The sequence below is a fragment of the Lissotriton vulgaris genome, chromosome 10 (assembly GCF_964263255.1).
Source record: "Lissotriton vulgaris chromosome 10, aLisVul1.2, whole genome shotgun sequence".
NCBI lineage: Eukaryota > Metazoa > Chordata > Amphibia > Caudata > Salamandridae > Lissotriton > Lissotriton vulgaris.
Genome location: NC_141698.1, coordinates 914,764,709 through 914,908,887, shown reverse-complemented (window position 1 = coordinate 914,908,887; position 144,179 = coordinate 914,764,709). Strand labels below are relative to the sequence as shown.

General features: G+C 43.5%; 2 protein-coding genes across 2 annotated transcripts; one reads left to right on the top strand and one right to left on the bottom strand.

Annotated features, from left to right (window-relative positions):
* Positions 1-34,468: 34,468 nt before the first annotated feature.
* POLR1F (RNA polymerase I subunit F) lies at positions 34,469-94,925 on the bottom strand. The gene is made up of 4 exons (XM_086941886.1): positions 94,616-94,925; positions 71,744-71,885; positions 43,820-44,028; positions 34,469-34,900 (listed from the first exon to the last, which is right to left on the bottom strand). Exons 1-4 carry the CDS (start codon positions 94,879-94,881, stop codon positions 34,516-34,518), a joined length of 1,002 nt encoding a protein of 333 aa, XP_086798012.1. The 5' UTR covers positions 94,882-94,925; the 3' UTR covers positions 34,469-34,515.
* A 4,934-nt stretch (positions 94,926-99,859) lies between these two features.
* LOC147689007 (uncharacterized) lies at positions 99,860-115,620 on the top strand. The gene is made up of 4 exons (XM_086939853.1): positions 99,860-100,169; positions 112,321-112,419; positions 113,164-113,286; positions 115,073-115,620. Exons 1-4 carry the CDS (start codon positions 99,860-99,862, stop codon positions 115,471-115,473), a joined length of 933 nt encoding a protein of 310 aa, XP_086795979.1. The 3' UTR covers positions 115,474-115,620.
* The last annotated feature ends 28,559 nt before the right edge of the window (positions 115,621-144,179 follow it).

The window sequence follows — 144,179 nt, the reverse complement described above, 5'->3', positions numbered from 1 at the left end:
ATTTTTCTCACACTAGTTGTTACCCTGCCCTAGGAGTCTATATACTACCCAGGGGGTCCTTGTTGTCTTCACCTGTCCACGAATGAATATATTCAAGTGGAAACTGCAGACACCAGAGTTAGCGTGCCCCATAAACTATATGAAATAACATTACGTATAGAGGGGGACAAAACTAGGAAAATAAAAGGTCTCTTCTGGGAAAAACTATCTTTTTAGCAGAGAAAGACTGGCCACCAGAGTTTGTTAGGGAGTGTAGTGTATTTTTTGTAAAGCGCACAGCTGCCCCAACGGGGCGTCCCGGCGCTGTATAATGCTGTGGAACCCTCCGTGGCTCTCCCTGTGAGATGCCCCTCCTGGGCACCCCCAAGGTGAAGCCAGGCATCCAAGTGTTGTAGGGGCCGTTGTGGAGATTAAGCAAGCTATTGCCCAGAGTTGCAGCGTGGGACCCATGATTAGAGTAGGCGCCGAGGCAAGAATTATCGAGTCCGCAGACATTGAGCCCAAGACCCTGCCGCGGGCCTGATCTCTGCTTCAGAGTCTGCCGCTCTAACCAGTGAGCCACACTTCTCCACATGGAGTGCCCACATGGCGAAGAAATGATTATGCCTGCCTTCTCAAATCAAATTCCAATTAATACAAAATACACATATGCCAGAAAATAGGCAGTAGCCCAAGCCCCTGCATTATATAAAAATCATGTAGGATGGGATGAGGATTCTCCTCACCGTAAAATCCAGTTAAAAAATCAACCTACTGCACAAAGGCAGTATCCTGTTGAGCAAGAAGCTAAAAAACAAGTCAGGGAGATCTTAGATCAACTTGAGTACCAGGGTGTGATTGAAACATGCACCTCACATATGAACAATCCTTTGTTTCCTGTATCCAAACCAGACAATTCACATCGTCTAGTATTGGACTACAGACACTTAAACTCCTGTTGCAAAACATTTGCAGTACAAAATTCACACAGTGCAGCACTGATGAATAACATTGTGCGCAAAAAATATAAAACAACATTAGATATTTCAAATGTTTTTTTCTGTCAAAGCATTGCACCATAAAGCAGGTGTTTGACCGCTTGCTCCAGCATGGGGGCACAAAAGCAATTTTGTCGACTCCCACAGGGATTCAAGAATAGCCCAGGATTATTTTTAGCCAGGGTAACAGAGTTATTACAAATATATGATGATGAGGCATTATCTTATGTGGATGACATCTATCTTACAGACAATGACCTGGAGACACACTTGAAATGAGTGAACACCATCATACTTGGGTTCGCATCTGAAGGGTACAAATGTAACTTTAAAAAGTCACGAATTGCCCACCAGACTGTCCTATTTTTAGGATATGAATTATCAAGTGAAGGCAAAAGCCTAGCTGACAACTTCTTAGAGAAATGTGCAGTACTCCAAGCTCCAAAAATGCTGAAAAACTTACAATCAATTCTAGGTTTCCTGAACTTCGGAAGAACTTACATTCTAAATTATGCAGAGAGGGTTAAACCACTCTACGAATTAATAAAACCTGATTTCAAACCAATTAATTGGACTCAAAAACACACAGAAATATTACAATCATTACAAACAGACATGTTAACTAAAACAAAACTGCAAACACGTGCAAACGAACGCAACCTAGTAATCTGAGTCATCACAGGAAGCAGATTTACATACCTGACATCTAATGAGGGCGAAACGGTACCAACAGCTTACAAATCACACTTGTACACACAAGCTGAAATGAAATTCAGTTCTACTGAAAAAATTCTAAATGCAGTTCAAACGGCTGTAGCAAAAGAAAAAGCCCTAGCTCATGGGAAGAGGATATCTGTTTTAACAGCAGTATCAGCCCTTGAAGCAGTAACAAGACCCAGCATTCCAAATGCTATGGCATTAAATCCAAAATGGATACAATGGGTTAATTCCCTTGATACAACTGACGTGATACACACATTTGATCCCAGAATGAAAAAGCTAGAACATCTAGAATATAAACAAGAATGTTCTCTGTCGATCGAAATTCTACCTCTGGAACAGTACACCTGTGTAATCTACACAAATAGATTTGCAAAACACTACATTGTGGATAAAAAAAGTTTGCAATGCCGCGTGCACGATTATTAAAGGTCGCTGGCGCTTAGGTAAATTCAGACCAATGGTCACTAAAACTGAATCAATCAGAAATTGAACAGCTCAGCGAGCTGAACTACATGCTTTTAAGATTGAGCTTGAAAAGGCAAATCGCGAATTCCCCTCACTAATAGTGTGCGATTCGCATTACTGCGTCGAATCTTACAATAATTCCATGCAGACCTGGATTGAAAATGGTTACAAAGATGAAACAGGTGGCACAATAAAGCATAAAAAGCTTTGGGAACAAGTAGTTCTTTTACAGAAAGAACTACAAAAGCCTCACGTGATACATAAGCAGAGTCTTCAACGTGATGGCGTTCAAGTTGCAGGGAATTCATTGGCTAATGAAGCCACAGCGGCAGCTGGTGAACCGGCTTCCGTAGCCACAAAGAAGCATCCTAAAAAACAAATAGATGGTGAAACGCTACTTGCTGTAAAAGCCTCAATGGAAGGCAATTATGCGGCGTTACCTCTAAACTATCCACTCGGAAATACATACATAATTGATGCGAACTCCGTTCCGTTTGCTCAAATCCCTGGAGTGGGGGATAGAGTAATTCCAAACACGAACCGGAGAATCTTTTTGATACAAGAAGCACACATGGGAATGGGTCTGAGGCACCAAGAGATCCTGAAATCTCTAATAGAATTGCAATCAAAATACTGGTGGCCGGGAATGAGCGTGCAAGTTTATAACTTTGCAATGGATTGTCAAGACTGCAATAGAGATCGCAGTTATGAACCGGACCAGATATCAGACTCTGGTAAGACCAGCCCAGACACCTCTATTAGACATCATTAGACTATCTACGCGCAGGCGTCTGACCAGACAAATGCGATCCCATAAATAATAAGACAAGATTCATTTGGATGTGGCCCCAGCGCTCGGCTGATGCCAGAACTGTTATAAAAGATTTGCGAGTCTTTATCAGCACATATGCAATTGGCATGCTACATTCTGACCGGGTCCTGCGTTTAGCTCTCGAGCTTACAAGGAGGCCATGGCCAGCATGGGCATTGCATTGCGGTACTCTAGTCCATTCCATCCGGAGGGAAATGTTGTAGTGGAGAGAAAAAAATGTGACATAAAGCAATCTATAACAGCGAGGGTATTAGGGTAACCAACGAGTCACAAAGCGGGAAACATGCTCCTTAGGGAACCACTTTGAACTATTTGATCGTGAGATATTAAGTGGAGAGAACATCTCCCCACCAATAGGGTTAAGAATATTATTTCTAGAGGCTGGCTCAAGATCAGGTTGTAGAATAAAGTCAGGTTCAACCTCATCTAGGTTGAAGACTAACTCGTCGTCGGGATCCCTGGAGACGCAGCCTTCAGAGGAAGAGGTATCAAATTCATTGTTATCATTTTTATTAGCACTACTACATAATGTGTCGCGAGGGACACCGTCCAAATTTGTGCCACCATGGGCACCGTTCAAGGCAGTGTCGCGAGGGACATCAAGGTTAAGTGAGGCACGATGGCCTCCCATCCAAAGTGAGGTGCTAGGACCTCCTGTACTGAGAGAGGCGCAAGGGCCTGTAGTGCTTTTGCAATGTTTGGTCTTTTTAGACCTCTTACCGTGTTTAGATGGGAGGTCTTAGGACTCACACGGTCTTTTAGTGGACATAACTTCCTTCAAGGACGAGATCATACAGGATTTAATCTCCTGTTGAAGGAATTTCCTAAATGAATGGTCCATAGGCGCAGGTGAGCTAGCAGTAGCATCATCTGAAACCATGTCGGACATGGTGAATCTCCAAGAACCTTGAGTAGGGGTTTATGTGATTAACAACAGAGAAAAATGAGTTAAAATGAGTAATAACGAGTATCCAATATTATAGAAATAATAATAAATCGTTTCGAATATTTCAAAGTCCTCTTTCCTCTTTCTTTTTTTTATATTATAAAACTTCAATTTCTATAAACCTCTTCTTTTTTTTATGCAAAGGGGGGGTAAGGGTTATGTAAGTGAGTGGAAAGGAAACCTCTAAAACTCACGAATCTGAGAAACTAATTTATAATCGTACTAAAATTCTTATTAATATAAATAAAAGCGAAAGAAGTGCTAAAAAAGGGGCAAGTCTCCAGAGATATCGCGCCTGAAACCGGAATCTCAGCAAGTATCTCCGGCAGTGGCTGAAATCAAGCAACTGACAAGGAGCGATAAACGCTCGAGCTCAGCCGCTGCCGGGGGAGAGAGGAAAAGCGCTTTGGGGACGAGGCACGCAACGCGGGTGTTGCTAATGCCCGCTCCTCTAAAGCACAGTGTCCAAAACGTGTGGGGAACGAAATAGGAGCGGACGTGGGAGGAGAAGTCCCGCTTCCGAAGTGCTGAGAGAAACGGCGAGACAAGCGCGCGCTCGCGCAAGGGATAAAGTTAAAAAAGGACTCATATTACGGAACGCGACAAACAACCATAAATTGGAAGTCGGTAGGGGGGGGGAGTGGGAGGGGGGGAGCCTGCGCCACCCACGTGAACGAGGGCAATGAAGAGAAAGCGAAAAAGCAGAGGCAAGCCAGATATTAGGTTAAACACGCAATCAGAAGGCTATAAATAGCGCAAAATATCAAGCTAATCATTCACAATGACAAGATAATGACATACAAGAGCATAAATATACAAAATATATGCTTAAAGTGCATAACAAAAAGAAATCATGGAGAAGTAGGGAGTAGTGACTTATCTGCTGGCGAGCCGCTTTTAAAAGAGGCAGATCCTCTCCTGGATACATCCTTTGTCCACTGTTGTGTAAACTCTAGAGCTTTATCCTTTATGATGTAGTGCGGCTGCTGTGAGTTGCTATTAAAGGATAATGCATAATGTAGGCTCCGGTCTTGTAATGAAATCTATAACAGCGAAGGTATTAGGTTCGGGTGACGGGTGGGTCAAACATCTAATAAGTGTCCAACGTAGTCTTAACAATCTGCCAAGAAATCCTCTGGGTGGAATCACTCCATATGAACTTCTGTTTGGTACAAGAATGATAATGGAAGACCTCGATTGTCAGACTTCAGTGGTGGAACAAAAAGCTTTCGATATCAAAGATCGTTTGGCTGTTTTACAGGACTTGAATGAAATAAGAAGAAGTCTAAGTAACACAAAGCTAAAGCCAACGCCCACAGAATAGAAACCACCTGTCCCAGCAAGACCTGTCTGGATTCCAAAGATTGGGGATCTGGTCAGAGAAAAGATCACGGTGAAGAAGGAATTTGGGCCTTCTTACAGAAAAGCAGTACCTGTCTTAGCTATCAGCGGAACAAGATTAGTAGTACTACCGCCCCTTGCTGGTAAAAAGGAGAACCAAGTTGTATCAATCGACCTGGTAAAACCACAACCATGTGGCCAATAATAAGTAGTAGGCTCAGTGGACTCCCAAGAAGTAGCAGAAGACCAAACCTTGCTACAATCCAAGAGGTTCAAACTGAGAGACTAATCACATTTGATAAACTTGCAGTGAATAAAAAAGGACTATGCAACAAAGCCATGGAACGTGTGCCTCTTGAAACCCAAATTGCCACAGTTCGTCAAGAAACGCCTGTCTTCAATGATGTAGCCTCTAACTATACCAATATGAAAAAGGAAGAAGCAACTACAAAGATTCATGAAAATCCGGAAGCAATTCCAACAATTTACAGAACTGCATCTGGCTACTTTATCAACTTTGATGACTTTTCTGATGATCCAAGTGAACATGAAGACAAGCCAGCAAACAAAACTTTCAAAGACAAAATTACAGAACTCTCATCAACTTGGAGAAATATATTTGATTTCACCGTGGATTGGACTGTGGATTGTCTTAGGTGTACTTTTCCTCCTGCTCTGGCTCATCTTAGTTTTAAGCTTGGGAAGAATGATTGATGGAAAATACATTACAATGGACACAGCAAGTTAGAACATCAACTTGGTTCTAAAACCTCACAGATCCTCTCACATTGAAAAAAGAGAACTAACATCACAGCCATTCCTAGCATGGGACAGTACTGATTACGAAATCTATGGCCCGGTTGAACTCTTGAAATAACCACATCAGTACAAGATTTCTTTAAGTGACTTTGTAGCACCTAGTACTTTCTCTGATGATTGGGACTTTGAAAATAATAATAATATGATGTCAGATTTAGAAATGTCAGCAAAATTTACAGAACATGATTTACAAGGTTCATCAAATTATGAAGAAATGTATTGCTTTAATCATTTTGGGCATCATTATTTGCATAAATCTGCTAATCCTAGAAATGTTTTCAGTTATAATCAATGGGAACATTGTCCAACTCCACCAAAAAGCAGTTCGAAAACATTTTATGAGAAATTCCCATACTTCTCAGGGTTTAATATCACTAATCCAAAAACGTTTTATTTTAAAATTTTGAATAAGAAAGGAATGAAAAACATGTTGACAAACACTAAACTGATTTATTCTGAATAATTCTATGAAAAAATGGCTACATTTGGTTTTGAATTCTGGAAAAACAACATTAAGACAAAAACTGTCTTGGGTACAAAAGAATGGCAGGTACAAGGTTTAGAACCATTATTCAGAGCCTGCATGATCCCAGAAGAAATAATGTTCCTGAATGACATCATTCAACAAACAACCTATCTTGGTCTAGCCAAGATAAAAGATTTACACAACCCGTCTATACCAAAGCCTATGCCTGATAGAAATTGCACTACAGATGAGGGGTTAGACGTGTCCTATATTTTAAAACAAAACAGAACAAATCCTGATTGGAACAAATGGTTGATCTGGCCCACAGACACTAATAATTGTCAAGATAGATTCCTGAACAAAGTACAGGGGTTCAAACAGAACAGGCCAGACTCAAGATACTCCCAGAGACAACATCCAGGGATAATAACAACATAAAGTGTAGGAAAACTATGCCTCGAATGGCTACAGAAATCCACACTACCCGAAATTAAGCAACACTTAACTTTACTTAAAGAAGGTGCAAACAGCGTCAAAAACGTTTCATATATGCCGGTATATACGCAGCTTACAATGAAGCTTGGAAAATAACACAAATTGAAACTGCAGGAAAAATACGAGAAATTGATCGTATTAATTTGGAAAAATCACTTTATTTAGTGGGCAATGGGTTAACGACTCTGTCCTCCAGAATTTATTCACTGGACAGCATGGTATCATCTGCTATTGATATAATAGAACAGGATATGCTAATATTACAAACATGGCCAGTCCCAATTGCGTTCTATTGTACAGTTAGGCTGGATGTTACAAAATTTGCGTTCAGGCAACGTGCCATGGCGTCTAATGAACACAACGTCATTATTTTCTATCTACAACCTTACTGATAGACAAATCTCTTTCGCACAAAGAGGGGCAGACTATACGGTGCTGAGCATTGAAAAACTCGAAAAATTACCATTGCCAATGTCAGAACGACCAGTCATTGAGTGAATAATTCATGGTACCATTCCAATCCCGAGAACAACTTTTCAGTTTCAATACTGCCAAAAGTATATACCAGCACGCCTGTATGAAAGGTTGGGTAAAAGATACATCAAGTCAACCTGGAATTTGCCTTATACACATATGTTGGAGTGGGGGCAAGAAAGAGGTATTTCTTAGTGGTAACAACTGTAAAAAATCACTAAGCAGTACACTTCAGTGTCAAGGAATTAACTTGCATGGAGCCTGCGAAGGTTCATCAAATAACCTTTCATGTCACCTGTACGGCACCCCTGCTACACAGATAGAGCCTTTTTTCAGACAGGTTTCCAACGGAAGCTACGTTCTAATAAGTGACCACAGCTGTTGTGGCATGCTGCCAGGAAAAGCCTATCTCGTGAGCGTTTCTTCCATGGTCACTTCTTGTATGCAAGTATTGTATCCAAATAGCAAACCAAACATGGAGGCGGCAATATGGCCTTCTTTGAATATATCTCTTCTATTCGAATTGGTACTTTAAGCAGAATGAAGTCTATTCTTCTACAAACAACTGTGCCTTTAACCTCGTCTAGAGAAACGTATAATCTGCAAGTTGCAAGGACAGCAGCAGAGATACATGCATTATTATCAACAAATTGCCCCGTACATTTCGTAGAAATGTTAAGTCAAATCTTAAAAATGTCAGCTACAAGGGGCATCACACATGTATTTAAGACAATTTTTTCGGGACTGTTAGCACCCTTTGAAGCAGTTTTTGGCATCTTCCCGAATTTTGTACATTCTGTGTTCGGCGGCCTGCCTCTCATCTTGGGACTCGTAGCAGGAATCTTATTTTTGTCCCTTCTGCTCCGATATGGCAAGACAAAACTCAGGCTACAATGAAAGACACGATCCTAGCAATGCAATACCGAGAACGGATCACTAAAGTCCTCGGCTTTGCTCGGCTAAGAGATCTGAATACTACCTAGTTTCTTTCATTCAGACCAATCTGACAAGATTGCATCTTACCTGTTCTACGATGCCTGCTATGCGGAGAAGAATGCGTGTTAGACTTCTGTCTCACACTTCCATCAGCAGTACCTATGGATGTCGATACTTTGCTTGGTTCAGTAACGGCTCATGCAACGTGTTGTCCCCAGTGGCTACCCATTCTGATGATGGCATTCGTTGAGATCTCACCATTACGATTAGGTGGCGGTGAGGTATGAGATGAAAGCAGCACACAGGTACAACCTTCCATGACCATTGCTGATCTGAACACCGATGATGGCAATGCTTCGCACATATGCACTATTTCTACTTTTTCGGACCTGGCCCAACTTTCACCTACTGTTGTAGACACATTTTTTACCAGCCTATCTGAGTTAATGTTCTCCCCTAACAACGAGAATAACTTTTGAAATAGCAAGCACACAGCGTTTCCTGAACTCTGAATTCGGCCTTTAGTTTTGATAAACCGAACTTCTAAAAAACATTGGAACAATTTTTTTCCCAGAAACAAAATTATTTTCCCTAGTTCCAAAAATATTTACCTTTTTTGGCACATGGTACTCTGCTTAAAGTAGAACTATTCTTAGAGAACAAGATTTCTAATTTTAAAAAATATAGAGACAATATTTTGACTTAGCCTCTAGCACATGTACAGTCTTGTATAAATATGTGATGAAATGGTCTCGACCTTCTCTTCTGTATTAAGAGCCATTTCATGAATGTAAATTTCGTGATTCATTCAGTCAACATTCTAAATGTACAAAATATGCATTATCTGAATGGCACCACTGCTTACTAAAAGCGTACAGTATTATACTCATTTTTCGTGAATATACCATTTCAAATGCTAACCATGGGGCCTATTACGATTGCGGTTTTTCCGCATCCTCCGGGCCGGCGGAAGCCACCACCGGCCCAGGGGATGCAAAAAACCACAGCGGACCCACCAAAGACCCACCGTCCGCAGCTTTTCTGCCATGGTTGGCTTACAACCGCGGCGGAAAAGCTCTAATATGGTGACGGTGTCTCTCAGACACCGTCAGCCATATTAGGATGGGCTGTTAAAAATGCTTTAACGCGGCGGGTTTTCCGCTTCTAATGGGAAACAAAGTTGTCATGTTTATGCTGTTGCCAGAAACTACTCACTTCTTGTTTACAAGGCTTTTCTAGTGGCCTCTGAGTTAGCTGGCACACAAATAATTAAGTTTAATATACTCAATAGGGGCACACTGACCTCAGTTCTATGCCAAACCTATAGTGTATATTATTCCAATGTGCAGAACCTATTAGGAAAACAGGAAATACACTAAATGGTGCCCAATGTTTGGTAAGGCAGTAATTTAACGCTAGATACTGAAGTTACTCAGTCAGGTTTTCTCAGAGACCCCTACTCACATACTCCATAAGATGTCTGGAGTGGGTAGGGTTAAGTATCCACCAAAACTGAATAGGACAAAAATCCTATATTAGCTCTTTGGTTTGTTCAACGTTGAAGGATACAGTGTTCCAGAATATTGTGCACCTTATCTTTGTTTCCTTGAAACTTGTTCTACTTTAAAAAAAAAAACCATGTCCCAGAAAGTGGATTCCAAAGGTTTCGATGAAACCGATGAGGATGCTATACACATCCATCCAAATATAAGGAGAGCCATCACTCTAAAACATATACAACACAGCCTAACACCAAGAGGTGGTAGCGCAGTTTTCATGATAGAGGCACACAAATAATTTCAGAAGTATTCTATTCATGGACTGTATTCCCAGAGTCATATCAATTACAAAAGTGTTTCACTTCTTTAAAGAAAATGAACTACCTGAGGAATATAATCCTTTCAAGGATATTGAAATTCCACTCACATACCAGGAGCATGACCTCTGGTTTAAAGGCACCCTCAAACATCACAAAAACATAACCAGGCTCGGTCCGCTAGGTAGACCAGGAGCAACATGGCCGATTTTAGCCAGCTACACACCTCATCCTGACATCGAAGAGATGTCAGACGATAAATTACTCACTCAACTAAAAGAGTTAATAAACATTTACAGACAATTAGTCCAATATGTCATACAGACTTTCACAGTCCAACCACCATTGACCATTGCAAATCAAACCCCTCAACAGGGTAAAATACAAAAAATTACTCCACAGACTTTACACGCAGTCATGGGTAAAATGCCCACAAAACGTGTACCAATTCCTTTCTGGATAGCTCAAACAATTACTCAAATCTAAGCAGTATTTTCAAATACTAGCCCTCATGAGAAACACAGAATTCTAAAAACCTGTTTACCAATGGGGATCACACCACAACTGGAAGACTGCACCACTTGGGGCAAAGTCTTTGCTGCTATCTATACCAAAACGCATGGTGTTCCTTCAATTGCTGTAATACCAGATGTCCTGAAACAAATTCAAAACGAATATGGGGGAGAGCCTGCTCTGAATTTAGGTATGAAATTACAGAAAAATGTCAACCAAGTCTCAACAATATCATTGTCTAATATTAAAGGTGAGGCAGCATCAGTGGCGATCCGCCAACGCTTAGGGGAATTTGATGTAACAGAACATCAACATGAACTACCCAGAATAATAGAAAAATCATATGCAGAATTAGGCAGCGACAGTTTGGGTGGAAAACCTTTAAAGACACAACTGTCTGAAGGTCCTGAAAAGGACTCTATTAAACATAATCCTACAACTTCTAAAAAGATGTGGGAAACTAATAAACAAAATTCAAAACTGAAATGTTCTCAATCCTGAGGTAGGTCTCCTCAAAAGGAGCCCTCTGAAAGGAGGTGTAACCTCAGGAAGAGGGATAATTTGAGAAAACCTGACAGGTATCAGGATACTGATACACGTTCCTCTCGTACCTTTCAGATATAGTCACAGACATCCAAAAGAAGAGGACGGTCAGACCACAAAGAAGAAAACGTGAAGTCCAAAGACGATCAACACGTTCAGAAGAATGAATCAAAACTTCAATTCACCAAGAAGAAGGTAGCAGGTCTGAAGATCCGAAATGCCGAGAATCCTGAGAACACAACTCAAGAACGAAGAATGGGCTCAGATAATGCTGGACAGTGCAGCAAAAGTAACAATAGCTCGCCAGAACCTGAAGGAACTTCTGGAGATAGTGGACTTGAATGAGTACTTCACAGTAGAGACTGTAGACACCAGGGTAAGTACTTCAAAGGTTATATGAAATAACACTCTGGATGGAGGGAGACATACCAAGAAAAGTGAAAGCACTCTTATGGAAGAAACGTTCAAGGGATTATGCTACACTTCTAGCAGAACAGGACTGGCCACCAGAATTTGTCAGGTACTGCCCACATGGTGAGGACATCATTATGCCAGCCTTCTCCAACCATATTCCAATTCACTTAAAATATACTTATGCCAGGCAATGGGCAGTTGCCCAGGCCCCAGCATTATACAAAAATAATGTAGGATGGGTGAGGGCTCACCTCACCACAAAATACAGCTCAAGAAATCAACCTACTGTACAAAGGCAGTACCCAATAAAGCAAGAAGCTAAACAATAGGTCAAGGAGATCTTAGATTAACTTACATACCAAGGGGTGATTGAAACAATCACTTCCTCAATGAACAATCCTTTATTTCTGTTAGATTTGGGGGTCTCTAGTTGGCACAGGTAGGTACTTGTGACAAATCGGGACCCTTGCCTCTAGTTAGGATAAGGGGATTACACTCCTAAATAATCCCTGCTCCCCCCTTGTTAGCTTGGCACGAGCAGACAGGCTTATCTCAGAGGCAGTGTGTAAAGCATTTGTGACCACATACAGTAACCCAGTGACAACACTACAGATAGACACCACACAAGGTTTTATATCAAAATAAGTATACTTTATATAGAGTTGCCACAAGACCATAAATGACAAAAATACACAACCCTGTTACTTTAAGATGGTAGATTTAGCTTAGTTTAGTTAAGTTTTTAAGATGCAACACTTTGCGTCAATGTACCTTACGATGCATTGCGTTTCCACGTCAAGCAACATCGCAGCGAGGGAAATGCAGCAAAGTTCTGGTGCAAAGAAATAAAGATGACACTCTCTCCTTGATGTGAGACGCTTTCCGGTGATGCAGCAGCATCTGTGGCGACATCGATCCTCCCTACTGGCGATGCGAGTTGCTTCCACAACGATGTGAGCACGACAGGCCCTGCGACACCCTTCTCTGTGATGTGGCTGTGTCTGCGGCGACGCCGATCCTCTTCTCCGGAGATGAGCCGCGACAGGCCCTCCGAGATGCGGCAGCGTCTGATGCGACATCAATCCTCCTCTCCTGCGACACGCTTCCCGGGTAAGCATCTGCGGTGACAGATTCTTCTCCGGTGATGCGGGATCTTGGTGTTGTGAAGCGGCAGCTGTGGTTCTGCGACATGCTTCTCGATCTGGAGTTGCGCTTCTAGTTATTTGCAATACGCAAATCCCCGACAAAGTCCAGCACAGCTGCAGGCACTTCAGGAAGACTTTTGGGGAGCTGGTGGGTGAAGTCTGTTGTCCCTGAGACTTCAGCAGGAGGCAAGCTCTGTTCCAAGCCCTTGGAGATCCTTCACAAGTTTAAAGTAAAGCACACAAAGTTATTTCTCCTTTCTTTGGCAGTCAGGCAACCACTGCAGGCCAATCCCCCAAGCAGCACTTCAGCTTAGGGAAAGTCTATCCTCAGTTTCTTTAGGTTCCTCTCCTCAGCAACGTTTTCTTCTTGTAGTCAAAAAGTGATCCAATTTCTTTGGATCAGGGTCCCAATATTTATACCCCAAAATCATTTGTCCTCTGAGGGCAGAGGGGCCTTTGCCCAGACCAAACCAGTTCTTGAGAACTTTGTTTACAGGACTCCTTCCTTCTATTCACTGTGCAGGGCAGAAACATCAGCCGCCCCACAGGAGGTGGAGCCAGTACAGGGGAGGGAAGGCACAGCCCTGGAGCACTCTGTTAACAGGCTCCTTCTCTTCTTTCAGTCTGCAGGGCAGAGACATCAGAAACACCACAGGAGGTGGAGCCAGCATTGTAGAGGGAAGGCCTAGCCATATTCAGATCCCAGGTGCAACTCCTCCCTCCCATCTAGATGCAGATCTCTCTATTCACCACTGGCTGCCCCAGCCTGTCTCCTGGGATCCCCCAGCCCTGTCGCTCACAAACTCCAATCAAAGGAATACACAACCTAGCAGAGGCATGCTTGAAAGGTTAGGCAAGAAAATACCTACTTTCTAAAAGTGGTATTTTCAAACACAGAATGTTAAAACCAACTTCACTCAAAGATGCATTTCATCATTCTGAGTTCAGGCATACTAAACCCAAATTTCTACCATGTTCTCTGAGTCAGTTAGGATCATAAATTTAATAATTCTTACAGCCCATTCTGGCCTATGGAGAACAGTAGCCTTGCAATAGTTAACAAGAAAATGGCTGTAATTCACTATTAGGACATGCCACACACGCCAGGGCATGTCCTACCTTATACTTACAATGCACCATTCCCTTGGACCTACCATAGGGGTGACTGATATAAAGAAAAAGGAAGGTTTAGGGACTGGCAAGTGGGTGCACTTGCCCAGTCAGCATGACAGTACCAGACTGCGCATAGGCTCTGCAATGGCAGACCTTAGACACATTTTACAAGGCTGCTTCTGTGGGTGGCACAACCAGTGCTGCAGTCCAACTAGCAGCATTTGGATTACAAGCCCTGGGCACCCCTGGTGCACTGTACTAGGGTCTAACAGTGAACCAAACAGTCAATCATGGAATCACCAATTAATATATTAATTTACAATAGTGAGCACTTGCACTGTGGCACTGGACAGCAGTGGCACAGTGCCCAAAGCATCTAACACCAGCCAAAAAACACATGTGGCAACAGCAAAAAAAAAACAGAAGGGACACCCACGTCAATGGTACCAGGTCTAACAGTTTCCAGTATCCAAACCAGACAATACATATCGTCTAGTTTTGGATTACAGACACTTAAACACTTGTTCCAAAACATTTGCATTGCAAAATGCACATAGTACAGCATTAATGAATAACATTGTGCGTAAAAAATATAAAACCACATTCGACATTTCAAATGATTTTTTTTTGTCAAAACATAGCACCTGAAAGCAGGTACTTAACAGCTTTCTCAATAATGGCGACCGAGGGTCAATTTTGTCGACTCCCATAAGGGTTCAAGAACAACCCGGGGTTATTCTCAGCAAGAGTAACAGAGTTACTACAAATTTATGATGATGAGGCGTTGTCATATGTCAATGACATCTATCTGACATACGATGACCTACATATGCACTTGAACAGGGTGAGTACCATTATACTGGGCTTCGTCTCTGAGGGCTATAAATTCAACTTTAAGTAATCAAGAATTGACCATCTCAATGTCCTTTTCCTAGGATATGAGCTTTCAAGTGAAGGCAAAAGCCTGGCAGCTAACTTTTTAGAAAAGTGTGCGCTGCTCCAACCTCCAAAACAGCTGAAAAATTTACAGTTGATTCTAGGTTTCCTAAATTTTACATTCTAAATTACACAGAAAAGATTAAACCTCTCTACGAATTAATCAAACCTGATTTTTCAACAAAACATTGGACACAGGAACACAGACATCCTGCGTTCACTCCAAGCTAACATGTTTGCAATAAATCACTTACAGACAAGCATAAATACACGCAGTTTAGTAATCCGAATAATTTTGGGTCAATGCAGATTCACCTATTTAACATTTAATGAGGGTGAAAAAGTACCAATTGCATACATATTTTATTTGTATACACAAGCAGAAATGCGCTTCACTTCAACTGAAAAAATCCTAACAGCAGTTCAAACCGCTGTAGCAAAAGAAAGACCTCTAGCTCAGGGGAAACGCATTATTGTTGTGACTCCAGTACCAGCCTTAGAAGCAGTTACAAAAGCGAGCATTCCAAATGCAAAAGCTTTACATCCTAGATGGATACAATGGGTTAATTCTCCTGCTAGAACAGATGTTGAAAATGTTTTTGATCTTGATTTAAAAACACAAGCATTCCTGCAATATGAAGATGAATGTCCTCTGCCCACTGAAATTCTGCCTCTTGATCAGTACGAAATTATCATTTATACTGACGAACTAGCACAACCTGCTACAGGGAGTAAGCAAGCTTAAAGTGCTGAGTACGCATTAGTTAAAGGTTGCAAGCGCGATTGTATCTTCCGACCTAAACGTTATAGGTAGTGGTTGTGCACTGTGCTGATTAATCCTAATATTTAGAGTGTCCTGTGCTCCTGGGAATCACTCCCCATTCAGGAGTGTGTGTCCAATATTGCTGTAGGTAGCAGCCCCAAGGATTTCTGGTCTGTCTCCCCGGGCACTAGGTAATTTGCTGAGCTACCAGCTAAACTTCAAATCTTTAATCACACGTAGCGCTATTGAACTGTTCATCGCGCTCTCAACTTACGGCTTCGACACAGCACGTTTTTTCACACTAGAACACTTTATTCACAACACCCACAGTGAACAGGCATAGGACCTGACACTTTAAAAGAGATTAATGGGAAAAAGACTAAATGTATGGCCCTTAATTCAACCAAATCAGATAAAGGCTGCTTAACCTTAAAAGGATTAAAACTAGAATCGGTGCCCCATTTTGTATATTTAGGGGTGACACTGGATTCCAAATTTTCCTGGAAAGCCCAACTGGAAAAAAGTAAGATGACATTTTCCCAGAATGCAAAACCTATTCTCAGGGAACAAAGCCTGAGCACTAGCAAAGCCGTGTCGCTGGCGGTTGAACTTTTTAAATTTTAAAGTACAGCCAGCAGTGCTTTGTGGCTCAGAAATCTGGGGCCCCGGGTCCAAGGGCACTTTTAGTGTCCTGGACAATAATTTCATGAGAAGTTTGGTAAGGGCCCCGAGAAGCACTCCCCTAGTGCCCCTCCAATTGGACCTAAATTTTAAAAGAACGGACCACCACATTATAATACGCCCATTACTGCTATGGGTTAGGCTATGGCGGGTACCAGAATTACAAGATTATAGGGATGGGCTAAAAGAAATTATGGAGCTTGACACCTTCAAAGTTATCCCGTGGTTCAAACATGTCAAAATTTGGCTTAACAACTTAGGTCTGAAACATTTCTGGGAGAACCCGGACCTATTACCATCTAACTCGAAACAAATATTAAAAAGGGCCTTCTGGAACTACATTACAAACATGATCAAAAGTGCCTCAAACGGCGGGACCTAGTAACAAAGTTCCTCACTTTCAAAGACGAGACACTTTTTGAGACTTTTTTTGGTGAAATAGAACCGCCACTCGCAAAAACCCTATTTTTAAAATTCAGATATGCAATCTCCAAATAGGCTCAACCTTGGCTCGTTGGACCAGTCGTCCAAATGCTATGTGTGGAGGCCACCAAAAAGAAAATGAGCAACACATCCTCTTTTTCTGCCCAGTATATGCACAGGCCAGGAAAAGATGGATAAAACCGATATGCCTTGCGCTAGGCGTGAGATCATGTACACAGGCTCTGAGAATTCTCTCCACTAACACAACTCAACCTATATTATTCAGTGTTAGTAGATTTTTGCATTGTATCTTTTTCCAAAGAAAAAAACTGGGATATCATCTGTAAATGGGATCAACTCCAGAGATAGAATTGATAAATTTTTTAAGTAATTAGCGGGGGCCACTGCAGAACCCTATTGTTGTTGTGTATACTTGTCTCCAATACAAATGAATTGTTTTATTAAATGGTTTTTATGTTCCAACACGCCACTCACGGTAAGACACAAACTCGGCGTTTGATACTAACACGAGGTGAAAGCAACTATTAAGGAGTTATACAACAGATTAGAGATACACAACGGGAACTAATGAGAGAGGGCACCGGAAGGATCATCTAACGATATAAAGCACAGCATAGGAAGCACGCGTAAAGCGCGTAAATTAATCCACACTAACAGCAGACGCTCAGCGATATAAAGACCTCGTGATGAAGAAACATCATAGGCGTAATCACGCAAGTCATTAAAATACTCATGGCAGCCCACAGCTATAGCCCCAAAAAAGGAACACAGCAAACGAAAGCCATCCCAGAAATAACGTGGCAACACTCAAACCACACATAATGCGTAACAGCATGCCGGGGGGGTGGAGGCATATTGTAAAGGTTTCCACAAACACTTGAACATACGTTATTTGCTTTACAGATTACCCCCTGATGAAGGCGCACATATGCCGAAATGCATTGGGGATAAAATGGATGTAGTGGAAGCTATACTACATGGAATGAATAATGATGTATTAAGAAATACAAAAGTGAATCATTTGATGTGAAATGAACATGGTATAAATAAAAAGCAACTCTTGAATAAAAAAATACAAAGGAGCAAAGAAGCATTTTTTTATGTTTGAAGTTTAGCTGGTAGCTCAGCAAATTACCTAGTGCACGGGGAGACAGACCAAGAATCCTTAGGGCTGCTACCTACAGCAATATTGGACACACTCCTGAGTGGGGAGTGATTCCCAGGAGCACAGGACACTGTAAATATTAGGATTAATCGGCACAGTGCACGACCACTACCTATAATGTATATTCAGTACCTACTCATAAGTCGGAGCTCGCGACACAGAACCATGCAGTACGAAGAGATTACACACCTCACAGAAATCAGAGCGGAAACGTTCGCATTTGCAGAAGAAGCATGTTCACGAATGTATTCCTTGATACACGAAGAAACCACGGAATATGCCACCACCAAAACCAAAGAAGAACACATCAAATAACTACTGTACCTGACAAGAAAGGAAATAAACCAACGCCTACATGCATGCACCATGATCAGATATCATAAAGCCCAGAGGATTCTGAGAGGCCTCAGAATATCCCTCAAACCATCCCTCTGCAAAAAATCAAAACAGTTCACAGATAAATGGTACGCCATTTTTAACAAGTGCAGCTTGGACCTCATAATCTTAATTATAGAGGAACTCTCAAAAATATTGGAAGAACTCAGAACGGATATAGATAAAACCAAACAGGAACTGGAAAAACTAAACACACCTGAGGAAATGTCTACAATCTTGGAGGACAGCAAACACCAATTATTAAAACACACACAGGAGGTCAATGACAGAAAACTTTAAAAGTACTGAAGAGATACTATTGACTATAAATTAGAAGAGGTATATACATGGGCAGACATATATGCGAGAAAGAGGCCAAACAAAACATATACGTCTCAGACGGATACATCATCCACAGAGAGTGACACATCAACTACCCACAAACCACGATCGGCCAGTAATCAAAAGTCACATGAAACAGCCAGTACATCTTCCAATGTGCCTTTTTTAGAAAGAGGCCATGAAGAAAGTAAAGACCCAGGAGGGGACAAGGAAAAAAACAAGACAGGGGACCCCCTCAGACGAGGACCGTAACGGCCAAGAAAGACAAAACGAAGAAAAACCGAACTAGTAACCACAGAAGACAAATTAGTTCTAAATATCTCTAAATGTCCACTGAATAAAATACATCTTAAAACTCTTCAGAAAGGCATATTATATGTGCCAACAGCCCATACAAATACCCTAGAAATGGAAGTCAGCCTGTTTAAGCTATCAAGGAAGATAAGAGTAAGACATTTCTTTGACAACATTATAACAGATACATGCCAAGAGGAAGAGGACCAATTAAAGGAATTAAGATCTAGGAGCTCATACATGGCTCCGATAAGTCATAAGACCATAGACCTATTCGAGCAATTATGTAAACAAGACACCAACAAATTGAACACACAAAAAAAGAAGTAAACATTCAAACATGACAAAGAAAGAACACGGAGTATTAAAATCCATAAGCAGCAACGATCAAGTGGTGTGCCAAAACGCAGACAAAGGGGGAGCCCTAGTAATACTCGATAAATCCTACTAAGAAACAGCAGTAGAAAACCATCTGGAGGATGACAACATTTACATGCAATTGGATTATAACCCCACCCAGGAGATCAAAAGAACTTTAAAGACAATACTACAAGCGGCTACGGACAGAGGAGTAATACAAGAAAAAGTCAAACAATACCTCACCCAAGAGAACCCAGTGAGCCCAAGTTTTTATATGGTACCCAAAGTACACAAAAACCTGCATACCCCACCATGCCGACCGATAGGGTCTACCAGAAGAAGTATTAATGAGCCAATCGGGAAATTCCTTGACAAATATTTACAACCTAGTGTCAGGGTAACCAAATCCTACATTAAGGATACCACAGACTTTCCCAACAAATTGTCCACTATCCAAATAACAGAGTCAAAACATCATAATGGCAATCATCGATGTGAAAGCGCTATATACATCCATACCACACAAACAAGGTATAGAAGCAGTGGAAAAGGCGTTACTATCTAGTGAGTATAGAGAAGATATGAAAATATTTCTAATGGAACTACTAGAATTCACCCTGATGCACAGCTACTTTACATATAACAACAAATGGTACCTACAGAAGAGTGGGACATCAATTGGCAACTGTGCAGCTCCAACATATGCCAATATATACATGAGTGTATTTGAGGAGACAAACATCTTGGAAAAAGCTTGGAAATCCCACATCCAACTATGTCCGCTTCATAGACTACATATTTGTAATTTGGGAAGGCTCAAAAGAATCACTACAAAATCTGGTGGAAGAAAGGATTCAATTCACATGGGAAATCCAGGAAGAAACCATCCACTTCCTGGACGTGGAGATTACAAAAAATCAACAAGGTTCGCAACGAATATTTTCAAAAAATCCACAGACAGAAACAACATCCCTAGATATGAGAGTTATCATCCTCTATCACTAAAGGAACATTTACCTTACTCCCAACTACTAAGGGTGAAACGAGTAGTCTCGGAACCCGAACAACTAAACACACAAACTTAGCTAATGATATCCCGTTTTAAACACAGAGTATACCCAGAAAAAACCCTACAACAAGCATTAAGTAGATCACAAAAAAAGTCGAGAGAAGATCTTCTCAAAACACCACTTCAAAAACAAGAAAACTGCATAACCTGTGTCAGTAAGTATTCTAACATGAGTATTCACTTCAAAAGAATAATCAAAAGACACTGGGCCTTACTAAGAGCTGAACCGGACTTCAAGAACACATTCACTAAGGAACCCTTATTCGCATACAACAGATCGAAAAACATCGGAGAAATGTTAAAACAATCAACAGCAAGCCAAATGCTGAGGAAATACACTGGCACTCAACCATGCCAGAACTGCAGTAACTGTAATAACATCATGAGGGGTAAAAACCTCACACACCCCACCAGAGGAAATAAAATCAACCTCAAAGTCAGTGCCACGTGCAACACCACGAATATAATCTATATGTTAAAATGCCCATGCGGCAAAGCCTATGTGGGTCAAACAGAGAGAAAATTGAAAATCAGGTTAAACGAACACAAGAGTAACATAAGGACAAAAATGATGAAATCCACAATCGCTACTCATTTTCTTGAAGCACAACACCAAATCAGCCAACTAAGAGCATGCATATTAGAAACTGTGGAGAAGAGAAAAGGCACGGACAATAAGAAAACCCTTTTAAAAAGAGATAACCACTGGATTTACTATCTCAATACAATGAAACCAAATGGACTGAATGATAGAACTGAATTTTTATGTTATCTATAATTAATGTTTAATTGATCTTTTTTTATAAATAGACTAATCATGCTACTGATGTACGGCTATTAGACACAGAAGAACACATGGTATATTAGTCACCCACATCTTCACCCCGAACAATACACAAACACTTCAAACACGAGGCCAGATTATATAAGTCAAGCAGGGTCGGCCCCGGTCAGCATGTGGAGGGGAGACCGCCCAGTAACACCAGGATCCACCTTTTAAATATATTTCTTCCGCATTCTTAATAGTTTAAATCCTTCCCATCAACTCCCTTTCGCAGTGTCAATTACTTAGTGCTAGCCCACCCTAGCGTTTAATCACACCCAGCACTATTGAACTGTTCATCGCGCTCTCAACTTACGGCTTCGACACAGCACGTTTTTTCACACTAGAACACTTTATTCACAACACCCATAGTGAACAGGCATAGGACCTATCGCTTTAAAAGAGATTACAGCGTCATAACGTACACACGTACCAACGCTGGAGAGAACAGCGCGCGAGCACTGATCGTAGAGCAAGCAGAGATTCCAACATGTCACTCACGGTAAGACAGAAACTCGGCATTTGATACTAAAACGAGGTGAAAGCAACTATTAAGGAGTTATACAACACATTAGAGATACACAACGGGAACTAATGAGAGAGGGCACCGGAAGGATCACCTAACGATATAAAGCACAGCATAGGAAGCACACGTAAAGCGCGTAAATTAATCCACACTAACAGCAGACGCCCAGCGATATAAAGACCTCGTGATGAAGAAACATCATAGGCGTAATCACGCCAGTCATTAAAATACCCATGGCAGCCCACAGCTATAGCCCCAAAAAAGCAACACAGTTAGCAAACGAAAGCCATCACAGAGATAACGTGGCAACACTCAAACCACACATAATGCGTAACAGCATGCCGGGTGGGTGGAGGCATATTGTAAAGGTTTCCACAAACACTTGAACATACGGTATTTGCTTTACAGATTTATTCCCTGATGAAGGCGCACATACGCCGAAATGCATTGGGAATAAAATGGATGTAGTGGAAGCTATACTACATGGAATGAATAATGATGTATTAAGAAATACAAAAGTGAATCATTTGATGTGAAATGAACATTTGGTATGAATAAAAAGCAACTCTTGAATACAAAAATACAAAGGAGCAAAGAAGCATTTTTTTGTTTGAAGTTTAGCTGGTTGCTCAGCAAATTACCTAGTGCCCGGGAGACAGACCAAGAATCCTTGGGGCTGCTACCTACAGCAACCTTCCGACCTATCGTCACTAAAACTCAATCTCTAGGAGATTGTACAGCTCAGCGAGCTGAACTACAAGCATTCAAACTGGCACTTGAAAAAACTGATCGCAAAATCCCCACACTGCTAGTGTGCGATTCCTTTTACTGTGTTCAGTCTTAAGAATATTTACAGAATTGGCTTCAAAACTGATTCAAATATGCAAAAGGTGGCACAATAAAGCATAAAACACTTTGGGAACAAGTAGTTCAGTTTCAAAACGGACTACAAAAAACTCACGTGATACACACGCGGAGTCATCAACGTGGTGGCATTCATGTGGCAGGGAATTCATTGGCTGATGAAGCCGCAAAGGGGGCTGTACAAATGGCTCCTGTAGCTGTAATCACTTGTTAAAAAACGAGAATAGACAGTGAGATATTGTTGGCTGTCAATGTTCAAGCAAAGGCTGAGGTGCAGCATTACTGAAAAAATTTCCACTCAAGTACTCTAATGTAATTGATGCGAACAACGTTCCTTTTGCTCGAATCCCTGGAGTAGGGGATAGGGTAATTCCAAACAAGGAATGTAGATTAGGACGGGTCCTAGCAGCGCATGAAGGGGTAGCCTCTACCCATGCAGGTGTCTCTGCAACAGTATCTTTACTAAAATAAAGATATTGGTGGCCTCGCATTAGGAAACAGACCAAAAACTATGTTTTGGAATATGAAATATGCCAACAGATGAAAGTCTCCACAGTGAAACGTCCTGCGTAGACACCCCTGTTAATTTCAGACAAACCATTAGCTTGTGTTTATCTGGATCACTTCGGTCCCTTGCAAAGGGATGGTAACTATAAATATAACTATAAATATATAATGGTTGCTGTGGATTCATGCTCAAGGTTCCTATGGATGTGGCCTCAGCGCTTGGAGGACGCTCGAAATGTTATAAGAGATTTGCAAATCTTTATTGGCACATATGCAATTGGCACACTACATTCTGACCAGGGCCTGCGTTTAGCTCTTGGGCATTGCGGTACTCCTCTCCATTTCATCCTGAGGGAAATTCTGTTGTGGAAAGGAAAAACCAAGACATAAAGCAGTCTATAACAGTATTAGGTTCAGGTGATGGGTGGGTCAAACATCTTCATGTGGTCCAACGCTCATTAAATAATTTGCCAAAAAGTTCTCTTGGGGGGGGTGAGGGGGGGGTCACTCCATATGAGGTCCTATTTGGGACAAGAATGTGGGTTCCTGATCTCAAATGTAAAGGCACAGTGTTGGAAAATAAACCTTTTGATATCAAACATCGTTTGGCTGTTTTAAAGGACTTAAATGAACTAAGATTGAAACAAAGCAACGTGTTCCTGAAGCCAACCACCACTGGGGAAAAAAAGGCTGTCCCTGCAAATCCTATCTGGGTCCTAAAAGTGGGAAACCAAGTCAGAGAGACGATTGCAGACAAGAAGAAATTTGGGCCTTCTTACAGACAACCAGTACCTGTCCTAGCCATCCATGGAACAAAAACAGTACTTCTGCCATCCCTTGCTGGATAAACGGAGAAAGGATTTGTGTCAATCGACCTCATCAAACCACACTATGTGGCCAATACTAAAAATTAGGTCTCGCGGACGCCGACCTAGTAGCAGACGCACTCCTCTGGCTACTATCTAAGAAGTTCAGACTGAAAGACTCAAAACCATCGAGAATTCAGCAGTAACAGATGAAGGACTAAGCAACAATGCTATGGAACTCATCCCTCCTGAAACTCAAGTAACAGTTCGTCCAGATACACCGGTCTACACCAATGTAACACGTAATCAACTGGTTCCAGCAATTTCAATTAATCCTAATGCAGTTCAACAATTGAACGAACTGCTTCTGGCTATTTAATTAACTTGGATATGTTTTCTGAGGATCCAAGTGAGTCTGAAATGGCGCCAGCCCAAAGAACCTTCAAAGAACGAGTACAAGACTTTTTTCATTTTCTGAAAGAGACTTATCTGGTTTCACCATGGATTGAACTGTGTATTATTTCTGGAATATTTTTCTTTCTGCTTTGGCTAGCTTTAGTAATGACTCTTAGCGTGCTTGTGAATGGCAGATAAATTCGTTTGGACACTGAAAGTAAAAAAAGTGTACTTACTTTTAAAACCACACAAATCATCCCATTGTGAAGCAAGAGACTTGTCAGAAGTGCACCTCACAGCGGTTCCTACAAAAGATGGTATAGTTTGGGACAAAAAATATGATTTATTCGGCCCGTCTGAACTTTTGAAGATTCCACATTTATTTAAAATTTCATTAAGTGACTTTATTACCTCTAGTACCTATTCTGATGATTGGGACATTGAGACCGTTAATAACATGATTTCTGACCTGGAAAGGTCTGCTGCGTTCTCTAACAATGAAAACTTAGAGGGTTCATCAGACAACGAGAAGCTTTATTGTTAAAACCACTATGGTTATCATTTCTGGCACAAACCTGAAACACCTAGAAATGTGTCTATGTTTAACCAATGTGAACATTGTCCTACACCACCAAAGGGTAGTTCAAACACATTTGCAAATAAGTGTCCATAATTTTCAGGATACAATACATCTGTTCCAGAAACATTTTTCTATAGAAATGTGAACAAAATAGGACAGGAAAAATGTTAACTAATACAAAACAGATTTATTCTGCAGCCATTATTGCCCAACTGTCTAGATAAGGGTTTGACTTTTGGAAAGACACAGTTGACACAAAATCTGTCTGGGGTTCCAAGGATTGGCAAGTGCAGGGGATAGAAGCTTTGTTTGGAGACTGTATCATCCCCCACCAAATAATGGTTTTGAATGACACTGTGCAACAAACTTCTTGCCTTGGATGAGACCAAAGACATGAACGAACCTTCTGTACCAACACCTGCAAGTGATAGCACTACACAGGGAGCGGTCCCAGAAGACACAATACTACAATACAACAGATCAGATCCCGATTGGGAAAAATGGTTGCTCTGGCCCACAGACACAAACATCTGTCAAGAATGATTCCTGAATAGAATGCAGGGCTTTACTATCAATAGGCCAGACCCACGTTATGTTAAACAACAGCATCCAGGGTAGTAACAACATACAGTGTAGGAAAATTGTGCCTTGACTGGTTACAAAAATTTATATTCAGGTATGTGAAACAGCACTCCTCTTAATTTAAAGAAAGTGCAGACCTTAGACATTTCTTGCTAGGACCAAGAAAACCGGGTCAAAAACATTTCATATAGGCTGCCATCTATACTGCTTATAATGAAATATGGAAGGTTTCACAGGCAGAGGCTGCAGAAAGAATATGTGAACCTGATCATATTAACTTAGAGAAATCTTGCACTGTGGTCGACAATGGTTTGACAACTTTGTCATCCAGGATATATTCACTGGGCAACATTGTATCCTCAGCTATTGACATACTGGAACACGATTTAGCCATGTTACAAAAAGGCAAGTCTCAGTTACGTTCTATTATGTTATTAGGCTGGACGCTGAAATCATTGCATGCAGGCTATGTGCCTTGGCATTTCATCAACACTTCATTTCTGTTTACAGATTACAATCTCACCGATAAACAGATCAAACTGGCACAAAGGGGAGCAAAGTATACAATGCTGAGCATTGAAAAACTGGAAAAATTACCATTTACAGTAGTAGAAAAACCAGCTACAGAATGGCATATCCATGGCAAAATAACAGCCTGTCACTACTTTTCATTTTCAGTATTGCCTCAAACAAATGCAAGCAGGCAAATATGAAAGGTTGGGTAAAGAAAACATGAAGACTTCCTGGGATTTACCTTACGAAAAAAAAACGTTGGAGTGGGGTCGTGTGTTTCTGAACGGTACACACTGTGAAAATGCACTGAGCAGTTCACTCATATGTCCGGACATTTCTTTACACAGGGCTTGTAACGGTTCTGTGGCAAACTTGTCCTGCCACCTGCAGGGTACACCAGCTGCTGTGATTAATCCAATGTTTGGCCAACTTCCGAATGAGAGTTACCTCATGTTGAATGATCAGAGTTGCTGTGGCATGCTGCTAGGATTCCCATATCTGGTAACGGTTAGCTCCAGGGTTACTTGCTGTATGCAAGTTTTGTTCCCCCAAATAGACATTCAGGGGGTCACCTCTATGGCCTTCATTGAATGTTTCGGTTAGACCTGGTGACGTTTGCGTGAGTCTCCCTTCCATTATTGACGGATTGCCTCCTCTGTTTTGATATGTTTTGGCTGGATTTATGCTTTGGGCACTGTGCCACTCCTGATCAGTGCCACAGTGCAAGTGCTCCCTATATTAAATGAATGTACTAATTGGTTTTTCCATGATTGGGTTATTTGATTTACCAGTCAGCCCCTAGTACAGTGCACAATGTGTGCCCAGGGCTTGTAAATCAAATGCTGCTGGTGAGGTTGCCGAACAAAGCAGTACAAAAGGGGAGGTTGCAGCGCTGGTTGTGCCACCCACAGAAGCAGCTTGTAAAGTGTGTCTCAGGCCCGCCATTGCAAGGCCTGTGTGAAGTCTAGCACTGCCATGTCAACTGAGCCAAGGGCACCCACTTGCCAGTCCCTAAACCTACCCTTTGCTTCATAATAGACACCCCTATGGTAGGCCCAAGGGCAGGGTGCATTGTAAGAATAAGGTAGGACATGCTCTGATTCACGGAAACCAACGCATCTCCCCTTTTGCAAGCCTTTTGTTCACTTTGCGTTACGCATCCAGGTACTTTGTAGAGAACTTTGCCGCATTTATCAACAACTTGAACTAAGAGACTTTAATCAACTTTTAAGTAATTTTAAGTGTAGTATTGTGAATTTTTGTCATTTGTGGTCTTGTGTTTAAATCTATATAACAAATACTTTTTATAAAACTTGTGTTGTGTCCATCTATAGTGTTTTCATTGTATTACTGTGTATATTCACAAATGTGTAACACATTGCCTCTGAGATAAGCCGGTCTGCTCGTGCCAAGCTACCAAGGGGGTGAGCAGGGGTTATTAAGGAGTGTAATCCCCTTATCCTGACTTAGAAGTAAGGGTCCCTATTTGGACAAAGGTGAATACCATTGCCAACTAGAGACCCCCACATCGAACAGTTTCTTTTATACGTTTTGATACTTTAAGCAAAATGAAAGCCATGCTTTTACAACAAACCGTGCCTTTGACCTAGGCCAAAGGAACCTATGATCTACAAATTGCAAGGACTTCGGCTGAGATACGGGCTTTAATAAGTACAAACTGCCCTATACGTTTCGTAGAAATGATGGGATGTATCTTAAACATGTCTGATACGAGCAGAATTGTACCTGTCTATAAGACCATTAGTTCAGGACTGTTCAAACCTTTTCAGGCAGTTCTCAGAATCATTCCAAACTTTGTGCATTCAGTGTTTGGTAGTCTGCCCTTAATTCTAGCACTCGTTGCAGGAATCCTCTTTTTATTCCTACTACAACGCTATGGCAAGCCCATCCACCGACACCACTCCCAGCAACTTCAAGAAAGGTCTACTAGAACGGAAGTGCCGTGAGCGCTTAGTGCAACTTTTGGGCATACTTCGGCTACGGGAACTTAATCCAACATGGTTTCTGTTGTTTAGACCAATCTGGCAGGATTGCATCTTAACTGTTCTACGCTGCCTGCTTTGCAGTGAACAATATGTGCTAAACATCTAACACTCCCATCAGTCATGCTAATAAATGTCGATACTCTGCTGGACCCGATAACGGCCCATGCTGTGTGTTGTGCCCAGAGGCGACCAATTCTGATGACGGCATACATTGAGATCTCACAGAAACAACCTGCTGCTGCTGAGGTACGAGATGGATCAACAGGCACACAGGTAACAATGGACACGAACATTGCTGCTGCATCAAATGCTGAAGGCGATGCTTCACATCTCTTCTAAACAAGGTATTCCAACTGTCACCGACATCGGTAGACAATCTTTTGTCTACAGAAGTACATGATTTCATGTTTTCGCCATATCCTTACACTGACTTTGATTCGGCTCACAGTGTACTAGGGAAGCTATGAATTTGGCCTCCATATTTTCAAAACAGAAACTTGGAACTCCTCCTAAAATTGATTTTTTTCTCAAATTGAAAAAACAAGGCAATTCAATCTGCTTACAGTAGAACTATTCATATAGAACAGACCTCTTTGAATTCTTCCAGGGACTCATTGTCACCTTATTTACAACAAATTAATTTAGTACCATGTTATGTAAAGACTTTTTTTTTTTTTTAATACTGGTCAACCATTTTGTCATGTCATATTTCTATTCATTCATATTGCATTTTCTTTCCGATCTGTGCTTAGAACGAAAAACTGCTTTCTAATGTACAGTACCTTTCCATGTAATGTTTAGCAAGTTTTTTTTAAACTTCTTTTAGCATGCGTTTACAAATATTTTTAGCAAACTTGTGGTACTGCATTTAATGTTTAGAATTTAGTACAATCGTTCATCCGAAAATAGAGTGGGTGTTGTGTTCCGCTTTAGGTGTCAGTTTATTGGTTTTCCTGATATATGTCCTTATATAAGAACACTTCACAATGCCCTCATAAAGGCATAAGTTCCCAGTCCTTTTTTAGGCATTAGCCATGCTATCCAAATACAGGCATGGTCGCCTACATCCGTCCAACCCAATGTCACAACTAGTTCTTAGAAACCAGACTCTTAAGCTGGATTATTGATTTCTCCAAGAACTCATTTATTATGCATGAACCGCTATTCCTTAAGCGTTCATTCCGGACGTCTTCCTCTGCCCGACTTTACTTCAATGCTAACATTCCAAGGCACCTACCAGGTATAAATATACCTTCCCTTGCCCAAGCAAGTGGGAGGAGACCTCTACTTTAGAGGAGCCTGTGCCCCAGCCAGATGCACTGACAAGATGCGGTCATCCCTGCCCGCAGAGAATCCAGCTTCCAGTGTTCTGACTCCCTTCGCGGGGTGTTAGAGTTTGAGACCCGGAAAGAGATTGCAACCGCTCTCATTCTCAAGATATGGAGCTGACTAGAACCTAGAGGGACTCTTGGCATACTAAACTATAGCATACCATACTATAGAATACAGCACCTATTTCTACCTTGTACTACACTTAGGTACACTAGGGTCAAACTAGTAGAGAACGCATCTTATGAGTACTCGCATTTTTAGCCTGTTGTTTATGTATATGAATCATAGCTAAAAGATAATGCAAGCGCATTATTTTTTCTTTCTACTGCTTACGCTGTACATAATCTATCCCGCATACTGTATTGAAATAAGACTGTTCAATAAATCCTTTTTATTGAAACGCCCATCTACTCTTTCTGTGCAACTCTGAAGAAACTAAGCATGCACGATTAGCTGACTGAAACGGTTATCTATTGATTCTGAGAGTGTTCCGATTCTAAAGGGAAACAAAGTTGTCATGTTTATGCAGTTGCCAGAAACTACTCCCTTCTTGTTTAAAAGTAGTTTCTAGTGGCACACAAATAGATTACGTTTAATATACTCGATAGGGGCCTACTGACCTCAGTCCTATGCCAAACCTATAGTGTATATTATTCCAATGCGCAGTGCCGATTAGGGAAATTGGAACTACACAAGGATAGCTCCGGTCATGATACAGAACATGGAAGGCATCGCCAACGCCTTTGGAACCTTCTGTGCCAACCTGTACAGTTCCAAACCCCAGAATGGTGAAGGTTGACACAGAGACCTTCTTCGGCAGCCTTACCCTGCTCAGTCTTAATGATGATGGTAAGGTGATCTTTGAAGAAGAAATCACCAAGGACTAAGTGGTGAATTTTATCAAAGGGTTAAGGACAAGTTGGTAGAACTCCTTCATGTCGCTTTCCAAAAAGTGGAAAACAGAGGCCCTCTCCTTCATGGCCAACACAGCAGTGATCCTGGTTCTACCAAAATCAGGTAAAGACCCCCTGCTCTCTGGAAGTTACTATCCGATCTCCCTCCTCAACGCAAAGATCCTAGAGAGCATACTAGCTACTAGACTCAAACGGGATATTCTGAATGCAATACATGACACCCAAATGTAACTTTTCATGAGACAGTCTCACACTAGCCCACCTTCTATGGAACTCCAACGATTCCCCAGAGGCCACAACTGCCCTCTCTCGATGCTGAGAAGGAAATTTGACCATATTGAGTGGGAGATACTGGTCAAAAACCTTACATTGAAATTGTCTGGGGGAGAATTTCCATTTGAAAGCATTTTGGCTTTACACATAGCCCTCTGCCCAGGCCAGCCGTGGCAGATTCTGGTTGAATGCTAAGGGAACCAGACAGGGCGCCCCCTTTTACCTCTACTGTTCTTTGTAACATGGAACATCTGGCGATGGCCATTCATCAGATAATTCCAATATCCACCACTGGTGTGGGCAAGATACATCTATATGCTGTTATCCTGCTTACACTTACGGATCTAGATAGCTCTCTACCAGCCCTACTGATGCTAACCTCATATTTCTACAGGATACAGGGCTACAGAATATGGGGCAGAAGTGGAGTTGCTTATGTGGCAGACCACAAAAAAAAGTCAGCCACAGACTGGTTCCGGTTTCAATGAAAACAGGGACAGCTCAAGTACATAAGTTACTCATCAACAGGGGCCTGGAGGAAATGGCCTCGTAATATTTGCACCCCCCTCATTCCCAAAACCAATTCTAAATACTCAAAATGGAGTTGCCTCAATTTTCTCAAATGAAGAATGCAAGCAATCAAAATGGTGGTAGGCCAGCTTCATATTTGTCTAAGGAATGTTGCCCCTTTATAAGGAGCATTAAGAGGTGCAGATTGTCCTTCTCCAAACAGATTCCACATCAGAAATGTAGTGGTAGAGGACACCCAGTACTGAATTATATTACTATGCGCTATACCTGGCTCAATTGTCGTATATGGACTCAAGTGTCCAGGCCCTCCCATTCTGGGTATGACTGAAACAAGTCCTGATGCATAGTGGCCCTGGCCTGCATATCTTCTACTGCCACAAAAAACGTCCTCCTCACCGACACCCAATACCCTTATCCAAACAATGGAAAGGGCCTGAGAATGGCCCCCAAAAAACCTTGCACAGCTCTGCCCGACTGCACTTTATGCACCACCTCTATGGAATAACTTAGCCCTACCGGTAAGAGGCCATCTATTGCAGTAAAGAGAATAGGAGACAGGAGGATACAGACACAGGCAACATCCTCCAAGACGGAGAGCTACATTTCTTTCTCTCTCAGAGGGAAAAGTTAGAATTATCCTAATCCCAAATATTGTGTTACTCCCAACTCCAACGCTGGCATCGTAGTACTCCCGGGTACTGACCCTAGGACATTTCAACTTCCCCTGTACAACAATAGTTGCCACTATGCAGAGTGCATAAAGGAGTCATGTCGGGTTTTTATAATCTATTGGCCCAAAACTTTAATTTTTGCCCCCTACTATTCCTTCTTCATACACAGGCAAACCACTTTAAAACAATACACGGATGACGATAACAGCAGATTAGGTGCACACGATGCTGGAATGAAATTCAGGCACTTCAAAATGATAAAGAACTAGTACTGGACCCCCTCAAATCTTGCAGCCTCCAGTCTTCGCCAATAACCACAATGCTGGAGGTGCACACAGGAACATTGTGACACAACGCACTTTCTATGAATGCCCCTACACCACCTACCACAGGACCTGCATAGGCACTACCCTGCACCTTATCTTGAACTACCCCTTCCTTTTTTTGATAACCCCGATTATGCTGCGTAAGTGAAATCTACCTGATCCCACTACACCAGCAGCTATTGATGATAGCTTTGGCCACAAACTATGTATTCTATATCAACACCACTCACCCGACTTATCCACAGACGATGAATGGTTAAATGAAATGCACAAAGTGGCCTTCTACGAATGAGTTGTGTACAGACTTCGGGATAAAGTTGATCTATTTGAAATCATTTGGCCTCCGCATCCGAGGACAACACTAAAAAGTCCTTTCCTATGGTTTGTGGGTAATCCTTCATCGTTCACCCATGTCCTTTTCCTCACTGCATAGCACCAGCAAATCTTCCCCTGTTCCCCCTCTTATCACACTACCCAGCCACACAGCAATCAGACCGCCTCCCTCTACCCACTCACCCTATTCGCCCTACTTAGGCCTCTAACAGAGACTACAAAGCCCCAGTTCATAGTCTACTCCTGCATGCAAGTACCATAGCTGGCACCCACGAAGGACCTATTTGTTTGGTTGTGGAGTTTACATAGGACCTATGACTATTTTTCTACCCCCTTGGTCTTCCATGGATTAGAACGCTGCCTTCATTAACTCTCTTCTTGTTCACAATTCTGGCCCTATGTACACATCATAGTGCCCACCTGTACTGGCACATTGCCTGACTCACTGTATTCTATACACTGGTGTCTTACTAATACCCTTATGCAAAAAAAAATCCTTAAAATACAAAAAAATTAGTCCCAACCTTCCCATAAAAATAAAAACGTCGATTTTATTTTTGTTTGTGTATTTGTTTTGATGAAAGCTTGTCTCTGTATTTTTGTGTACTGTTTTGAGTTAAGATCAACATAACTGCTTAAGACGCAGTCCAGGGAATCTAGTAATGACCCCCCAATACCGAAATTGATACATTGGGAGTTACCCGAATTCAGTAATTATTAAGTGAGGGTTCCACTGAAGCCAAACGGTTAAGTACCACTGATCCAGGGAAAGAAACATCAATCTTAAACGGCCAAGGGCATCAAGAAATAAAAAATGCTGTTAACGTCCAGCTATTTAGCCCCAACTAGAGCAATGGAAGCACCCAAACGGAGAATCATGAGACCTAAATTGAAAATTAAATATATAATTTCAGGGAAAGAAATTGACAGGAAAATGAACAAAAGTTGATTCCTGCCACAAACGTTAGCTAAAAGTCGGGAAATCAGGTGTTAGAGACGAAATGGTCCCTTTGGTGCGGAGTTACTGGGTCCAGCAGAGGCTTTTCAAAATTGCAGCTATTAGAAATCACTTTTTTTCTCCACTTTCAAATGTATATAAAATAAAAAGCTACTTAAAAACTTCTTTACAAAATAAATGGGACATTAAATATACAATACAAAGCTTTCCTTGGCCCAGCCAGCCGGTTGAGAATTATTGAAAAATTATGAATCGGGAAGGATCTTTTCAGGATACATAAACATCAAACTTTCTAAACGAAAACTCATTGCCTACAACTCACAGCAAAAAAAAAAAAAAAAAGGTTTTGCGGGTCTAAGCCCCTTTCTTCGTTCTGGACACACTCCAAAGAAACCTCCTAGAGGCATATTCTGAACTCTATGTAAAAAACAATCCCTAATTTACATGCAAGTGCATACTTTAATTTGATCCATGTTTACCTGTTTCCAGCTGTACGTACATACAGCAGTTCTGTTCAGGGCCAGACTGGGAACCAAAACCGGCCCTGGCAGTCATCGGCCTGTCACACCCCCCCCCCCCCCCCCCCCTCCACTCCCCCTCCCCACTGGGGAGGTTGGAGGTTCCGCCGAGCGCTTTGCTAGGGCCAGTTTTCGGCCGATTTTGTTGCAAATCGGCCCCCAGGGGCTCAAAACCGGACCCCACCCTTGCGGCGCACCGGGGAATTGCCCGTTGCCCGCTATGGCCAGTCCAGGCCTGCTTCTGTTTTCTCACTGGGAATGTGGTTCAAATAGGCTGCAATGCTCAATGTATTACAGTTTTATGAAGAGCTCACTTAACTGCTATGGGACACACTTGGACATTTTGTGTTCTCAGATAAAAAAAAAATATTTAAAAAAAGACATTTACTGTCGAGCTATCAGTATGAAATATTACAAACTTGATTACACTTGAAACTCTAGGATTGTCAATATTCAAAGGAGCATCAGGTGTCAACACCAACAAATTGATGTACAACACCTTTTTTAGATTAATGTACCACTATATTTTGCACATTACAATTATTTTTCAGAAAGGCCTCTGTGAACTTTATATTTAATTTATTGTAAAAACTTTACAGTGTCCATTTGCTAATTCCTCCTTTTCTTTTTTGCTTTGGGTTCTTGTGATATTTCAGAAATGTCTTCATCTTCTGAATGTTTTCTTTTCTTTTTCTTTGCTTTTTTATGGTCATCCAGGTAACCACAAGAGTCACTTTCAAGAATAGTCGAGTCTTGCTGCTTATGTTTTTTCTTCTTTTTCTTTGTCTTTTCGTGTTGCAGCACATTGTCTGCAGAATCATCAGTATTAAGCATGTCAGAAATGTCCATAGCATTTTCAGTGCCACTGTCCACATTGTCTCCATTTAGAATAATTTTCTTCTTCGGTTTCTTTGTCAGAGACACATTTTGATCAACATCTCCAACAATGAGGGAAGTCACACCAGATGGCGTTTCAGATGAAGTAGCTTCAATGCTGAAATAGACAAAACAAAACTTTTATTTCCAAGCACATTGTATCCAATAGATTAAATCAAACAAGTTCAAAGCTAGATAATACATACAGTTGCATCATACATGAGCACGTGAAAATGTGGGTGGACAGAACAGACCATCACACTGGTTATATGTTCATTCTGCTGCTATAACTGCCCTTGCCTTTATTTGAGAACATAGGACATAATAATTTTGCATAGGATTCAACTGTATGGGCTTCTTAGAGTGCAGGAATTCATGCCTGCAAACTTAGTCCTTCGGTCACAAGCTACTTCCCTATTTCCTCTCCTTTGCAGCTAAGCAGCGTAAAAACACGCACCATGTTCGCAGAATGAACAATGTGATTTGAAATCAGTAAAATTGAATCTGCAACAGCTATGTTAACAAATGTTGATATTACTGCACACTTCTTTTCCTTTTAGGTACAGATAACATTTATCTTTATACAAACTATAAAGGTGGTGAGTAGACCATTTTTATGCAATTAGGAATCACAATTGGCTCTTAAAAGATTGGTCCTGACGAAAGCCTCTAGAGATACCAGGAGGCTGAAACATGTTGACTGTTTTCACCAGTGCATAAGGCTAGTAACTAGGCCTGAAGACGCACGTTTTTGTTTTTAGCTTCCTATACCAGCGACCTGCAGAATAAAACACGAGAGTCATGGTATAAGGAATTTTATTTCACACTCACCAGAGCACCAGCACACCCTCTTTTTAATTTCTGGCCACTACTGTCACACCTGTTGGTCTTCCTCCTTGTGGAGGTCAGCATAACATACTAAGGAAAAGACCCAATGATAATGCTGTTGCGACACTGAATGGCGGAGAACCAAGATATACCACCTTACGACTGTGTTCGCATATGAGGGTTTTTTAACAACAATGGCCCGTCCCACGTGTTCATAGACCCTTGGAAACACAGGACAATTGATTCATTCTCCCTCATTGATTTTTTTGCTTTATGGACTTAACGACTGCATTTAACTGTGTAGGTCATTTAAAACTATGAAGATAATGGAGATGATCAGGATTGATGCAGCAATAAAAATAATTATTGGTCAGTTGTATTCTCAGACCACATCATATGGGGAATTTACCTACCCATTTCGGATCACAAGGGGGGGTTCAACAAGGGTGCGTCTTCGCTCCAATTTTGTTTTCAATTTACACGAATGGCGTAGAGGCTGCACTGGAAGGATCAAGACCAGATGGTCCTGTCTTTGATACCCTCACTCTACCAATATTGGTCCCTGCCGACGATGTGGCATTAATTGCCAGAACGGGGGGGGGGGGGGGGGGAGCTCTCCAACATCTGATAACGGCCTACTTCACCTTCATGCCATCTTTGGACTTGAGGGTTAATAAATCCAAATCTTTCATACTGATAGCAGGGGCAACCTTGTCTAGGAAAGTGCCACACTTTCACATAGGGTCCCGCAGAGGATACATTCTTTTATCTGGGGTCTCATTCGACAAATGCCAGACTTAGTGCAATATGGTGGAAAATAGGGCCCTAGTGATGGAAAGTAGTATGTTAGCCATCTCTATATTTGCTAAGAAACTAGGCAAAGACAATACGATCCGCTACCTACGGGGCAAGGGTGTGGGAGGAGGCTCCTTCAGCGCATCTCTAAAAACTTGAACAGTTCGTTAAAAGGCAGGTGTCCCTCCCCGATTCCTGTTCTAATTTACCTGTCATTTAGATTAGGATTAATTTATGTAACTGTTATAATAAAGCTTGCCCTGATATTAATATGGCACTCAATATGGCGGAGGGTCACAGAAAATCTGACTCAATCTACTATGAAAAAACTGCTTAAAGCTAGATAACGTACACAAAATCCAATGGCTGCGATATTTAAGGTCAACCCTGATCTCATTGGGCTTAGAAGAATTATTTAGTAACCCAAGTGCATGCATTAAAATAACAAATAAGGAAATAAAGGCAAACTTTTTATCAATGGATTACCTTTTAGATTGTGTACTCAAATCTGGGTACACAACCCGATTATACTTGTGTGTGTAAAACTGCACTATTTGTCTCAAGAAATTGGATGGAAACCGTAAATTCTAAAGCAAGGAACATTTATGAAAGGAGTGTTTTTTTTTTTACAATTTCCCTCTGGCCCCTGGGTTAAGGTTTGAAGTCAAAGGTTTGAGACGAAAGTCTTAGAGGAGGCACAACAGCCACAAGGAAAAAAAAAAAAATCAGAAAGAATACACAGGTAAAAGCTGCAGTGAAAATCAATTAAAAACTAGAAAAACAGTATGGTATTTAGGAGGGGACGGTATCTTTAAAGAGAACAATGAAATGTAGTGGTTTGCCAGCTATTACTGCATCAGTACCTCCTGGCACCGTAATTAGGCCACTTCTAAACATCTTCTAGCTCTATTCTGATGTCTGAGGAAGATTCATAAACATATCCGTGGAATAAGAATGCATCAGAAAAAAACATTTATAAGATTTCGGCTATTTCAACGCTTGTCTTGTCACTGTTTTTGCGAACCTTTTATAAAACATTTAAGCTCAGGGCCTCTGATCAATCTCAAACAAAAAACAGCTAAAATATTTTTGTCTAAAAACAAAAAAAACACATATTGCAATAGTAGTCCTTGGGACTGACGAGAACTACTTGATGTGGAACTTGTGAAAGGGCAAACTGGTGTCACTCACAGTGAGTTTAGCCAGTGGCTGAATTCAGAAGATCCACTACCACATTCTGTACTGGACAGAAGAATAGACTTAACTCCTATCATTAAGTATATTATATAAATAATTTGAGTAAAATCAAGAGGGCTTGGCTAAAGCCAAACCTAAAATGATTACTCTCACTGGGCAAAAACAAGGAACTCAAATGAGGCTCAGATTAATTCTAAATGGAGATTAGCTCCAGCATTCCAATATATATATATATATATATATGATGGGTAAGAGCAGACGTGGGCACCATTGCTTTTTGTGATATACGACTCAAGCTGTACCTCACTCATGAGGGCCAGTAAGTCAGAAACTTTACTGCAGTTATTTTTGTTTCTGTTAAGATGTGGCCTGGACTCTTCCTTTTAGAGTCGGAGAAGGCTAATTCGGATGCTTCCAGCCAAATAAAATGATGTGGCTTTACTCTTTAAAGTTTAAGGACAGGTTAAATCAGTGCACTGCAGACAAACTATAATGCAATCGTTGAATTAATTTCAAGTTGACTATGTCGAACCTTTGTATTTTCAAACAGCTACAACTATTTCAACTTGAAGACCATCAGAGAGAGGAACTAAGTAATGTATTCGAACATATGCTAAAACGATGGTGTTGGGTACAGCTCCTTCGTCCATTATGCAGCTTTCGTAAGAAAGCTTTGATGACTAGCTACAACCAAGCAAAGTCAAGCGTGGGGATCTTGTGAACCTCCTCATAACAAATGAGCAATGAGCGAGTTCAATGGTTTAACCCCGTCCATGCTCATGACGAGGCTCGTCATGCAGCACAGTGCTCGTGTGCTCATGACGAGCTGAGCTAGTCATGACCACACCCGTTTTAATTGTGCTGTATTCAAACAGATGCGCTGTTGCTGCCGACGTCGTAAACTTTGTTTCTTCGTTTCTTTTTTCACAAGTCGTGACCCTCCACCAGCTGCCACTGAAGCCAACTTTGATACCTGCATTTTTTCTGCGGTGTATCTGATATTTAGGCACAAGCATTGCTGTTGCCTTAAACTCCTGACCTGATAACTGGCAGAGTTTCCCTGTTTCAATTCACTTCAACAAGCATCACTGACCCTCTTTGGAAGTGTATGTTGCTTTACTTCAATCTAATTTTCTCTAGGGTCATCAATTATAATGCATAAAGCCTATGTCCTGATGATGGTCTTATGAAACTACCCCCTAAAGACCGAAACGTCGACTACCAAGTCTAACTCTGCTCACTATTTATCAGTCATCATTGATTTTCTTTTATTTATTTGAAATCATTGTGTTACTATTTATCAGCAGTATAGACTCATTTTGTGATGTAAGATTGGAGCATATAAGAAACTCCTTTTATGTCTCAAATGCATTTCTCTGTACCCTATTTTTATCATTGACTGAATTCATCTATTACAAACAAAATAATATTTTGACTCAACAACCTGGTTATTGTATTTTTTCATTTAATTGTGTTAGTGTGGTAACATTATTGATCTGCATTCGAGAAATCACATCCAGCCACTAACTAGCAGTAGTGTGGGTGCCAAATCAACCTGACTCCCTTATATGCTGACACTGAGAATTTCAAATAAAACCCCTTGCTGGCCCATTTTTCCAAATATATTAATTGTGGTCCAGCACAGGAGGGGAATCATGCACGCAGCGATGTGGCTAAACACAAAATGTAAACAAAGTACTACAAACCTGTTTTCACATTGATTATCAGCATGGCTGTTCTCACATTGATTATCAGCATGGCAGGCTAATATGATGAACATGGTGGGCTTCTCAAAAGTAGAGAAAAATAAGCTAACTCGTTCCTTTAACAAGTAGTTGCTGGAAAAATATTAAGATGGAAGTGGGAACCATGCTGGAGATAGACATAAATGTATTATTGTGCTTGATTATCCGGAGGTTTGACTTGCAACAAAGGCATAAATGAATAAACAGGCTCCTCTTGAACACTATTAATGAGGTGTGTAAGTAGGTATTAAGGCATGGGATTAGCAAGTAAGCACCATTAGTTAAACCACAGAGAGCGAAGCTTAAACCAACAATCGACTGGGGAGGGAAAGTAGTCCAAGGAGGGCACTGGGTCATCCAATTTCAAGATACCAAGCTATTTAATTCTAAACTAAATTTCTAGTATCCCTTGCTATCATACAATGAAAAACAAAAAATGAACATGCCATAATGCTACGGGCCTATCAAATAGTATGAACAATGGAACTAAAAATTGAAATTATTAAAAAAGTACCAAGCAAGTCTGCTTTGCAAAAAAGGCTGAATTATTAGCTTTACCAATGCTTGTTTGCGTTATTAGCGAATGCTAAAATGGCAGCCACTGTTTTCATGATGCAAGCATAATATTATTTGCATGCATTTAGACCTGTGGGTGGTCATCTTTGAATGGGATTTTCTATTAAATAAAGACCATTCCACAAAGGCTGCAGGTGAGCACGCATTTGTGCATGTGTCATGATGCATGTATGTGAATATAGCATTTTCAAAGTTGCAAGTTGAAGCGTATACATGCAAGTGTTGTAACACCAGCGTACTACACACAAAAGGTGATGAAGATACTTGCAAAAAGTCTACCCACTGGCAAACGTTCAGGGAAGCATTCCATCCCATCATTTTTCACCCACTGTGCCACTCTAGACAAATGCCTCCTTATGCAAATTAGTACTGGCCCTGATCCTCAAGGGAACAGTTCATAACCAATTTCCAGACGATGAGGGCACCCTCAAGAAGGCACCATAAACAACTCTAAAATGGTTTTGGCCACTTTGGTTAGGTACAGCTTGGATCCTATGGCACTGTGAGCAAGGGACCCAGTCCGGCAATATCCTTGGGCACATAGCTACCACACTAGAACAGTAAACTGATTGTAAATAGAAGGTGCACGTAAATAAATGGAAAAACGAAAAAATGAAATGTTAAAAGAGGGGAGCAGAAAATGTACTAAATTCAGAGCATGGCGAGGAGCTGAATAATTAAAAGATTAAAAGAAGCAACAGGAGGTAGGAGGGTGAAAGTTTAACAAGCACTGGCGTTGCCAATAGGTCTCGCAGTAGGAAAGTTGGAGCTATTACAATTGCAAATAACAATGCCTTTTATTTTTGTTTTCATTTTAAAAACATAAAGGGCTTTGTCATTTACAAAACCAATAGCTCCAACTTTCCTATTGCTAGACCTATTGGCAACGCCAGTGCTTGTTAATTATTGCAGCCTTGAAAAAGTTGAGTTTAGATGAAACAGGTACCGGCTGCAGATGTTGTACAAATTCAGAATCAAGATCTGTGTGAAAATTTTGGACAATTTGGAAATAAACTAATGGAGCTAATGAGCCAATTTTGTAACAACTCTTCATGTAACCACAGTACGCTTCGGTATCATTTGTTTTGTGTTGTTGGATTGTGAACTTTCTACTTCATGATCAGCTTACACCCTATTGGTAGCAGGCTGCAGGATACCATGTGTGCACAGTTACTTTGTTACTGACTGTTTGTTGGAATTTGTTACTTACCCCAACGTTGGTTTGTTTGGGATGTGCGATTGTTTAACCATGGGTGCCTACGTTTTTGCATCTGGTTTCTGATATAGGAGGTTTTGAACATCTAGGGAACTTCAGTTGCTATTATTGATTTGATTCAGTTGGGATTTTTTAAACAAGTGCCATTTCCCCTGTTCTATTACACATTATGATAAATAACTCGGGGCAGTTCTTCATGAACAAAGATGTACTTTACTTCCAGGAGGCAGCGCAGACACCCAACCGGCAGGGCCAGGCAACCGGACAACTGCCAATTGTCGTTAGATGGAACATAGAGCACGAGAGCATGGAACGCAAGCGATGTCCATACCACGAGCCCGGAGGCGAGCTACCACTAAGAGACATAAAACATAACACACATATATAGTCAGATATCCAGAAATGCCTAGGGCACATGATGATCTGTGGGAAACTTTTTATAACTGATCAAAGCAATTCCAAACGGGATAGCTTGCATGCATAGTGTAAAAACGTAATCAAAATCATTCTAGACAAACCATTTTTCACTCCAATTACAAGGCCATTTAACAAAAATAATTATAATACATTTTGGTCGTATTTGAAACTCAGTTTTCAAACATAGATTTCGCATCAAATTGTGATTGTTAGATATGAATATTGGCTAGGCGTGGCAACAAATTTTGGATTAGAGCTTCAGAGTAGCAGTATGACTATAAAAAAGCACGGAGCACTTTGGAATCACTCAGGGAAAGTAGTGCAACCCTTGTAATGTTCTGGTTCACCAAAGCGACAGGTGTCTCCTTGTAACCCGGAATGTGTAGCTCTCTAAAAGCTCACGCTGTGCCACTGCACTCTCCTGAACAAATGAGCAGTCAAAGGGGAGAACAGATTGTCCTTCCTCTCGTCAATGCGGAAGGTCAGCAAAGAGTACGGCAGGTCAGAGGAACAAAAAGGTACAACCAAATGCGCTTTGTGGACAAATGAACACACTTGTTTGCGGTCGGCTGCGCCGGGCGAATGCTAAACAATTGTGGTAGGGAGACAAAAAAAAAAAATATGGTGTCCTTGTGACACCCCCTTCAATAAGTTATTTAAGCCTTGTGAGCGCCGCTGTCTGGCGCCCTCCCTCTCTAGCACTTCGCTACACATTAATGAAAACAAAGAGGGACTCCTGCATTGTAACCATGCGCCGGGGTTAAGCACGTGACCCCGAAGTATGGCGCGCTTCTGCTGCGCGGAAAGCGTCCTCCTAATATAAACAAGAATTACTGCTGTTGGAGAAAGGGGAGACAATTAAAAACAACCTAGGACGCTTGTTGTACAGCTGTTACCGTTGCGGCTCCAAATGACCTCGGAAGACGGTGCTTGCTTGTTTTTTTTGGCCGAGGCATTTCGCTAAGCCGAGCTGACATTTTACTTATTGCGTTCGATACTCCGTTTCAAGCGGGGAGCAGGCTTTCTCATTTTTAGAGTGTGGGGTTAGTGGAAAGTGGGAGCGGTGGTTTTGGGGCAGGGGTTGGAGAAGTGGTGGGGTGTGTGAGGAGAGCAAAAGTGGGGTAGCTAGGAATGGTAGGAGAGGGGGTCGGGTGGCGAGATGTATCGAGCGCCAAGAAGCAGTGGTTAGGAGAGGTGGTGGAAGAAGAGCAAAGCAGAAGCCATGTGACGGAGCTGGGTTGTGTTGTTGGGACAGGCAAGCCATGTGACGGAGCTGGGTTGTGTTGTTGGGACAGGCTTGGCAGTGCGGCAAGGCTGTGATTGCGTGGAGAGAGAGGGGAGGTGCTGGTGTGGGAGGGGGGAGGTGCTGGTGTGGGAGGGGGGAGGTGCTGGTGGGGGAGGAGTGCTGCTAGGGAAAGGCTGTGATTGCGTGGAGAGAGAGGGGAGGTGCTGGTGTGGGAGGGGGGAGTTGCTGGTGTGGGAGGAGTGCTGCTAGGGGAGGAGAAGCCTGATGCCGGATGGGGGCGGGAGAGCCTGGGAATGCGAGAGGCTGGGCTTGCGAGAGGCTGGGCTTGCATGCGATGCGCGTGCATGTACATGTGAACTGCATGAAAACCGCGGGGCTGAAAGCCATTTGGTTTGACGATGTTTTCGCCACTTGAATTCACGCTCCGCTCGATGCGCTTGCGCACATCGATAGGTCGCGAGACCTAAAAAGTGATGGGGCAGGGAGATCAGGAGAAACAAGTGAACAGGTTAGAGACCAATGAAAAATTAGCAAAGTCATAGCCTTGACATGCACTTTCATCAAGTGCTGAAACGGAAAGAAAAAACAACCCCCCCTTCCCCCCTCAAATCACCAATGGACACATACAACAGATCCAATCACAACACTGAGAACAAAATGTTTTTGGGTGGGACAAACACTTCAATATGGAGAAAGCCGTTGAATCAAGAGAAGACATGAGACCGAAAAACACTATAAATCTTGAGCAAGAGCTCACCAAAACCTATTCGGAGTATACATAATGTACTGGAAACAGGTCTGAGACCGATAGCTAGTCTGTAGAGAGACCTAAAAATAATAGTATTTTGCACCCTCCTCCTATCCCTCCTTTAGCTGACAGTGTGATAATGCTTTCTTCCACTTATATTGAGGGGCGGGAGATACACACACACGCAGCACTGTAAGAGTCCACATAATGAAATATTAACATGAGAAACGTTCTTGTAAAAGCTAGAAGAGACACACTAATCACTCTACCTTTCAAAATCCAGCCTTCCGCGAATACAGAACACCCCAACGGCATCAGAATCCAGGCGGGTCACGTCAAACTCCAACTCATCACCAATTTTTACTCCTAGGTTCTGCCAGTCCTCTGCAGGCATTTTATATGGCTTTGGTAGAGAAGCATTAAAACACCCATGCACTAAGCAGCCTATGTGGCTGGGGGCAACTTTGTTGACCATGCCCTGAAAAAGAAAAAAGTATTATCAATACGATACATGGAATTTGTTTCCCATAGAACCCAACTTAATTATAGGTCTTTTATATGGACAAAAAAAAAAAAAAAAAAAAAGACCGCCAACTCGGTGCCAAGATTCCGTTTTAGCTTGTATGGGACCACAACAGACAGTTGATCATGAACACCAGTTACACCAAATATTTCTATATTCCTGCACTAAAAGGAGTCTAGAATGCCCATTGCTCCGCAGCCGTCTGTTCATGGTCCAAATTAACAGCTCAATAAAAGATTCAGATTGCTCATTATCAGTTTCAGTAATTATGTTCTTCAAAATGCTTCATCTGATGTAAAGACAGGGCACTCCCTGTTTAAAAACAGCAGCTAACTGCAGCCGTCTTTTATGGTTTGGGGGGAGGGGGGTGACAGCAGCTTTTATTAACAGGTCAGTAAGACATTTCCTATAAGAGGCTCTCATACTATTCAGTCGTGACCAATGGCCCTTCTCAACATCAAAGAACTCTGTTCACCATTTTAGAAGATTACCATCCACTATAGATTCACTGTATACAGTTTGGTGCAACCTTTGAGCACTAACCCCCAGATTCATCATGGTCATGTTTTGAGAGTCCTTAATAGCGATTTTTAAGGAATCGCTATTAAAGACTCGCAAAACGGGATTCATGTAGAAATCGCAATTTTTTTGCGATTTCTACAGCTTCCTTATTTGCGATTCGCTAATTGCTAATCGCAAATAAGGAATGACTCCCCATTCATTCCTATAGGCCTAAAGGCCCATAGGAATGAATGAGGAGTCATTCCTTATTTGCGATTAGCAAATAGCGATTCGCAAACAAGGAAGCGATATCAAGGGTGCCAAAAGGACGTCCTGTAGCACCCCTGAAATGGTAATGTACACTGGTGTTGCGCACACACATGTCCAAGCGACATGTGTGTGTGTGTAACATAAGACTTAGAAAAATGCACTAAAGTGCATTTTTCTAAGTTTTTGCTATTTACCACGTAGTTAAACTTCGCGGTAAATAGCTGCCCCAGATTGCGAATTCGCAATTTTAAAATGGTTCATGAATTGCATTTAAGGAATCTCATATTGAGATTCCTTAAATGCAATTATTCGCAATTTAGCGATTTTTAGAATTGCGAGTTTTGCATTTGGGATGAGGAATCCCAAATGCAAAAATAGCGCTCGCAAAGGGCCAGATTCTCAGAATCTGGCCATTTGCGAGATAATTTCGGCTTGATGAATCTGCCTGTAACTTCACTGTATATAGTTTGCTGCAAAGGTGCAGCTCTGAATCATGAGAGTGGTTTAATTGAGGCAGTTTTAGGTCACGCAAGTGTTTGTAGAGGTTTAACTAGAAAACTAGTGTTCAGGCACACCACCACCACAATGATAAAATAAAACAGATCTATTGCACTAAGGAAATGCAATATGACAACTATTTATTGGCTACACAGGGTGTGTGTAGTCATGTGTTATCATTGTGTCACGGCTATGCTTTGGTGTGCTGTTCTCTAGTGGTGATGTGACCTATTGTAGCACAGGTTTTTATTGGTGGTGTTATTCTGCTCTTCTGATGTGCTGTTTTGAGACCTTATTTTTTTACTTATGGAGATTGTTTTAAAGACATCAGAAAAAGCAACACCCCTCCTATTACCGCTAAGCCTTCACATGATTCCAAACAAACGTTTACAGTGTCACAAATCGTTCCCCTGGCCTTAGGTCTCTTCCACATTTGCAACATGAACAAGCCAAAGTAAGGGAAGACTGTTAGAAATGTGGTCATAGAATTAATTAACGACCTCATAAAATGAAATGGACGAAGTGTTGATACTTTTCAAACATTCACCCCCAGTCACAGATCTGGGTTTAATCAATCGTTATTTCCCTCGCCACATCACCCCAGTTTGGACCCAGCCATAGGCAAATCAGTCTAGAGACTGCTCCCGATGGAACTGTCCAGCCGGAACTGCCAGGCCTAGTACTTCCTGGACCGGAAATGAGCATCATGGGACCAGTTTCGAGGCATTACTTCTCATCAGCCAGGACAGCTTGAATCCAGTGGTGCTGCGAGCAAGGGACCGAAGTCTGGGCGTACCCTTAGATACATAGGGTGCACATGAACTAAAAGAGGTACTTAGAAGAAGGGCATCCATAAGTAGATGCAGCTGAAGAGGAAAACTTCAATGTCTGACAGGTGTAATCAACAAATGAAAGAGATGGGCTTTTTTTTTTTATACTTCTCTGTATAATATTTTTTGAAACTGCTAGCATTCTCTGGCCCGACCTAAAAAGTATATATAATAATAATAATAATAATATTATAATGATACGGATGAGGTATTCAATCTATCTAGCGCTGTTGAATTAATGTTGCTTTTCTTCAATTTTGACTAAGTCAAAAGGCATAAAAAAAATGAAAAATAACTGATTGGATGAGCAATGCAAATTCAATAGAATTATAAAAAAAGATACAGACATAAGAGTCTCTGAAAACTAAACCTTAGCAAACTGATCCCAAGGAGGTATCGTTTTTAATTAGCATTTAATGGCAAAGCAATATAAAGACAAAGTGCATATAAGACATATCCTACATTCTTCACTCATCAGATAAGGAATGGATTGAAGATAATAACGCACCCAATATTGTAGGGGTATAGCTGTTGGTCCTTCAACCATCCAAGGCTGTTTCCATTGTCGAGCTTACACCAGCTGACTCACCCATATGTTAATACTAGCTGCAATTTGCTAGGCGACAAATGCCGTTTCATCAACAGGAAAAGCACGTGTTTATCAGCAGCATATACAAACTACATAATACAGGATGAGAGAAAATGACAACTTTGTTTTTGTAACAACAAACATCACAGAGGATGTTTCGCTTGCGCACCTTCAAACTGATGGGCAGCTTCCGCAATTGATCAAAAATAATGGGGTAGATAATGGTGCTAGATCGCGCTGACAAAATTAAGAGTATTAGTAAATCAGCAGCTCCCATTGGTCTTTCACCGCAGAACATCCAAGGAAACGACAAGCATGAAATCTTGCCATAAATGAGGCTTGAACGTCAGTAACTGGGTTTCCCTTTCAACATATTGTGTATGTGAAGTAAGGAGTTCCTGCTACAAGAGATTTACAGTGTAAAGCAGACTGGACAATGGATGATACCTGTGTACGATGAATCAGGGGTGTTTAGATCAACTGTAACACAGCCTTCTTACACAAAAGGTATTTTGTCCAACAAGTGAGGATCAACAATACACAACATACTGAAAAGTAAGCTACATTTTTTAATTGAAAGACAAAGTGTCACACATTTATTGCACTATCAGGGTACCAAATCAGCAAAAATAGAACTTCTAATCTAAAATTCTAAATATGGTAAATATGCTGAGAGTTCACCACCTTTACCCAACACATCACTATAAAAGAGGAGGATCCAAATGCAAAAATCTAGCTCTATCACTAGAAAGCATTGAGACCCACAGAAAAAGGGTTGGAAGAGATAAAGGTAATTGGACAAGTATGGAGAGCTGCAAAGAAAATTGTCCTCAAAGATACACTACAGTCAGATGCTCATCAAGAGCATGTTTAGCAAGCATAAGCAAGAGCCTGCATGAAGTTGAACGACTAAGAGTAGGAAACCTAGAGAGGCATTCTATGCAACCAGTATGATGGAGGAGAAGTAGAAAGGAAGGGGGCTTTGAAGCTGCACTGTTGGTGCAGAAATCTTCTTGCTGAAGCTGTTGAAGACTTCCAACGGTAAATAAAGAAAAAAAAATACCTTTGCAGAATCCAAAGAAAACACAAATCAGAAATGTTTGCCATAATATGCATATAAACTTTGGTATTGTCAGTTACATTTGTACTGTGTATTAACTTTACAAATACGGATACAACTTTTCACACCAATAACATTCGTGTGAATTTGGTAAGCAGTATTTAGAAAGCCAAATTTTGGGACACAGCATCAAAATATATATAGTTTGCCTTGGTATCCAACTTATTTCCTCATCATTTTTTATGCAAGTTGGGAGGGAAGGCAAAAATGTGGTTTTGGCAATGGCACGGTCTTAGACAAGTTCCGAAAATGTTTGGTCTTTTTAAAGGCAGGAGTAAGAAGAAAAGGTTTTCACATACCTATATTTTGTAGGGCTTAAAGAGAATGGTGAAAACTTTATTTAACAATGTATTTTCGTTTGTTGTCAATGATCTTTGGGTGTTACATGAATATTAGCCAAGGATTTTTTAAGTCGTTTTACAATACTAATATACCTTTCGTTTGGTTACTTTCTGAAACTGCAAATTTTTCTCTGATTTCCGCGAGTAGGGTAACTAGAAATCCCTCTGTGGAGGGCTGTGCCTCTGGGTTGTGGACTATATTAGATGCCTTTAGCTCCTCCCTTTGCTCACTTCTCGGTCGACTAAATTGGTTGCCTAGGGTCTCAGAGCTAGGAATTTGACTAACGCTTACAGTATTGTCGCTTTCAGCCAAGATTACCAGGGGAGCATATCTATTTTAAGAAGCACTGGATCCATGTCTATTCATGTTCTCCTGGTATTAGTAAATTTAGGTAATTCTAAAGAAATCCGTTGTACCAAATCACTGCCGTTACTTGAGATTACCCCAGGAGTATATTCAGAACTTCGCTGGTTATCCTGCAGGAGTTGGATTGCGTAAATAGAGAGTATTGGGCTTGAACCTTTAAATAAGATTGCAGTGATGGGGTGAAACGAATATTGGCTGATTTTGTTTTAGTTTGCTATTTTCTCCCTTGGTTGAGGGGGGTCTTCTCTGTCCAGGTCCTTTTATTGTGTGGGGCTCTTGAGGTTTCTTGGGGGTTAATTTGCACCATGGGTAGGGAAGATTCTTATTTAAGAGCCTCAGGGTGGGACCGATTTTTGCCCCAGATATCCCCGCTTCTAAGGGTACATCTGTTTAACCTATTTGACCCATGTAAGTTTCACCAGAACCCCCACAGGTTTGCTGTTCCTTACTTATAGTGCCCCGATCCACGTTTGGTTTAGGCCCCATTCGCCTCCTTACTGGGGTCATTAGTGAGTGCCATAAACAAAATCCAGCTTTCTCCGAATACACAGATTCGCAACTTTGATACCAGCCAGTTGTTTGGCCAGACTGTACCTCGACCCCTGTTTTTGAAAGAATGCTCTGTGGAACCCCAGGGGTCGACAGAGCTCGTGGACAGGGAGCCACAAAGTCAGCCACTAGACTCCCGCAGCCCGGGAAGCCGAACCTAGCAGCGGTGCGCCTGCCAAGCGCAGTCCTTGTTGCCGCTTCCGTCCAGCAGCTCCTCTGTGGAGTCTCCTCCTCCCTCCGGTCACCACCGCCACTCTCCGAATCTCCACAACAAACACAGAGAAACACTTCCGGAAAAATAAAGACAAGCATTTGCAATGCAATAGGTCTCGCATTAGGAAAGTTTGAGCTATTGGTATTGTAAATGACGATTTTTTTATTTGTGTTGGTTTTGAAAATAGCGAAATGAATAGCTTTGTCATTTACAATGCCAATAGTTATAACTTTCGCAAATGTGACACCTATAGCATTTGTAATGCAATATGTGTTGTATTTACGTGACTTAGATTTATTGATATTACAAATAACTATGGCTTTTATTTTTTTTTAATAATGAATACTTAAAAGTTATGGTAATTTATAACTGCAATAGCTTTAACTTGTGTGAAGATTATGTTCATTGTATTTTATTGTGACGAAAATCCAAGAACAAAAGTGAAATATTAACATCTTTTTGTGACATTTGTAATAAAAGCTTGAAACATTGAGAGAACATATTTGAACCAGTTGTTGTCGAATGGTTGCACACACTGATGAGGTGGTGGCGCTGAGTGATGCTGTGGTGGCGCTGAGTGATGCTGTGGTGGTCCTGAGTGATGCTGTGGTGGTCCTGAGTGATGCTGTGGTGGTCCTGAGTGATGCTGTGGTGGTCCTGAGTGATGCTGTGGTGGTCCTGAGTGATGCTGTGGTGGTCCTGAGTGATGCTGTGGTGGTCCTGAGTGATGCTGTGGTGGTCCTGAGTGATGCTGTGGTGGTCCTGAGTGATGCTGTGGTGGTCCTGAGTGATGCTGTGGTGGTCCTGAGTGATGCTGTGGTGGTCCTGAGTGATGCTGTGGTGGTCCTGAGTGATGCTGTGGTGGTCCTGAGTGATGCTGTGGTGGTCCTGAGTGATGCTGTGGTGGTCCTGAGTGATGCTGTGGTGGTGCGATAGAGTGAGTGCGATGGATAGTGAGAGATGGAGAGAGGGTGATAGATAGATGGATAGAGTGAGGGGTATCGAAAGATAGACCGTGTGGGCGATCGATAGTGATGGCGATAGTGAGTGCGATAGACAGACCGAGTGAGGGCGATAGAATGAGACGAAGGGATAACGAAGAAAATGCAATGACACGGTGAACGAAGGAGAGAAGGGACCATGTAAACGGGTCTAAAGGGACGTTAGTAAGAGAGAACAGAAGTGAGTGGAAGGCAGAATGTTTAGTGAAGGAGAGAAAATTGAGAAATATGAGGTGTTAGTGGGAGAAGAAGGGAGGGGACAGCAAGGCAGAAAGAAGGAAAGAGGAATAAAAATGGAGCACGAGGAGGCTGGAGAGAAATTGTAAAAGGGAATGAAAAGACATAAAAATAAGCTGCAAGTTTCCAAACATTAGAAAGAACACAAAGCAACCAGTCACATTTTGTTTAACAGTGGTAGTTGCGCTGGACAATTTTTTAACTGCGTGTACTTGAAGGTTTGCGCTTATAAATTGGCTTGACCTAAAAAGAGGAGGAGGATGTAAAAACGCGAAGAGCGAGAAAGTGGAGGTAAATGAGGAATAGGAGGAGAAGGGGAAGCAAAGACATGATGAAGATATGTAGAAAGATGGGGCAATACAAGCGATAGTTGAGAAAGCAGGGCAGTGAGATGAAGGGGAGAAGGGATATTAGTGCGGAGATTGTTAACTTGTGACATTGAAGCAATAGCAGTTAATAAAAAGAGCGCATTACAGGCCACAAACAGCTTTAAATTACTCTGCGTATTGCTAGGCGCGAGCAGGCAGGAGAGGTGTGTAGGGAACGAGAAGGGGTGGCGGGGGTGTGAGGGAGAAGGCAGATGAAGGAGCGGGGGAGAGAGGAAGGGAAATGTATTGGTACGAGGGAGGGGGAAGAAGTTCGAGAAGAGAGGAAGTGGGGAGGGTCAGAAAATGAAGGTGCACAAAAGGCAGCGACTGTGTAACCTCACCCCCCTCGCCGTCCTCCCCACCAGCAGTGAATCAAAGGCATTAGGGTAACAAGTCGAAAGGTTGCCTAGGCAAGGGTCGCATGGGGGGGGGGGGGGGCGCAAGAGGGTTAAGCTCAAGGGGAGGCCGTTAAAGGGGGCTTTTCCAAGACCGCGGGAGGCTCACTGGAGGCAAAAGGAGATGGGTGGGGGGGGGGGGTAGCGGTCAGGAGCACGAGGTGTGTGCAAAAAAAAAACAAAAAAAAAGGGAAGGGCTGAGTTTAGGGCGAAGGGACGCGCAATTTTATTTATGTAATTGGCGCATTTTATATAGCGCAGACTTTACTCAAAGGTGTGAGTGCTTCACAAATGAGGTTAATAGTGTGGCTTGTGGCGTTTTTGGATGAGGACGTCTCTGCAAAAGGGCGCCAAGGAAGACAACATTAGAAAAAGTCAGGAGAAAGCATGGTGTCGAACCCCCCCCCCCTCTTTTCTCGTGCTTTGAGCAAAGATCTTCACTCCCGCTCATCCTACCCTTCCATACTATCCGTCAAATGAGAACGGCAATGAGCCACCTAGCCTGAGCCTGCCTTAGGTAATGCTTCTGCACATGGCTGAGCGTTATAGGGAATAGTATGAAGTGATTAATTGCGTGGAATGGCCGGTGATGTGTTACACGGCACACCACTAGATGCGCGCAATATGCCGAAGTGCGGGCAGGAGATGGGTGGAGAGGTGCGCATCCTGTGGCGGGGGGCAAGGAGAGGGGGGGGGGCTGACGAATGGCTAGACGCTCGTGGAGAGTTGCAGATACGGGAGGGGGAGCGCAAGGGCAGAGGGTGTGGCGTAACTAGAGGGGGGGGGAAGCCTATGCTGGTGCGGGAGGAGGACAGCGCAGGAGATAGGGGGGGGGGCGTTCGGAACGGCTGCCATTGGAGCGGGCGAATTGGTAGTAGTGGAAAGGGCGGGGGAGCCCTGAAGTAAGGTGCCAGACTCCGAACGGCAGGGCATGCGGGCAGGCTTCACGCGGGGATGAGGCGGTTGGTGCGAACGGGGTGCGGGGTATGTATAGGGATGGGGGTGAGCAGTGTTGGAGCACGCCCAGTTCTTGTTTCGCTGATATCACTAGGCCAGTTTTGTCCCGCACTTGGAGTCGACTATACGATAACTAAATGCAACTTAGTAAGTATGGCCCAAAGTTTATTGGTTTACGTAAATTGTTTTTCCGATGGGTGGTGGAGGTCGGCGCGTCCTCCGACGGATGCTGGTCTCCATAATATCGCCGGTCAGATTATTTCAAAGTTACCTTGGCGGGGCTTGCTGGGCTTGCTTGTGTGCTTCCCAGAGAGACAGGAGATTGAGAACGCGCGCGCGCGACCGGCTCCGATCGCTTTCCTGAGCGTGCGCGTGACAGTCTCCTGTCTCCTGGGAAGCAGACCCGGCAACTATAGTATCGCGCCTGCGCGATGGCATATGGCTTCGCCATATGCATCGCAGGCGCGAGACCTAAAAAATTCAGGGTGAAAAAGTATGCAAACAAACCGCTAAAGACTATCCGGACGCCGCTTTTTAATTCCGCTTAGTTTTCACATCCATTTATCATACATTTGCAAGTATTCTGCTGTGGTAGAGCGAAAGCCCACGACCGCTTCTACCTAGTGGCCCGCTATTTCCCCCCGAAAAACATCCAGGTCTTAAGGCCACTTCTCAAAGTCTTGAGGCCACTCCTATTCAAGCAGTCTGTGAAACGTTAGAAACAAAAATGAATGATATAACGGAAAGAGTAGGGGTTATAGAAACAGTCCTGGGAGATCTCACGAATGAATTAGAAAAAAACGCATCAGAAATTTTGAGATTAAAGGATAGCGACAAAGTTCTGAGAAAGAAACTAGAAAGTTTAGAAAACAACGCAAGTAGAAATAACATCAGGTTCCTGAATATACCAGAAGAGGCGGAGGGAGGCGATATATAAGGTCCTTCATTATTTATCTTCTTAGAGAGCTGCATTCTGAAAGACAGACAGATCCTAGAGGATGACATACAAAGAGTTAATCGCGACCCATATTCCAAAAGACCTGGGGAAAAAAAAAATCTGAGAAGGATACTAGTTAATTTTAAAACTTCTGCATTAATGGAAAAGATCCTTACTGGGGGTCTAAAAGTAGGAGTGTATAACAAAGGGGACTGATCATTCCGTGTCAGATCAGACATTTCGCGCATCACACAGACAAACAGTGGGAGTTAGGGAAATCCATACAAGAACGAAGTGGTTTGGGTCCTACAGAAAATCTACAATTTCCCACTTCTCTAAAGGTGATGTGGAACAACAAAATTTTCAATTTCAAGGATACTGCAGAGGTTAATGCTCTGATTGCCCAGATTAAAAGCACATCCAAATGAGAAATGCTAAAGCTCTGCCAGGTTAGAGACAGAGCCCACATTTAGGGATACTCTAGGTATACCTCTAGCATCAAGGGACGGTTCCCCGGGGTGGGGTCACAAATGAAATGCAAAATTTTAAGATTTTTTGTTATTACACGGGGTGGGGAAGCACGTGGGAAGAAAGAAAAAAATGGTCCTTGTTTATAAACAGTTAAATATTTCAAATCGGTCCGGATAAGACTGATTTTCTCTTTAAATGTAAGCAGCATACTTAAAATGTACTCTTTTAATACTTTTGCCTCCTAGGATAGATGCAGGTAGGATAGAAAAAGCAAAAAGTATGAAAATTATGTCATGGAATGTAAACGGTCTTGGGGTTTCCTCTAGAAGAAAGAAAATCCTAGAATACTTAAGACTCTCCGATAGCAATGTGTTCTTCATTCACAAATTGCATTTGCTTAAAGAGGAATGGACATAGATTTTAAAAAAATCAAAAATGGCTAGAACACTATTTGTACAATCCAATCGTCTACAATAAAAGGGGTTGCTATTTTGTTTAAAAAAAACTGACCAAGCTATGCTTGGGGATTGCACGGTCAACCCCCTAGGTAGGTGGGCAATCGCCAGGGCCAAAACCAATGGTTCTTGGATGACATTTGTAGGGTATTATGGACCAAACTTAGATGACCCGGCTTCAATATATACTGTACTCCTTCAGTTAATGAATCTAAAGGACCCTATTATGTTTGGGGGTGATTTTAATCTGGTGTTGGATCCCAGCCAAGACTCAACCTCAAGTAGAGCAGTGGTAAAAACGCAAAATATGAGAGTTGCCTTGAGGCAGTTGATGTCAGATATAGGGCTTTTAGATATTTGGAGAGTGAGGAGTTACAAGACAAGGACAACTGGAGGGAATTTCACCTTCCGTAATAAGAAGTGCGGTCACCGTTACAGAATTGATTTCTTTCTGGTCGATGTTGCTACATGTAAAAATACCATTAAGGTTAGCCATGTCCCGGAACATCTGTCTGACCACCCGGCGGTGGTCCTAGAAATTGCTACGGCCAAGGATCTGCCCTCTCGTAGGTGGACTATAAATCGTACACTACTTTTAGAAACTACAGTAATTGGGGGGAAAAAAATAGCAACCAAATAATTTTTGGAGTTTAACCTCAACTCAGTTTCACTTCATGTGGTATGAGACTCGTAGAAGGCATTTCTGAGAGGTATTTGACAACTCTTTCCATTGCCCAAACTAAGAGAGTGAGGGAGGAAATTTGAAAGTTAGAAGCAGATGCACATACCTATCAAGAGAAATTAGAAAAAGATTTGGGGAATCTAAATACTATATGAAATTTAACAGATGTGAAATACAAGCTTGCAGACTATCTAGAAGTAATAATTAAAAGAAAATGGAAGCCAGCAGGCTGCTTCATCACGAATATGGGGAGGTGTGCGGCAGACTCCTTGCGTGAAAAACCAAAGCTGATCAGTCTAGAAATTGGACAAAGGATCTCCGATGCTCAAACATCGGTAATATAATTGCGGATGATTCTGGGATCGAGGAGGCCTTTGTCCAATTTTTTCAAAATCTTTATGCAGAGGAGACCGTTTTAGACGAAGACTATATGGATGACTTTTTCTCGGAGTAATATCTCCCTCTTCTTCAAAGCAATGAAAAAGTCAACTAAACCGTCTCACAACTCTGGCGGAGGTCGTTCAAACTATCAGCACTTTAAAAAAGGGGAAACCTGCCGGCACGGACTCCATTTCAAATTAGATTTCTGTTATTCTAAAGGAAGAGCTTGCCCCTTTTATTTTCAATTGTTTAATTCGGTTTTTATAGAGGGTGAAACTCTCCCCTTGTCATGGGAAGAAGCTACCATAACTATTTTACTAAAACCAAATAAGAATCCGAGATCCTGTGAATCTTACAAGCTTATTTCGCTTTTAAATAGCGATCATAAATTATACACCAAGATTATAACTAAACGCCTGGATAAGGTAATAGGACCATTAATACATCCAGACCAGAAAGGTTTTATGAAAGGGAGGAAGCTCTGAATTAACGCATGACCTAATCGGGCAATAGACATGGCCCAAACTTATAAGATCCCACTAGCAGTAATGACCTGCGATGCTGCGAAAGCATTCAATCGAGTCAGCTGGCCTTTCTTATTTAAAATCATTCAGCACCTTAATTTAGGGGGAACACTTCTTAACAGCAAATAAAGCCATATACAAGAATCCATCTGCTAAAATCCTCATCAATGGTAATCTCACAAGATCAGTAAAAATAGGTAGGGGGACCAGACAGGGCTGTCCCCTCTCCTTTTCAATATGTATATTGAACCCCATGCATGTAAATTAAGAGCCTGTCAGAACATCATTTTTTTTTTTTTTGCAGAGTTTTATATAGCGCATACTTGACCCAAATCGGGCGGTTTTGTCTTACATTTTTGTATTCTCTGATGAGATGATTCACTATTCTGCTAGGGAGCTCTGTGCTTTGCAGACATATTCTGGCGTTTGCCGGTCAGTGTTTCCGGCCCGCTATAGGGGGAAACGTCGGTGTCCCGGATGTGGTTGGGTGCCTATCTATACCCCCGTCGTCTCACGAGGGAGAGGAGATGCCAATGTAAGACACCTGGGCCTACTGCTTAACACCAGATCGGTAGGTAAGCATGCCTTGGAAATCTTTGATCTCCTTGTCAGAGAAAAAACCCTATTTCTTCTCCTGACTGAAACATGGCTGGGGGAGACATCTAATCCGGACATTATGGCGGCAATCCCGCCTGACAATAACATCTTCCGGCAAGATAGAGCCAAAGGCGGAGGAGGAGGGGTGGCGGTAGTAGTAAATAAGTCTGTATCCTGCTCTATTATCTTTCTTAATACCATTGCAGGATCTGAATCTCTAGCATTCACTATTAGAATGACCCCGCAACAAGCCGTGAAGGGACTGGTGGTGTATAGACCCCCTGGGCCAGTGGGCTCTTTTTTTGACGACCTTCAGATGGCCATTGCTGGTCTGGTCTTGAGTACTCAGCACTGCCTGTTGGCAGGAGACTTCAACTTTCATATGGATGTTAACGACGATTTGGACGCCAACAAGCTGTTGGACATTACGGCTCCTTTGGGGCTTGTCCCTTTTCTCACAGGCCCCACACATGATAAAGGGCACACTCTAGATCAGGTTTTCTCCTCGTTTCCTCTGGTCGATATTGAGCTCCTTCCGGTGCTCTGGACTGACCATAGGCTGGCCAAATTTTCCATCTTGGCCAGCGAGATTCTTCCGTGCAGTGCGCCCAGACAGCATGGCCCTGCTCCGAGTGCCTTGCATAGAGTCACACCTGAATTGCTTGCCCAGGCCGCGGTGGACCATCCGTGCCCCCTTATAGGCGATTTAGAACAGGACGTCGAGTCCCTGCAGGGATGGTTGGTGGAGAGGCTGAATGACCTGGCCCCCCCAATGGCCCTGCGGGAGACGGTTAAGAGGGTTTCGGTTGCGGAGAGGACATGGCGCCTCAACTATGATTTGGGGGCTAGATTGGCCTATAAGTCTATGGTGAAATCATACCATCGGGATATTCTCCGGGAGAAAAGAGACTATCTGGCGAGGAGGATTGATGCCGCCTCTAACTCTTCTAAAGAGATTTTCACAGTGGTCAGGGAGTTTATGGCCCCCAGATCTAACCTCCCTCAAGGTCCTCCATCGGAGTTGTGGGTCTGTGACTTGGCCAAATTCTTCACGGATAAGATCAAATCTATACAGGACTCGTTCACAGTGGAGTCTGCAGGGGAGGGTGCAAGTGTGGGGGCAGGACTGGCACGGACGCTACCGTGGTTAACCCACTGGTCAATCCACTTGTGAATCTGTCTCAGTGTGGGGAAGGCCCCGTCCCCCTGGAAAAGGGCCATGGTGATCCCCCTCCTTAAGAAGGCCGGGTCGGACCCAGAAGTTTTGGCCAATTACAGGCCGATCTCCCTTCTCCCAGCGTTGGCTAAGATCACGGAGAAGCATGTCCATGGCGTCCTCTCCGGCTATCTAGAGTCCAATGGTCTGCTTCACTCTTCACAGTCCGGTTTCCGCCCTAATTTAAGCACGGAGACGGCACTGTTGGAGGTTTCGGAGATCATTAGGGAGACTCTGGATGCGGGAGGTAGGGCCATGTTGGTCATGCGTGACCTGTCGGCGGCCTTCGACACCATACCCCATGAGGTGCTCCTCGCCAGACTTTATGACATCGGTCTGAGGGGGACGGTGTTCAACTGGTTTGCATCTTTTCTCGAGGGTCGCCGACAAACGGTCTGGGCCTCTTCGAGCTCCGCCGAGATGCCGCCATTGGGAGCCGGGGTCCCTCAGGGCTCTGTGTTGAGTCCGACTCTCTTCAACATCTTTATGACACCTTTGGCGGCACTGGTGGAGTCTTTTGGGGCCCGGATCGTGTCCTACGCGGATGACACGCAATTGCTTTTTGCGTGTGGGAAGGATCAGGCTTTCGATGGAGAGAGCATCCGAGGCTGTCTGGAGCTGGTCTTTGGCTGGTTGCAGCGGAACGGCCTTAAGGCCAACTCCAGCAAATCGTAGGTGCTGTTCTTCGGCTGCTCCCTTGACCCTGACTGGCGGCCGTGGTGGCCCAAGGATATGTGTCTCCCTGCCCAGGCATCGCTTGTGGCTAAAAATCTGGGAGTAAAATTGGACAATAGCCTGACGTTGATTCCACATATTCAGGGTCTGACGGGCACCTCTTATGGGATACTCAAGATGCTCCGGAAGTTCCTACCCTTGCTCACAGAAGAGCATAGGAATATCACCGTGCAAGCCTTAGTGGGTTCAAAATTGGATTATGCGAACGTCCTTTTTATAGGTCTCCCGGACTATCTGGCACAGCGGCTGCAGGTTGTGCAGAACTCTGCGGCCCGTGCGATTTTCGGCCTCCATAGGCGAGCGAGAGCCTCTGGACTGTTGCAGTCGCTCCATTGAATGAATGAATGAAAAGGCGATTTATACAAGCGCTACTTTGCCCAAAGGCGTCAAGGCGCAAAAGATGGAATAAAAAAGCCAGGTACTGAAATGAAAAGGAGGTGAGAAAAAGCCTAAGAGTAGGCTTAAGTAAAGAGCAGGGTTTTGAGGCCCTTTCTGAAGAGCAGCAGGGAATCCTGGCCCCTGAGTTCCAGGGGGAGCTCGTTCCAAAGTATGGGAGCTAGTGAGGAGAATGCCTTACCACCCCATCTCGCCTTGGCAACTCGGGGAATAGACAACAGATACTGACCGGAGGAGCGTAGTGCCCTGCCTGGGATATAGGACGACACTAAGGTCCTGATGCCCTCAGCGCCAGCACCGTGAAGAGCCTTGTGGGTGATGGTCAGAATTTTAAATTTTATTCTGGCATACACCGGGAGCCAGTGAAGGTTTCTCCTGATCCTTGTCCCGGAGGAACGTCTGGGGGCATTGACAACGAATCTTGCTACCGCGTTCTGGATGACCTGCAGGCGATGGAGTAGTTTAGCGCTCATGCCAAGGTAAAGAGCATTGCAGTAGTCCAGTCGCGTGGATAGAAGGGCAACTGACACCTGTTTCCGGGCATCAGGAGAGAGGTAAAGAGTAAGTTTTCTTAGGATTCTTAAGACCCCACAGCAGGTTGCGACAGTTCTACTTACTTGCTTATCAAAAGCAAGTGAGGTGTCAAAAATGACTCCCAGGTTACGGGCAGAAAGGGAAGGCTGGGGACAGGATCCAAGTGTCTGGGGCCACCAATCATCTGACCAGATCTCCTTTTTCCCCCGAAGATCAAGATCTCCGTTTTCTCCCCATTCAATTTAAGAAAATTAGAGGCCATCCAGCCTGCCACAGCTACCATACAGTTTCGGAAATTTAGGGCCGTGGTCTCAACAGAGTGGGACAGGGAGACCATAATCTGGGTGTCGTCGGCATATGAAAGCACTTCCAGTCCAAAAGATCTTACTAGTCTAGCAAGTGGGGCCACGTAGATGTTGAACAATGTGTGGCTCAAAGCGGAGCCCTGTGGTACCCCACATTGCAAAGGCATGGCATTGGAAAGGAAGTCACCCAGTTTGACCCTTTGCTCCCGATGGTTAAGAAAAGAAGTGAGGAGGCTGAGAGCCAGCCCCTTCAACCCCGTCTCACTGAGGCGGGCGGCCAGAATGGTGGGGGACAGGGTGTCAAATGCTGCCGTAAGGTCGAGTAGGATCAGAAGAGTGGTCTGACCACTATCAACCTTGGCGCGGATATTATTGACCACCACTGTAAGGGCTGACTCTGTACTATGTGCCTTTCGAAAGCCATGCTGAGATGGATCAAGCAGGCAGGTCTTATCTAGAAAAGCGCTAAGATGGTGGTTTAAATGAGCCTCCAACATCTTAGCTGGAGCGGGAAGAAGAGAAATGGGGCGAAAGTTCTTCAGAATCCCAGGATCCAAGGAGGACTTTTTTTAAAAGGGGCTTAACGATGGCAGTCTTCCAAGGGGCTGGGAATTCACCACTGGAGATGGCTCTATTCATAACTTCCAGCAAAGGGGGAAGTAGGGTGTCCCTGCAATTTTTAAGGATTTTAAGGGGACAGGGATCCAGAGGGGAGCCAGACTTGGTTGAGTCTAGTAATTTGTCCAGTGTCTCAGTCGAGAGAAGAGGGAAGTTTGTCAAGATATCTTTGGAGGCTGAGGGCTGATCTAAGGAGGGATAGGGGACATGGGTAAGATTATGACTCTGGAGAGCAGTATAAATATCCGAGATTTTAGTGTGGAAAAAAGTGGCAATCTGATCGCAGAGTTCTTGAGAAGGTATTATGGGATCAGGGTGTTGGACCTGGGATAAGTTTTCTACCACCTTAAAGAGATCACCATTGGCTGCCCATCCGAAAGCGGGTTATGTTCAAGGTTTTGACCTTGGCATATAAAGCGCTATTCGGTGTGGGAGCAAAGTATTTGCAACGCAGGATGGCCTTTTACCGTCCGACTACATCACTGCGCTCAGAGTCTTTGTTTCTGGCCATGGTGCCTCGAATTAGGAAGGCACGCACGGGGGGTCGTTCCTTTAGCCTGAGGGCCCCTCAGTTGTGGAATACCCTGCCTGTGGAGCTACGATCTTCTCTGAATTTGCTCCTGTTTAGGAAAGGCCTGAAGACGTGGCTTTTTAATCTTTAGGATTCCTATTTCTTTTCTTTATTTTTTTGTTGTCTGTGTTGGTGTTATGTTGTTCTATGCTGAGCCGCCTCGATAAAGCGCCGGGACACTCCTCGGAGTAGCCGTGCGCTATAGAAATAAATTTATAACAAATAAATAAATTTATAACATATCAGAGCGCTTTACATAGCACCAGTTACGTTACATGAGGACACACATTCATTTTTGTTAGGCACAGGAAGATTAAGTTATTTGCCCAGAATCACAGGATGTTCAGCGTCATTGCTGAGACTCGAACCCAGGTTCCCAGATTCGAGATCGACCGCCTTAGCAATAGATGGGAAAAGAAAATTGGCTATATACCGACGATCTTATAATCCTCACTGGCGACCTAGAGCAATCACTCCCTGTGATATGGGATGAATTAGAGAGCTATGGGAGGGCGTCTGGATATTTGATTAACCAACAAAAAACAAAATTGATTAAATGGAATACCCATTTTAGGAGTGATCTTAAAGAAGGAAATCAGATATCTCTGCGTTCAAATAGTCCATAGCATTGACAAGATAGCTCAGATCAACTTCGAAAAAGTTACAAAGATGGTTAAATCACAACTGCAATCATGGGGTGCTTGTTCACTCTTTTTTTGGGTAAGTCGAACTTCCTAAAAATTTAAATTCCCCCCAAATATACCTTTTGGTTTAATACTATCCCGTTAGATTTCCTAAAGACCTGGTGCAAGGGGCCTTTTCCAGTTTTATTTGGGGAAACAAAAGTCCATGACTAGCCCTAATGAAATTTTGAAGGATAAAAACCCATGGAGGTATTGCTACTCCTGACCTATATTTGTATTATTGTGCCTTCCATTTAAACAGCTTTCGACAATTGATGATGGAAAGTTTAACTGTCTCTCTGCTATACAAGGCGCTTACAATTAGCTTCTCTCATAAGGCAGGGTTTAAACTGTGGATCCTAGTGGCAGCAAGTAAGCGCTGGTCTCATGTGAGACGACTCCTAAAAACTCAGTACTAAAATGACGCAGCACCGATATGGGACTCTCCAGGCTCTCCGGCCTGTTTGAAGGATGCCCTCATTGTCCCCCTTCGATCTGGTGGTATTTGTACATGGGGTAACTCATTGTGGACACCGAATTAACCTCATGGCCAAACTTATGTGCGATCTGCGAGAATTCGGGTTCGAAATTTAAAGTATTACCAATTGTCAAGCTTGGTAAAATACTTAGGAAACGGGTTAGAAGTGAAAACTGACTTGGCGTCAACTATTTGTACACGTCAAACAACGCTGAAAAAATGTGGCAGAGTGGTATTGGCTGTTAGTTCAAAGCGGAGAAGGTATGCAGGCCTCATTTCCAGAGATATGAAAGAATGATCTACCGAATGAAGATCTTGAAAAATTAGAGCAAGTATCTATGTCTCTTTTATGGTCTTGCATGAATTCTGCACCTTTAAAAAAAGAACCATCTCTTCACAGTACATAAAGCATACTGGACACCAAAGAACCTATCCAGAAAGGGGAGTCAGGAGATCAAGAAATGCCCGAAATGTGGAGAATGAGGTACATATGTTTTGGTACTGCCCACAATATATACCTTCTGGTAGAAAGTTGGTAAGACCATATCAGGTATTATGGGCCAAGAGATAAAACTAACTATACCATCTATAATTTTTGGGATACCACGGGGGGGGACTTAGATAATCGAATTCTAACAAAAAATCATAAAGCTCTTTTCTTTATACTGATACTGCTTGCTCGGAGAGAACTCTGTATTAAGTGGATTTTACCCTGCTCCCAGATGGAAGAAGAATAGGTCTATTCAATTCAGAGGGTATCCTCATTAGATCGATCTAGTAAACAGTTCAAGAAAATCAAATATTGGGTAACTTGGGATAACTGGGTTGAGAATTCTGCTCCAAACGTATTTCACGGAGTATCAAGTACATAAACTGCATATTTTGCTCTTTTGTGCTTTTCTTTCTTCACTCTTTTTAAGATATATTCCTTTTATATGCGTTTCCTGGTCCAATGATTAAGAATATGCTGAATAGGCTGCTTAGCGGCAGGGCCGCAGTTATCTCAAAAAAGGAGAGAAGCACCCGTCTAAAGAGAAAATCAAGATTAAGTGTCATTCTCCAACCGTGAGGCTAAATTTGTTGACCCGGAGATAAATGTTCTCTCTCTTTCTCTTGTGGAGTGACCGGGGATAAACAATATCTTGCCATTTGGATTGTTTTGTGCACTTTTTCCTTGAATTTAAAGATTATTATGGATAAATGGCTAAAAAGAAGAAAAAAATGTACACTGTAATATACCTTTTTAGGCTATTCTGAAATGTTTCTTTCCATTTCACACACAAACGCAAACACATGGAAATATAGATACAGTAATTAACATTGATTTCAATCCTACTTATCTTGGAAATTTAAGAGGACAAAAATTTAAAAAACATAATTAGTTAGTGACAGTAACATTAAATAAAAAAAAAAAAAGTCTTTAAAAACATGTGTTTTACTTATATTGCCTTATCTCAGATAAATCGAAAAGCAGATTAGACTTCCTGAGTGGATTACAATCTCTATTATATGGGGGCAGAAAGTTGCAATCTCAATCTTGCTGACTTATATTTTATGATTAACATTTAAATTAAGAAAATGTCAAACAACAAAACTAGGGAATACAAAGTACTTTACAGTCCAGCGGTTAAACCAAATGACAAGAAAATGTATGCAAATATCAAACAATATTTATGTGTTTGAAAAACGTAAGTGAAAGTAATTTAAATAGAAAGAAACGGACAGGATTGAACGTACTTAACAATCCAGTCCGTATGGTCTAAACCAGGGGTCTCCAACCTTTTGTGTAGTCAGAGCTACTTCTGGCCAGTGAAAATCGTTGTGAGGTATTGAACCCGAAGCAACTTGCGCATTTTTCCAAGGGCCCCTCCCCCACGCCTAGTTTCCTTGACTTTAAGCCTAATGAAGAGATACCTTTTCAGAGACACTGCTAACGAGTACAAATTACAAAACGATAAAGTAGTACTATCACAAAATTAGCTGCAATACACCATATAATTTGTCTTTTTTGCTGCATGATTTTGTCAAACTTGCTGCATAATTTGGTCCCCCAGTGCCACATAATACCAGTGGCCCTGAACCATGACTTAACAGTCATGCCCCCTCAATCCCATGCCCCCCATACCCCTCTACTCCCCCCGCCTCATCATGAGCTTGGCCTGGACTACTGGACACAGATAACCGCAGAGTTGTAAGAGGATCTGGTCCCAAGGGCTTGTGGAAAGTGAGCAATCAGAACGCAGCACGAAAATCCTACTGCTGATCCTGGCTGCATCTATTTTTACCTGCCTGCCAAGTAACGTAACCTATACACATGTGCCTTTCAATGTTTTATTGCTTTTATTGTATTGCCTGTATTATCATTGTTGTGTCTGTGACTGCTGTTGTCTGCCTTCCCCCGCTGCCTTCTCCAATTCTTTTTTTCACACTACAGAACTTTAAGATGTGGTCTAAATATGTATGTCATTGTGAAACCATGAGACATGCTGCCCTGTGGAAGGATGATGTCTGCAGTTAAGATAATATTTGTGTCTAAATGATAATGCATTTCAAACTTGTATTTATGGTTCATTAATTGAAAGCCTTTATTATTAGGGTGGGCGCTCTAAGTAAATGTTGTAAGCTCTGACTGAACTACTGAGTGGATCCAGTATGAAACAAGCATTTACAATGCAACGGTCTCGCCTTTGCAAAAGTTAGAGCTATTGGCATTGTAAATGACAAAATTGTTATTTATCTGTTTGTTTTGAAAACAGATAGATAAATGGCACTGTCATTTACAATGCCAATAGCTTAATCTCTCGCAAATGTGAGACCTATTGCATTTGCACCCACACAGAGCCACACACACACACACACAGCCACACACACAGAGCCACACACACACAGAGCCACACACACAGAGCCACAAACAAACACATACAGAGCGCCACATACACACACACAGCGCCACACACAATGCCACACACACAGCGCCACACACACACAGCGACACACACACACACACAGCGACACACACACACAGCGACACACACACACACACAGAGCACCAGGTGTGAGGGTGAGGGGGTGTGAGAGTGATTGAGGGTGAGTGTGAGGCTGAGAGGGTGAGGGAGGGTGTGAGAGGGTGAGGGAGGGTGCGTCAGAGTTAGAGGGTGAGGGAGGGTGTGTGAGGGTGAGGGAGGGTGTGTGAGGGTGAGGGAGGGTGTGTGAGGGTGAGGGAGGGTGTGTGAGGGTGAGAGGGTGAGGGAGGGTGAGAGGGTGAGGGAGGGTGAGAGGGTGAGGGAGGGTGAGGGGGTGTGTGAGGGTGAGGGTGTGTGTGAAGAAGAGGGGGTGTGATGCAGGGGTGTGAGAGTGAGAGGGTGTGAGGGTGAGGGGGTGTAAGGGTGAGGGTGGGTGAGGGTGGGTGAGGGAGGGTGAGGGGTGTGAGGGAGGGTGAGGGGTGTGAGGAGGGTGAGGGTGAGGAGGGTGAGGGGTGTGAGGGTGTGAGGGGTTTGTGAGGGTGAGGGGTGTGAGGGTGAGAGGGTGAGAGGGTGAGTGAGGGTGAGAGGGTGTGTGAGGGCGAGTGAGGGTGTGTGAGGGCGAGTGAGGGTGAGTGAGGGCGGGTGAGGGGTGTGTGAAGGTGAGGGGGTCTGAGGGTGAGGGGGTCTGAGGGTGAGGGGGTCTGAGGGTGAGGGGGTCTGAGGGTGAGGGGGTCTGAGGGTGAGGGGGTCTGAGGGTGAGGGGGTCTGAGGGTGAGGGGGTCTGAGGGTGAGGGGGTCTGAGGGTGAGGGGGTCTGAGGGTGAGGGGGTCTGAGGGTGAGGGGGTCTGAGGGTGAGGGGGTCTGAGGGTGAGGGGGTCTGAGGGTGAGTGGGTCTGAGGGTGAGGGGGTCTGAGGGTGAGGGGGTCTGAGGGTGAAGGGGTCTGAGGGTGAGGGGGTCTGAGGGTGAGGGGGTCTGAGGGTGAGGGGGTGTGAGGGGGGGGAGGTGAGAGTGAGGGGGTATGAGGGTGAAGGGTGTGAAAGGGTGTGAAGGGGTGGGGGTGAGGGTGTGAAGGGGTGTGAGGGTGAGGGTGTGTGAGGGTGAGGCTTTGTGATGGTGAGGCTTTGTGAGGGGGTGTGAGGGTGAGGGTCTGTGAGAGTGAGGGTGTGTGTGGGTGAGGGTGGGTGAGGGTGTGTGAGGGTGTGTGAGTGGGGGTGAGGGTGTACGGGGAGGGTGTGAGGGCGTGTGAGGGTGAGTGGGTGAGGGTGTGTGAGGGTATGTGAGGGTGAGGGTGTGTGAGGTGGTGTGATGGTGCGGGGGTGTGAGGGTGAGGCATCCTATGAGTTATATTACAAATAGGTCATCACTAGAGACCACATCTCAAAGTAGTGTGTGATTTTAAGAATACCAGGATACTGATGTAAAGCAAGCAACCACCAGCAGCGTTCTCAAAAGACCCTTTGTACATTCTCAGTTCATGGTCTACAAAAAATGTGCAATATTGTATGGCCATTACAAGTGATGGAGAAAGCAGATTTGGAGCATGTTGGCTTCGGCAGCAGAACTGTTGGTCATTCCGATTTCATAAACATCTCCTAAAATTCCACTCAAACTATATTGTTTAAAACATCAATCTCAATGTATTACATTTAAAAGCAAACAAGCACACTTGGCCATTGCACTGTGCACTGAGCTAAAATGTCAGTGTATGCATCAAAATGCAGCAGTTTACCAATGGATAAAATAACCTTTGAAATACATAGTTCACTTTAGGCGCATGCCCAGGTGTCCCTACACAAGTTTCATTGTCACTTCACTTTAGCAAGCATGGTATACACTGGATCAGGGAAATCACACTGGGTGCCTTGAGTCCCTTTTTCTAATCACTGCGCTCCTACGTGACGTCCTGTCGCTCGCTCTAATACAACAACGTCCATGGGGTTTTAAGTGGGCCGGGTCCTACAGGCACTGGCACCAGCACTGGCAGTTCTAAAAAGCAGGTGCCGAGACGCATGTCTAGCGGGCTCTCCATTTTGCCTTCTCCATCAGGGTGGTAAAAAAAATCGTAACTCTGTAGCAGTGCCACCCTTCACTGCCTCTGATGTAACTTCAAAGAGGCTTGTTCTAGTTCTTGCACAATCTCATCACTTCAGAACTGAAGCATTTTGAATATTCTATACAACAAAGCCATTGTTGTGTCTTATTTGTCTTATGCGCCTAACAACCGTTGGTAAAGTCAATAGTCCTGCTTCTTGTAAGTGCAATGTTACATGTTGTATTACACATCTGGATACAATGACAGAAGAGGTAATATACCAGTCGGGCGGCACACTATGCAAAACACAGATTTTTAGCTGAAATGTTTTAGCCACGCCATTAATTACATCGATCACGCCCTTTTGAGAGACTACCCAGTTTTTTCATCCCACTTAAACCCCTGAACGTCCAGTCCTGCCCAGTCAGGGACGAAGCTATCCCTAGTGCATCAGGTATTGTGGCACAGGGCCCCAGAGATGTGAGGAGCCCATTGCATCCATAGTCTGTCCGTCTTCTATTATGGATGGCGATGGCGGGCCAATTCACCTAGCACCGCTGTGCTCCAGTGACAAATGAACAGAAGAGAAACTTACTCCTCGGGGTAGTCCGAGGGTGCTCCCTCCTTCACCACAATGCACCCCAGCGATTCTCGGGTGAAAGGTCAGCTCAGCAGACTCGATGTATCGAGAGAGAGAAAAGAAAATCCAACTTTCAATGTCAAACCCTCAGAGCTTCTCCCGTCTCTACCTTGATCTCTCCGTTTATTTTGGAATCCCCTGTAGTGCTTTGAAGCGCCCTGCAAGCAGCCATGAAGCATGACTGTATCGTGGGTATTGAAAAATTGTTTAGCCTTAGCTGTTAGCCAACGACGTGACAACATTTGACACTCGCTTTTAGAAAAACAGTGTATTTCTAAAGCTATTTCCAGAAATAAGCTCGGGGAAGTTATACCTTTCTTACCGCAGATATATTCAGAGTAAAGCCACGAATTATGTGCCAAATGTCACCGGAAGTCACAATGAGACAAAATAGAAAGAAACACGTGCTGCCCTGTTATCCGATAAGTTTAGTACCTGGCTGCTTCTGTGAAAACTTATTTCACAGATGCCGGTAGCCTATGGTCGCAGGCCTGGGGTGAATCTCACGTTAGCGTGGAGATTAATTTGCTTCCTTTGCCCCACCCCCTCCTCCAGAGTACAGAGAGTAGATCGGAAACAGTTCATGATGGCCTATGACCTACGGGAAACTGCTGCGCGTGTAAAGCACCCTAATGCCTTCGGGTCGAGTAAGCGCTACATAAAACTGCAAAAAAGTGCAAAAATATTCACTCCAGTCCCGCTCCCTTCCCCTCTCTCTTCTAAAGCACCTTCGGTGCCTGCTGTAAATTAACTGTTAAGTGCCAGAGTCGCCAGCGGCAGTTTCTGCCCCCAAGAATCTCCACCGGCCGACCTGAGAAATGCCCGATAGAATAAAGGACAGGCAGGCCTGACTTCTCAATGCAATAGAAATGGCGAGAAAAAAAGTTTCAAGATCAAAAAAAAAAAACTCTCCCAAAATCCTTTTTGTGAGGATTTCATATACACTGCGTTAAAACACGAACCCTCCTCCTGTTCCAGAGTTAAGAGAATTCTGGCCCTCCGGGAAACCCAGACAGATAGATATGCCCTTCTGACTGCTGCTAGTGAGGTGTCTCGGACAGGCTCCCACCGCCTGTCACTCTCTCGGTGACCTCAGAGTGCTGCACGTCTCTTCGAGCCAGAACTCTCATCTGGGCCACTGCTGAAGCATCCTGTAGCACTCGCCCTTGTCTTCAAAGTGTCTCTAGGTAGCACTAGCCGTCAGGCCCACAGGTGTCCCGCTGCCGTTCTCCCGCGAGCGGCCACAGAACTTAGTGACACGAATAGTCCACTGAAGGCAGTGCCTCTGTTCCGGGCCTCCCCATGAGGTCACCCGGCGACGGCGTGCTTTGCCTGTGATCGGATTTCTGTGGGAAGGAGGCAACCAGAGCGAGAGAACAGGGTGGAAGGAGAGGGTGGAGAGAAAAAGAAACCAAGAGCAGCAGAAGAGAACGAAAGAAAGCTGGGGAAAACCACTACCTGGAGCAGGAGAAGCGCGAATGGCTGGAGAAGAACGGTGGATGGGATGGATTCTGCAATTTTTTCAACAAAAGGAACACGCATCAGGAAAATCAGAACTGTACCACATTCAGCGCAATACTTGCAGCTGCTGGAGTCGGACTGGCGGCGAGTTCAACCCCCGCCTACAATGCCCAGCCGGCCGGCCAGCCAATTGCATCGCGGCCCGGCCGGAAGTCCCGCCTCCTCGAGCACCCGAGAAAGGAGAGGAAAAGTCTTCCTGCGGCCCGGGGCTCCCGTGAGCTTCGGAGAGCCCCGGAGCCGCCTGCGCAGAGGAGTAGCTTTTGTCCCGCGGCCCCGGAGAAGAGCTGCAGAGCCGAGAAGTCACACCGGGAGCAAAGAGAAGTGCTGCGGAAAGAGCCCCGAGGAGCGGGAGCTCTCGTGTAGCCCCCGCCAGCAGAGCCCGGTGAGTGTTGTCAGGTGGGGGGGGGGGGGGGGGTGGGGGGGGGGGGCGGGGAGGGGTAGGTGTCTCTGTATGAATACGGCGGCCGGGGGGGGGGGCGCTTCTGTGTTTGCGGCGGGGGGCGGGAAGTGTCTCTGTATGTGTGCGTGTGTGTGTGTGTGTAGGTGCGCTCATGCGTGTGTGCGGCGGGGGGGGGGTGCGCACGTGTGTCTGTGTGTGTTTGTGGCCCTTCCTGCCTGTGTGTGCATGTGTGTGTCTGTGGCAGGGGACGTGCACGGCGCCGGGCTGGGCGTGCGCGCTCACGAGGTAGAATCTCAGGCAGGACACGCTCGTCACAGTCTGCTGTCCACATTCCCCTGAAAGTGATTGCATAAGTTGTCGACCTAGACAGCAAAGCTTCGCTTTGCTTTCGTCTAGGCTCGACCTAAAAAAGGGGTACACACGTTTTCCAACTTTAGCAATATGAGGATATGTATATTTCTCCCAGAATGCTCTCTGATTGATGCAAATATTTGCAGAAGCTTGAAAGCAAGATTTATGATTTGTTGCTTTCAAAACAATATGTTCATTAAAAAAAATGAAAGCAGAAAAAAATATTTTGCTTAACTACTGTAAACTTTCAGAGACCATTTCTTTGCAGCATCATTTAGTAACATGTTTTGATGCATTCTAGTATTTCCCAAAACCATTCATAATGGAAAAGCAGTGTAACCAGTTTCAATAGGATTATGGGAAACAAAAATAAATAAACATTGGCAAAGCCAGCAGGTCTGAAATTGGTGGTCAACCTTTTAGTTTTGTCAATGTGTGAACTGTTTTGGCATGGTTTTTGTAAAACCTTATTGGTGTGGGAGCTGCCAGGCCCTCACCATGATAACAAACCTTGGCAAAAGCAAAAAGGCACAATAGGTACTGACACTGAATAAAACTACTTTATGTGCGGATATGCTCCTTGTGAAAGAGCAGAACGCTGTCACTCACAGTGAAGCCAGCTGATACAGAGAGAAACAAAGAGACAGAATTTTTATAAACTCAAAAGGTCATGGTCAACGCCAGACCAAATTTGGAGCCCAATTATTAAATTAGGTCTCAAAAGTGCCCCCATGGTATATGTAGATTGACTAGGCTTCCCGGATTTGCCCAGACGGTCCTGGCTTTTCGTTAGCTGTCCTGGAAGATTTCAGGAAATTAAGCAAATGATCGGTATTTAGAGAGGGTCGGCTGAGAACAGTGGGAGGTATGTTTTTATGCTTTGCAAAGCAGGGATAGTTAGCAGCTGCTAGCAATTTAATTATCAGGAATGTTACTGGTTTTTAAAATGGCATTTTATGCAAGCTCTTACTGCCTCATCGGTAATTCTCTGCAAAAGGAGCCCGGTCATTCTGTGAGCTGGAAGTAAAACTGTAGTCCTATTTTTGATAAATTTCCCCTTTTTTGGCTTTAAAATTCTGGTCACCTTAAGCATATGTACTTGCGTTAATTGCAGCTATACAGATTTTGTGAATTCCCAAGAATTTATAGAAGTAGGACAAGAAATAGTACTCCTAGAAAATATTTGTTAACTGCACTTTAGCATGAGCAAATATTAAAGTGTTGATTTGTTCATGCGAAAATCTGAGAGTTTGCAAGTTCACTTTTCTTCGAACCCCTTTTTTCCAACTTTAGAAGATTTACATAATACATTGTCAGGAGAAAATTACCAACATTTCTCAGTATGAGAAAAGATTAGAGAAGAGTTGTTGAAAACCCTTAAAACATGCAAGTTCGTAGGTTTGCACAGATTCAAAAGGGCATTCTTGCCCTGTAGCTCGGCGGAAACGTGGCAACATAAGGGGACTGCAAGTTATCAAACACTTCTATGGTATAATCAGAGAGGCTATATCAGAACTATTATATAATGAGATTGCTGCCATAATTTGTCGCCTCACTAGATGGCACCAAAGGGACAAGTAGATTTAGGAAGCAACCTGCCCCATGGACAAGTAGATATTTTATCAAATTCCACCCCCCTGGCGAAGATGAAGAAAGATGAACCTACGGTAAGATAAATCATAATGATGATTCAGTATTAGATTCAAGAGAAGATTAGCTAATAGATGGTCTAAACCCCTTTTCTTTGAAATGCCAATTTCCATATCAGAAATGGAGGGATTAAAGGATTATCTTAAATTTGGTTTCAATGTTATTTCAGAAAACTATAAAGCTGGGTTCCATAGGAATTTAACTAGGTGTCTTTCAATGAAACAGGACAAAACCATAACAAAACAAAGAAATAAAAGACAAAAAAAACTTTCCGGAAAAAGCATCAACCTACCACAAGTTTTTCCCCTGCCTTGGGACGGAAGATAACAAATTCAGCTTCAATGGTAAAATGAATATATCCTTGGTCATCATAAATATCCCCCAACTCGCCCACAATTTTGATGTCGTCATAGGCAACTGGAACTCCATGAAGGCTACATTTAGGAAGTAAAAAAAAAAAAAAACATTTAACATTACTGTTTTGTACTTATGTTATTAAAACAGTGCTTTAGAAAATGTGTAAAAAAATTGTACACAAAACAAAGATTTTCTTCTTTTTTTTTTACTATAAAATTAGCAGTCAGTCAAATCAACGTTAAATACTCAGATGGGAGGATGTAAAATGTTATAGATTGTGTTACTTGTCCAAGGGATGCAACTCTTTACAAATCTACTTGTTCTGGAAAAACAAATCTACTTGCCACTTTTAGTGCCATGCAAGGAGGTGGCACATTAGGACAACATTCTCATTATCAATACACAACCAACTCCTGAATATAGAAGTGCAGAGGAAATGAGAGAAGAAATTGAGCTGCAACCTTTGCAGTCTCCCAATTTTATCATTATCACATCAGGCAAATACATCCAGTATTAGGTTCAATGGAATAACTCTGCAACCTCAGTCTGGGGCAGGTCTCGAAAAATCATTAAAATGTTACTATACCTGGGGGGGCGTGGCTTGGACGCTGGTGAAATGGCGGCGTAGTTTTTGACCTCCTCCAAGCGGCTACAATCTCGCGCTGCTAAGAGCTGCTTTTTGGGTCCCTTTCCGAATCCAATCGGATAATCCAATGTCGGAACTTCATCCGGGCTGATCCTGAGAATTTGGGCATAATCCGAACACGGAGAACGAAGAAAACCACCCTTTGTCCCTGACCGCTGGTTCCCCCGGACTCGACCGGAGCCTTAACTCGGCTGAGCCCGCGAGACCTCTCGGAGCGCCACGGAGACCCTGCATGCTTCGCTGCTGTGAGACGTCGGATTCACACGGCGATGCCTCCACTTCGATTCCGCCCGGCAAAGGACTCGTGAGTACAGGGTGTCTCAGAAAGGACTCGTGAGTACAGGGTGTCTCAGAAATAACTGAGGAAAGTACTTTATTTATGAGAAAAATGGCGCGAAGACACTGCTCAAAATGGCGGCTTGCAGATGCTCCTAACTGTGCATACGAACACCCAACGGCCCCCGTTACCATGATCCATGCTCTCAAACCCAGACTTGCAGGCTGCAATACAATGCTCCCTACTGTGTGATCTCAACGATTATTAAATGGAACACTGAGCTGAGGGTTCGGCGCCAACGAGGGAATACCAGACCAATGCATGCTATCTAACATTTTTACGCCACTGAGTTGCTGGGCCCTATTTGCATACAGCTAGTGAGAACTGAGATATTATTGTTTGCCCTTGTGTCAAGGTGAATGCCAACAGCCAGCAATTGTTAATAGTTAATCACGCTCTGCAACACGTGAAGTATAGACTTACAGTGGCATCTTTATGTGTCTCTCTGTGGGAGGCTGTGTTTTGATCATGACGGGGAGGCATGTAACCGGCATGTAACCGTCCACGCAAGAGAACCCACTATATATGTTGACCAATGCTGGTGTGATATAATCCTGTCACTACGTTATACGCCTGGAATCACTGGGAAATTCGCCATACGTGGAGTCGGCTGTGTGTTAAAAGTTGGGAAAGAGTGCTGCTGGAGTGCCCTCAGACCAATCCAACTTCTATACCGCCATAAAGCAATTGCCGCCACCCGGTCCCGCGATGGGTGACAAAGACAATGGGAAGACACCTAAACGCCTGAAATCTGACCCACCCACTCCAGTCAAAGGGAGGAAAGACATGACGGAGGCCATGGAGACCATCTTAAGTAGGCTGGAAGAAGTTAGGGACTTAGCCAAATCAACCAAAGAGGAGGTTGTTGCTGTTCGCCAAGACATCAAAGATCTCAACTCGAGGTTGATGGAATCAGAGAGCAGAATAGGCAAGCTTGAAGATTGAGAACAAAGCCTGCGGTGCCATCAAGAAACTCACAATGTGCTCAGAACACCTGGTGAGGAAAGTTGCGGAGTTAGCAGACAGAAATAGGAGGGGAAATCTGAGAATTTTTGGTATGCCAGAAAAAGCGGAGGAATCCCTAGAATCGTGTATAACCTTCCTGGAAAAATGGTTCACGCAGGCCACGAATTTGACTTTCGCACAACCACTGGAGTTTGACAGAGCCCATAGAGTTCCGGGGCGAATCACCAAAGATCAGAAGGGTCCGAGAGCGATTGTGTGCAAGCCGCTGAGGTATCAACACACAGAGCAGATTCTCACATTCATGCGTAAAAATAACCATATTCTATGGAAAGGCCACAAGATCTTCATTTCACAGGACTTCAGCAAGGAAACCATGGAAACAAGGAAAGCCTTCCTTGCACTGAGACCACAATTGAAATCTATGGGGTACATGTATGGTTTTATTGGCCCGACGAGATTCAAAGTAACCCTACAAGGTGTGACCCAGGTGTTCTCTGACCCGCAAAAACTACGACACCTGCTATTTAACCAAGGGGATGGCAACATGGAGGTTTCCCCTGCGTCTCAGATGAACGCCTCTACATCTGGCCTAGGATGAGCTCTTACTTTTCTTTCATAATTATCCAATGCTCTCTGTCGCCGCACAACCTGCCTGATTGAGCTTACACACCCTAGCTCAAGACCGTTGACTACTGCTACTTTCCTATGGGTTTGTGCTGCCTAATGGACTCCACGTGCTGGATACTCTGCACTGGATTGATTAGATTAGATTACCCAAGTTGTACAACCCTATCCGATCACTTATGCTACAGGTTTGCCCCAGGCAGTTTAGTCTGCCTGGACCTTCTTACATTTCCCAATGTTAAGATTGCTATGCTAGTGTTCTTGCGCTTAGTTATCAACGCAACATGTTTTTCCAGTGCTACTTGTCGCGATAAGTAATGTTGATTCTATTTACACAGGTAATCTCAGACCTAAATGTATTGTTTGTTCTACAGCTCTTGTGATAATTATGATTGCTAGGTTTGGCGAACCGATGAACGCATTTACACCCTGTTTGAGAAGGCCTATGTTTATCGTTACCCTGGTCAGAACTAGTTATAGTGCTCAGTGGTGAGATTTCGTACTAATAGTTTTACGCCAGTTTATTTGCAGGTGTTTGCAGATTTTCACAGACTGTGTACTGTCCGTGCACTGTTCATGTTTAGCGGACCGTTATTGAGCGACCATGCTATACACAGTACTCCATTTCGATGTATAATCCATGTTGGTTTGGCAGGTATGAGACTCTTGCTATGTCTACCTGCCTACTTACTCCTATGTTTGTTAGACCACTAATCTACAAGTTGGCTTGGCAGGAATGAGAGTCTCGCTATGTCTACCTGCCCACCTACTCTAGTGTTTGTCGGACCTCTAATCTGCAATATGTTTCGCAGCTCTTATGAATAACATGTTTGAATAAGCTGCTTGGAGGCGGCCTCGCGGTCGTTCCCGAGTCGCCATGTTCTTTTTCTACTATTGGGGTGGGAGGGATGGGGGATTGGGTGGTGGGAGGAAGGGAGGAGGAGTTGTATTTACACTGATTGTATTATTTGTATTGTTTTGTTTTGTTTTGACTTTGCTGAGCCTTCTAATTTGCGCCCTATTGTGCAATCTTATGTACCTCTTGCAACCATTTTGACTGTTTTATACGACATGTTTATCTTCTGCGTAGTGCTATGCATAGGCCTACATGCAACCTTTCATGACAATACAGCTCATAGCAGTAAGCTTGATTATCACACATGGAAACGACGATGACTAACGTTATAGATACTCCTATAGGGACGACGACCATAAATAACCTTAAAGTGCTTTCATTGAATGTAAAGGGCCTGAATCAGCCGATTAAACAGCAAAAGGTACTCGACTATCTCCGAAGACAGCATGGTGACATTGCCCTATTGCAGGAAACAAGACTAGAAGAAAAACACTTTCATACCCTACGTAATAAATTATTTACTGAAGTTGTAGACTCTAGCGCTGTGTCTAAGAAAAATGGAGTAGTAATTCTGCTAGCCAAGAAGTCGAATGTGGAGGTGATTTCCTCCTCTATAGACAACAAGGGGAGATGGGCCTCTGTAAAACTAGTTAAGGACGACACGGAGTTCTACGTTACAACGATATACGCCCCTAATACACATGAACCTTCCTTTTGGGCATGGCTCACAAAACAGCTAGACACTATCCCAGACTCCTCGGTCCATATTGTAGCAGGGGATTTCAACCTACCCTTTGATCCAGCCTTGGATAGGGACTCTAGATGCATCTTCAGACCTGGCAAAGCGCATAAGGAATTCACTAGATTATGCAAAAAATTCCACATGATAGACACATGGCGTATTCAACACCCCGATGGTAGGGACCACTCCTTCTACTCCCCACCCCATGACTCGTTCTCAAGAATGGATTACATTTTCATAACCAGAAATGCAGTACCCAGAATAGATGAAACAGATATTGCACCACGGCTTGTTTCTGACCACTCCTGCATTTCACTCACTGTCAAATGTCAAACCAACAACTCGCCAATGTGGCACCTTAATGATGCCATTTTGAATGACGAGAAACACAGAGAAACTATAAAAGGCGCCCTAAAAGACTACTTAATAATTAATAAAAAAGGTGACACCTCTGACTTAACTAGATGGGAAGCACTGAAAGCCGCAATAAGAGGGCTGATCATAAAGATATCATCACCAATGAACAATGATCATAATGCCGCCCTCTTAACCCTGGAAAAAGATATATCTGTGCTACAACGCGAATACCTGCACAACAGAAACCCAAAATTACTATCTGAATTATCCAATCGAAAATATACCTATAACAAACTAGTGAGTGAAAGAGCGGGAGTCTGGCTAGACAAGAGGAAACGCTTTAAAATTTGTGACTCTAATAAGGCGGGGAAGGGTTTAGCAGCCTACCTTAAATTTAAAATTCAAAAGAACGCGATAGACTCACTAATGGATGACCAAGGCAACCCCACTTCGGACCCCAATAAAATTGCAAATTTATTCAAAGACTTCTAAGAGAAGCTGTATGCTAAAAACACAAGCATTTACAATGCAATGGTCTCGGCATTATTAAAGGTAGCGCTATTGGCATTGCTCATGACATTTTTTTTCTTTTTTTTTTTTACACCTAAATAAATGGTAGTCATTTACAATGGCAATAGATGAGCATTAGACAGTAGTAGAGAGTTTTCCCGGACACAGAGCCACACACACACACACACACACACACACACACACAGAGAGCCACACGCACACAGACGGCTCTGTCTGTGTGTGTTAGTGGCTCTGTGTGTGTGTGTGTGTGTGTGTGTGTGTGTGTGTGTGTGTGTGTGTGTGTGTGTGTGTGTGTGTGTGTGGCTCTGTGTGTGTGCGTGGATGTGTGTGCGTGGCTCTGTGTGTATGTGTGTGTGTGTCTCTGTGTGTGTGTGTGGGTGCATGGCTCTGTCTGTGTGTGTGTGGCTCTGTCTGTGTGTGTATGTGTGTGTGTGGCTCTGTGTCCGTGAATACTATCTACTACTCTCTAACGCTCACCTATTGCCATTGTAAATGATAATACCATTTATTTATGTTTTTTTTTTTAAATGTCATGAACAATGCCAATAGCTCTTCCTTTTATAATGCTGAGACCATTGCATTGTAAATGCTTGTTGTTATCTACAATTAAGAGAATTTTTGTCACGTCTTTCTTCAAATTAAATTAGTATGGATAATAATTTGTCTTTACAGAGATTTATCAAAGTATCAAAATGTGGCTATAATCATACTTTGTGTTCAGTAGTGATGAGCCAGAAGAATATGGCTAATAAAAGTGATGTCTTGTCTGCTAGTCAGTCACACAACTTGCATTCTAATGTCTCTGTCACTAATATAAGGCTTACCAATCAGCTCGCTCAGAACATCTTAAACGTCTCCAAGATTAAGACTCATTCCTTTAAAAACGTTGCTTGATTTATATACTCCAAAACATAAATTCTTCGGGACTCCGCCCCTCACTGCTTCGCAGTGAGAGCTACGGTCCCTCGACCTAAAAAACCAAGTAAAACAAACCCACATGGTGCACTGACAAAGTATAGCAGCTTTAAGTTTGGTGTAAGAATCAACATTTTATACTATAGGGAACCTGCTGATGTTTAGCAGGGGAAATCTGTAGGATTATTATCGTACTATGCAGATCTTGGTGCGTTATTCACCAAAACAGCCATGTTAGTCCGAGAAAACTCATAATAGGCATTATATATAGCGGACGCGGTTATTGTTATTTATACGGTGTGATGAAAAGTGCTTTCACTCCTGATCAGGCCCTTAGAGTTTGTATCTGCCTATTATTTGTGGAGAGCAACACCATCCTGCCCTTGGTCTAGTCATTTCCTCTGTATTGTTGGAAATGGCTTTCACTCAAACTAAGAATGGGAGCTGATAATAGGGTCCTGAGGGCCAGCATGGAACAGAAGGGTGCTACAGGTGATACCAAACCAACCCACCACTCTTTATTTCTTTAGTGTTTAACTGAAAGGTCATACAATTAATGAAACCAATTCATATAAAACGATCAGTAAGAATCCATTATTTGATGCAATTTATTAAGAGTGCAATTTACTAAGTCCACGTCTTTGTTACTGAAACAGTATAGCAGCTTTAAGTTTGGCGCACGAATCAACACGTTATACTGTAGGAAACCCGGATAAAAAAGGAGCAGCATAATGAAACCCCAAACCATATGATCACCTACCTCGGCTTCATAGACTGGAGCTGGTGTCCTACAAACACACACACGCACGCACACGCACACACACACACACACGCACCCACACACACACGCACGCACCCACACACACACGCACACACACACACGCACGCACGCACCCACACACACACGCACACACACACACGCACCCACACACACACGCACCCACACACACACGCACCCACACACACACGCACACACTCACGCACACACTCACGCACACACTCACGCACACACTCACGCACACACTCACGCACACACTCACGCACACACTCACGCACACACTCACGCACACACTCACGCACACACTCACGCACACACACTCTCTCGCTCTCTCTCTGAAAGGGCATTCAGTAACTGAGCTCAGGTGATACTTTTGCAGTTGAGCTTTTGCACTATGAAAACCATGTGCCAGTGGGTGAACATCAGCTGATACCCGTTTTCTCTTTTCACCAACTGCTGGACTCGAGTGGCCTGCACTAGGGAAGAGATCCATAAAGTAGCAATGTAAAATGCTGTACAACTGCATGCTTATTCATAATCAGAACAGATATAAAAATGCAGAAAAAAAGAAAAGAGTTAGTAGAAAAGAACTTTTTTCGTGTTATGGAAAATAAAGTCAGTAACGCTTATTAAACAACCAATGTTGTATACAACAAACATATTGAAGGCAAACGATATCCTTGCCAACAGAAAAAAATATATATTTAGGGCAGCACTTTAATTTATATTTCAAACGCAATTTTTTGTAGCTCCCGTGCTGAAGCTCCGTTGCTGTCCATGTGCATGTATCCAAAAAACAGCAAGTAACACAAACGAATATGCAGCAGTGACAAAGCATAGCAGCTTTGAGTTTAGTGCAAGGATCTCAACTATGGCCATGTGAAAGACGGCTAAAAAAAGGAGCAAAAAAATGAAATAACAGACCATAGATCACCCACCTCGGCTTCAGAGACCGGAAGTGGTGCCCTGCACACCCATTGAAAGGGCATTCATTAACTGATACTTTTTCACTCTGAGCTCGCGCTATGAATTACATGTGCCATGAGAGTGAACAGTACAGTACACTGAGCACATAGGTGTTCGGTTTGTCTTGGGCTGCACGAGAGTGCAGGTGAACATCATCTGACACTCGTTTTCTCTTTACTAAACACTCTGTTGGACTCGAGCAGCCTGACTAGGGAGGACAAAAAGGCACGGCTCGTTTACTCTTGCTGTTCCCAGGTCAGAGGGCACGAGTGGAATCTTGCCGACCACAGCCTGTGGCTAGGGAATAATAAATGCAAAATACAAAAAGAAAACAAACACTTACATCGTCCTCGCGCGCTCCGTGGACCGGCCGCAGCCCCGGGTCTGCCGCGGCCGGTCCTGCAGTAAGGGGCACGGCGCATGCGTAAACCTGAAACCTTCAATGGGGCACGGCGCATGCGCAAGCAGCGGGAGGTATAGCTAGCGTCTCAGCTTCCGAGGAGGACAGCGCGTTCGCGCGCGCGTGGCCGGCGCAAATCACCTTGCGCTCCGCCAGGACTGTCCTCCTCGGAAGCTGAGTCTCTAACTATAGATCTCTGGCGAGAGCGAGCTTCTAGCCGAGACCTAAAAAAGGTAAATAAGGAAAAGGTGGTGGACTTCCTCGCCAAGTGCACACTTCCAAAACTTACCCCATCAGAACAAGAGTCCATAAACGAACCGATATCTGAAGCCGAGGTAACAAATGCGATCAAGTCCCTTAAGAGTGGGAAGGCTCCTGGCCCCGATGGGTTCATGGCAAAATTTTATAAATCCTTCTCGCACACGCTTACAGAACCACTTCTGAACGCACTTAGTGAGATTAGTGATACGGGTGAGGTAAAGGGAACGATGGCTGAAGCGGTGATAGCCGTGATACCTAAAGAAGTGAAGGATTCCAAATTGGCAAAGAACTACAGACCCATTTCACTGATAAACCTAGACTGTAAGCTATATGCATCAATCCTTGCAAAACGCATTCAAAGAGTCCTGCCCTCCCTAATCCATCCCTCACAAGCGGGTTTTTTGAAAAATAGATTGTCTAGTGACAACACCAGAATCCTAAGCCATGTCATAGAAAAGGCTAAGCTCCTCCCCACGCCAACTGTGGCGATAACACTCGACGCAGAGAAAGCGTTTGACAAGGTGGACTGGTCATACCTGGAAGCGGTATTACAGAAATTCGATCTGGGCCCCCTTTTTACTAAAATGATAATGTCATTATATACCTGTCCCACCGCTAGAGTGAGAGCTGGTGGAGCCTTCTCGTCACCTTTCAAACTAGAACAAGGAACCAGACAAGGCTGCCCCCTGTCCCCATCCCTATTCCTATTCCTCCTGGCAATCGAACCCTTTCTGTACCGTATTCGAGAAAATCATAGCATACAGGGAATCCCATTCAATGAATGTGTTATAAAACTCACGGCCATCGCCGATGAGGTTTTAGTACTTAGTGAACAGGCTGACAAAGCTGTACCCGCGTTACTTTCCACGATTGAAGGGTACTCCCTGAATAAGGACAAAACTGAGGTAAAATTACTAAATAATTTGGGTGATAGTACCATCTTGGGTAACTCTGGGCTCACTTGGCAGCCTAAGACCTTCAAATACCTTGGCCTGGAATTCGAGAAGGACCTGATTATGACGCTGAAAATCAATGAGGACATACTCTTCAAAAAAGTAAGTAAACTCCTAGAAGGGTGGTCCCCGAAATTCCTCTTGTGGTGGGGTAGGGCGGAAACGTTAAAGATGATGATCACCCCCTTGATCAATTATATGGCAAGCATGCTCCCAATGACCTTCAGAGAGGACTTTCTGAAAAAAATAACCAAATTAATTAGTAATTTCCCATGGAAAGACAAAAAACCGAGAATCTCCATGAAAAAATTGCAGCTACCCAAGCAAAAAGGTGGACTAGGACTGCCAGACTTTCGGAATTACCAAACGGCCTTTTTATGTAAACAAGGAATCTCCGGGTTCCATAAAACTCCCGGCTACACGCCGCTATGGGTAAACATAGAGAAAGCTATCATTGGTAAGGCCCCTCTATCAGCAATTTTAACCATGGACCTGTCCCACCTCATACACTCCAAATACATCATGCTTAATACAAAAAGAGCTCTTCTCAGACTTGACCGAACACACAAATCTGGCCTACAGTTAGGAAAGTCGACGTCCTCATCTCTATGGTGTAACCCACTCATTAAGGTTAATGGCTCGTCCCCTCTTTGGAAGCATTGGTCAGACAAAGGACTCAATGTTATCTCAGATCTCTACGACAACCATGTGCCGCTGCCCTTCTCTTCAATTCAGTCTAAACACTCCCTTGAACCAATTGACTTCTATGCTTTCCTTAAAATAAAGTCAGCTATATCTACACGCACATTCATACACGCAACGCCGTGGTTAGAAAAGATGCTCCCTCTCCTGCAATCTTCAGGTCATTTTGTATCTAAAGTCTACAAGCTGCTCACGCCGAACTTGAGTAAAACACTAAGACGTAACAAAATTAAATGGGAATCAGAGCCTAATGACACCGGTATAATTATTGACTGGGATAAGATACACGCCTCAGCCCCACACACAAAATATCACCAATCCTCTTGCAGACCAAGTACATGATACTCAATAGGGTGTTCTGGACTCCCCAGAAATTGTTTAAACTGAAACGGAGAGACTCCCCCACTTGTTGGAATTGCTCCCTGGCGGATGGAGATCTTCCGCATATGCTGTTTCACTGTACCTTGTTGAAGAAATACTGGTCTGATGTATTAGACTATATTGAGCGCATATTTCACATCAAACCTGAGAGGGAATTTATTTACATTATTCTGTGGGCCATCGACCCATTGGTAGTTAAAGACCACGACCGACAACTCCTGGACTTGTTCCTCACCTTGGCCTGTAAGGTCGTCCTCTGCCACTGGAAGACGGCTTCTGAGGTCTCTTTCAATGCCTGGAGGGAGTGGTTGGCTTGTATTAGAGGGGTGGATAATCCGTCCCTAAACTCATCCCCATGGCGCGCTACAAGCAAGAGACTCTGGTCTTCACTGGACGCGACCTCTCTTTCTTTCAAACCACCATGAGGTCCCTTCAATTATGTATGCGCATCATATTGCGATAGGCAGCCATGGCACACGCATTGTTTGTTGAACCCATTCTGGTTGCATAACTAGGCTCGTAAGCTTTATAGGCGCTTAAGCATAACGTCGACATGAGGCCTCTATAGTTTATAGAATTGATTATCAATCTAAGCCCACAATGTTATCATAAACACGTTGTTTTGTATTATTGCTTTGCTGAAGCTAGGCAATGTTTCCCATGACCAAACATTTGACACTTTACTTATAGACCCATATCTCAAACATAAATGTCAAATGTATAACTCAAATGCTAATCAATGTTGACGTTGTGGCTCGGATCTCTTATTTTCATTTCTTATTTTCTCATTTTCCTATCTTATTTTTCATATTTCATATTTTCTTATGTTCTTTTCACTCACTGATTACCGTAATGTAACCACATGACTGTATCGTATCAAAGCCTGTACATTTGCTTTCTGTTTTATTGAATAAAAATGATTTGAACAAAAAAATTTTTTTACTATACCTGTAGGTCTAGTAACTTGAATACGCGGCCTAACTGTAATGTACTTGACCAGTAAACTGGTCTCATCCAGACTGCGTTTGCTTTGTTCGCCCTAAGTTGACATGGTACACCCAGACGTGAGACCTTTGCTCACTTTACCACTGGATTCAAGCTAGTCTAGTTGATATGGGGTATTACCCCGAAACCGGTTCCAGGCTGCCTGTTTACAGTCCAGGAAAGACTTGGCATGGCAGTTCGGGCTGGACTGTTCCCATAAGGGACAGCGTCAAGACTTATTTGCATATGGCTGGGTCTGAACTGGGGTAGCGAAGTGAGCTAAAGAACAATGATAGATTCAACCTAGATCTGTGATTCAGGGTGGGTGTCTGAAAGGTCTCACACACCATCTGCTTGTGTTTGCTCATCCCGATTGTCACACAGTTCACTTTACAAAACCCTCTAACTTCAGTTACAGAAAGAAAAGTAAATGTAGAAAGACAAATTGGCTTTTGACCTCGGTCTCTGAAAGCGGAGAAATGTGACGAGATAACATGATTCGGTTAGAGAGATTACATTTTTTAGCTATTGCAACAGAAAATTTCAATTCTATTAAGTAGGCTAGGATTATGCTCAATCTTTCTTCACTTTATTCAATACAGCAGCCACTTATTAAACAAACTACCTTTCCCAGAAAAACATGAAGGAAAGAGAAAACATCAAAACCAATCAGTAAACAGTACATGCAATATAGTTCTGCTTCAATGATTATGTACCCTTTTTAGGTCGAGCTGGTGTAGCAATGCGAAGCATTGCGTCCAGCGAAGTATCTATTGTTGCCCACTTCCTGGGAATCTGAGACAGGAAATGTGCACGTGCAAGCCCTCTGATTTCACCTCGTGGGCGCGCACGCCCAGCCCGGCGCCGTACACATCTCCTATCCCACATCCTCAGCAAGTGACTAAAACATACACACACACAGCCACACTCATGCATGCACACACACACATGCCACACTCACGCATGCAGACACACACACACACACACACACACACACACACACACACACACACAGGCACACACACACACAGGCACACACACACACAGGCACACACCCCCCCCCCACTCCCCACCACTTACTGGGCTCTTGTCACTGGCTCCATCACTCCATCGCATCACCGGATTTCTCTCCTCCTGCTCTCTCCCGGGAACGCCGGCACTCCCTGAATCCCGGCTTTCTTCTGGGCTCTCCACTACCCACACCCCTCTGCCTCCAAGGCGCCGCGCTTCGGACGAGCTACGTCATCGCTAGCCTGGCACAGAGGCGGGGCATCTCCCGGAACCTCGCAGGTTCCAAAGTACTTTCCTGCCTATCAAAGCAGAGCCCGCCTCTCTCGCCTGCGTTCCAGGCCTCGCTCGTAGCATACGTACACCTTCCATCTTTTGGTAGTTCACACTCCACTCTGTGCCTTATTCACGTGAAAAACCTAACCATGTGAGTCACAAAGTAAGAGGATCCATTTGCCTTTAGGTAATTGACATCAGCTAGCACAATATGTTTGTAACAGCCGTTGGCAGCGCTGAAGTGATCCGTTTGTTTTGATTGAGGACGTAGATATGACCCAACACACTGGAATTGATAAGAGGATGGTTTTGGTTCCAGAAACGAGAACATCGAAACCTAGATAATCCTGGTCGAATGCTAACCAGATAATGTCCATGCTCTGCTGCCTGCGTGTTTCGCCTTGCACAGTTTACTCACAGGAATAGCAGCGTTTTGTCTTATGTGATGAAGCACATTAATGTCACCCTAGTTTCTTCTATCTCGGAATCCTGTAGTTGACTGTGACAAGCTGCTTTTTTCCGATCGCAAAACGAAATATGGTGACCTGATTAAAAGCCTTACGTGGTTTTCTGAGTTTCTAACAGGCATTTTACTCTCGGCCTTTCTCGAAAGTGCTAGCTACCATGGTCAATTAGACAGATGCATAGGGAATAATATACAGTGGGTGTTAGCTCTTCATTTGGAAAAATAAGGAATAACTCTGTAGCCTCTTGATACCGCATGTTTGTAAATTTTCAGTTACCAGCTGATGGTAACGGGACAGTTTTAATTGTTTTTTGTGATGTGATGCGCTAATATTTCCTAATTACCACACCAGATAAGCGATTGTGGTGCATAAGTGAGCCGTCATTTGGTTACCCTGCGTTTTCACCCATTTTTCGGAAAAAGCTTTGTTCGATGCATTTTTCTGCACCGCACCCTATTCATTTCCATCAATGTGCCCTAACGACACATCCTTTACACCTCTTTGAATACCACGCTTTTTTGAAAGGCCAATATTTTCTAGCCTGCTTGACAAGATGTGAGATGTCTCATACATTCAACAGAGAACCTCCCATGAGTTCCGACGGACGCATTTTGCTCCTTGGTAGAAATATTTTCAAGCTGTCTCCAGAATACAAATGTTTGGTCACTAGTAATCACCACTTTAAGCAAATCATGTCATGTTATACCTATATTCTGGTTGTGCTGTTGCTGTTACCCATAGAAAGGGTCCATGAATTTGTTTAACATCAGTATCACTCAGGGGCACCACAACATCACTATGCGCTACCACAGCATCACTGAACGCCACATCATCACTCGTCGCAACCACAACATTACAAAGCACAACCACAGCATCAATCTGTGCTACCATTCAACAACAACTGGTTCAAATATGTTATCTCAATGTTGCAAGCTTTATTACAAAGGTCACAAAAAGGTGTTAATATTTAACTTCTGTTCTTGGATTTTCGTCACAATACAATACACTGAACATAATCTTCACATAAGTTATTTACGAAAGTTTAAGTTATTGCCATTTTAAATTACAATAACTTTTATTTAAGTGTTAATTAAAAAATTTAAAGCCATTTTATTTGTAATATCAATACATCTAAGTCACGTAAATACAACACAGATTGCATTACAAATGATATAGGTGTCACATTTGCTAAAGTTACAACTATTGGCATTGTAAATGACAAAGCTATTTATTTAGCTATTTTCAAAACCAGCACATAAATTAAAAAAAATGTAATTTACAATACCAATAGGTCAATCTTTCCTAATGCGAGGGCTATTGCATTGCAAATGCTTGTTCTTTATGCGAGAGGCTGCCTTCCCGGGTGACTATTCCATCCAACATTGGCTCACTCCTGTTTGGAGGATCACTCTCTAGAGCATAGGAGCAAACGTGTAAAATATTTTCACCTTTCTCATAAAAAGAAGAAAAGAAACACAGAAAAGGTGCCTGAAGCATCACTAGCAAATAACACCTACAATATCTCAGATACAAAATAACATCACCATACATCATAACAATAACTGTTGAGCATTGTCCTTACACGAAATCCAAACGTATCCTTAAGAGAAAATTCTTGTACCTCACATCCCTGTAAAAAACATCAGGAAGGGATCGGCATCTTTGCTTATGAGAACACACAAATAAAAAGCCTGAATATGCTACTGGCACAACTCAGATTCTTTCCTTTTTTTCATTTTTCGGAATTTTATCACAAACGCCTGTGATTATTTGTAAGGCCAACTGATAGAATCCCAGCAAAAGAATCAACCTTCTAATTCCAAGTGGTAAATTTCAAGTTAAATAGGGCTGCTGCTTATTCTCTCAAGTGCTCTGGCACACCACCCGACTGTACGGCTTGGACTGCATTAAGGCAATCTCTCTAGCTAAGCTAATATTGGGCACAGAGCCCTTTATGAGCATCTTAAGAGGAAACTTTGAAATATTTATTTATTTATTTTAGACATTTTTAAAGCGCACTGTACCAAAAGGTGTCTTGGCGCTGGAATGATTACTAGTGCGTAAGAACTGGGGTGTTAGTGTGTGACGAGCCATGTTTTAAGAGCTTTCCTGAATGAAAGGAGGTCTGGAAGCTGTCTAAGACTCAGTGGCAGCGCATTCCAGGACTTCGCCGCTCCCAGGGAGAAGCTCCTGCCTCCCCATCGGGCTTTCCTAATTCTTGGGACTACCACCAGTTCCTGCTCTGCAGATCTTATGGTTCTTATAGGCTTGTACCATTGGAAAAGTTTCATCATGCATTGGGGGCCTAGTCCGTGCAAAGCCTTAAAAATTACGCAGCGTTTTAAAAATTATTCTTTTACGCACTGGGAGCCAGTGTAGCTTCACCAAGTCTTGGGCTACTGACGCAAACTTGGGTGTGCCCGTTATCAGACGAGCTGCTGCATTCTGCAGAATTTGAAGTTTATTTCACAGCCCCTGTTGGGCATTCAGCAGCAAGCTGTTACAATAGTCTAGCCGGGACATCACCAGTTCAGTGACCACTGCTCTCCTTTGTTCGTCCGCGAGGAACGGTAGGACTTTACGAATAGTTTTCAGCACATAGTGGGTAGTGGAGGACAGTGCATTAATATGTGGCCTGAAGGACAGTGAGTTATCCATCACAACTTCCAGGTTTTTGACCTTTAAAACCGGGGAGGGGGGAACCCCCATTTCCTCTGGCCACCAGCGCGGGGACCAGAAGTTGTCACTGGACCCAAACAGCAATACTTCGGTTTTTGCTGAATTGAGCTTAAGGCAGTTTGCTGCCATCCAGATACTTATCTCCCGCATACAGCTTCTGAACCTGTCTGCCGTGCTCTCTATTTCACCCGGAAGCAGCGACACCACAATCTGTGTGTCGTCAGCGTAGGATGTAAGATTAAAACCAAAGGATCTAATAATTGGGGCGAGGGTGGAGACATACACGTTAAAAAGGGTCAGACTCAAGGAGGACCCCTGTAGGACTCCACAGGGGAGCACAAATGGGACGGATTCAAAATCCCCCAGGGTCACTGTCTGGGTCCTGTCAGATAGAAAGGCTTGCAAGATTTTAAGTGCCTTTCCTTGGATCCCACAGGCCCCCGAATCGGTCCACCAATAACATGTGGTGGACCATATCGAAGGCCGCGGACAGGTCTAGGAGGATCAGCGCAGCTCTGCCACCTGCGTCCATCACAGTTCTTATGTCCTCGGCTGATTTAATCAGCGCCGATTCTGTGCTGTGGCCAGTTCGAAATCCATGCTGTGATGGATCTAGACATTCACCTTTCCCCAAGAAGGTACTCAGCTGTGTGTTTAAAATACTCTCCGTGATTTTAGCTGGGTTGGGTAACTTGGCGATCGGTCTATAGTTATTCAGGTCAGTTATGTCTAGATTGGATTTTTTTTATGAGGGGCAGGATGGACGCATGTTTCCATTGTGTTGGAAACTCCCCACCTTCAAGCATGACATTAAAAATTGGAGTGAGTGTTGAGGCAATGGTAGAGGAGGCTAATCTAGCAATAGTGGCTGGGCAAGGATCCCGGGGGGAGCCAGATTTTATCCTCTGTAGCCAGATTGCTACCTCATCTTCCTTAATTGGGGCAAAGTTGAGTAGTCTTTCCAAGTTTCTATCGGTCTCAAGACTTGTTATAGGGACAGTTGTTTCAAAGGCGTTCGTCTTGATTTGGTTATCCAGGGGGTGGAAGATCTTTTCCACTTTGCCCAGAAAGAATTTTGCCAAGTCTTCGCACAACTGCCGACTTGGAGGTATCTCCACTGGTTTGGGGATTGCTAAGGAGGACACTGTATGAAGTAGTTCCTTGGGGGAGTTGCTTGCTTCTTTAATGCGTTTAGTGAAAAACGCACATTTGGCTATGCGAATCATCTCCTTGTGAACTCTTAATTCTGCATTAAGTAATTTTTTGTCCTCCTCCTTGTAGTTCTTCCGCCAGGTTCTTTCCAGTTTTTTACAAAGAACTTTGTGGTCCCTGAGTTGTTCTGAGAACCAAGGTGCTGAAGGATTTGTGCGCGTGGAATGATAGATTGTGGGAGGCACTAGTTGTCTGCATGCAGTGTCCAGCCAGCTGGTATAGGCTGTAGCCACGTTTTCAGCATTTTCTGCAAGGGGAACCATAGAGGTTCTCAGTAGACCTTCAAGTGTCCCGCCTTCTATGTTTTTCCATTTTCTAATCAATCTCGGTGGCATTATCACCTTATTAAGTCTGACAGGGGGGCAAGTAGAATTTTGAAGTGGACTGCGGCATGATCCGACCATGAAACCGGTTGTACATCCGTAATTTCTAGGTTGGGGTGATTGGAAAATATGCCATCAAGGGTGTGACCTACCCTATGAGTGGGCCCGCAAATCCTTTGTGTTAACTCTACCCCTTGCAACAGTTCTACAAGGAATCAATTTTGAGACTACTTCATTAGCTCACTCAAAGAACCTAAAAGAAGAGGATCATTTATCAAATGAAAGAAGATTTCTACTCTAAGGGCTGTCCTATGTGTGTTCTCGTCCACTCCAAAAGAGTGAGTACCCCACCTCAATACCGTTGCCGAGGAGGATATATACGAGGAAACTAGACAAAATTCCAAATGCATAACACAAGGAGCAGCCAAATAATTGAAACTACAAACTTGGCACAAAATGCGACCTTCAACTCATTCAAAGAAATGCCAATAACCCAAATCCAGCATCTCAACAGCACAAGACCAGGAGGTTAGGGGGTGTTTTGATACTGAAAATGGACAACACTTATCCAAAAATACGTCTCCTGCAAACTACACAGAATCGATGCAATGCGCTGGCCTGAGAGAGCCCTGCTCACACACAGCTTCATGTTTCACGCCTCACCCATTTTTTGAAAAACCCTTTCCTAGGTAAAGATACAAATCCACTATTTCTAGTTTGTCAGTGCCCAACAGCCACTGAAGATTCCTTTTTACACTTAACCCTTTCTTGCCGAAGATTAAAACCTTGCTTTTGGCAATACTTATCTTCCGAAAATGGGCTTCTGCATACTTAGATAGAGATACCAAATGATGTTGCAAGCCAACGAGCGTTAAATCAAAGATAACCACATCATCAGCTTGAGATATAATGCACCCAAACCCTTAACAGAAATCGGGATAGCCTGCCCCTTCATCCTTGAATCACCGTACTCTGCGATCCAACACCAGAACTTTCTGGTATCACTGGCCCTTGCAGAGACTCAAACTAATCCATTTAGAACCATAATCCCTTCTACTTTCACAGAGCTTACAGCGCTTCTTAAACATTTAAGACAATCAATTTCCCGTTGGCGACCCACATAAAACAGCAAATGTTTTCGTATTAATCTATTTTCTGATTTAATATTGTCAGTGAGGATTTACCCTTTTAGGCAATCAACTACCAGTAAAACCAGAACCTACGTTGCGACTCTCTTCCATATGGGACTCAAAAAGAAAGATAGGATCACCAAACCTGTGTACCTACTGGTCCACACAAACATTCTTAATTGTAATGCTGCCTGCGGCTGCATTTTTTGGAGTCCAAAATGAACAACTATTCAATTTCTTGAAAGCAGTCATACCCATATAGGGGTTTCCCGGGTCCAACACCTGGAGATTGAAAACCAGAGACATACCCCCTATACTATGGTCGCTCCATACAGAATGAAGATCAAACAATTTATCAAATACCCCGAACATTTGAAAAGAAATAATAACTTAATGCAATAAACCAGTAGTTCCGAATCTATGCGCCGTCAAAAGCAGCCAGGGGCGCCGCACACCAAGCACACAGTTGGGGCACCTCTGCTTGAAGCGAATATATGTCACTGATTGTGTATACATAAAAAGCTCCTTTTAAATAACGCACAGAAATTGAATTACAATGCCTGGAGGAGCGAAATAGATAGAAAAGGACCACAAAAATCTATTTAATCATTTAACAGTAATAGCACATTTTTAGACACATGCAAAGTGAAGAAACGTAGGTTCTAAGACAAAACTACAACGGAATTCCCAAGAAAGTGATCTAACTACTCCACATAATGCAAGTCAAATGCCAGAGCATGCAGTGTTCCCCAAATGCATGCATACATCCCCAGTACTTAAGAAGACAACTGCAGTGGCTCTAATTTGCTATGGAGGATTACATTTTAAACGGGCCTGATAAGTCCCACTTTCTTTTGAGCCTTCCCACTACATCTAGAAAAAGCTACTGACAAAGCATGCACTGTTAGCTCTCGAAATGTGAAAAACGTTTCTGTTAATTATTTGTATTATTCGGTACAACTGGGTATAGGATAGGTATAGCAGCTGTAAGGAGTGGAATATTTGTTTTTGGTAAGATAAAATAGAGAACTTCCTACTGGCGTGTCAACATCAGTGATAAAATCATTTAGTTTGATTGTTTTGCAATAATACGAGGTTTACCTCTTCAGGAGGGGAGGGGTGGGGGGGTGAGATTCGTACTGCCAACCTCTGTTCCTCTCCCTACCTTTGCTGAAGAGTTCAGAGTGATTAATCTGGACACAACAGAACTGCTCTGAATGCTCAAGTCCCCAACCTAGGGACATAGCCCAGCTGTTAGGGAACAAGTATGCTAACAAGTTTTTAACCTGTGAGGGAGCTCAGAGGGCATAAAGTACTTGAGAAATGCATATGTAACTATGTTGTGTATAATATGCCAGTCACAGGTCCACACAGACTAGGAATAGTCAGAAGTTTTAATCTGGCGACTGCTGAGATCAGTGCACTAACTCTAAAGCAAGCAAGCCAGTAGAGAAAGATAGCTCAGTGGGCTAAGGCATCTGCCATAGAGATAATCTCTAACCCACGGGACACAACATCCAGTCCTTAAAGTGCCGTCCGCTGTAACTCTGAATTTGCAAGTGACATAGTCAAATATTACGGAGGCAAATAACTTTGGGGTGCATAAACAGTTACCACTCACAGGGTCCTGCTGGGGAATGGGGTGCATAAACAGTTACCACTCACAGGGTCCTGCTGGGGAATGGTCATATTACTTGAAAGTGTCCTCTGCTCCAGGTTTTCTACACTACAGGCAATGTCTGCCCCTCATTCAGAACTTGATGTTTAGCACCAAACTGAAGCTCAGCCACACAAAGGGCAGCGGTTTGCCTGGAAAAACAAGCACTAGTCCAAACTTGAGCCAACTGCATGAACCAGCTTTCATACAACACCAAGGGGCATATTATCAAGCAGGGCGTTAAAAATTATCGCTGTTTTAGTGGCAGGACACTGCTGCTAAAGCGGCGATAATGGGCTTGATAATATGGCCTTGTGAATTCCAATAGAAACCCATGTTCTGGTGTGAACATAGGCTTCTATTGGATTTCTCCAGGGCATATTATCAAGCCCATTATCGCCACTTTAGCTGCAGTTTTCTGCCACTAAAACTGCGATATTTTTAACTCCCTGCTTGATAATATGCCCCCAAGTTACTTGGAATTACCCTGGACACCAACCTCAGGTTCAAGGACCACACTGCCAAGGAAACAAGGACAGTCTGGTACCATCAGACAGGAGGCAATAATGTGAGAAAAAAAACTAGATGGCAGACGCAGATACTCTTAATCAATGAATCCATGATCTGAAACAACATTCCTGCATCTATCAGGGGGCCTCAAAAATCCTGCTCAGGAATGAGGTAAAAAAGACACACCTCTTTAAAGAGCACTACATCACAATGCAGTACCAGTTCACTTCTCGGTGAACCCTGTGTCTCTCCAGTCGTTGACACTGCTTGGGATTCTGCGGTCGATAGGATTACATCTATGATTAAAATACCTTCATTGGCTTTATCTGAATGATTCAGGGAGAAAAGTGGATGTACTACTCAGACCATGCACACAGCCCTGTCCCACCAAAAAAAAGTAACATAATGGGGAGCTGCAGCTAAAACGTCAGGAGAGCCATGGGTCGAAAATGTTTGGAAACCACTGCAATAAATTATGGGTGGACGGGGCAAGGTAAAAAGGGCAGCTATGCCCGCAGGAATTCTCCCATTTAATATGATCAGATCAAATCTTCTAAGGGTGTCAAGTATTAGGATCCCACGTTTGTCCATTCTAATTTTATCAAGAAATAAAATCTTAGGTATGGATCAAATTCTTTCCTTGGAGACACTAGCATAAATTGCATAGGCAGAATTAAGACACTTTAGCATTTAAATCTCTCATAAATATTATGTGGGGGCATTCTTCCCCAATGGACATATCACAAAAGGACTCAACAAACTATATGGTTTTCCCATGCGGAATGCACCTATTTGCCAATATGAAGAAAGACGGTGGACCATTTCCTCCCAGGAATGACAGCTTCTGGCATAACCGCAAATTGGAGGGATGTCTATAAACCACATAATTCTAATTAACGGAGTTCTTAAGCAAAATGACAGCCCTGCGTTATCTCGGTCAGAGTGCCGGGTATTGCTGGAGAATAAAAAATAGTCACAGCAGTCAAACACTTTACATGATCAGATTTCTTGTGGGCACAAAATTAAGGGGTTCAGGTATTTCAAAAAATTCTATTTATCTGCGTTTTGACCCAGCCCAGACATATTCCATGACAATAGTAATCCATCCATGCTACCTCAAGGTTTCGTTCCTCAAAGATATTCAAAGCCCCAACTGTATTGGGCCAACTCATCTACCATCAACAAGCGAGCCAGCCACCATACTGATTGTTCGACTCCTTTGCCATAAAGCAACCACAATGTCTCGGGGGTTCTAATGTGTATACTCAGAATCACGACTCACTGCATCAAGCACCACCGACTTAGATCACCTAGGGTCATTCGAGTGCTGGATTGAATAACGATGGAAAATAGATTCCCAGTGTTCCTGAACGGGTAGAACATCAATCTCTTGCCTAAGGAAGTGCTCACATATCTGAGCCAATAAACCGGCAATCTGGGAGCAAAAGGTAACCCTAGAAAAGAGAGACCAGGTGAATGGATCTTCATATTTAATATGATCACTGTCTAAAACCTGATGACCCCATATTAAACTATCGCTTTGCAAAATATTTAAACAGACCTGAACGGGAAAAAAGTAAACTGGAACTGCAGAACACAATTGGTGTAAATTAGTGATTAAACTCCACATATGGTCCAGGGACCAGGCTGCAAGCCAGGAAGAGAATATTCACATGCCCTTGGGCTACATCGGCTCCCTAACGAACTCATAAGTGCACTCTATAAAGTTTGCGTACTTCCGCTTATGCTGCTTGCCGCACTTTAAAGCAGTCTTTCAAGCGGGGTAGTGCCTTATCTTTTATGTCTGCCCAATTGTTCGATGTACCTTCCAACTTGTTTGCTTTGGACATTAATAGATTCCAGCTCACAGGGACACTGACACTTTTATTTTATTCTCATTTGTTAATTTAAAAATTACTTTAAATCTGAATGTTTGTATATATTTATTGCAAACGTTTCAATTAGTTGAGCAAATAAAGTTATCTGACTCATTTAAAAGAAGTAATGTTTCAACACGTAAAGGTTCAAATGTAAATACAAAAAATAGCCTTGACATGTCTATCACTAAGGGCACTAATGTCGGCTACATAACATACCACCGGATGACCCTCGTGTGCCCAGTACTGGAATCTGTCACTCGCTTTACCTTTCGCTGTATCGAAGCAATTCGTTATTGAGCTGGTTTCGGATGCCAGTTTTCTTCATTTGGAGATATTTAGGTGGGAGCGCCATGTGTCTACGATGGGTGTCCAGCACCAGGCAGGAGTACCGACTACTAAGCAGGGCGCATGCTTCAGGGAAGGAAGGCAGCACTGTCCCTGAAAGACCGCCTGGTTCCCCGGACTTTTCGGGCACATGCTGAGATTCGGATGCAAGCAACACGCTATTGCGTGTGCTCCCTTGGTCAACCATGCTACATCGGGCACTTCCACTCCATGGTCTGTCGGGCGCCTACATTGTACGTCATCACTCGCAGACCTCATAATGCGTGTGATAGGATGGAAACGTAAAACAATGCAACGAATCAGCGGCCATGTTTGTGAGTAATAACTCCATGAAAAATTAACGGTGAGGAGAAAAACAAATGCAATTTTTATTCAAATCAGAAATATTTTTCAAAAAATGATGGGCACTTTATGTAAATTACTGAAGGTGTAGAAAAATGCGTTCTTTCAAAATGATAAATACGTTTCACCATTGTCCATTTTAAGTTTTGTATCTTACCTGTTTTCGAAAAAGACGTTCACCTTTGCCGACCTACTTGGCAATTGTGCTGGAAATCCCAAAAAGCAGTCAGTATTGTTTTTCGGGTGCGTCCTCCTTTAGGACCTTGGAGTTCAGCCGAAGAAGTAGAGCGCTGCCAATCACAGTTACTTGTTGGAAAACGAAATGGTGAGCGCCATGTTGAAGGTAGTATGGAAAGAACGAAGTATTAGTGTTTCATCTAAATGAGGCTTTCAACCCAATCCGCATAGTTTTATTGCTAATGCGTAACCAGGGCTTTAAGTGGGGTGAAAAACGGAAGGGGGTGGGGGTCTTTGAAAGGGGCGGGCCTTACATGCTAACATTTCAACTTTAATAATAAGCAAAACGTACGTGGCTGCAAATGCACGATTAACGCAAAACATAGTGAGGGGGTACCAGGAGAGATATTTTTGAGCGTCTTTAAGATATAAATTGTGCTTTGTAGAAATAGGTCCTATGCACACCTGTAGGTAAATGTAGAATAAACAATTCCAGGAACTGGGTAATTAGTATTAATGGCTTACATTTATGAGAACTTAATCTGGTGGGCTGTCTCTCTCTGCCCTTCATGACAGGGAGGGCAGAGAGAGACAGCCCCGCCCCTCATTTCCATTGGCTGACGTCACCGTTTATGCTAAACAGTGGCCTACCATTGGAAATGAGGGTATTTAGCCGCTGCCCTTTCGCCTTTTGGTCCGGCCCATTTGGACTGGATCGCCTCACGGCTGTCGTGAAGTCATTTCTTATCTTTATGAAGGTTTTGTATAAACAAGCAGTGAGATCCAGTCCGGATGGGCGACCCAAAAGGAGACAGGGCGCCGCGTGTTTATTTTTGCATTGCGCTTTCACTTAACCCCTTGCGCTCTGCGATAATTCTCCCGCTGTGCGGAAGAATTAATGAGCGGGCAGGGTTAGTACGAACCCGGCCGTCATTAGCACACACCCACCATGAGGTGTGACGGCCGGGGGCCGTCCTAAGCACCGAAGGGGTTAAAGTGAAAGCGCAATGCAAAAATAAACAGCGGGAATGGCGAGCGCTTGTTTTCTATCCCCCACAGGAATGCAATGGAATTTGAAGAGAGCTAAGGTGTATGCCAACATTGTGGTTTGTCTGTTCCTTAGTGTGTCCGAGTAACTTTTTTTGCTTACTTGAGGCAGCACTTCTACTAAATGGTACTATTAACGTACCATCTCATAATCGGTTCATGTCAGTACATTGGCAAAGGTACCTTATGTTTACCCTTATGTCTTATAATGATTCACCGTTCATTTGTAGTCCCGCTATTGTGAAAAGGCCCTGCTGTGTTTCATCGTGAAAGGACTTCATTTCTTGCTCGCTCAGTAGCCAATTAGAGTGCCGTCTAACATGCTGGTCAGCCATTTGTTTACTTGAGGCAGCAGTTCTACTAAATAGTACTGATGGAGCAAGGTGAAGAACAAAATGTTGTTCAAACCTGTGAAGTTAATCTCCCATAATGATTAATTAAACTAATAAGCTTGTGGTGAAATCATTAATCAACTTAGTTTAAAATTACAATCATCAGTACATGCAGGATAAAACTAATATGCTTTGTGTTGCAAACGCGAAGAAGAAAAATAATAAATTAACCTTGTCTATTGTCTTTGTCAGTATTAAATACGGCTGTTTAACTAATGGCATGTGCTTATTATGTGTGTTTATGTTATGTCTTTTGTGACAAAAGCCTATGGAGTTCGTGCAGTTTCTGGAGGAAGAGTAAATATAATGCTGCCTACTTGTGCTTCTGCTAGTAACACAATTAACTGGGTTAATTAGCAAAGGGGGAGGGTAACAGAATGGGTCTCAATTCTCTAATTAATTGATGTCTTGTGTTTGTTTAATAATAGTTTCCAAAGTGAGGCCTAAAAGGTGGCTCAGAAATATGGCTGACAGCCCAGCAGACGTGAAACCTTGTCCAGAGTGAAGTATTGGCACGTACGCAGCTGTGAGGATTTTTGCTGCACTGACATCATTAATTGAAAAACAGTTTTTGGTCAAGATGAATGTGCACATGAAGAATAAGCTTCAAGGACAGGATTTGTAAAAGTCTGCCAAGGTTAGGAAGTGAAAAGTACAAGACTCGAGGAAAAGTTACTCTTTTGAGGAAGCCAAATATTGTGGAAATGAAAGACAATAGGGCTAATGTGAAGCCTGGACTTGGTCGCGGATCGGAGATGATGTAATTTACTGTATCATGGTCTGACACAGGACAGCCAATGAAAAGCTTGGATTCGCTCTAAAGAATGTGAAATGTAGAAAGTTTAGCTAGAGAAAAAGGTATAAAACCTGACACTTGCAGTAGGGAAAAAACTCTCTTGCTTCCTGATTCATTAATGACGTGACATGCTGTTGGACTTTTGGCGCACGTAAGGACAGCAGTCTTTAAATGATATTTTCCTTTTCAGGTGAAGTAAGAAATAGACAGGGAAATAGATTTAGGGTATGGAAACTGTTAATTTGCTAATATTTCATGTTTCTGAATCTGCTTAAATAATGTCAGTTTATTAATTCATTTCCTAATAAAATGCTGCTTTCTTATTTGCTTATGAAATAAAGATTCTAAAATGTAAATGCTCCTTCTTTATGAATAATAAAGTTAATAAAAATTAGATTTGAAAAGACAAGCTAGTCTTGTTTATTCATGTTCTAGTTACCATCAGTTGATTCAATCGCCTAAAGTGGTCTGATTTAATAAATGACAAACGCTTAAATCCATGGTAAAAGATGATAAACTGCAGTTGTATATAATATTGTAAATATTATGTGACTAGTTTTATAAATCACACCACTAGATTCCTTTTCTCAAAAATTGTCTCATTGGTGTTATGGGCCTGTATAAGGGTTTCATGACTAATGGTGAGTATTGAGGTGATAGGTTGCGTTTGTGAGACAGTTTTTCAATAGGAGCGCTGGTTCAGTACTATTAAAGTACCACCCCATAATCGGTTCACGTCAGTACTTTGGCAAAGTTCCTGGATGTTTACCCTTGTGTCTTATAATGGTGCACCCTTTATTTGTAGTCCTGCTATTGTGAAAGGCAATGCAGTGTATTCATCTTGAAAGGACTTCATTTCTTGCTCCTTTAGTAGCCAGTTAGACGGCCATCTAACGTGCTGGTCAGCCATTTTTGAAGTCTACAGGAGTAATTGAGGTGATAGGTAGCGTTTGTGAGACAGTTTTTCAATAGGAGCGCTGGATCAATTTCTTGGTAGCAGAGTTCGGTTACTATGGTAACTGACATGTTACATGGTAATACATAGGATTCATGTCTAAAACATTTTAAGTTTGTTCAGTTGTTATATGTAGTCAAGGTTTTTCCAGCAGTGTGAAAATTCCTGGTTGTGCCGGCATGAGTAGTGTGACAAGTGAAGTTACACAGTGCATTTGTTCTGTTTCAAAATAGTGGTATTGCCGTATATCACAAGTGTTGTAGTCGTACAGCACAAGTTTAGGGATTTTAGGCTGTGTAAGGTAGAATGTATAGCGAGGATTGTCTATGAAATCGTAGCTTTCGAGTATAGGGACTTCTGTCCTGTTTTAAAACTCACTGTGAAAAGAGTAGTAGAATTTATCTAAGCTTGAGTGAAGGGTAAGGAAGCGTCGTCTATCTGACTGGCGAGTGAGGATTTCTGTTAGTGGGTGAAAGTCCTACTAAAGATTTATGTATGAATGGTTAGGATTTTTCCGTATGAATGTGCGTAAATGACCGTGAAAAATAGCTTTGTCTATTTCACGCGAAAGAATACTTGATTGTTTGAGAAAGTTATCACTTTATTTTAGCGAAACAGACAAATGGTTTGTTTTTATGGAGTTATTAACTGAATTCAATTGAAAGCTTTGTAAATATGGCACTGTGAAAAATTGTTTTGTAAAGGAGGGGTCAGTGTAAGGAGCGAAGGGAGAGACAGAGAAGCTGCAGTCGTAGCATACGTCACAAGGGTCGCGCTGTGATTGGCTAACATACGTCACAGTATTCGCGCACAGATTGGTTCACGTGACAAGACGAGCTTACAGCTGATTGGCTCATTCTGAAAAACAGTAATTCTATTGGTTGACCAGAATAGTAACGAAGCTTAACCTGATTGGCTTATTCGTTAATTTAGAGCACGGATTGGTTGGTGCTGTGGAATAACAACTTCTCTTGTTACGAACTTTACTGAAGTAAAGAAAATTTGTTTAAAAGACATGGATTATTATTATTTGAAAGAGAAAAATAAACTTTCATGGTTTCAGAAGTTGAAAAATATAATTAAACCTGACAAGAAAATTTCAACGCGAGGTGGAAGATTACTTCATAAGTATAAAACACCTGCAGTTTATATGTTAGGTGAATATTATTATCATACTTGTCTTTGGATTGAGAATTGGATGAAGTATACTGAAAATGATCGTGTTTTAGCAGTGCCAGAAGACGGATCATTTAACATAGCGGTCTTGAGAAATTTAAGAGAAAGGATGATGGAACTTGTACCAAAGCCTAGACCTACTCAATTTGAAGCTTTAGTTGAATGGGAGGATGAAATGTTTGAATTAGAACGAGAGAGTAGAGGAAAACCAAAGGGAACAGGATTAGGTCTTGATAGAGAAACACATGAGGATAGAATGCGTCGATGGAGAAAGGCAGACATGTGTGATGGTTTGTACCTAGTGAGACTAATTGATGAGTTAACTGGTAAAAAATGTTCCCAGAAGAAAAAACATATTAGAGAAGAAAGTGATTCAGAAGATGCGGTATTAGAAGATATTTATACTAGAAAGCCGTCACCTTATCAACCAGTTTGTACATGTACTTTTCCAAGTGCCCCACAAAGAGAAATAATTGATGAGACATATCCTGAAACAAACCAGAATAATAAAAGAACATCTGAAAGAGTAGAGACATCTCCTGAGACAAATCAAAGCAATAGAAAAACACCCGAGAGAGTAGAAACAGGATGTAATTCAAATATATCAGGAGAAAATAGTAATTTTACTGAAACTCCAGTTCAAAGAAATGAAACCTCAAGAAATGGAAATAGAACAAAAAGGTATGAGGGATTGCCAGATACATCAGAATACATTCGTTCTGCGAATGAATTAATACAGCAGTTAACTAAAAGCATGGAAGCAGTAACAGTGCCTGTGACAATTGGACCTGTTCTTCCAGTGTTTGATCAAAAAGAAATTAGACATTCAGCTTTAACTGTTCCATTAAATTCAGAAATACAGAAAGTGACTGAAACATTTTATTCAGATTTAACTGAAATACATCGAGAAAATATGATGATGCCTGATTCAACTTTTAATCAAAGTTTGTCATGTAAAACCCCAACTGGTGCAGATTATGATTCAGGATCTCCGGTAAAGAGTTTGAGTAAAATAGATTTAACGCAAACCCCAGAATGTAAATTACTTTATGTTGCAAAATTGAAAGCAGACATAAAAGAATTAATAATTGGAACAATTGGAACTGACAGATTGAAGGCATATCAGGATGATGAATTACTATTTATTTGCAAAAGCATAACATGGAAAACGAAAAACAAATATGATCAATTAGAGGATATGGCTTTTGAATTAGAAGTAGATTTAAGCAAGCAGAAGAATTTGCACAAAAATTAAATAGTGGATTTCTCTGAAAAAGACATTGAAAATATGAATACTACGGGAAGAATCACTCATATAAAAGATTTAATTGTGATTTTGAGAAAATGGGGTGAATTAAGTAAATGGAGAGCAAAATGGGCAAAGAAAAAAGATGAAGACACAACAAGCTTAGCTTTTCCTGTCAGAGAAAAGGAAAAAGTAGTGAATGAGTTTCCAATGAGAGAAATAGCAGGAGGTGGGTATGTGCATGTCCCATGGACTAGACAGGACATTTTAATGCTTACAAATGATTTTCCTCGATTAAGAGAAAAACCTGTAGAATGGTATCGACAGGTAGACAGATTTGTGAAAGTTTCAAAAGTTTTATGGGTTGATCTTGATGGATTCTTTGACATAATAATAATAAACTTTATTCAGATTTTTTTAAAAAGATCCATAAAAGCAGTACATGGTAAAAAATAGATCTGCAGTGCAATATAATTACAGATAACTTTAAAACAGCAAAAAGGAGTTTCGGTAATTTACACAGTGCTATTACATTTAAAGGTTTTTCCTGTGTCCGAGTATACATTTCAGAAAGTTTAGAACATGGTAACATGTGGCTTCGGTATCCAAAAGCTGCAAGCTCAACATGGCTACTCGACATTGTCTAAGGCCCCAAGATTTTAAAAGAGTCAGTAACCAAAGTTTGCGGTGTTCCTGATAAAATTTACAGAACAGAACAGTGTGAAGAGTGGTTTGTTTTGATTTCCCATCGCATGGACATAGAAGTGGATTTGGGTCCCAAACATTTGGCGTTGGAAAAGCTACCAGTTTGTGAAATATATTCAGTCTGAATCTTATCAGGAGAAATCGGTCAAAGGTGCCAATGTCGAGATTTAAATAGGGCTGCATTAAAAGAGTAGATTGGACCATTATTGCGTGCTGTACCGACTGTTTCCCAGCTTCTGATTGTAATCTCAGATTACCCAAATGGTCCAAAGCTCGTGTTTTTAGGTTATTTTTTGAGAGTTCTCCAATTTTTTCGGGGTTTGAATAATATTTTTCTATTCCAAGGTCAGAGAGGAAGGTCCGGATATAGGCCAGCCATTTAATTTTTAAAGCGTAGTCCAGGGACATTGCATCTGCCAGTATTGTTTTTGTAATGTCGTTTTTATCTGAAGCCCAGATACGTCGCCATAGGAGGAGTGGTTGAATTTTCGCGAGATCTTCGATATATGGAACGCCCAATTCTGAGTGACAGGCGTAAGTCGAAGAACTTTTAGGGGCAGATAAGAGGAATTTGAAAAAATTGTTTTCTGCAATTTGCAGAGAGGTAACATCCGTATGGCCCCATAATCCTGCTCCATATAAGGCTGTAGATTGGCATTTGGCTTTATATATGGTCATCAATTCCCTGGGCGGACGTTTTCCTAGTTTTTGTGTAAACGACACCAATGCGGCTAGTGCTCTTTTAAAACAATGTTTTCTGGCTTCTACTGCTGGCTTCCAGGAGAGTTTATTATCTATCATGACTCCCAGATAGCAATATTCGTTTGTAGAGTCTATTTTTTGGTTGTCAAGATAGATGGATTTTTGCTGTATCCTCCCAACCCCAGCCTTCATTACGAAAGTCTTTTTTACGTTTATATGAAGGTCGAGGGTTCTCATGAACTGCGAATATCTGTTGAGGGATCTCTGGAGTTCGCGGGGGGTTTGTGCGAGGAGGACGGCGTCGTCCGCATAGAGCAGAGCGGGGATCGGGCGATGTTTGGCCAGTGGAAGGTCACGGGCACCCTTCAGGAGCTCTACCTCCAAGTTGTTGGTGTAGAGGGAGAAAAGGAAGGGTGCCAGGACACATCCTTGTCTAACCCCACGCTCTACTCTGAAGGACGCCGTCAGTTCCCCCTTTGTGCCGTAGCGAACTCTTGCGGATGGATTAGAATAGAGTTCCCTTAAAAAGTTCAGGAGTGATGGTTCTACCCCCATTTGTGCTAAAAGGGACCACAATTTTGTATGGGAGACACAGTCGAAGGCCGCGGACAGGTCTACGTAGGTCATATACAGTTTTGCTTTTTTTGCATGCACGTATTTTCCGAAAATTACCGATAAATTTAGGGCTTGTTCCACAGTTCCCAGTCCTTTTCTAAATCCGAATTGTAGGTCGGATAGGATGCCACTTTCTTCCGCCCAGTCCTGAAGTCTTTCTAGGATCACTCTACCTGCTATTTTCCCCAGTGAATCCAGCAAGGAAATTGGGCGATAGCAGGCAGGATCCATGCGGTTACCTTTTTTGAATATCGGCACCATGATGGACCTTGTCCATGACTCCAAAATTCCTATTTTTGCCGTTACGGTGCAAACCCTTGTTAAGATCGGTGCCCAAAGTTCTGATTGATATTTAAAAAAGTCTGCCGGGACTCCGTCCGGGCCTGGAGCTTTTCCTTTTTTGGTTGAGTTCAGTGCCAGAAGGATCTCGGAGATTTCGAAATTTATATCTATAGGGTATGGTAGGAATGTTTTTTCCTCCTCTTCCGTCTCTTGATCAGAGGTTGGTTTTTGGAAGATGCTGGTAAAATGTAATACCCAAGTAGCTGCGTCTATAGCAGCTTCAATTTTTGGGCACGTGTCGTCTGCCAAGAAGGGAGTTCTTATAATTCTCCAGAAGGCTTGAGAGTTTTTTTCTTGGGCACTGGTGTGGAGTTCATGCCACAGCGCTTGCTTGAGTTCCTCTTTCCTCTTTTTCCTTGTTTTGTGATATTCACTTCTGAGGGTGGCTATAGTGCGAGGGTCCCTTTCATTTTTATTTAAGGCTAACTTCAGCTTTGTGTGAGCCTTAGTACACTCTTGGTTGAACCAGCCTTTGGGCCGGGATGGACCGGGTTTTTGTTTTGCTGTAAGTAAAACCTTTAATTTGTCCATAATTTGGGCAAAGTTATTTAGAAGCTCTTCGTCCTTTGTTGCTATATCCAAACAAATTTTGATTTGGGGATAGACTGATTTTATTAGCTCTTGAGTGAGTTCTTCTGGATTTATCCTTCCCCATTTTATTGAGTACCCGTTTAATTATTTATCCATATTGATATTTTCCTGGGTCAATGCATTGGCTATTGTTACTGGAGAACATTGTTGGTAGTTTAATACGACTTCCAAATTTAATATTGCATGGTCACTTTGAGGATTCGGTTTGACTTCAAAGTTTTTTACTCTTGATTGTAAAGATGTTGATATTATTATGAAGTCTACCGTGGTTTTATAGCCTCTTCCTAAGTAAGTAGGTGCTAGTGAATTATCTCCATGGTCCGAGGTGTTTGCTATCTGGAGATCCAGGTCGGATAGGAGATCATTCATTTGTCTGCCCATGTTGTTATGCGAAAAATGGGTGAGTGAGAGGCCTTCTTCTGTCACCATGCCAGGACATTTTCTTTTTGGTTGGGTACAGGGGTGAAGGTTGAAATCACCTGCCCATATTATTGTTGCCGGGCCTTTTTCTCCTTGTTTCATTCTGAGGGTGGTTAGTTTTTCGTGGAGGTGGGTCAGGACTCCCTCAAAGTCTAGCTCATCCAGGTTGTTATAAAAATTAATAATAACCATTGACTCTTTTTTCGGGAAGGAAAGACCAAGGATCTGCAAATTAGATGCCAGTTCTATGGCCTTTATTTTGGCGTTTTGGATAGTGTTGGCTACGTAGATACACAAGCCTCCCTTTGGTCTACCTATCTGTCCCGGCTTTGCAAACGAGGAGTACGTCTTGTACCCCTGCAGGTGGTGTTCTTGTAATGACCATGTCTCCTGTATGCATATTATTTGGTGGTTATGCGTATGATGCATAATTGTCCCATCTTCTATTTTTGTCCTTAGTCCAGCGATGTTCCACGAGATCAGGCTCAGGATTGTTGGACTATCCCTTGAGCTTTTTACTATTTTTGATTCATTAAAAGTCTCTGGGGCTGGAAGGATCTCTTGGTCCAGGGGGACTAATGGAGAGTCCGTGGGTTCAGATAGGTCTGTGTGGATTTGGGAGTGTTCTTGTGGCTGTGGTAGTCAGTCAACGCACTCTAAGGCGCTATACCTATTTGCTAAATGAAGGCCGTTCCAGCTATCCCAGCGTGTGGGATCACTGTGCTTTCTCCAGTGATCCTGTCCACTCCATTCATCCCTTTCTCTGCCTTGATGATTAAGGCCTAGTGGGTTGAATGGGGGGAGCCGTCCTTGCCGCGGCTGCTGCCATTGATGAATATTATGTTGCGTGAGTTGTTGGGGTTGCCACCACTGTTGGGGAGTGTGATGTAAATATTGAGAAGGATGAGCAGGTGGTTGGGTGACGGGATGTGGAGTTTGAGGAAATTGAGAGGGTGGTTGCCACTGGAAGGCTGATTGTTGCGGTACTTGTGGAAATCGTGACATGTGTGGGGGCTGCTGATATTGATCTGTATTGTATTCTAAGGGATTTATGGGCCCAGTGTTTAATGGGAAAGCGGGACAGGGGAAATGTTGCCTTGAGGATGGGGGTAGGAAATAGGACAAGGGAAGGGGATTTATTTGGGTGGCGGGTCCTCTGTTGGGTGAGTTACAGATATAATTTGATGCCCCTATCTCCCTAAATTTGATACTGATGACGTCCCCCGCGATGGACTTCGTGCTTCTGCCGACCCAATCTCCTCTACGTGCGGAGAAGATATCACCCCTGATATGAGCGGGTAAGGGTTTGTGGAGTTGGAGCCACTGGGCACATTTGTTCCTCAACTCTGCGAAAGTTTCTCTTACGCCCTCCTTCAGTGGGGGAACAGCTGTTAGCACCACCACGAAGGGAGAAGCTTCCGGAGGTAAATTGATTAGTTTGGGCCGTGACTGCTTGATCTTAGGTTCTAGTGGTTTTTCAGGGAAAGGGGTCTCTACTAGAATGGTGGTGTTTCCATTATTACCTTTTTCTTGTCGGTTGTTTGTTTTGGTTTGACCTGCTAGGTCTATTTGTGTTGCGGGGGGGAGATCTTTCGCGACCGGGGTGTCTGGGGGGGCATCTGAATTGCTCCCTTTTTTGGCTAGAAGTTGTATTGCTGACGCCTTTCTAGTTGGTAAAGTGTTAGGCTTGATTGTTGTGCCTGTTGTTTGTTTGATGGTAGGTGTTTTTTTTGGGAGTATTTCCTTTGCCCCGTGCGTTGGAGCGGGACCATTACCGCTTGTCTTACAACTGCATTTCGTGTTGATTAGTGACGTGAGTCTGTCCAGCTTTGATATTAGCGGTTTAATTTGTGCTGTAATTGTGGCTTCGAGGTCTGATTTGAGGTCCATTACCATGTTTTCCACCCAGCAGGGGATACCTGCCGAGGAGTTTGAGGTGGGCGTGATCAGGTTGTGATTCTTTATTTTTATTTTAGATTTTTCCTTGATATTTGGCATAGCCTTGGGGAGGGTAGAGGTGTTTTTCCTTGTTTTAGTTGGTTCTGAGGTCAATACTGGATCAGGTAGTGTGGGATTACTAATGACACTCTGGTCTAGTTTTTCGGTTGGTGATTGGCAGGCTTCTAAGTCTGGGGTTGCCTCAAGGTCGACGTATGATTGATCGGAATCTGTTTGGGTTACGGATAAATCTACAGAGTTTGGAACAGTCAACGTGGGAACAATAGTTAGTGGCAATGGTAAAGAACAATTGTTGGCAACCTGATGAGCAGGGGAGTTTGCGGTGGCAAGTGAGCCTAACGAAGAGCGTTTGACCTGCATGAGGTCCAGGGAAACTCTTTTTTCCAGTAGAATTATGCTCTTATCAATGGTATCGTTTACCCTGGATATGAAAAGGTCTATGGGACCGGTCACTTGTGTCACCAATGTGGCTTTTTTTGACGTGCTTCTAGTTTTGGGACGCATCGTGATCGTCGATGATGTGAGTCAAGGATCGTGAGGGCCTGTGGGGACGAAGTGAAATGCAGGGTGACAGGGCCGGGGCCGTCCTCTTTCGTCCTCGAACGGCCTCAAATGGCCCTGTCTTTGCCCAGTCTTCGCCCCGGGCTGCGTCCCGCGCTGCGGGAGTGTTGAGCCGAGATATAATGGGCGTGTTAGGCGGGGGGCGGGCCGGCGGGGAGAGCGGACCGGATGGTCAGTCCGTGGTCTTCGCAGGGACTCCTGGATGTTGTAGTCCCTGCACACTCGCAGCCCACGCCTTGCCTCGCGCCCCTGCCTCCGCCTCCAGTGACCAGGTGCTGTGGATTACAAACGCACTCCTGTGCGCATCGGCTCCCGCGGAGCGGGAGCGGCAAGCCGTGTGGGCGGAACTGCCCTTGGATTCCTCGGAGAAAATGGTAAGCCTCTGCCTGTAGGTTTGAGCGTCCCAGGAAATAGCAGGGGAAAGCGCCTTTTACACTCTCAGGCGGGCGGGGGCGGGCCGGCGGGGAGAGCGGACCGGATGGTCAGTCCGTGGTCTTCGCAGGGACTCCTGGATGTTGGAGTCCCTGCACACTCGCAGCCCACGCCTTGCCTCGCGCCCCTGCCTCCGCCTCCAGTGACCAGGTGCTGTGGATTACAAACGCACTCCTGTGCGCAGCGGCTCCCGCGGAGCGGGAGCGGCAAGCCGTGTGGGCGGAACTGCCCTTGGATTCCTCGGAGAAAATGGTAAGCCTCTGCCTGTAGGTTTGAGCGTCCCAGGAAATAGCAGGGGAAAGCGCCTTTTACACTCTCAGGCGGGCGGGGGGCGGGCCGGCGGGGAGAGCGGACCGGATGGTCAGTCCGTGGTCTTCGCAGGGACTCCTGGATGTTGGAGTCCCTGCACACTCGCAGCCCACGCCTTGCCTCGCGCCCCTGCCTCCGCCTCCAGTGACCAGGTGCTGTGGATTACAAACGCACTCCTGTGCGCAGCGGCTCCCGCGGAGCGGGAGCGGCAAGCCGTGTGGGCGGAACTGCCCTTGGATTCCTCGGAGAAAATGGTAAGCCTCTGCCTGTAGGTTTGAGCGATTCTTTGACATAGTTGTTCCATCAGATCTTTGGATGGAATGTAAAATTTCTATAGATTGGCCTAGAGAAGAATTTGAACGAGATAAAGTAACAGGTGCTCCTTCACAAGAGGTAATGAGAAAATATGAACAGGTAATTGTATTTTTGAAAACCAAGATTCCCCCAAAAGAGGTAGATTGGGTTAAAATAGATAGAACAACGCAAGAGCCAAAAGAATCAGTATATTAATTTTATGAAAGATTACTGCTGGTATTTAGCATGGTGTAGAATCCCTCAAGGGTACACCGAGAGTCCATCCATTTTTAATCAGTTGCTAAAGAAATCTTTGGAAAATCTAGATTTCCCTGGAAAATCTACGTTAGTGCAGTATATTGAGGATCTCCTTGTAGCTGCAAAAACAATAGATAACCGTGTAACGGATACCATTACTCTTTTAAATCATCTGGCAGATGAGGGAAATAAAGTGTGACCTGCGAAATTACAGTTTTGCAAGCAAGAAGTAAAATATCTTGGTCACAGAATTGCAAAGGGATTCAGACAAGTGACAACAGAAAGAATAAAAATGATTCAAGCAATGCAACCTCCAAAAACACAGAGACAGGTTAGAATGTTTCTAGGAATGGTAGGTTATTGTCGCCAATGGATTTGTGGATTTTCGGTAATCGCAAAACCTTTGCAGAGATTGACAAAAGCAGACATAAAAGACCCAAATAGATTAACAAAAACTTAATTAGAAGCTTTTGAACAGTTAAAGAAAAGTTTGTGTGAAGCTCCAGCACTGGGAATGCCTGATTATGAAAAAGAGTTTGAGCTGTATTGCAGTGAAAGAGAAGGATGTGCATTATCAGTTCTGATTCAAAGACATGGAAAACTGAGAAAGCCAATCGCATATTTCTCAGCTGTTCTTGACCCTGTTGCAAAAGCATTACCAGGTTGCTTAAAAGCAGTAGCTGCAACAAGTGTGAGTTTGGAACAAAGTGAAGGAATAATAATGGGATTTCCTGTAAAAGTATATTTGCCACACTCAGTTGAAATTCTCCTTACCAGAAGCAAAACACAGCATTTGACAAAAAACAGGCTGACAAAATATGAAAAAGTTATTCTTGGATCAGATAACGTTTCAATTGCGAGATGTGTGAATGTAAATTAAGCATGGGCGAATTTTGCGAATCTCGCGTTCGCGAATTTTGCGGATTTGCGAATTGGCAATCCGCAAAATCCGTGAATTCTCGCGAATTTGCGGATTTTTTTTTTGTGTTCGCAAGTGTTTCTACCAGTTCGCGAGGATTTGGTACTAGTTCGCAATTGCGAACTTACTTGTCGGCTCGCAACGGTCGCGACTATGTTGTTTCTACGTCTGGTTCATCATCACAGCCTCCCAGCACCCTCTGTTTTACCACTGGCACCCTCTCTTTGACCCATGCCACCCTCTGTTACATCAATGCCACCCTCTGGTTCATCATCACTGTAGAAGATGGGGGGGAAAAGCAAGCCCACCTGCCCTGCTTGAACTGACATGAATTAATTTGGGGTTAGTTTATTAACAACACCTGCCCTGCCCCAACTGACAATAATGAATTAGGGGCTAATTAATGTGTCACTGAAAGAATTTCAAGTTCCAGCCTGGCACCTGCTTGTCTGCTCCTTTAGCTGTAAATAAGGACCTTTGTGGCATACAGTTAAGGTCAGAGCAGGGTCACACAATAGTTGCAAGCAGGCAACCGAATTCTGGAGGGCCCCCTCAGGAAGCACTACAAAGAATCGTTACAAATCATGAGGTTGACCTTTTGCACCTGCTCATTGCTTTTGCTGAAACCGTTTTTCGTTTTTTTTCGCGCTATTCGCGGGGCGCGGCGTCGTGCGAAACCGACCGCGGAAGCCGCCAATTCGTGCGAATGAGCATTTTATTTTTTTGCGGCTTGTTGTTTCGCGAGTTTTTTTGCAGTATTCGCGAGCCGCTTGCAGCGCAACACGCGAATTTACCCCAAGGTCGAGTACGGGCGCGGCCATTTTGTTTGCGTGACGTATTTCCGTTTCCGCCCGCTATGTATAATCTCGCGCAGTAAGCGCATTGCGAGTAGAGGTTCGCACGAGATCGCGCGGGAAATCTAGAGGTTCGCACGAGATCGCGAGGAAAATCTCGCGCGAACTTACTTTCGCGCTCGTGAACGGGCGCCGGCCATCTTGTTTTTCATTCATTTCCTGTGTCTGGGCATGGTGTTTAATCCTCTTGGTATCTTTGCCATCCTTTGCTTGTTTTCAGTTTTTTTTTACGATTTTGCTTCTTATCTATCCCTCTCTTTTCCTAGCTGTATATTTTTGTCTTTTCTGCTATTTTTCTTTACTTTTAAACTACTTTTTTAAACTCTTTTCTTTTCTTCTTCCCTATCCTATTCTTTCTTAATTTTCTACTTCTTCCTACCTTACCTGCCCAGACCATGGTCAAGCCAGGCGCCGTGAAGCTGCCCAGGCACTTGAGGGCCGCAGCGGCGGCGGGGAGTAGTGCTGGACCCAGTGCCAGGACAGCATGCGGGAGATTGAGGGGGGAGCAGGTGACGCGACGGGAGATATTCAGCCCGGAGGAAGTGGGCGCGCTGGTCTACTTCGTCCAGCGCCGCCTGCCCAGGACCATCGCGGGAGGCGGCAGGATCGCGGCCGGCGGCTACAACATGCGGGAGCGCCGGAAGCGGTGGGAGAAGGTGTGCTGGGCCATATCCCACCTCTACGGGGTCCAGCGCACCTACAGCCAGGTCACCCATCGCTGGACGGACCTCCTGGACCGCGAGCGCGACCTGCTGGACCAGCTCGGCTTGGAGATCCCCGGGCTTGGTGAGTAGTAGTAGCCATTTAATCACTCACTACTATGATGTTTTCTCCTGCTCTGTGTTGTTGTATTGCAAATATTTGTTTTTTACATGGAGCAAGCCAATTACGCCGCTGATGACGATTACATTGTAGTTAAATTATATTTCAAAATCTTCTGTGCATTTCAGGTGCACTGCTCTCCTTCTCAGTGGCGTTGCTACTATGCTTATTTGTTTTCTATTTCGTGGTCTCATTGGCCTGAGTAACTATTATGTATGAGTGTACTTTACAGAACTGCGTAATGCTAGACACTAGGGGGCAGATTACATTTACAAGCCCCTTGCGCCACGTTTACGTTGCCTTGCGTGACGCAACAGCGGCGTAAACGTGCCGCATCCCTGCGAGTCATTTACAGCATGACGCATCTAGGGAGATGCGTCACGTTATAAAGCCATGGGCCTGCACCACAATGGGTGCGTTCCTAGTACGCAGGGTGGGCGGTCCAGCGGCTGTGCGCCTCGCAAAATTGCCTGCGTGAAATCTACAAGATTTAACGCAGGCACTTCTGCGACGCTGCTACGTCAATTCAATTCCTTATGTCTGCTCGAAGCAGGCGAAAGGACTGACACAGCATGTTAAGTATTGGGTGGCCCTGAGCATTACTGGAGTTGCATTGCGTTGGAGACGTGACTCCAGCGATGCGCCGCTCTTACGTGACGAGATGCGTCACGCAAGTGCCTACCCTTGCACCAGGGCGCGCCGCATTGTAAATGAGGCACATCTGCCGTGTCGCAAGGGTAGTTTTGCGTGACGCATTTGATCTGGCGCATCTCTGGAGATGCGCCAGAACGCGTAAGTAAGTATGCCCCTAAGGGGCAGAATTGCAATTACCGTCGCATCCCTGCAAAGTAGCAGGGATGCGCCATTAATTGTGCGGCCCGCTACCACCACCAAACATGGTGCGCCGTATTTGCAATGCGGCGCACCATGGGCCCAAAACGTCACCGAAACTTTACTGCTGGAGTTGCGTCGCAACGATGGCGCAGCTCCATCAATGCTCTGGGGTACCCTATCTCCCCAATGCTGGGTCAAGCCGTACGTCTGCTTCAAGCAGGTGCAGGGTTTGTGTGACGCATCATTGTCCTAAAGGTGACTGATTGAAATTTTGTAGATTTCCCTCAGCCACTATTAGGATGTGTTCCAGCGCAGGAATGCCCTCCCTTGCGCCGGAACGCCCCCTGATGGCGCAGGGCTTTATAACGGGATGCATCTCCCAAATGCGTCACGTTGTTATAATATTATACGCCGCACCATGGCGCCCTTTTTTGTTTAGCTGCTGCGTCACAAAAGTCACGCAAGAACGGCGCAAAAGAGCCGCAAGGGCTTAAATCTGCCCCTTCCTTTGTACCCCTGACAATAAGAAAAATAGTGGCGGTGGATTGATAGTTTGACTATTTAAATGACTGGTAATGTAGCAGGCAACTGTTAGTGTTGTCACTGATCTGACTGAAATCACAATGGAGTTTGTCTGTCACTTTGCGTCTTGCCTGCGGACTTCTGCCTGCCAGTCCTAGGTGAACGTTTCAGTACTTTGTTTAGTGAGTTACGTGACTTTCGAAGTCACAGGTCCGCAAATAAATGAAAACTAACCATAATCAATATAATTTCGCGGAAATATTTTGTTATTGTTCTTTTGAAATGTTTGATTTGGTTGACATTGACAAGCAACAATCATCCATGTTTTCTGTTCTTTCTTTCATGTTGTACGTCAGCTCCCCCCAGGGGCGAGAGGAGGACACAGGAGCAGCAGGCGGCGGATGCTGTTCAACAGGGCCAGGATCGGGCAGGCGAGGGCTCCTCTGCTGGCCCCAGTAAGTTTTCATTTTAGACTAGTACCTATTTTTCCTAGCGTTCCTCATTTGACTTTTTTCAAAATTGTCTTTGCTCTTCTTGTAGACTGTATCTAAATCCTTATCCTGCCTCTACTATGACTCCCTGTGGTATTACTAGATTATTCTGATTAGTCTGTCTGTGTAGCTAACTAAGATTGCACGGTTGGCGAAACTCCCATGATTCTAGTCAGCAATAGCTCTATCAACTTAGTGCAGTCCTCTGGGATTGTCCATAATGTCTTTTGAAGTGTTCTATCTGGACTCATGCTTGCAAAAATTGCAAAACCTTTCGCTCAGTCACTCTAGTCTGGACCAAAAAACACAGATTGTATTTAAGTTTAAAAGCTTTATTAAAAGTAAACACATTTATTAAAATGAAGTCATAATAAAACTAAACGTTTAACTGATAATGGAAAAGTGGTTAGTGCTGACGATTAATTGAAGACATTTCTTGTGGTCGAGCCGAGCTCTCACCTGGTTTCAACTTGATCTTGTTGTTAGAAGTCCATCTTCTGTCTGTGTGGAGAAAAATGGTGCGTGTTAAAAAAACAGCCTTCATCAGTTGTGCCAAAAAGTGCAGCAAGACAACCTTCCCTGGAAAAAGGGACATTTTTTTTAACTTTAACGTAGACAGTCACAAATTACATTGTTTTCACATGTCTTCATTCCTAGACCAAAGACTAGTGAGTGCTTTATTCTAACATTCTTAAATGTACTTTGTAGGTGGAACATCTGGTGGCGGGGCCAGTGTGGAGGTGGTGGTGCTCGACACGGAGGCGGAGGGCGATTCTTCAGGGGAGGAGGCGGCGGCTGTGAGAGTTGAGACGGTGGTGGTGGCGGCCAGAGGTAAGCTCTTATATATTCCTTACTTATTGAGATTGAAGACTAGCTGGGAAGGCAAGAATATGAGATGCATGGCTGGGTGAATGATGAAGCAATGATGGGTGGAAGGACAACAGCCTGGGTGGGTGACACAGAAACTGTATGTGTCCATATACCTGGATCATGCTACTATCTGACTCTTAGATAGCATATGTGTATCTAGAGCAGGGGTACTCATAGTACGGCCCGCGGGCCGGTGGTGGCCCGGCAAGCCTTCCTTGGCGGTGCGCAGACCTTGCAGACAATCACTGCTCCCCCGGCCCCCACAGAGCAGAGGCTTTTTTGTATTTCACCTGTTAGCGCCCCTGCATCTCCACTCTGACAATCACTGCTCCCCCGGCCCCCACAGAGCAGAGTGGAGATGCAAGGCCACAAAGAGGTGAAATAGAACAAAGCCTCTGCTCTGTGGGGCCGGGCAAGCAGTGATTGTCAGGGTGGAGAAGCAGGGGCGCTACAACAAACAAAGCCTCAATAATATGTTAATGGTCTTTTAAAGACCTGTTAAGTACTTTGGTGTTGTTGTCTGTGTGTGCGCGTTGAGGAAGCGGTCTCAACCCGGGCTGAAGGCTGACACAGATAGACACACACACAGTGAGATGACAGAGGGGGAGGGAGAGGGAGGGCAGGAGGGAGAGAGAGATGGAGGGAGGGCAGGAGGGAGAGCAGGAGGGAGAGAGATGTATGTAAATGCTGGGTCTGGTGGCTCAGTGGATGAGGGCATCTGCTGCAGGGACCTGTGTGCAACCTCATGGTCACAAGTTATCGTTTTGCTTTAGCCCCGCCCCCTCTGACTCCGCCCCCACCAGTGCGGCCCTCGGCCCCAAACTACACTGTAAATGTAGCCCCTGAGAGAAAGTTTGTGAGTACCCATGATCTAGAGAGAGTAGACGGTCAGTGGATGAACTAAGTGTAACTTTGAAGAGCATGTAACACTGCACCCGCACGTCCGTTCCAGTGTAGGAAAGGCAAGGAAAAGAACTTTTAATTTTGTCCAAATACTACCATAAATAGTAGCAGTAGTTTGCATTGCAAGCACTGCATAGATCCGGTTATTACGGTGGCCACTCCCTACCTCTCTTAATAAGTTTAGTAGTACTCAGTCATTCATGTGTGGATGTATCACTGGTCACTCAATAAAAAGCAAAGCACCTAAAGTCATCCCATATATAAGCAAAAACATCCCATGTGAAGTGATAGATAATCAGATTATTTATCTTCTTCAATTTTCCATTTCTAGTACTCATTTCCACTGTAGGGTGAAAGTTAAATTAATTAAGCAGTAGCCCTTGAGTTGTAACAGAGTATTCTCAGTGCCACCCGTAATAGAAAAGTAAGAGCTTCACCACCTGCATGTACTGGACGGGTACAGTAACGCAACGCAAGTCTAGGTCACTCCTCATGGCGTGCGTCTCTTTTTCTCGGGTGCAAGTTTACTGCGCTGGCATTATGCCGGCTTGCAGAAAATAACGTACCAATTTTCCAAAACAAGAGATAAGAAGAAGAATAAGACTGGTGTACTTTCATAGTCGACTCCAATGGAAGTCCACAGTGCTCGTAGAATTTGTTCCTTAAACTCCCACTAATGTTAGAGCAAGGATGAAGAAGTGTGAGGTTAGATAGATACTGGCCTCAATAGTTATGTAATGCGCTTGCAAGTTGCTAGTTGTACTGCAACACAAATTTCTGCTGAATGATTGAGTTAATCTTAAAGAGCATTGGTTACAGACTATGTCTTTCTTTCTTCATATAGATGCTCCTTCCAAACGAACAAGGAGGAAGGAGCTGGCTAGAGCGGCCCGGCAACGGAGGATCGAGGCCACTGTTGCGGAATATCGGCGGCTGGTGGCCCTGGAGGACGAGGAAAGTGTGCAGTCGACAACAACAACAACGTCGTCTGCATCGGCCTCCGTGGCCCCACGGGCTGCCACCCAGCACAGTGGTCCACCCAGACTGAGCCGGGCTGCCAAAGGCAAACGCCACCGCCGAGCAGCAAGGCCAACAGCTGCCTCTCACAGGCATTGCACCTGCAAGGCAGTGAAGGCACGCCTGCGCCGCACTACCCTGATGGTGTCCCGCCTTCAGCAGGAGCTCGCCTTGCTCCGCGAGGAGCATGATGCCCTGGCCCAAAAAGTTAACAGCATCCACCCATAGTGTCCCTTGCCCCTTTTTTAGAGACTTTTGGGGGGTGGGAATTGGGAGTTGGGTTTTTGGGGACTTTTGAAGGACAATCGTTGGGGTTAGGGAGGGTCTTGCGGGAGATTATTTTGTTAGGGATATAAATATACTTTTTCAAACTTTATCTGAGCATACCTGTTTTTTACTGCTTGCCTGGTGGGTGGGGGTTTAACGTTGACTGTTTTCCTGAAAGTTTAGTTCTATTTTCTTCCTTTAAGTGTAAATGCCCAAATGTTTTCAACACTAAGTGCCTCTCACAGACTAAGTGAAGTGAATCCAAGAGTCCTAGGACTTTAGTAGTACTACCTTCAGTCTCTTGTCTCTCGTACTAATACTCCATTATACCCCCAAACCACCAAACGCTTATCTTACCTGTAATTTGTGTTTGAAAGTAGGGCTAGACCCAGGGCTGGCTCCACGGGAAACACCGAATAAGGTTGGCAATCTTGGTCGGATAAAATTTCCTCATAGCGGTGGTACTAGTGGTGTGACACAGTGGCAGTTGCATGCCTATGAAAAAAAAGAAAATGAAATCTGGTTTGTCCTCCTGAGCAATTCAACGGTACAACTGAGAATATAGCAGGTGACAGAAGTACAGTAGAACAGTGCCACATTGTAGCCTAACAAATGGTAAAGTATAACTACTAATTCGGTTGAAGTTCTTTCACATTAGCAATGGTTCTTTGTCAAGCAGAGTAAGAATATATCCTCGGATTTCTTCACCAGCCTGTTGCTATCACCTTATCCTCCCCAGCAAGTGTGTGGATTTATTGCTGTAATAATAATTTAGTCACACATCAATCAAAACCACACAGCCCGGGGGAAGAGGGTTAGGGTTTAAAAAATGGATGGGTACGGGGTTTTTGGGAAAGGTTTTGGGAGACAAGAAAAAATAGCACAGCATAGACAAACAATTGTGAACATAAACAAATCTTTGGGTACAAACCTATCCATCAATCTTTGAAAGTGCATGCACTACTGCATGCATGTCAGTGAAAAGTAAGTAGTACATTCGACAACTGTGGAAAGAAAGAATGCGACAGTACAGGGCCTGTGTGGAATTATTGATAACGATATTCAACATAAGGTCTCTGTAGCCAGATACCCGAGAGCCTTGCTGGTCACTATAAATCCATTCACAACAACACTCAATGGGGTTGGTCTGGAAGGTGTCAGGTTTACTCCCCGTGATCCAGTCGATGCAAATATGGTTCCACCTCCAAATGTCACCAACACCCAGAAGTGTAAACACAGGGTGTTCGAGCCATTAGGCGGGGGAGAAAAATAACAAACTAAAATAAAAAATGTGGGATGGGTAAAGGTAGGGTCAGCAGGGAAAGGATACCTGTAACAGAAGACAAGACAGGCATCAGTGAAGTGCTGTCCTAACATACAAGGCTACTCTCATATAGTCTCACTAAATAACCAAGGAAGTAGACAAGTACCTGAGCACCAAGAAAACATGACCTTGGATAGGAAATACTATAGCCCTTCTGCCACAATCTGTGAGGAAGGCCTAAGAAACACATAAACATATAGTTAACGAACACACTCCTGTCGCACCAAACACACTCGCGTTATACTAAGACATCAAACCCACTACTCACAACATACCACAAACATGGTAGAGGACTCAATGTACAAAGGGGGTTCCAAATAGTCAAAGCAAAGATGTATGGTCCAACAAAAAAGAAGAGGGAAACGGTAGTGTGTAGGAAGCAAGAACTACAACACTGCGCTCTCTAAGTAATGACCCAGTAGAGAATCTTTGGTGAAGGTCAAACAGAAAAACGTAGTTGCGACCACCACTGAATTCTGCCAACAACACACCCCACGGTGCACTACACAAAGAGAACTGGGGTAGCCTGTAGTTACCTCACTACATGCCCAGTTATGGAGGTCCTTTGAAATACACAGTTATACAACGGAGACGCGTAGTTGTCCTTACTACCGCGCTCCGTTTTAATAGTACAAAAACGATCCCCGATGTGAACGGTAACACGTGGTATAGACCGCCACTGTGCTCCGCCACACACAATTCAACCAAACAGGAATTCAGCAAAGGTAGAATTCTGTTAGAAAACAGTCACAGAACCTCCCTTAACAATCCGTTCAGGCAGTAATCAGCTGACCGCACGGGCGGCCGAAGAGTTTAGAGCGGCTTTACCTGAAGACGCGTGAAGTCCGTCTACCGCCAAGGACAGAACACGGAAGCGCTCCCCACTGAGCCTCAGGGGGGGGGGGGAAGGTGATAGTCCACAGGAGACACGATAGAAAAGCATGCAGAGCGTCCGCTCTCATGCCGGTGCAGAACAGAAACCAGAATAACGCGCAACAGGAAGCGCGTCTGTTCGCCAGATAAACTTCCTGCAAGTCTCCCGCCTACTCATGGGAAATGTAGTTTCATAGTACGGTAGGCGCTTAGGGGCTGCGTAACCTGACAGAAGGTATAGTAGATAGAAAAGGAGAAATTGCTTTTTTTCTAGGTGTCCCCTCACTCACCAGGGTTGCCCCTTGGTGACATGCTTCATCATTGGGGCCATCCCAGTCCTCTACGGCCTGGGGCGTGCTGCGACTTGCGAATTACGTAGGAGCACTTACAAATGACTATGTGTGGTGCAGATGTGATAGTGGAGTGGACTAAGTGATGTGTTAAGAGATCAATTTAGAAGCCGAGAGAGAGCCAAGAAATGCAGTCACAGTCAGAGAAAAAGGCAAGGGATACTGTATCTATGTGGTTGTAGTGGTCCTGTTGGAAGTGGTAAGTAAGTTGCCTGCAGAAAAAAAATCCTCCTATTAGCGGCACTCCTCCATTGCAGCCGACGCTTCGTCCATCGATGTTGGTCACCAGAAGACACCCTGTAAAAAAAAGCACAGCATAGACAAACAATTGAACATAAACAATTCTTTGGGTACAAACCTATCCATCAATCTTTGAAAGTGCATGCACTACTGCATGCATGTCAGTGAAAAGTAAGTAGTACATTCGACAACTGTGGAAGAAAGAATGCAACAGTAAAGGGCCTATGTGTAAATTATTGATAACGATATTCAACATAAGGTCTCTGTAGCCAGATACCCGAGAGCCTTGCTGGTCACTATAAATCCATTCACAACAACACTCAGTGGGGTTGGTCTGGAAGGTATAGTAGATAGAAAAGGAGAAATTGCTTTTTTTCTAGGTGTCCCCTCACTCACCAGGGTTGCCCCTTGGTGACATGCTTCATCATTGGGGCCATCCCAGTCCTCTACGGCCTGGGGCGTGCTGCGACTTGCGAATTACGTAGGAGCACTTACAAATGACTATGTGTGGTGCAGATGTGATAGTGGAGTGGACTAAGTGATGTGTTAAGGGATCAATTTAGAAGCCGAGAGAGAGCCAAGAAATGCAGTCACAGTCAGAGAAAAAGGCAAGGGATACTGTATCTATGTGGTTGTAGTGGTCCTGTTGGAAGTGGTAAGTAAGTTGCCTGCAGAAAAAAAATCCTCCTATTAGCGGCACTCCTCCATTGCAGCCGACGCTTCGTCCATCGATGTTGGTCACCAGAAGACACCCTGTAAAAAAAAGCACAGCATAGACAAACAATTGAACATAAACAATTCTTTGGGTACAAACCTATCCATCAATCTTTGAAAGTGCATGCACTACTGCATGCATGTCAGTGAAAAGTAAGTAGTACATTCGACAACTGTGGAAGAAAGAATGCAACAGTAAAGGGCCTATGTGTAAATTATTGATAACGATATTCAACATAAGGTCTCTGTAGCCAGATACCCGAGAGCCTTGCTGGTCACTATAAATCCATTCACAACAACACTCAGTGGGGTTGGTCTGGAAGGTATAGTAGATAGAAAAGGAGAAATTGCTTTTTTTCTAGGTGTCCCCTCACTCACCAGGGTTGCCCCTTGGTGACATGCTTCATCATTGGGGCCATCCCAGTCCTCTACGGCCTGGGGCGTGCTGCGACTTGCGAATTACGTAGGAGCACTTACAAATGACTATGTGTGGTGCAGATGTGATAGTGGAGTGGACTAAGTGATGTGTTAAGGGATCAATTTAGAAGCCGAGAGAGAGCCAAGAAATGCAGTCACAGTCAGAGAAAAAGGCAAGGGATACTGTATCTATGTGGTTGTAGTGGTCCTGTTGGAAGTGGTAAGTAAGTTGCCTGCAGAAAAAAAATCCTCCTATTAGCGGCACTCCTCCATTGCAGCCGACGCTTCGTCCATCGATGTTGGTCACCAGAAGACACCCTGTCCACTGCCTGCCTGATGCTGAATTGTGGCTCGCTACTGTGAAGCCTGACTCCATCCTTTTTTCCCCATTGCAGAGACTGAAACCCGGCCTGTAATTATTCAACAAAAAACAGGAAGTGATATAATATTACAACACCACTGATAAATAAATATAAGGTATGTAGGCTGTGGAGTGCAAAAAGTCACAATTTGATTTTCCTAGTAGACAGTACAATATTTTTGAAAGTGCGTACTCTGAGTCACCTTTTGAAGGATAAATAAGTATGGGCAAATTAATGTAGCGGATCTTGCCCCTCAAGCTAGGTGTACTGTAAACTGTGTTTTAGAACAAAATTAGATCTTCCTAGCAGTGCTCCCACCCAGACCCTTACTAAAGCCAGTCGCAAAAATGTAGAAGACCCCCAATCAAATCTCAAAAAACGAGGCCTAGCAGAAAACTGGTGACAAAACTTACTTTGAAAGTAAAAGTAGGCCGAAGTACCCCCTTCCTAATTACCCGTTACCCACCGTGGATTGCATTCAAACCACTTGCAAGCAACCAAGCAAAAGTAGCCATAGCCAGCATCGCTCCAAGACTCGAAATCCCCCCCACTCAAACACATGCAATAGAAATACTGCTAACCCTAACGAACCCTAAATTAAGAATAGTGGCAAAGGCTTTCTTTAACTATGCCAAATCCCCCCTTTCCCACCATGGATTTTCTTCAAATGACTTGCAACCAAAATTACACATTCTCACGAGTGCTCTAAGACCCCAGAACTCAGTTGGAAAAATCTAGAACACCCCGAAACACATGCAATCCTGCTTCTAGGGCTAACCCTAACGAACCCTAAGTTACAAAAAGTGCCAAAACTAAAGGCTTTTCCGCCCGGATTTTGTCCCAACCACTTCTACCCGGTATTAGACCTTCCCAGGAATGCCCCAAGACCCGGCAACCCACCCGCCAAGAAGCATAACACCCCCAAACAGGCCAAAAGCAAAATCTCATACTTGCAATATTTCTGGGCCTTCGGTCCAAACGCGCTGCGTAGCTAGGCCATAAGTCGGGGTTGGCACGACGGATTTCCTGAAAAGCAAATGCAATCAAGATTAGAGTGTCCCAGCAATGCTCCCAGACCACGAAACTCACCCACAAACAGACGGAACCCCCCCTAAGAGCACCTCAAAGGCAAGCAAGTCATCAAAAACACAAAAAAAGATTCCGCCTGGGATTTGGTCCAAAACACTTTTATCCGGTATTAGAGCTTCCCAGCAATGGCCCCAGAGCCGTCAACCCAGGAGAAAACGAGTAGAAGACCCCCAAACAGCCAAAGAGCAAAAGTACAAAAATGGGGACTTAGTCAATTTTTCACAAATTTCCCAAATCACTCCGCGCGCGCTCTGCAGCTAGGCCCTAAGTCCCCTCTGCCACCATGGATTTGCTTCAAACCTCTTGCAAAGTAAAGTATATATAGCCAGCAGTGCTCCCAGACCACGAAACTCACCCACAAACACCAGGAAGCCCCCCAAACAGGCCCCCGAAAACGCTACATAGAGCAAAATGTCAGATATAGCCAAAAAAAAAATCGGCCTGGATTTTGTCCCAACCACTTCTACCCGGTATTAGACCTTCCCAGGAATGCCCCAAGACCCGGCAACCCACCCGCCAAGAAGCATAACACCCCCAAACAGGCCAAAAGCAAAATCTCATACTTGCAATATTTCTGGGCCTTCGGTCCAAACGCTCTGCGTAGCTAGGCCATAAGTCGGGGTTGCCACGACGGATTTCCTGAAAAGCAAATGCAATCAAGATTAGAGTGTCCCAGCAGTGCTCCCAGACCACGAAACTCACCCACAAACACCAGGAAGCCCCCAAACAGGCCCCCGAAAACGCTACATAGAGCAAAATGTCAGAAATAGCCAAAAAAAAAAATCGGCCTGGATTTTGTCCCAACCACTTCTACCCGGTATTAGACCTTCCCAGGAATGCCCCAAGACCCGGCAACCCACCCGCCAAGAAGCATAACACCCCCAAACAGGCCAAAAGCAAAATCTCATACTTGCAATATTTCTGGGCCTTCGGTCCAAACACGCTGCGTAGCTAGGCCATAAGTCGGGGTTGCCACGACGGATTTCCTGAAAAGCAAATGCAATCAAGATTAGAGTGTCCCAGCAGTGCTCCCAGACCACGAAACTCACCCACAAACACCAGGAAGCCCCCCAAACAGGCCCCCGAAAACGCTACATAGAGCAAAATGTCAGAAATAGCCAAAAAAATAATCGGCCTGGATTTAGTCCCAACCACTTCTACCCGGTATTAGACCTTCCCAGGAATGCCCCAAGACCCGGCAACCCACCCGCCAAGAAGCATAACACCCCCAAACAGGCCAAAAGCAAAATCTCATACTTGCAATATTTCTGGGCCTTCGGTCCAAACGCGCTGCGTAGCTAGGCCATAAGTCGGGGTTGCCACGACGGATTTCCTGAAAAGCAAATGCAATCAAGATTAGAGTGTCCCAGCAGTGCTCCCAGACCACGAAACTCACCCACAAACACCAGGAAGCCCCCCAAACAGGCCCCCGAAAACGCTACATAGAGCAAAATGTCAGATATAGCCAAAAAAAAAATCGGCCTGGATTTTGTCCCAACCACTTCTACCCGGTATTAGACCTTCCCAGGAATGCCCCAAGACCCGGCAACCCACCCGCCAAGAAGCATAACACCCCCAAACAGGCCAAAAGCAAAATCTCATACTTGCAATATTTCTGGGCCTTCGGTCCAAACGCGCTGCTTAGCTAGGCCATAAGTCGGGGTTGCCACGACGGATTTCCTGAAAAGCAAATGCAATCAAGATTAGAGTGTCCCAGCAGTGCTCCCAGACCACGAAACTCACCCACAAACACCAGGAAGCCCCCCAAACAGGCCCCCGAAAACGCTACATAGAGCAAAATGTCAGAAATAGCCAAAAAAAAAATCGGCCTGGATTTAGTCCCAACCACTTCTACCCGGTATTAGACCTTCCCAGGAATGCCCCAAGACCCGGCAACCCACCCGCCAAGAAGCATAACACCCCCAAACAGGCCAAAAGCAAAATCTCATACTTGCAATATTTCTGGGCCTTCGGTCCAAACGCGCTGCGTAGCTAGGCCATAAGTCGGGGTTGCCACGACGGATTTCCTGAAAAGCAAATGCAATCAAGATTAGAGTGTCCCAGCAGTGCTCCCAGACCACGAAACTCACCCACAAACACCAGGAAGCCCCCCAAACAGGCCCCCGAAAACGCTACATAGAGCAAAATGTCAGATATAGCCAAAAAAAAAATCGGCCTGGATTTTGTCCCAACCACTTCTACCCGGTATTAGACCTTCCCATGAATGCCCCAAGACCCGGCAACCCACCCGCCAAGAAGCATAACACCCCCAAACAGGCCAAAAGCAAAATCTCATACTTGCAATATTTCTGGGCCTTCGGTCCAAACGCGCTGGGTAGCTAGGCCATAAGTCGGGGTTGCCACGACGGATTTCCTGAAAAGCAAATGCAATCAAGATTAGAGTGTCCCAGCAGTGCTCCCAGACCACGAAACTCACCCACAAACACCAGGAAGCCCCCCAAACAGGCCCCCGAAAACGCTACATAGAGCAAAATGTCAGAAATAGCCAAAAAAAAATCGGCCTGGATTTAGTCCCAACCACTTCTACCCGGTATTAGACCTTCCCAGGAATGCCCCAAGACCCGGCAACCCACCCGCCAAGAAGCATAACACCCCCAAACAGGCCAAAAGCAAAATCTCATACTTGCAATATTTCTGGGCCTTCGGTCCAAACGCGCTGCGTAGCTAGGCCATAAGTCGGGGTTGGCACGACGGATTTCCTGAAAAGCAAATGCAATCAAGATTAGAGTGTCCCAGCAATGCTCCCAGACCACGAAACTCACCCACAAACAGACGGAACCCCCCCTAAGAGCACCTCAAAGGCAAGCAAGTCATCAAAAACACAAAAAAATTTCCGCCTCGGATTTGGTCCAAACCACTTTTAGTGCTTCCCAGCAATGGCCCCAGACCCGTCAACTCACCTGCAAAGAGGTAGAACAACACCCCCACAAGTGCTGAGTCTTTCTTCATTGGGCGTAAACCAGCCCTCTGCTTTGATGGAAGTAGGAGTCTGGAGGAGGAGGATAGAGGAGCATGTTCTTCTGAACTTGTGAACCTGAGGAATGCAGACTGCGGCACCTTCAAATCAATTAGCAAACAAGTGAAGACAGTTCTGCTGATGGGCTTGTTTTTGTGATTATCTGATTAAAGTTTGAATTATATTAACTGTGCACAACAAAGAAAGACAGACACAAAGGAATAAAAGTGAATAAGGATGAAAAAGAAAGTTATTGATTCGTTGTCTCATTTTCAGGGCTCGGTATCACGGTCCAGGAATAAGAATAAGGCTTCGTCATCATACTCTGCGAATTCAGGCAGGGTGAGCTCAGTGTCACCTGACAGAGTAGAAATTCCCTCATCTATGTTGCTGCCCACCTCCTCTTCATCCGGCACGCTCTCTCGTACTCTGAAATCTGGTGGTATGAGGTGCTGATTCATCTTGATCATTGTTAACCTCTCCACATTTTTGGGCGAGAGGCGGCTCCGTTTGGGAGTTACAATCCCATCAGCCGCACTGAAAACCCGTTCAGAAGACACGCTTGCGAGTGGGCAAGACAAGTAGTTTAAAGCCAGGTTGGTGAGCTGTGGCCACAATTCTTTTTTCCCATGCCAATACGCCAATGGGTCAGAATTAACATAGACCTCTGTTGAGTCATTCAGATAGTCCTTCACCATCGACTCAAGGTCCTCATCCAAGGTTCCTCCACTTTGCTTAGCTCTTGCTGTGCCTCTGACATTTTGAGAACCAAACCCACGCAGAGCTAGCCAATCCTCTTCAGCCTCCAATGTTTCTGTTGTCTTTCGTGCAGATGATCCGGTTGCCGGTGTCTTTAACGGCTGAGAGGTCACTTGTGCCACAGCCACAGGTGCAGAAGTGGATTGTTTTGACTGGGGATGGCCTGCTGATGTACTGCCATTTCCTTCAATTTCCAGCCGTTCTGTTTCAAACTTCTTGGCTGACAAGGCTAGCCAACGTTTGTACTTTGGAACATGTTCATCATCAAAAGGAAAGAATGCTTGGCCTGCCAGCGCCTTTTTGTAGCGTGGATCCAGAATAGTAGCACAAATGTAATGCTGTTCTGAGTGGATCTTTTTAAGACGTTCATCACCTTGTAGGAGCTCTAATAATTGCTCAGCCAGAAGCAAAGAGTCTTGGTTTTTATCTTTTCCAAACACAGAACACACCTCCTTCAGTTGGTCCTCCAGCATGTACAACAATGGGATAGCTTTTCCCAAATTAGAGTCCTCCTTGCTGACTGCACGCGTGAAGAACTCAAAAGGACGAAGCATGCGTGTCAGGCTTTCAACTATGTTCATTGCGGCCCACCCATCCTCAGCTCCTCTGCACCCTCTTTAAGGAAATATTGATCGAGTTCCGTATACTGCTCATACAGACGCTCAAGCATGTAGAAGGTTGAGTTCCAACGTGTTACCACCTCCTGGATGAGTGCTTTCACTGGCATTTGATGTTGATATAGCAGGCTCCTCAGCTGCTTCCGGGCCTTAAAAGAATGGCTGAAATGCTTGCACATTTTTCGGCAGGTGTCCAATACACTGTACGCTGCACTGCCTTTATTACCCAAGAATTTTTGGACAACCAGGTTTATACAGTGCGCCAAACACGGCACTCTGAAATAGTAACCGTCCCTCATGGCCTTAACTATATTGGCGCCATTGTCCGTGGAAACATAACCAACCTTGCGTTTTAGTGGGGACAGCCAGTTAAGGACCTTTGTGTTAAAGACATCCAAAATGTTTTCTGCTGTGTGACGTTTCTCCAAACCAAACATGGCTAGTGTTGCATGTTTCCGAGCACCTTTAAAAACAATGTTCGTGTCAACACCTGCGTTTAGCTTTGCTTTAGCCCCTGAAAAAGAGACCCAGTGTGCAGTGATGCACATGTAATCAGCGCCTGCGCCACTGGTCCACATGTCTGTTGTCAGATGTATAGTGTGAACAGCACTCTTCTGCAAAGCTGCCCCAATCACCTTCAGAACATCTTCATGTAGTGCTGGAACCGCAACTCGGGCAAAATAGAACCGGCTAGGAACCTTCCATTTAGGGCAGAGCGCTGTCACTAATTCTAGAAAACCAACCCCTTCTACAAAAGAAAAAGGGAGAAGGTCCAGAGCTAGCATTTTAGCCAGCTTAGTGTTATACAGACGGGTCATTGGGTGGTTGCGTTCATATTGCGCTTCTGTAAACAACATCTTTTTAATGTTGCCCTGGACCAAGGATTTACGGGATGATGATGATCTCTTCGACCCAGTTACGCTCGCTGATGAACTTTTCCGCATTGATGTCTCACTCTCTCCCACACTCTTAGTGTGGCTCCCATGGGGTGTGCTGCTGACATGGGAACTGGGTGTAAGTGAAGTGTTTGAATCGTCTTCTACCTCCTCGTCATCAGCAGATGAAATATCAACGTTTTCATTACGTGCAATTCCGGCTTTCTTGACCGCCTCTAGGTGCGGAAACCATTGGACAGGGTGCGCTCTCTCAAGATGACCTCTCTGGCCTCCGGTACCATAGTTAGAACCAAGCTTACCACGACTAAATCGAAGCTTACAAAGGCTACAAATGGCTACGTTTTCCTTTTTTGGGCAAACACTAAAGAAGTCCCAAACTGGAGACTTGAAATGTCTTCGGGGGCCGGAGGAGGCGGCGATACTGGTGGTGGTGGTCCTGCTGCTAATGCCAGATGAAGTGGAGGATGTGGATTGCCGAACTTCAGTACGTTTTGCACTTTCACCACCACGAATTGAGGTCGAGGACGAGGTGGGTACCTTCTTGCGAGGAAGAAATATGGAAGCGGTAGGTTTTGGTGTACTACTTAACTCCAAATCTAATGATTCCATTTCCATTGCCTCCTCGCCGACATCATCATCACGCTCAGCAGCTTCTCGGGATAGGGTCAAAATGTCTCTTTGCTGCATGCCCGGTGGGGCTGCAGTGACCTTTGTGATGACTGGCTTGTCGTCATCGTGAGAGGCTTCATCACCAGCAGTATCTGTCACTTCTTGTTGAGCCTCATCACACTCCATAGGTTTGAGTTTTTGGACGACCTTCCTTTTACGCTTAGGTACCGGTGTCAGATCATGGTGTGCCTCACTGTCAGACCGCAGTTGTGGTTCCCAAGACAGATCACTTGCATCAGAACGAGGTGGGCTTGAAGAAGATGTAGACACCCCCCTTGATCTTTTCCTTGCTAGGGATGTGGAAGACAATGAATGATCATCAGGAGGAGTGGCTTCCAATGATACCTCGGCTTCATTGTCGATTTCCTGATGTGCCCCTACTTCGGGAGGAACAACTATTGTGGGCACTTGTGAACCTCCATGCACCTTTGCTTGCGCATCTCCTTTTGCTGCCTCTCCTTCCACATGTACTTGGGCGTGTACTTGCACATGGTGTTGTTGTTGCGGCTGTGGTTGTTCAACACTTGTCAGATGAGTTACAACAACCTGTGTTGATTCAGGGACATTGCTGCTACTTTCTTGCGATGAGCCAACATCACTGGTCGATGGTGATTGGAGAAGTACACTGACTGCCTCTGAAGCACTCAAGGGCTTTGACTTAAGTTGGCGTGGTGGTGGAGGCACTGAACCCAATGGAGCAGGGGTGCTGCTCCCAGCTTGGTCCCCAGCAGATCCTGCTGCTGCAGGCGTACTTTTTTTTTTGCTCCCAAAAAACGTGGCGGGTGGCACACCAGCCTCCTTGGTAACTTGCTTCTTCTGCTCCTTACTAGCAACTTTCTTGCTAGAGGAGCTACGGAGAACTTTCTTTGGGGGCGGGGCCATCTTCTTCAGAGCAGGTCAGACAGCAGGCCGCAGTTGCACGAATTGTAGAGTTGTCTGAGGCCAGACGTGACGTCGCGTGACGTTATGCTGCACACACACACCGCTGCAGGACTTCTTCCTGGCACTGGTGGTTCTCTTGAGTCTTGTGCACCTAAAAAAAATGGAAGACAGAGGAACATCAGTTCAGTTATAGAGCACAAAAAAATCGAAAAACACTGCAAAATCAGCACAATACCAATCCATCCATGCCCTCCATAATGTTTAAATTCAAGACAACCCACAGAAAGACTAGGCCCATGCAAGACTCACTACCCTGGGCATAAATAAAGGTTGAAAAGTAGGCAAAATGGTTGGAGGCCTAACAACAAAGCCTGCATTCAAAATGGCCACTTGCCTGCCAGCACATGGCCAGTGCCTGTAGCTGCACTCAAAATGGCCACCAGCCACATGGCATGTCCCTCCCCATGAACACCCCCAAAAATCGAAAAACACTGCAAAATCAGCACAATCCCATTCCATCCATGCCCTCCATGATGTTTAAATTCAAGACACCCCACAGAAAGACTAGGCCCATGCACCACTCACTACCCCTGGTCAAGGTCCCAACAACAGGTCAAAAATCGAAAAACACAGAAAAATCAGCACAATCCCATTCCATCCATGCCCTCCATGATGTTTAAGTTCAAGACAGCCCACAGAAAGACTAGGCCCATGCTAGACTCAAATACCCCTGGTGAAAAGGCCACAAGTACAGGCCCAAAAAACGAAAATCACTGAAAAATCTGCACAATCCCATTCCATCCATGGCCTCCATGATGTTTAAATTCAAGACAACCCACAGAAAGACTAGGCCCATGCAAGACTCACTACCCCTGGGCATAAATAAAGGTTGAAAAGTAGGCAAAATGGTTGGAGGCCTAACAACAAAGCCTGCATTCAAAATGGCCACTTGCCTGCCAGTGCCAGCACATGGCCAGTGCCTGTAGCTGCACTCAAAATGGCCACCAGCCACATGGCATGTCCCTCCCCATGAACACCCCCAAAAATCGAAAAACACTGCAAAATCAGCACAATCCCATTCCATCCATGGCCTCCATGATGTTTAAATTCAAGACAACCCACAGAAAGACTAGGCCCATGCAAGACTCACTACCCCTGGGCATAAATAAAGGTTGAAAAGTAGGCAAAATGGTTGGAGGCCTAACAACAAAGCCTGCATTCAAAATGGCCACGTGCCTGCCAGCACATGGCCAGTGCCTGTAGCTGCACTCAAAATGGCCACCAGCCACATGGCATGTCCCTCCCCATGAACACCCCCAAAAATCGAAAAACACTGCAAAATCAGCACAATCCCATTCCATCCATGCCCTCCATGATGTTAAAGTTCAAGACAGCCCACAGAAAGACTAGGCCCATGCAACACTCACTACCCCTGGTCAAGGCCCCAACAACAGGTCAAAAATCAAAAAACACAGAAAAATCAGCACAATCCCATTCCATCCATGCCCTCCATGATGTTTAAATTCAAGACACCCCACAGAAAGACTAGGCCCATGCAACACTCACTACCCCTGGTGAAAAGGCCACAAGTACAGCCCAAAAAAACGAAAATCACTGAAAAATAAGCACAATCCCAAGCCATCCAGCCCCTCCATGATGTTTAAATTCAAGACACCCCACAGAAAGACTCAGTCCACCCACCACTGAGTACCCCTGGGCAAAAGGCCCCAAAACAGCCCAAAAATCAAAAATTCCAAAATTTTAATTGCAGCAACTGTAATGCCCCAAACAAACTTACTTGTAAAATTTCTAATCCAACAGTGATCCAAAGAAAGTCAAAAAGGCCTCAAATCCAAATATCCAGCAGCATCCACAAAAAGTAATCCTTCCAGCTCCAGACCCAAATGAAAAGTGACCAGGAGATGGACAAAGCACTGGGAGGAGCCTGCTGAACAGGAACAGGAAGTTGAAGACTGTGGGGCACTTCCTTCCTCCCACCCCCCTGCCCCCCTCCCCAAAATGGACTCCTCGCTAAAAAAGTGCAGGCAAATGTCAAACTAAGGAGTTATTCAGATAAAAATCATCATTTCTAGAAGGTTTATGCTGCTTGCTGGTGGATTTCTTGTGCAGAATTGCAAATTTATATTTTCGCTCGCCGCATCTCAAATCTCGCAATTGCGAAGTACCGCGAGACGTGATCTCGCCGTACTCGCGTTGACAAACTATCGCTGGCAAGCCGCGATGACGTAATCGCGCTCGCCAATTCCCGCGGGATCACACAGCAAGATCCAAAATGGCGCAGCACTCGCAAACTATCGAAAAAAAACAACCCGGCAAACGATGATAAACGCCGCGCGCCGCAAAAATTGTATCACCAACGCCGCGCGCCACCAAAAAAATCCGCTGCGTGCGAATTTGCGGATTTTGCGGGAAATTCGCAAATCTCGCGGATTGCGGATTTCCCGAAAACTTGCAAAATCCGCGAGCGTAACGGATTTTCCGCCCATGCTTAATGTAAATCCTTCCATATTATTACCTGACACTACTGAAACAGAAATTAGAGCTCAGGTTGATCATGAATGCTTGGATGTATTAGAGTATTGTACAAAACCAAGGCAGGATATTAAAGATGTCCCGTTGCCTGAATCAGATTATGTTTTGTTTGTTGATGGTTCATGCTTAAGAACAGATGAAGGTGTTCTGAGTGCAGCATATTCAGTATGCACAGTTGCAGACGTAATTGAAGCTTCCAGTCTCAAAGGAATTCGTTCAGCTCAAGTAGCAGAATTAATTGCTTTGATTCGTGCATGTGAATTGGGAAAAGATCAGAAGATTACCATAGTGACTGATAGTCAGTATGGTTATGGTGTAGTCCATGACTATGGCCAGCTTTGGTCTCAAAGAGGTTATTTAACTTCTGCGGGATCACCAATAAGAAACGCTCAGCTAATTAAAAGACTGATTGATGGAATTCAGCTTCCAGAAAAAATTGCAGTAGTAAAGTGCACTATTATACAGAACAAGGGAACCCAAAGGAAATTTAGACAGGGACCTTGGGCAATTTCATGTTATAGAGAACAGTCGTCCCTATTTAGGGAGAATACAGTGTTATAGATAACCATACACTAGAATAGAATGTATGTCTTTTGTCCAGCTGGACAAGAATTTATTTTCATAATATTTTTCAAAAGTAGTATCAAATAAAACATTCAGATGACAAGTGGGCACAGCCGTGACCCACAGAACACAAGACAGAACAACGAACACAGAATTGGCCAAAAGGCAAGCCAAAATGGGTATGTACACTTGTACTCAGTATAGACAGACGCAAATTAATCATTTAACACCGTTGCACAATGTGTTATAGCTTGAGTCTGGTGCATAGGGTGTTTATCTGTTAAAAAAAAGAGGGGAGTATATTTAGAATTTTTTCGAATTTTTCAATTTTATTTTTATTTTTTAGTAAAGATGCCTTGATTCATCAAGATAGATCTGTTGGAGATTTTTCTAGTAATACATTTTCAAGGCTTTTATCTGAATATGTTAGGGTGATGAATGCAAAAGATTGTTACATCTGTGTGAAATTACCTACTTCTGTGTCTGAGGGCGTCACATACAATATGCTTCCTCTTACTTATGGTATAACATGTAGTATAATAGCTAGTTTGTTTTATAAAACTGGACGTCTAGAATACTATTATTCTGACTTTGATGACATTTTTGCAAATCTAAAAGTTGTAGATAGCTTGAATAAAGTGAAACATGCTAAACAGATGAGGGAATTTTTCTTAACAACTAGTGAACTTACTTATGAGTACGCTTTTAGAAATAATTTAACATGTAAATTAAGAGCAGAAGAGAAGTTATTCTTAGATATGGTGGAAGAGAGAAGGGCAATTTACAAGTGAAATGAGATGTTAAAAACTACTAAATCAAAATTTTGGCAAATGGAAGATGAAAAGCTTAATGGTAGAAATGAAAATGTTGCAATACATATAGATAAACTTGTTAGTGGAAAATTCTGTATAAGAAGAGATAATACTTTATTTGATAATTATTTTGTTGGTGCGAGTCAATGTGAAGACACTTATCGTATTACAGGGGGTTGGGGATTTAAAGGAGGCAAAGATCCAATTTTTCCTGGAATTTATTTTATTTGTGGGGATAAAGATTATTATAGTCTCCCAGACCACTGGTATGGGACGTGCTATATAGGTTTAGTTTTTCCAAAACATTTTCATGTGGATAGAAATGCAAAGGGTTTATTTGAAATTGGCAATCACATGAATAGATTAAGAAGAGAAAGCTTTACAAAAATAATGGGCGATATATTTGGTGCATTAATACCTATGGTGTGAATAACCATGAATGCAAACAAAATTAGAAAAATGTCTACAATTGTTGATAGATTGTCAACAGACATTGCAAGTGGATTTCAATGAGTAAATACTGAGCTTATTGCAATGAGAACCATGGTAATGCAGAATCGTCTTGCACTAGACATTCTGTTAGCAAAAGAAGGTGGTGTCTGTAGCATTTTGCATGTTCAACATTGTTGCACATATATTCCTGACGAAAGTCAGAATATAGAAATACACATAAAGAATATAACTGAGATACATAGTGAAGTAGAATCTTTAGAAGAAGAGAGTTTTTCAGAACGTTTAGGTAAAAGATTTGCAGCAATTAAACACTGGTTTTAAGAGATTGGTAGTTCAATTATAGGTAAAATAGTTTTTCCTCTAATAATCATAGCTATAGTGATACTTTTGTTAAAAATTAGTTGCATGATACACAAGAGAAGAAAACATGTGATAGAAAAGAAAAGAATTTGGAAACTTAGAAAAGAAAAAGAAAAAGAAATAGAATTATAAGAGTTTCGTAGAACTCAATATGAGAAATGCAGAAGATCAGGTAAATCTAAAGTTTAGAAATACTAATATTAAGAAATCCAAAACATGTTCAAGGGTTGAAAATTTATAAATTTTGGGTGTTATTTGGTGATTTTTGAAATCACCAGATGAGGGAGTTGATTGAGCAAGGTGAAGAACAAAATTGTCTTCAAACCTGTGAAGTTAATCTCCCATAATGATTAATTAAACTAATAAAGTTGTGGTGAAATCATTAATCAACTTAGTTTAAAATTGCAATCATCAGTACATGCGGGATAAGACTAATATGCTTTGTGTTGCAAACGCGAAGAAGAAAAATAATAAATTAACCTTGTCTATTGTCTTTGTCAGTATTAAATGCGGCTGTTTAACTAATGGCATGTGCTTACTATGTGTGCTTATGTTATGTCTTTTGTGACAAAAGCCTATGGAGTTCGTGCAGTATCTGGAGGGAGAGTAAATATAATGCTGCCTACTTGTGCTTCTGCTAGGAAACACAATTAACAGGGTTAATTAGCAAAGGGGGAGGGTAACAGAATGGGTATCAATTCTCTAATTAATTGATGTCTTGTGTTTGTTTAATAATAGTTTCCAAAGTGAGGCCTAAAAGGTGGCTCAGAAATATGGCTGACAACACAGCAGACGTGAAACCTTGTCCAGAGTGAAGTATTGGCATGTACGCAGCTGTGAGGATTTTTGCTGCACTGACATTATTAATTGAAAAACAGTTTTTGGTCAAGATGAACGTGCACAGGAAGAATAAGCTTCAAGGACAGGATTTGTAAAAGTCTGCTAAGGTTAGGAAGTGAAAAGTACAAGACTCGAAGAAAAGTTATTCTTTTGAGGAAGCCAAATATTGTGGAAATGAAAGACAATAGGGCTTATGTGAAGCCTGGACTTGGTCGAGGATGGGAGATGATGTAATTTACTTTATCGTGGTCTGACACTGGACAGCCAATGAAAAGCTTGGATTCGCTCTAAAGAATGTGAAATGTAGAAAGTTTAGCTAGAGAAAAAGGTATAAAACCTGACACTTGGGGTAGGGAAAAAACTCTCTTGCTTCCTGATTCCTGAATGACGTGACGTGCTGTTGGACTTTTGGCGCACGTAAGGACAGCAGTCTTTAAATGATATTTTCCTTTTCAGGTGAAGTTAGAAATAGACAGGGAAATAGATTTAGGGTATGGAAACTGTTAATTTGCTAATATTTCATTTTTCTGAATCTGCTTAAATAATGTCAGTTTATTAATTAATTTCCTAATAAAATGCTGCTTTCTTATTTGCTTATGAAATAAAGATTCTAAAATGTAAATGCTCCTTCTTTATGAAGAATAAAGTTAATAAAAATTAGATTTGAAAAGACAAGCTGGTCTTGTTTATTCATGTTCTAGTTACCATCAGTTGATTCAATTGCCTTAAGTGGTCTGATTTAATAAATGACAAACGCTTAAATCCATGGTGAAATATGATAAACTGCAGTTGTATATAATATTGTAAATATTATGTGAATAGTTTTATAAATCACACCACTAAATTCAGTTGCTCAAAAATTGTCTCATTGGTGTTATGGGCCTGTATAAGTGTTTCATGATTAATGGTGAGTATTGAGGTGATAGGTTGCGTTTGTGAGACAGTTTTTCAATAGGAGCGCTGGTTTAGTACTATTAAAGTACCACCCCATAATCGGTTCACGTCAGTACTTTGGCAAAGTTCCTGGATGTTTACCCTTGTGTCTTATAATGGTGCACCGTTTATTTGTAGTCCTGCTATTGTGAAAGGCAATGCTGTGTATTCGTCTTGAAAGGACTTCATTTCTTGCTCCTTTAGTAGCCAGTTAGACGGCCGTCTAACGTGCTGGTCAGCCATTTTTGAAGTCTACAGGAGTAATTGAGAGACATGTGAATCTTGTTTTATCTCCATTCGATTCTGGTTAGAGTTGGGTGGTTAATTTAGTTATTTTTGGTTTATTTCAGATATGCATCGCCGAAACTGACTGTACTAAATATTCTATTTGAAAACACACGGTTTGCAAGGAATGAATTGAAACAAAAGTAATAACTATAAAATATGAAATTTTCTGATTTTATTGAAAACTGCCAGAAAGTTCAAAATACATTGGGAAGTCTTCTGTTTAGTTATTTCATGATGCTCTCTAGTACAAGTCGGGGGCCAACACAACGGTTTGACAGCAAACTATAAAGGCACTGTAGGCGTTCCTTTATTAATAACACCTGCATTTGGCGTATTTGTTTCCAACTTTTCTGAAAACCAGCTTACTGAATTATATAGATTGCTTGTCGACCTAGAGGGCCTAGGGTTCAGCTGCAGTTTTTGATTCCTGAATATTAGTACCTCTGTCTGCCTTTTATGTCGCCCTCCATCCCTGCAGTGATTTTCCAGCAGCCTTTGTCTGCCCTTGTGTCGGGGTGTGCGCACCTTCACACACCTTTCCTTAGGGCCTCCTTTGCACAATTTATTATCATTTAAGCTGTGGAATCTGCTGCCACCTGAGATTAGGAATGCTAGCTCCCTTACGAGCTTTAGAAATAACGTGAAAACGTGGTTGTTTCAGTGAGGGGTGTCGGTTGGGGTCTTCTCACGGTTCTAGCGCAGAGACACCATTTTTGGTATTTGCGCGCTTTATAAATATCATTATCATTATCATTATCATTATCATCATTGTGCACCTAACACAGAAGTGCTTGCTTTTTGTAGAGGTGACTAGGCTGGATGGCTTCCCTGCAAAAAAATCTTAACATGCGGGTGTTTTCTCCACCCACCATGGGACGCAGATCTCTTATAATTGAGTACTTCAGTCAGTACCTGCAGTATTACTAGTCTGTTAATAGTTGCCGCTCTTTCTTGGCCTCAGTCATTTCTTTCTGGTAGTTCTACATGCTTTAAGTCAGATGTGTTAGCAATTGAAAAAAACAAGCATTAAAAATGCAATAGGTCTCACCTTTCAGTTAAAGCCATGTGCTTTGCTTTACAATACCATTAGCAAAGCAAATGGCTTTAACGTAATCAAAGACGAGACCTATTGCATTTTCAAAACTCTAGCTCTAGGACAATGGTACAGAGTCTGAATTGCAGATACCATATTTTCTGGAAAACCAAAACTTCGCAGGGTCTCCCAAAGGTATGGCCAATGCACCTGGTCAAAGGCCTTTGCTGCGTCCACTGCCACTTTTGTTAGTGGTAATTTCCGATCCTCTGCCAAGTCCGTAACTCCTAATAGCTGGAAGTTAAGTTCATTCAGTTGTCTCCCGGGTATAAAACCTCTTTGGTTAGGGTGGATAACCTCCCGAATTGCTGCAATAACCCCAGAAAAGATCTTATAATCTGTGCTTAGTAGCGAAATCAGCCTGTAGGAATCTAGCTTTCATGGATCTTTGTTAGGCTTCTGGATCATAGTGACTGTAGCTTCTAGCCAAGATTGGGGAACCCTGTTTCCACCCAAGTAAACCTTAATAAAGAAAACATGAAGAGCAGGGGTTACAATGTCTAAAATACAAAGATAGACTTCTACAGGCCAAGCTGGCTTTTCCTTAACCATTCTTTTACACTTTACATCTCCCCCTCCGTAATCTCACCTTCAAGAAATTTCAAATACTTGGACAATAACCGAGGGAGAGTTGTCAGCATAAGCCATTCTTTTATTTCCCCACTCTACAGAAACTGCCCTTCTTTTCTCCACAGAATTGCTTCACCAGAAAGTAGATGAAGGACAGACCGCTGCTCTGATATTGCTGGACCTGAGTGCGGCATTTGATACTGTATCGCACCCCAGACTTTTTGCCCGTTTGAGCGAGATGAGGGTTGCCGGGCCAGCATATGAATGGATGGGCTCTTTTTTGGCGGATAGAAAATTCCAAATACACTGTCCCCCCTTCAAGTCCACGTCCCGAGCCCTAAAACAAGGAGTCCCACAGGGCTCTATATTGAGCCCTACATTATTTAATCTGTATATGGAACCCTTTGCTCGAATGGTGGAATCTTATGGGGTGGAGATCGTATCATACGCGGACGACACTCAACTGGTGGTCACTCTATCACACAACCCAGTTGAAATGGGCGATCATTTTTCTGCTTGTCTTGCGGCACTTGCAGCTTGGATGAAGAGCAACTGCCTCCGTCTTAACGGAGGCAAGACCGAACTTCTTGTGATCGGTTCCTCTCCATCAATTTGAACATCTGCCTGGTGGCCTGCTGACCTGGGTCCTACACCCAGCCCTTCTGATACGGTGAAAAATTTGGGTGTTATGCTGGATACCAATCTTTCATACTCCCAACACATTGGCAACATAGCGGGGAAATGCTACGGCATACTGAAAGTCCTACGCAAAATCTTGGACCTTCTACCTATTACAGCTAGGAAAACATTAGTACATGCCCTGGTTACTTCCCATCTTGATTATGGGAATTCCCTTCTCTGTGGCCTCAGTACTAAGAACCTGAACCAACTCCAATGTGTCCAAAATGCGGCAGCCAGGCTTGTTTTAAATTTGCAGAGGAAGTCGTCTGGCAAACGTGCTTTACAGATCTTGCACTGGCTCCCCATGCGGGAACGTATTCGGTTTAAGGCCATGTGCATTATCCACCGTATTGCACAGGGCAAGGGACCGGCTTACCTCCAACGGATGTTAATTGTATATCGTCCCAGACGACTTTTGAGGTCTATGGGCAGCATGCAGTTTTCGGTACCCTGCATCTATAAAGCACGGATGGGTGGGCACTCTTTTAGGTTTCTTGCCAGTAAATAATGGAACAAACTCCCCATGGAGCTTCGGATGGAACCCTCAGAACCAAGATTGCGGTTGAAACTCAAGACTTACTTGTTCCCGGAAATTTAGTATGGAGTCAGTGTCTAACCTTTCCTGTCCCGCCCTCCCATCATTTTGATTGGTCTTTGTGAGAAGTTCTTGTGGCAAGGTATCCTAGCGCGGAGACGCACTGTTACTAGTGTATTTAGGCGCTTAATAAATGTTTTTATTATTATTATTATTATTAGGTGAGATATCCTCTTTATATAACTCCTGCAAGCCTCATTACACATATCTAGATTAGTGTGCAAAGGAGCTCCTGTTTCGCCACAGATTAGCTCTCGAATTGTGGTCCTGGCCCTATCTGCTTTTGCTTTCCAGGCTAGTAGAGAGCCGCACTTTTTCCCGTACTCGAAATGTTAGAGTTTGCTTGCCATCCACCTATCCAAAGAGATTTTTTATATTTTTGCCCTAAAAGCAGCTTGTAGCCCCTCCAATACTTTGTTTAGAGGCCCTACTCTGTTTGAGTCCTCCATGGACGCCCTCTGCAGCTTTCCCTCTTTGATCTTGATGTCTTGGATAGCCCTTTCTCTGTCTTGCTTCTCAGTCCGATATTTCCCTATCATGTTCGAGGTTAGAAGCCCCCTTAAATATCCTTTAAAGGCATCCCAGACAATGTTTGCCTCTGCCGAATCATTATTAGTACTAAAAAAACTCTCTGATTTATTTCTTAAGTCTTCAATACCCTTCTCATCTAAGAGAGTTGCCCTGTCTAGGGTCCACCTTCTGGGCTCCTCTGGGAGACAATATTTTAAAGATAGTACAACCGCAGAGTGTTCTGATATTATTGCAGGAATATGGGTTACCTTTAAGTCTTCTCCACAAAGTTCCTGATCCACTAGAAAATAGGTCTATGCCAGAGTAGTGTCTATATTTTTTACTGTAAAATGTGAATTCTCTTTTATCTTTCTATAATATCCACCATATGTCTACTAGATTAAATTCCCTCATTATATTTATAAGTCTAGAAAAAGATTTTGGGGGAGTATTATATTTAGCTTTAGAAGTCCGGTCTAATCCTTTATTTAATACCAAATTGAAATCCCCCCCTAAGACAATCGGGGCTAACTGTTTCCAATAGACATTACTCTAATTTTTCCAGGAATTCCTGATTGTCGTAATTGGGCCCATAGTATACTGCGCATACTAACAGTCTGCTATATATTAACAAGGTAGCCACCAACCACCTTCCTGAGCAATCTGACTCATATTTAAGTAATCTTATATCATGATTGGTTTTAATAATTATGGCGACTCCCCTGGAACTGCCACTCTGATCTGAACATATCACCTCATGTATCTATCTGAATTTTTAAAGAGACATCCTACACTCTATCCTTTCTAGGTGAGTCTCTTGTAATAATATTATTTGTGCTTCACTATCCTTACAAAACTCTGCCACTCGTGACACTTTCTTCCTAGATCTAAGACCATTTACATTCCACGCTAGTATATTAATTGTCTTTGCTTTAACTACACTCATTTTCCTGGGCAGGATAAGTCATAAGCCCCGGAGAATCACAACCCCCATCAACTTTTTCCCAGAAAAAAAGAAAGCCTGCATTCTTGAGGACATATTTTTTATTTTTTTCTCCCACTGCTCTCCACACCCGGTACCCCACACCCCTCCCCCCTGGGAAATCCTCCTTCTACCTCTTGGGCAATACATTCCGCTCTTTGGGAACCCCCCCTCCAGAACAGGGTCAAGACAGGAGGCAGAACCTAAGAAGAAAAAATGTAAGTAAAAAATATAGCTAATTAGATGAACGGAACGTAGAAAGAGCGAACCTCGCTATAAGTAAGATTTTAGCGAGGGAAGAGGTTTTGGTAAATCACGCACCTCCTTTTGTCCGCTCCGCCGAGTCTTTCCAGAACTTTTTGGAGCCTTAATAACTTTTTTTTAGGGGAAACTGGAGCAGTACCTCGTTTTCCCCCACCTTCTTTATTTCTACTTTCGGGGAGTGACCTTAACTTGTACCTATTCCTCACCTGCCCCATCGATCCTGTTTGCTTGCCTGCTGTAAAGTGCCGCTGGGCCATTTACCGGTCCTTGTTTGCTCGAATAGGACAGTAAGGTAGAGTTGACTGCTGCACCGCCCGCGGCCCCCCCCCCCCACTGCAACTAGAAACGCGGTCAGCCTCCGAAGCCTCTGGAATACTAGGGAAGGTATCGGTGGAGCGGATATGGGAAATAGGGGAAAGCTCTTCGATTGACTTCTCCTCTCCTAAGCCTCCCAGGTTTTTCCCCAACGCTTGGATAATCACCACCCCTCCACCCTCGCCTACTGGCCACAATCGGGAGGGGGGGTCAGGCAATTGCTCAGTACACTTAGCGCACACTGATGGTCCGCTGTATCTGCAGTACTAGTTGCCTCTACTGCCTCTGCCACACTCGATCCCAGCCTCGGCGTGCCTCCCCTCTCCATGGAGCCTCGCTGCACTTTCACTGCTTCCACCGCTTCCACCGCTGACCCAAAAGCGGACTGAGGAGAACGCCACTCTAGTCCTTCTCCACTCTACGGCCGCCTGACACAGGCACCGTATCCTCTCACTCGTTCTGCGCACATAGATTCAGGTACAAAGACAACCAAGTTTTTTTTCTTTTTTAATGCGTGCGATTATATGCGTTTGTAGTGCGTTTTAAAACATTATACGTTATCCGTTATCCAAAAATAAGTTTATCAATGCAGAATACAGCTGCCTCCTGTTCTCTCCGTCCTGGGAGCTTCCGCGCCCGGCGTCAGCCTGCGGCCATGTTTCCCCACCCGCATTGCTCTGTGCACTTTGCAGAGAGTCCAAGGATTGGATGACTATGTATTCACTTTGCCTTTTAGCTCCACTGACAGGCATTTATAGATGCTTGCACTGCCTGGAGCCACAGGTCAATTGAGCCCATTTATAAACATGTGGATGCAACTCAATTCAAATAATGCACTAGACAAGGGAATTAGGCTACCTGAAAAAAACCCATAACACAAGATCCTGGAAAAAGCAAACACTCATAGGGAATGCAAGATTAAGTAAAGCATGTCAAATATAAGCAGGAATTACATTGATTATCTTGATTGTTTTTTACACTTATAGGTGTGCCGGCCCAGCCCCCCCCTCCCCAGGTAAATACCCCCCTATATACAGTGACGGAAATACTAATCCATGCCCCTGAATAATTGGCTTCCTCTCCTTCTTCTTATCCCATCTGTCACATCACACTGAAGCTACCAGCAGTCACACAATTATTTTCCCACATTTTAATCTGTTCTTATACTCCTTTTATAATAAGCAATTGTTCTAATTTTTGCAATGTTCTGAACGCACACATATTGGAGAACTGTATGCCATTTATCTATAATATATGCAATGAAACCTATCAACAAAGGTACAGTAATCTTTTCAGTAGCATTGCTTAACTACACAAAATGTATTCACTGCTGTTAATTATGTTGCAGCTCATGGTTTCAATAACAAAATATTTCAGAAAAGAACATTTAATACACTCATTGTTTCAGAAATTAGCATGTCTCCATGAAAAGTTAAGGATGTGAATTCAGGGCCCAAAAGGGACCTGTTTCAATGTCCATTTTAAATTACTACTGGGTCTGAGTCCCAGAGGAACCAAGCGTCCTTAACCCTTGCAGGCACGCTGTGCAGGTCATTTACATAGTGGGCGGGATTCGGATGGCCCCTGGCCGTCATGAGCACACTCCCACAGTGACTCATGACGGCAAGGGGCCGTCATGAGCATGCAAGGGGTTAAAACCCTGAGTCTAACACATTTCTGTACTTATGTTATACTTTGCAGGAGAAAAATACCAACCATTTGTTCATGTTTTATGAGCCTGTAAAGGCCTAGGTGTGATAATTAATTAGAACTTCATATAAAATCATCTATATTCATTTGTAACATGGCCTTTCTATTTTTTCTTTACTTATCAGCCATGGATCATTAAGGCAGCTCTAGAGCATGTTTCAAAGTGCTTTCTCCTTAAATTTTCTCTTTCAAGTATGGACTGATAACGGGGAAAAATAACGGTATTAGGTGATGTGCCTACTTTTTAAACTGCCAGGAGATCGACAATGTCAATCGAGCCAATCTTTGGAGAAAATTAGCTCTTTGGGGGATCCCCGCTCCTCTTTTAAACCTCTTGATCGAACTGCATTCCAACATGTGGGTTTAGGTGAAGCTTGGAAATGGTACCCATCATCTCTCTGCACTTCTGTAGAAATTACAAACTGATTTCTTTAGTCAATTCTGAGTATAAAATATTCCCTAAAATTCTTGCTCTCCATTTCAATACATTTTTATCCTCTCTTATTGGCACAGAACAATCAGGCTTTATTAAAGGAAGAGATGTTTCTTTAATATATTACTTAAATCAAATAAATATCCACATTCATTAGCTGCTATTTCACTTGACACGGAAAAAGCTTTTGATCACATTGATTGGTCATTTATTTTTCATACACTTTCTTGGATTGGTTTTGTTTCCAAAGTTATTTCTTATGTATCACTATTATACACTGCCCCAATAGCTTTTATCTTTGCTAATGGTCTTATCCCCTCTTCCCTTTCTTTAAATAGAGGTGTTAGATAAGGATGTCCTTTTTTCCCACTTATTTTTACTGTTTCATTGGAAGTTTTTCTTGCACAAATTAGACAGAATTCTACTATTCTTGGATTCCATCATGGTAATACCCATGCTAAACTCAGGGCCCAATTCACAGAATAAACTTAAGACTAGATCCTAAACTTACTACTATTTGATATTCACAGAATGCACTTACTACTTCTGGCATTCACAGAATGAACTTACTACTTTCGGTATTCACAGCATGAACTTTCTACTTTCGGTATTTACAGAATAGACTTACGACTTCTAACTTTACGTCTGCACCCGGGCCGTAATTTCCGCCACTGGGCCGGAATTTACGGCTCTGCGGCGGGATTTACGAATCCAGCCCGCAAATTCCGGCATTGCGTCGTAATGTCCGATTCCGGCCCGCAATTTCCGGCATTGTGACGTATTTTCTGATTCCGGGCCGGAATTTCCGATTCCGGGCCGGAAGATATGAATTTTGGCAGTTGGCCATGTTAGCCAAGGGTAAACACCTGTCCAAGTGCCTACCATCCCCTACCATGGATCAGCTGACATTCTGCAGCCAATCCGAGCCCTGCAGCATGTATAAATGCAGAGCAGACACAATCAAACCATTTCAGGATGTCTCACTGAATGTGTTTGTAGCACTGCCCCTTTTGTGGTTCTGAAAATCTGGACCCTGCCATAATAGGGTACCATGGTACAACACTCGTGTCACAAAATGTCATTGTACCATGACGAATTTGGTATCGGCAGACCGGTAATGATTAGGACATTATCCCTATGCATTTGCGTCCTGACTGAGTGATGCCATCACCCTTAAATCATGGTTTCCGTCTCGAACCCTCAGACTCCATTTTGTGAACGGCATCCATCTTGTGGCTTGCCCTCATATAGTCAATTGATTAAGGCCGAGTTTGATCCGAAAGGAGACGTCCACCTTAGCTGACTCCTCCATGACCTGGCCAAGCTGACTCCACTGCCTCCGCCCAACCTGTTCAGGCAGTCCCTCGCCCAGTAGCCAAGTAAGATAGCATCAAGACACAGCATTCCATAAACCATTCACTACATACAAACCATGTTGTACACACACCTGTCCATGTTTCTTGTTTATGGCCGGTTTTACGATGAGGAGGTGCCCGATTTTATTATGGTTTCATCGATATCTGATGGGAGTTCCGGGCCTGGCTGGATGATCTATCACCAACTGGACATACGAAATTGTAGGCTGGCCGTTGTGACTTTGCTTTCTTATTGTTTTAGAAATATGTATATGACCGTATTGTGAACTAAAGAATTCTTGCTTAGAGCATATATTTTAGTATAAATGGAGAAGGCTGTCTCTGTAAAAACGAGCAGTCTCCTGAGAATCTACAACCCGTGTTGTTGTACTTCTAGGACACTTGTTACTTGGTTGCAGCCAATAAAACTTGATCTCTGACTTCACCTAGAAGACTCCGTGTTTCTGTGGTCCGGAACAGGGAGAACTCAGAGGCCTTAGGGTGTGATCCCCTGGCACCACCGGGTTCCTAAAAACCCGGCACCTCAGTTGGCGCCCAACTCGGGGCGGTATCGAGCGGTGACGGTCCAAGCCAGATGTTCGTGAGGAGCTTCGTGTGAAAATTCCAGAGGACGGCCAGCCACTTCAGCGACCCCTGTATGTCGACGTGGTTCCGAAGGTCTTTGCTGCGAGGTTCCCCGCGTCCCGACGGCTACGAAGGACTGCTGCCCTGACTATCGCCCTGTTTTGGACCCAGTGATCCTTGGTAGAGCGAAACGATAGACGGGTCTTCTAGTGACGTCATCGATCATCAAATACTTCAGTTAAGTATAAGTGGAGCGTCTCCCAGTCCTTAGTTTTGATCCTTAGTTTTTGGTATCCTCAAGATACGTTTTGTTTGGAGCTTGCAAGCGCCAAAACCGAGGGACTCGTGTATTCACGAGAATATCGTAATTGATAATCCTTTGAAGTTTGAAGCTAGACTAGTGAGCGAAGATGCCTGGTCTTAGCAGACTTGGAAACTTGTTTTGTCTTGGTTGTAGTAAGGACTCCCGATTAGAGGACTCGTGTCCGGTTCCTCCGATCGGAACTCCAACATATGAACTTTACGTGAAGCATGGAATAGGTCCAGTCACATATAATGGAATATGGATCAGATACACCCGCAAGGATGGTGTTTTAAAATGG

Excerpts from the sequence above, each read along its gene's own strand:
- POLR1F (XM_086941886.1), bottom strand. The coding sequence starts at position 94,881 with ATGGTTGACCAAGGGAGCACACGCAATAGCGTGTTGCTTGCATCCGAA. Across the intron at positions 71,886-94,615 it reads TTGCTTCGATACAGCGAAAG|CCTTCATGGAGTTCCAGTTG; the intron begins GTAAAGCGAGTG and ends TCCTAAATGTAG. Across the intron at positions 44,029-71,743 it reads AGGCAGGGGAAAAACTTGTG|GGCATGGTCAACAAAGTTGC; the intron begins GTAGGTTGATGC and ends TTTCTTTTTCAG.
- LOC147689007 (XM_086939853.1), top strand. The coding sequence starts at position 99,860 with ATGTGTGATGGTTTGTACCTAGTGAGACTAATTGATGAGTTAACTGGT. Across the intron at positions 100,170-112,320 it reads CGAGAGAGTAGAAACAGGAT|CTCCCCCCAGGGGCGAGAGG; the intron begins GTAATTCAAATA and ends GTTGTACGTCAG. Across the intron at positions 112,420-113,163 it reads GGGCTCCTCTGCTGGCCCCA|GTGGAACATCTGGTGGCGGG; the intron begins GTAAGTTTTCAT and ends TGTACTTTGTAG.